This window comes from Schistocerca americana, chromosome 1 (genome assembly GCF_021461395.2).
Source record: "Schistocerca americana isolate TAMUIC-IGC-003095 chromosome 1, iqSchAmer2.1, whole genome shotgun sequence".
NCBI lineage: Eukaryota > Metazoa > Arthropoda > Insecta > Orthoptera > Acrididae > Schistocerca > Schistocerca americana.
In genome coordinates this window covers 610,673,160-610,817,338 of record NC_060119.1, presented here as the reverse complement: position 1 = coordinate 610,817,338, position 144,179 = coordinate 610,673,160, and the positions used below count along the sequence as shown (strand labels likewise).

Here is a 144,179-nt window from a genome sequence, read left to right as displayed (position 1 = left end):
CTTCAACAGTCTCAAATCTAGTTCCTTTCAAAGCTCACTTGACTTTAGGGAAAAGAAAAAAGTCACAGGGGGCCAAATCAGGTGAGTAGGGTGGATGATCTAAGATGGGAATGTTGTGTTTTGCCAAAAACGTCTTCACTGACAACGCACTGTGAGCTGGGGCATTGTCTTGGTGAAGGATCCATGACTTTTTTCTCCACAAATCGTTCCGTTTTCTCCGTACTCGCTCACGTAGGGTAGCCAGGACGCTAATGTAGTAATGCCGATTCACTGTTTGTCCCTCTGGTACCCAATCAATGTGCACAATCCCTTTGATGACAAAAAAAACAATCATCATTGCCTTGAATTTCGATTCTGACATCCGTGCTTTTTTTGTCGTGGAGAACCAGGAGTTTTCTAATGCATCGATTGGCGTTTAGTTTCGGGATCGTAAGTAAAAAACCACGATTCATCGCAAGTAATAACATTTTGTAAGAAGGTGGGATCACTTTCAATGTTTTCCAGGATGTCAGAACAAATCATTCTTCGGCGTTCCTTCTGTTCAATTGTGAGACACTTTGGAACCATTTTTGAACACACTTTGTTCATGTTGAAACTTTCATGAAGAATCTGCCTAACACTTTCCTTGTCAACTCCTGTTAACTCAGACACTGCTCTGATTGTTAAACGGCGATCTTGTCGAACAAGTTTACCGATTTTTTCAATGTTTGCATCAGTTTTTGCTGACAATGGTCTGCCAGTGCGAGTGTCATCACTGGTGTCTTCGCGGCCATCTTTAAATCGTTTAAACCACTCAAACACTTGTGTTCGCGATAAACAATCATCGCCGTACACTTGTTCTAACATTACAAACGTTTCACTTGCAGATTTTCCTAGTTTGAAACAAAATTTGATGTTAACACGCTGTTCTTTCTGTACACTCAACATTTCCCGACGCACAGACAAAACGTCAACTACTTAAAACAGACGCCACGGGCAGACTGAGTGCAGGAGGCAGATGAAACTCGAGCAGTAGGCGTAGCGAGAGTCACGTGACAGGCCACGCGACTTTCAGCCTTATTGCATTCGTTTTATTGTTTCACCAGTACTAGTCCGTTTTTTTCTAGCCACACCTCGTATTTGCACCTGTTACTGTCCTTCAAAGTAGTTACCAGTGTTGTGTAGAACCTGTTGCCAGCGGTATGGAAGGCGTAGTATACCGTTAGCAGAACCTGTTCTGTTGGTGGTGTGAATGGAGCTGTCTACTGCCTGTCTAATCTCTGGAACAGTTCTGAAGCGAATGCCACGACGTGGTTCCTTCATCTTAGGAATCAAATCAAAGTCACAAGGAAGTAAGTCCGGGGAGTATGGTGGATGGTACAGTACTTCCCAGTTCCATCTACCGAACAGAGCAGCCACAGCTTGCGCTGTATGCGCCCGCGCATTGTCGTGCAAAACGATGTGTGGGTTGCGTAGAAAGTGTCTCCGCTTTTTTCGCAAAGCTTGTCGCAGGTGAAGCTCCAAAGACGAACAGTAATATTGTGCATTAACGGTCTGCCATGAAGGAACGTAATGCGTTAGGATAACACCATCACAGTCGTACAAGAGGATCACCACAACTTTAGAACACTCCATTCGCACCATCAACGGAACAGGCTTTGTTAACGGTATACTATGCCTTCCACATCGCTGGCAACGGGTTCTTCACAACGCTGGTGACTACTTTGAAGGACAGTAACAGATGCAAACATGTAACTCTTTTGTATCGGTTGTAAATAAATGCCGGCCGTGGTGGTCGAGCTTTTCTAGGCGCTTCAGTCTGGAACCGCGTGACCGCTACAGTCGCAGGTTCGAATCCTGCCTCGGGCATGGGTGTGTGTGATGTCCTTAGGTTAGTTAGGTTTAAATATTTCTAAGTTCTAGGGAACTGATGACCTCAGACGTTAAGTCCCATAGTACTCAGAGCCATTTGAACCATTTTTTTTTAAATAAATAGTTGTCACTATTTAAGTTCCAACCATCGTATAATGTTAATAATACTTTCTTGTGTTTACTAGTCCTTATCAAGCCCAACCACTCTAGTAAAAAATGAATAACGACAGAAAAATCGACTTCGACAATGGACTGAGAAAGATGGGCACTGAACCTTTGACTCCATCCTATAAGAAGAGTCAAAGAACGGATCCGCAAAATTATAGATCTAATTATTTAACGTCGGTTTTCTGCAGAGTTCTTGAGCGTATTGCAGGATTGGATACAATTCATTTCCTCGCTTATATCCACAACGCTATACGAATAGCTCGTGCGAAACTCAACTCGCCCTTATCTCGTACAATACCCTGCGAACCATGGATGAAGGGAAACAAGCAGAGGATGATGAATTACAGCTTGTTCTAAATGTGGAACAACTTAAGCCAATGAAGATGAGTAGGAAAAACAAACATAAACTGTTTCGAATACAGCATTAGTGCTGTGTTGATAGACAAAGACACGTCTCATCGTAACGCTGCAAAGTGACATGAAACGGAATGGGCACGTAGAGGTCGTTTGTGTCGCTCATCTATAACGGAGACTGAGTACAGAACACTTGTCCGATCCATTCGAGAGTTCTGCTCCGATTAAATGAAGATATGAATCAGTTTAGAGGAGTGCTGCTACGTTTGTTACCGTTAGGTTCCACCAACATCTACATCTATTGGTGTGTGGCGGGGGGTACTTCCGGTGCCACTATCTGATCCCCCCCCAACCGTGCTCCACTCGCGAATAGTGCGTGGGAAGAACGATTGTCGGTAAGCCTCTCTACTGACTAATTTCTCGAATTCTCTCCACGTGGTCAAAACGCGAAATGTATGAGGGAGAGGGTGGGGGGGGGGGGAGGGGGGAGAGTAATATGTCGTCTGACTCCTCCTGAGAAGTGCTGTCCGGAACTTTCAATAGTAAATCTCGCCGTGATCCGCATTGCCTCTCTTGTAACGTCAGAAGAGTTTGCTTAGCATCTCCGTAAGGCTCTCTCGCCAGCTAAACGATCCCGTGACGAAACGCGCCGCTCTTCTTTGGATCTACTCTATCAGTTCTACCTGATAGCGATCCCAGATAGATGAACAATACTCAAGAAACGGGCGAACAAGCACCTTATAAGCCTCTTCTTTCGTGAAAGAGTTACATTTCCTTAAGATTCTTCCGCTGAATCTGAGTCTGGTGCCTGCTTTTCCCACTATCTGTTTTATATGTTCATTCCAGTTAAGGTCACTCTGGACAGTTGCGCATAGATATTTTACGGCAGACGGTGTCTCCAGCTGTTTATAATCAGTAGTGTAGCTGTACAGCAGTGGATTTCGTTTCCTATGTATGCGCAATATGTTACATTTATTTACGTCCTGGGTCAACTGCCAGAGTCTGCCCCACTCATCAATTCTCTGCAGGTTGTTCTGCAAATTCTTATTATCTTCTGCCGTTGCTACTTTGGTATAAACAACTTCATCATCTGCGAACAGCCTTAAAGAGCCTCCGACGCTTTCTACTAGATCACTTATATATATTGTAGACACCAACGGTCCTATCACACTTCCCTGTGGTACTCCGGAAATTACCATTACATCTGTCGATTTAGTTCCGTTAAGAGCGATATGTTGAATTCTATCTGTAAGAAAGTCTTGAATCCAGTAGCAGATCTGCTCCGATACTCGGTAGGCTCGTGCTTTTTCATTAAACGGCAATGCGGAACTGTGTCAAAAGCCTTACTGAAGTCAAGGAACACGGCACCAGCCTGAGCGCCGTTGTCCACTGCGCTGTGGATCTCATGAAGGAACAGAGCGAGCTGAGTTTCGCAGGATCTCTGTTTGCGGAATCAATGTTGATTTTTATAAAGGAGATGTGCATTTTCCAAGAGAATTATAATTCTTGAGCATAAAACATGTTCCATAATTCTAAAACAGATTGACGTCAACGATATAGGTCTATAATTGTGTGGATGTGTCTTACGGCCTTTCTTAAAAACGAGAATGGTTCAAATGGCTCTGAGCACTATGGGACTCAACATCTGAGGTCATTAGTCCCCTAGACTTAGAACTACTTAAATCTAACTAACCTAAGGACATCACACACATCCATGCCCGAGGCAGGATTCGAACCTGCGACCGTAGCGGTCGCGCGGTTCCAGACTGAAGCGCCTAGAACCGCTCGGCCACAAAACGAGAATGACCAGCGCTTTTTTCCAGTCGTTCGTTACTTTTCGTTGCTCAAGCAATTCACGATAAATTGCTGCTAGAGGGGGAGCAAGTTCTTTCGCATAATCTTTATAGAATTTTATAGGTATCTCATCTGGACCTGAAGCCTTTCCACTTCTAAGCGACTATCACGGAAATTCTCTGTGAAATTAAAAGGGAATCCCTGGAGGGAAGAAGACTTTCTTTTGTGGGAAGCAATATTGAGAAAGTTCAGAGTGACAGACTATAGAACGATCCAGCGATCTTACTACCACCAACATTTATCTTGAGGAAGGACCGCGAAGACAAGTTAAGAGAAATTAGGGCTCCTACGGAAGCATATTGATACATAGTTGCTTTTCCCGCGGTTCATTTACGAGTACAACAAGCAGTGATACGAGGTACAATCCGTTAGATATAAATGTAAATTCAGAGAACCCGTGGAAAATTTATATTAGCATAGCTAGAATGGTATTTGAACCGCCAGCTACATGAATGTGAGTAAAGTCTAGCCACCATATCCCAGATTGTTGGGATGTTGTAACTGAATGTTACTATCAGTTTAGCCCAAACATCGACAGTAGCTGAAAAGCTGTTTCCTACTATGGATCTACCAAAGGTACCTAACTATGCACTTGCCTGACAAGGCGGCACTGGAACAGAAATGTGGAAACACAACGAGAAACAACCAATAAAAATAAAAATTGTTAATAATGATGATTCAAAACTTAACTTCGGTAACATTTTAGCGCGTTGCGCACGATGACCCCTAACTAATACAATTAAATGTAAATAATTTTTCCGTCTCTTTATACTCTGTCAAATTCTCTATATGACTGGAAGTACAGTCGTAGCTGACTGTTTTTTCTTTTTTTTTTTCTCATCAGTCCTCTGTCCTCTGACTGTGTGCGTGTATGTGTGTGTGTGTGGGGGGGGGGGGGGGGTGTATGTTAGTGAGTGTGCCCTAAACCTATAAGGAGCAAAACTATTTTCTAGATATGGGGCTTCATTGTAAAGTCTTTGTTTTTGTGAACACAGGTATGAGCAGATGTGAGGCAGCCTCCTGCAATATCGCTTATCGTAGTTTTGAGCGCAAAAAACTAACAACAGCACCCTCGAGGTTGTCAGTTTCGTGTGCGGTTGGTTAAGATTTGTCTACGAAGTGCAAATGATCAAGGCATTGCAGTTAAATAATCGCCCTTTGTGATATACATTCGCGTGTTCCATGTTGACCTCCATAGAAGCTGACAATGACTACCTGAAGAGCACCTGTTTTAAAATGAAGCAAAGTTCCACGTTTCTGAACATGTGAATCGCCGCAGGATTTGGATGTGGGAGTTCGAAAACGCACACTTGAACGCAACAGTGGTAGTTCAAAGCTTAATGTTCAATGGGATCTAATGCACTATAGGATGACGCCCATTTTTCTTCGTAGAGAAAAGTGCAACAGGAAATGATTACCTGGACGTGCTCGAAGAGTTCGAGGAGCTACAGCCGTCAATCGTCTTCCAGCATGATGATGCGCTCCCATATTGGAGTTCTAACGAGCGTGGAGTGCTGAATGACACATTTCCTGAGAGATGAGCATAGCCTCACGCTCTCCCGACTTCTTTTTGTAGGGTTACATAAAAGATCACGCATACGTATCACCAGTCAGTTACATTGCTACCCTTCCTGCTCGAATCAAGAATAAATGAAGCAATCAGAACTAGTGATACTACAATGCTGACCCATCCCACGGCAGGACCTCGAACATCGCCTTGATGTTCTACGAGAGGCGAGTGGGGCACACACAGAAATACTGGAATAAAAAAAAATCCGCCGAAAACTGTAAAACGTCTAATGCAAACCACGATGTTCTGCCTCTGGTACTTTCAAGTTATGATTCTTTGAAATGATAATGGGACACGCTCCATTTGTCCGTAATCTTCTACGAGAGCTAGTCCCACTAGGTATACAGAAGAATCTCCGCAATGTCTGAAAAGCGGACTAGAGAAATGAAGCTAAATCTTACAGTAGGTAAGAGCATTTCCTGTGGAAATTTCAGGGTTCGAGTCTTGTCCACCGCATCTACCAGCAAGTATCAGCACTGTCGACAATGACGCGACACGGAGTCACTGTGGCATTTATCCCCCTCCCAGCCCTCGTTTTATTAGATTTTGTCGTATAGCATAATGAGATTCTCGCTGCTACAAGCCAGCAAGCAGTTACGAGTGGTACCTGTCCCCGTCCCGCAAAACGACAGATGGTCACGTAGCGTGCGAACGAAGGCGTTAGTAGAAGCCACGTCTTACTGGAGAGGGTAGACAACGCCGTGATCCACACTGCAAGGCAACAAGCGCATAACTTTATTTATTAATGTTAACTACGTAGATTTTCATATACGCCTCTAGACTGTCACCATTATCCACACTGATACCTAACAAGCGATGATTTCCGTAACTCCAAACTTCAGGCTATATTCCAATTAGAATTGTAGTATAATGTTGCAAATCACTGGCCGACTAAACCGACCAGTCAGTAATGCGCCCTATACAGGCAGCCGCGAGACACTGAAACTAGCTGAACAGACTGTCTCGAATTAATTTTCATGCCCACAGAGGGTTGTCATATTTCTGTCTGACATTCCGGGTCATTTCTCTTAATCGCGAAAAACTGAGTAATTTGGGAAGCAGAAACAAGGACACTTCTCTTAATCTTAGAAAAGTGACCTAATTAATGGAAATATTTTCTCGGCTTTGTGGTTACTAGCAACTGTATTTACACCAAAATAACGGATCTTTGAAAGAGCATTGCATATTTTTTGACAGTGTGGTGCGCGCTAACACTGATTTCACAGTTTCTGTTGATTTCGTTCAGCCCAATGTCACGTTTTTTATGCTTTGGAATCATTAAAATGTTTGGATCTTAACCTAGAAGTACAGTCCAGTGATTTCAAAGACTAACGGTATGACAGCATATTGCTAACTCCGCTGTTGTTACTAATTTTCCGCGTTTAAATGAATTTGAAAGAAAACAACTGTCCATTTTTAAGTGCTTCGAGAGTATACTCCAGCTAAATGATCCTGGATGGACGTAATTAAAGTGCAGCTACTCACAGAGGTCCAGCGTGGCTTGTAATTGTCGTATGGCAGCGAAACTTGGTAGATATTCAGATGCGTTAATACGGAATCGATTTCCCTGAAAAAAAGTTCCAGTTTTGCTTCCAAATGCAAACATGGCTCTGCGAATGCAAGAAAGCCGTACAGAAATATTTCCGTATGTAATGGATTAGGAACGGGTGGCGGGCAGAACAGGTGAGACAAGTGAGGAAGGCATGATATTGATTTATTATTAACCAGCGCTTACAGTATTTGTTCAATATGAGTACTGCAGGCGTTGACGAGTTGCTGTAAAGTGCCAGATTTGCACCTGGTGGCCAAAACTGTTACCCATTTTTCCGGCGTAAATCGGTTTCTCATTAACGCATTAACAAATTTACCAAGTTCCGCTGTCATACGATAATTACAGCCCACACTGGATCTCTGTGAGTAGCTGCACACTGGACGTCGGTGAGTAGCTGCAGCTCAGTTATAACCATTCGTATATGCCCCTCGTCCATTTGCAATGGAAACATTACACAACTTACACGTGCTGGATGATATTCACTTTTCCTTCGTTTTATAAAGAAAAATTTTTCTGAATATTTTTCTTGGAATGAACACTTCCTTTTTGACATTTTGAGTTCACTTGGAACAATTAGACACTTAAATTAATCGCGATACGTCTCAGGGAAACAGAAAACCGCGATGGTGCGAAGCTTAAACTAAAGTCAGATAAGGGGCAGTAATGGAAACTCAGAACAGTTACGGTGCAGTAATACTCCTTGGGGGACTGAGTCAGCTGCGATAGTAAAAAGCTTTCGGTATTTATCTCAACAGCTGGAGGTGCACGCAAGAATTTGGAGAAAAAATAGTATGAGAATATTTCTCTTATCCGAAAATCGGACAAACTGCCATGCCGAAAGTACCTTTCGGGACACGGAATTCTTTATTCTGAAACAGGGACTGTCGTGCAAAATCGGTATGTCTGGCAACACCATGAACTTAATGCGAGTGGATTTTTATGTTCTTCAACTTAAGTGTAAACGTTAGCCAACGATGAAAAGCCCTCGTGTGCGATCTCGTGTGATTGAAGTAGAATGTCGTCGTTATAAAGTCGTGTGGACATTTTCGTGAGCTTGCAGTTCTCCTCGACGTGTGAAGATTACATTCCATGAACTATAACTCAAATGCTACTGTAAAGCAATGGAAAAAAAACATCTTAACATTGAATGATACGAAACGCCGCATTTGGCATCTGATTAAAGTGTTACTATCATTTGACATAATTCTCATTTGTTATTCAGTATAAGCAGCACATTTTTAACTATATGATATATTTCGAACTCTGTACCATCTTCATATCTATGTAGTTGCATCGGTAAGACAAGACGAGTTTCTGATGCACCTACTTAGATATGAAGACGATCCAGAGTGATCGAAACATATCACATTATTAAAAATCTGCAACTAAGATTAACAATAAATGAGAAGTATTTTAAATAATAATACAGCTGATGTTTCTCACGAGGCGGATATGTTATATGTAGTATTACCGTTATACTGTCTCTAAATGTTGCTTCTATCCTTAGTTTTAACAAAAAAAGGTGACAACAGCTACCATCGGTGACCTTGCAGCCCCTTGTTTTAGAATGAAATTACAATTAAATCACTACGCTTAGCTGCATACAGGCGTTGATATACGTCAACGGGGACAGGTTAAAATGTGTGCCCAGACCGGGACTCGAACCCGGTATCTCCTGGTTACATAGCAGACGCTGTATCCATCTGAGCCACCGAAGAGACAGAAAATAGCGCGAAGACCCACATTCTCAATTTATTGTCCCGCACTATATTCATAGTGCCTCTGTCCATTATACTCATTACTCGCGGCCTTTTGCCGATTCCCGTAAGACTTCGGGCACTGTTTGTGCTTCAGCACAGAAAACGATGGTCAAATGGCCGGTGAGCCTTAACTATATTCTTTCGGACATACCATCAGTGACCCTGCAGCCCCATGTTTTAGAATGAAATTACAACCAAATCACTAAGCTTTGCTGAATGTCTGAAAGAACAGATACCATCTTCATTTATAGATATAGTTAAGGCTCACCGGCCATTTGACCGTCTCCTTCTGTGCTGATGCACAAGCAGTGCCCGAACTCTTACGGGATTCGGCAAAAGGCCGCGAGTAATGTGTACAATTGGCAGAGACACTGTGAATATAGTGCGGGACAATAAGTTGAGAATGTGGGTCTCACGGGAGGTGTGTCAGAGATAAATCCCTGCAGTCGCGCTATCTTCTGTCTCCGCCCAGATGGCATAGCAGCTGAATCGTTGTACCGGGCACAATAATGACTGTTTAGCAGGGAGGAAACGACTACTATGCGCTGCAAGAATTGTTGTAGGGAGCAGGTGTCTCATTCCGCGAGCAAGCCGTGTACCGCCCTCCGACACGGCTGTACGTCGCCCCGCCCTGCTGTGCTGTAGTGTGTCGCGCTGCAGAGCAGAGCAGAGCAGACGCAATGAGGCCGCGGGCCATTGTTTTCGGCGCGTCGGGACGGCCACTCAGCCGCCGAGACAAAGGCGCGGCCCGCTCCAGCTTTCATAACACGGCTCGCCTCACAGTAGTCCCCCTCCCCGCCGCCCGGCCGCCATCACACATTTCCCATAAGGCCGGCTGGCCATCCGCGGCATACACTCTGCAAACATACTCTCTAGAAGGATGCTACCGCCCGCACATTTAATACTGCGTGGAAATGTCAGGGGTTAAGCGCCTCGTGTCCCGTCTTGCGGCGTAACATCGCCTCGAGCACTGGCGTGTCGCAATGGACGACATTTCTAACTACGTGATTTCTGTTCCTCCTCCGTCGTAACAGGCCCCGGAAGGTACAACGGCACCGACCGACCGCCGTGTCGTCCTCGGAGTATGGTGGAGCATGCGGACAGCACACTATCTTCCCGACCGTTGTCTGCTTTCGTGACCGCAGCTGCTACTTCTCGACCGGGTAGCTCATCAATTGGCCTCACAAGGGCTGAGTGCACCCGGCTTGCCAACAGTGCTCTGTAGACCCAGCTGGTCATCATTCTAAGTGCTATCCAAGCCCGATAGCGCTTAGCTTCGGTGATCTGTCAGGAACTGGTGTTATCACTGTCACAAGGCCGTTTGCTGGTATCCAATTGCTGTCTCATAAATTAGCCTTAGTGGTGTAGTGAAGATTTGCCCACCTGGGCTGTGAAGAAGAAGGATAACATGGTTTAACATCCCGTCCACGAAACGGTCGTTCGAGGCGCACCACAAATTCAGATTGGGGAAGACAGGTAGTTCCGTATCGGAAGGAACGTCACTGACACTCGCCTTGATCGATTTTTGGCAACCACAGAAAACCTAAACCCAACTGGCTGGACGGGTATTTGAACTCCGTTCCTCCCGGACGCAACTCCTGTTCCTTGACCACTGCAGGACCTCACCCGGTGCCTCCATTATAAGAATCAGCGAGATAAAAACAAACACGAAGTGTGAGACCTGAGTTTCTCCTGGCGTATACAACATTCAAATAACTTCGAGGAATTCAGCCAGGTAACACTCAGCTACCGCCGATATTTCGACGGGAGAACACCCCGCCATTTTCAGGGCAAACTGCAACGGACAGGTGGCGTACATGCAAATTTAAAACCTCGATTCTCGGACCGAAGCAGGAAAGATAACACACACACTGAACACTAGTGCCACCAAAGATGACCAAAGTCAGAGCTATCGATAGTAAGATTATGAATTCACAGGTGAGGTAACATTGACTCTGTCCCTCTGTTTTTTGACAAGGGAGAGAGCCGGATTCCGAACAGAGTTTAAACAGAAACCTCCATCCCTGTTAACAAGGTTGGTCGCTAATTTAATCTCAACTGCCTCCCTAATAACACTGTCCCAATAGCTGGACGTGCATGCCAGTATCTCGGTGTTATTATATAACATAGGGTGATCAGTATCCAAGCAATGTTCGGCAATAGCAGATCTACTTGGCTGCTGTAATCGTGTGTGCCGTTTATGCTCAGTACATCGGTCCTCCACGGTCCTGATAGTTTGACCAATATATGACATGCCGCAGCTACAAGGAATACGATATACACCCGCCTTAAGCATTCAAGACCATCCTTAACGGAACTCAAAAGTACTCTAATTTTAGATGGAGGTCGGAAAACACATTTCACATCGTATTTCCGTAAAATACGACCGATCTTGTTGAACGTGTTTCCTACGTAAGGTAAAAAGGCAGTAGACTTAGGTGTTGACTCAGAATTATCATCAGTCACCCGATGTACAGTTGGTCGATAGCGTAACGCACGTTCAATCTGTCTTATCACTATAACCATTTTTTCGAAATGTAACTTCAAGATGGGACAGCTCAGCTGGCAAAGTCTCAGCGTCAGAAACGACATGTGCCCTGTGTACCAAGGTACGAAGTACCCCTTCACGCTGAGCCGGATGGTGACAACTATTAGCTTGTAAGTACAAGTCGGTGTGAGTACGTTTCCTGTAGACTGCATGTCCCAATTATCCATCATCCTTCCTCCTAACCAACACGTCAAGAGGGGGAAGGCAACCATCCTCTTCCACCTCCATCGTAAAACGAATGTTCGCGTGGATCGAGTTCAGATGTTCCAGAACGACATTCAAATTCTCCCTACCATGAGGCCAAACAACGAAGGTATCGTCGACGTATCTAAAGAAACAGGCGGGTTTCAAAGGCGCCGACTCCATTGCACGTTCCTCGAAGTCTTCCATAAACAAATTTGCGATCACAGGAGACAACGGACTACCCATCGCAACTCCATCTGTCTGCTCGTAATACTGGTCATTAAATAAAAAGTAAGTGGATGTCAACACATGCCGAAAGAGATTAGTTAATTCAGCACCAAACCTGGCCTCAATTAACCACAACGAATCAGACAGAGTAACACGAGTGAAGAGAGAGACCACATCGAAACTCACTAAAATATGAGTCATTCAACCGCAGTCCCTCCAAACGACGTAAAAAATCAGCTGAGTTCCTGATATGATGTTCACACCGACCTACTTGTGGACTCAACAGAGAAGCAAGATGCTTGGCTACACGATATGTCGGAGCGCCGATGTTACTCACTATAGGACGGAAAGGAACCCCTTCCTTGTGAACCTTTGGAAGGCCATATAACCTAGGGGGAACAGCACTATAAGCGACAAACCACTTTTCTTCAGGAGGCTGTTGGTCTTTCTCTCAACACTTTTTGTGGGGTCAGCATCGATTCTGCGATACGCCGAATCAGATAGATCGTCTTTGAGAGAGACTAAAGCAGCCCTCTCTGCTCCTGTTACATTACACTTGGGTGGACGAACCCTAGTCAACACACGGCATGCCTCCCTCCTAACCTCCTCTGCAGCGTCAGGAGGTAGTTTGCAACCTGCCTGTTCAATTGAACTAATAAAATCAACTACCGGCAAACTCTTCGGAGTGGGTGCAAAATTTAAACTCTTCCCTAGCACGGATAAGGTTGCGTCGTCAAAAGATTTCTCGGAGAGATTTATCTCAGAACGTCGAGATATAACATCCGACTCCGCACGATGAAAACGTTCAAACTTTGCCAAATGCCGGGCCGTGACAGATGCAACCATTAAATTAAAACGATACAATTCTTTGGAAACAGAATCCAAACGTCGACGAGTAAAACGAATTCTTTCGCGAACAAGAGCCAAGCCAGCACGTTGCTTGATGCGATTGGCGGCAGGAGAATTAATATGGTGCACAACCTTGTCAAATGTTGGGACATGATTTTCATCACCACACCTCAATAAAAACAACAAAGCACATTGCAGTCTAACTCGACAGCTACGAAGTTTATCCAACTTACGTAAACACTGATACATTTCCTTCCCGAAGAGGTAAACAATGTGAGACCTGAGTTTCTCCTGGCGTATACAACTTTCAAATAACTTCTGGAAATTCACCCAGGTAACACTTTCAGCGACCGCCGATATTTCGGCGGGAGAACACTCCGCCATTGAAATTGCTTCTGAGCAGCAGTTGCAGCTGATTTCCGGATCCCCACGAATACTTGAAGAACATAAATCTAAAATAAACGGGAACCATGATTTCTTAATCTTGTTTTGAAACACTTTATTTGGGAGCTGTAGGTTACTTTACAAACTGTATTACAATTATCACTGACGGCAATTTGGTTGTAAACATCTTTCCAGTAGTGTTCCAATACAATTCGTTTTACCTTTATTGGTCTTGAATTTCTATTTATTCATTGGTCTTATCATTTAACTGCACTCGGTCTGTCTATAGAGATGTTGTCAATAGCAGCACAACCGCTTACCGTAACTCTTGTCATAAATTGTGTGAAGGAGTGTTAAATTATATTAAATGACAAGGGACTTGAGTATAAATGCGCCCTGAACATTTAAATTAAAACGTCCTCTTCACATTACAGTAGCTACGCAAGTCGTTCGGTTTAAAAGTTAAAAACTTTAGCAATGCGTATATGTATTACATAAATAACTCTAGATCATAAGAGGGAGCCCATTGTGTCATGGCTATTAGAGCAAAGTCCCATAAATTCTACTACCACAAGCACAAGCTTCAAAATGCTAATCACTGCAAAATCTGGGGGCGTATTTTGCATTACTTCTTAATATAAATGGCAACCCCGACTTCCACATCACTTCTCAGAGTAATTCGTGGTCCCTGGATAACTATTAATTCCAAACGAAACAAAACTGCACAACCACGCTCAATAAATAAACAAACGGCAGCCACAATGCCGCACACCGCTGTTAACCAGCCAGGCAGCCATACTGTGTGCACGAAGCGCATGCGATTCATCAGATTGCGTGGGATTTTCATGCGACTAGCATCAGCGACCGATCGCTGCGATTTTCGCACATATGTGCAGTCTACGAAGCGACCGATTGCTCCATGCGATGGGTCCCTTCGATTAATCGCTCGTATATGGGTCCCTTGAGGCACCTGGCTCGCTAAATCACCCGATCGTAAACGCCATAGCAAAATTGAAATAACTGGGACTATTTGGACCAGTGGATAAAACGTAGTAGTGTACATCCCGGCAATGTGTTAGATTTATGGGATGTAATTATCAGTGACTAGCTTCAAGTGGACGTGGCATATCTGGAAAAAACCCCTGGACTCTCTTCCTCTTCGAACTGAGCCCGTTATCAAGATTAGAGGGGCTGTTACTAGATATAAGCGCGATGTTTCCTTGAGTTGACTAATTTTTTGTTCGCTGTGCCTAGTAATGTCTATTTCCTTGTCATTACCATTACATTCAATATTAATACACGAAACCATTTACTCCCTGAATGGTTTCATAGTAGTTCTGCTGTTCCGAGGGTAAACTGGAACACTTTTCACTAACTTTCGAATGTGGAAGAGACCCTGATGTTCTCTACAAGCAGTTACACACTCGTAATTAAGGCACTCATATGACTGACTGTGATAATGTTGTCCCAGCAAATAAAACCGACATAGATCGATAAGAAGAATATACAGAAGAAAGGGAAAGCAAGTTAGGGAGCTGTTAGACGACGACTGGTTTAGCTTTTTGACACGTCGAGACACCAGAGAGGCAGTCGTGACATTGCACATGATAACGGAAGCAAGAGATGAATAAAAATTCACACACATTTATAGGATTTATAGATCTGGGAAAGGTGTTCGACAATGTCAAGTGGCGCAAGGTGTTCGATATTGTGAGAAAAGTAGAAGTATGTCGAAGGAAAAGACGAGTACTATACTGTTGAGTCGTGTACCACAGGGATGAAGGGAGAGGATGTTGTTTGGTGGTCGGTATCCTCTTTCTACAACACAACCAAACACATGTATTAACAGGGTTTCTTATTTACTTAAAAAGGAAGCTACTTGTCTTAAGAGAGACCACGTGATGTGGTAGATGTTCTTCAAATAATCGTCCACGTTAGCCTCACTGCTGGTGAAGTGCACGTCCCTGTATAAACACTACTCCGTTCGCTACACACTCTCGTAGCCGGTGATGTGAACTGACAGACGCCAACCAGAGAAATGACTGAGCTGATGACAGACTGAGAGACCGAGGCTGAGACTGCCTGACTGAGACTGAGCCCTCCAGGTCGCGGCAGCGATCTAAATACTTGGGGTCGAGAGGGCGTTGGCGGTGTGTTACTTGCGAGTCTGTCTTTGGCCTCTCTCCTGCACCTACTATCGATCTTCTTGCTACATCTTTGCCGACACGTGTGCTGGAGACAGCTCACGCCAGCAAATGTACAATATGTAAAAAACTAAGATGGAACACTGAGAGTGAAGAGCAAGAATGAAATGTTCGGATTAAAAGAATGAGTAACAGAGAGATTCAGTCTTTCGCTCCTACTAGTAATTCTATACATCGAAGAAGCAATGACGGAAATTAAGGAAAGGTACCAGAGTGGGATTAAAATTCAGGACTAATAGACATCAATGATGACATTACCATCCTCAGTCAAGGTGAAGAAGAATTACAAGATCTCTTGAATGGAATGAACAGCCTACAGAATAGGCATTGAAGTAGACCTTGGAAACAGAAGTAAAGAAACGAGAGTAGCGAGAAATTTAGCACCACAATTCGTGATCAAATAGTAGACTAAGTTAAGTAATTCTGCTACCATGGAAGCTACATAGCCCATGACGGACGAAACAAGGAGGGCGTAAAAAGGAGATTACTACAGGTGAAGAGGGCGTTCGTGACCAAAATAAGTCTATTGGTATCAAGCAAAGGACTTAATTTGGGGAAAAAATTCAGAGAATGTACGTTTGTAGTACAGCTTTGTATGGTAGTGGATCACGGACTGTAAGAAAAGCGGAAATGTAGAGAATCGAAGAGGATGAGATGTCATGCTGCACAAGAATCTGAAACATCCCCTTAGAAACAATTTACAAATGACCGTGCTGGTAAACCTCTTCGTTATTTGATTTTCAAACAGCTGAGCAAAACTGAACGTACTCAGACATTTCTCTCTTTACTTATTCTGATCAACACTAAACTGACCCACAATATTTTCAGCGCAACGCAATCTGCCTTTCAATAATCCCTACAAAAGAATGGCCCTGACTAACAATAACCTATAACTTTCATGAATTACTTACCTCACAAAAATCTTCGTTACTCAAACTGCTGTAATACAGCGAGCGCCAATACTGCCAGCTAAATAAAAGATTCTAACTACTGAAGGCACTAACTACTGATAGGCATAGCTAGCAAATGAAAGATTTTGATGGAGAACAACAATGTATACACCTTAATAGTGTTCAAAAGTCATTATATATATCAGTTCATGACATCCAGTCTTACAAATTTCCTTTTTCTGACGGACACACGTCCAGATCGTCCGCTCTCAAAACTCTGCCATTTCTCTCCCCACATCCACCACTCCTGGCGGCTCACCTCCCACTGCGCAACGCTACGCGCTGTTAACAGCCAACTGCCCAACACTACAATAGCAAATATTCCAACAATGCAAACCAGCCACAGACTGCACACAGCACAGTGATTTTCATACAGAGCACTTCGTGGCGTTACCAACATAAAAACCTAAATAGCCTACTTACAAATGTTGAAAATTGGGTGGACTGATGAAGTTAAGGAATGGGGAGTCTCTCCTCAGAAACGACGAAGAAAATAATATGTGGAGGACACTGACACGAAGAAGGGACCGCATGATAGGACATGTTTTAAGGCACTTGGGATTAACCTCCACAGTGAGGCTACAAACTAAAGAGGAAGGCAGAGATTGAAATATATCCAAAAATAGTTGAGGCCGTAGGGTGCAGGAGCTACTCTGAGATGACATGATAAAGATTTAACTGCATAATCTGCACCTTGCATAAGAGCCAGTTGCACAACAGCATTCATACGATCCAGGTAATATGAATCCAGAGATCCATAACAGTCAGCTCCACCCGCGCTACACCTATAACGGGTGGCACAAAAACTAAAAGTAAAAATAGAATGAGAAAAGAAAATCATTTAAATATCGTGGTAACTGTTGCTCCATATTCGTTCTTCGGTTCTGTTGATTATAGTCCTTGTAAGACGAGGAGTGGTGTTTTCTGTTAATACCCCACCATGCTGGCGCATAAACTACACCAAACAGAAATTAAGTTTATTTTTGCTAGTTTAGATCCTTTATTGGGCCTGGGCAATAAGCTCTTTCTTAATTATTGCTTCTGATAGATTTAGCCCATTGTGGAACACCTGTAGTGCGTCTGTGAGAAGCTTAAAATTCAGTGTCTCACGTTTGACGTACACAATACACCGCGAGTCTCATCGTGTAAAGCCGGCCGAAGTGGCCGTGCGGTTAAAGGCGCTGCAGTCTGGAACCGCAAGACCGCTACGGTCGCAGGTTCGAATCCTGCCTCGGGCATGATTGTTTGTGATGTCCTTAGGTTAGTTAGGTTTAACTAGTTCTAAGTTCTAGGGGACTAATGACCTCAGCAGTTGAGTCCCATAGTGCCCAGAGCGATTTGAACCATTTCATCGTGTAAGCAAAATTTCTCCTGCTTAGTTTTCCTTCTTTCACTAATGCAGCTACTGTCTTGCACCTGGTTATGTGTGCAAGTGGTTTATAAAGTGCAAAAGACGTTTATTCCTGTTCTGGTCTCTTAAAAACGTCACAACTGACAAACTTCGTGAGGCATCCAATACGAATTCCGATGCTGAAATAGAGTACTCAGAAGTTGAAGGTTACACTTCTGCTGAAGTAGATGAAGCATTGATTATAGCGAGCATGATTCACAAAGTGAGCGGTGACACGATCCTAAACATGATTAAATGTCAGTAAAAAGCAAAGCAAAACAAAAAGACATCGTGAAAACATTCGTGTTTATTGTAAGTGAGTTGTGATTCTTAACAAAAGAAAGCATTTAGTTTAATTAATAAAATAAACATGTTTTGTCTCATAGAGTTAGCATAAATCTATATTGTATGGACCTTTTAACATAATTCTACCAGACGCATGCCATCTGTAGCAAAGAATGCCAATTAAACTACTTGAAATTTTTATAATAAACTAATAAATGAGGTGTTCTTTAAATACGGCTCCGTTCAAGTGGCGGATATGTAAAAATTCTTCGACTCCGTTGTGGCAGGGTGCTACAGTAACCAGTTTCGAATAATTTCAGAATAATTTTATTGACATTAAATAATTTCGCAACCAAAACTGTTTTTATTTTGAAATAATGGATTTGTGATTGATTGGTATGGAATACAAAGTACGCTGCGCAATCGCTAAAGTAAGAACGGAACCTCCGTTTGACGAGACAGTGCGGCAATCTACTACGACAGCCATTTCCATCCGCTCCCACCCCGCTCCCCACCTACTCCTGAGGACATGCTCTGCTGATGATGTAATTCCTCCCGAGGGGATCGCTGTCTAATCAAACTAATTACCCCAGAAATCGCCGTCCGTTAACCCATCTGTGGCTGCATATACAAGAGCACTGCGATACACTAATTGGGTAGGACTGCCACCATACTAAATTAAGATTACGACGTATCTCGTTGGAAAAACAGTTTTTGATCTTTCTATACTGTGAATAATAGTGTTTCAGTGCACAATATAAATCTGCGCATAAAAAATTGATAATGGGGACGCTGTATTCAGTAATAATTCAGCTCGATCTTCAGACATCTCTACATATGAAAGACAATGTGCAAACTGACCGACCGACTGACTGACTGACTGACTCATCACCGCCCAGCTCAAATCCCTAAGGACAGAAACTTCAAATGTGGAGAAGATGTGCATTTTATACTGAAGGTGTCGTTTAAGAAGGTATTTTTCGAAATTCCAAGCCTAATGATGTGAAATAGGGGAAGAAGGGATCTTTCTTAAATGTCGCTATTAAGGAAGTTTTGAAGATAGACCTACAAAAATTGATATTTAGTTTCTCAGTCAGAAATAAAGAAGTACGTGCTTCACCATTTTTGTAAATTCAACCACTAATGGGGTAAAGAAGTGGGTGACGGTTTTTTTTAAATAAATAATTTTAAAGAACTACTAAAGGATTTTTAAGGTTATGTGTGTGACAATTAGTATTAGACTTCTCGGTCAGAAATAAAAAAAATAAAAAAAACGTGTTTCCGGAAATTCAACCCCTAAGGGACGGCCGTAGGCGATAAAAATCTTTAAGAAAATATTTCGGTACATTAAAAAAAATTTTGAAGATAAATTTACGAAAATTGGTATTTCGCTTCTCGGTTAGGTATAAAGAAGTATTCGTCAGGGGATGAAAGTTGCTATAGAAATATCTCCACAAGAACGCAAGAGGCATTATTAACAAAAACTTTGGACTGCAGCTACCAGAATCGCTTTTTAGTTAGAAGTACGGTCGGAAAAGTCCGTGCTTATATGGCTTTAACTAACGTGAAAAGCTTGGAAGGTGTTGCAGTTTGAAAGAAACATAAAAATTCGATTAAACAAGACAAGAAAACGCTGCAGGCCATACAGTCTACGGGAGCGAATTTTGTAAAAAGCAAATAATCCTATTAAACAAAGGTCTGGAAACCAATGGGTTCCCCTAATACGACGTATTACGACTGAGTAGGTGAACATCTTGTTACTGAGTCCCCGACGTTCCAAATTGCATATGTTCACTTGGGGACAAACATATTACGTGTGTTCCAAGTGGCTGCCGTTCACTTGAAGGCCTGCTTCAGCACGGCTCCACATCGATGCACGTACACGCTCAAAAGTCCCAGGCGTGTTCCGAACACACTGTCAACCATCCACAGCCTCTTGCCAGAGTCCATTGGCAGTATCAACACGGCTGAAATACACGAAAGCTTTTAAATATTCCCACACAGGACAAACCAGCAGTTTAAGTAGGTGGACCTGTGAGGGAATAGAATTAGTCAGTCACGGTCGATACAGTTATCGAGACGCTGTTTACCAGTGCTTAGGTATGCAGAATAATGATAAAATCAAACGACAGCACTTTAATGTTTCGTAATTTACACCTCACTTGCGGTATTTCGAAACGTAGCCTTAGACATTAAGAGTGTTGTAACGTTGGCTTTCTGTACTTGGTTGTACATCGTACTGTGGAAACCATTCGCTTCCAGAAAGATGTTTATCAAGACTATTTGCTCGTTGCTTTCTCCTCCATTGCCATTTTCCTTTTTACGTACGACAGTCACCTTGTATGATGTTTGGCGGATGGTACATCCTACCGTTATTAGCTATTTTCTCTTCTGTTCTATTTGGGTACAGAGCTAGGTAAAAATAATGCTATTATATGCGAATGAATGTGTCCCAGTCCCTTTTATTCTCATGATCTCTATGGGAGATACACAATGGAAGAAGTAGAATTGTCGTTCAATCTTCTTCGATTACAGGCTTTTTGAACGCCTGTTTCAGATCGTTTTTTAATTTTACCTCCAAATACTGGATGATACAACCAGTGTTTTGGTTACGCGATGTTATTTTAAATCTGATTAGCGGTTTCGGCTTTTTCAGACATCATCATATTCAAAAGTTTACCAATTGCACTGACTTCGAGCCAAGTGATGCTGGTGCCGCGAGGGATTAGCCGAGCGGTCTTAGGCGCTGCAGTCATGGACTGTGCGGCTGATCCCGGCGGAGGTTCGAGTCCTCCCTCGGGCATGGTTGTGTGTGTTTGTCGTTAGGATAATTTAGGTTAAGTAGTGTGTAAGCTTAGGGACTGATGACCTTAGCAGTTAAGTCCCATAAGATTCCACACACATTTGAACATTTTGATGCTGGTAAATTTATAGATTTGTTTATGTATAAAACACCGAAACCGCTAATCAATTTTAATAAAACGTCGTATCAGCGAGATAGTGCCTTTTATAATCTTAACCAGTACAAAGGCCATCAGCCTTCCCAGGATATACAAAAGGCCTCATTTCGCTAACTTCTACATATTTACTCGTTGTTACACGCTCAAAATGTCCTCATCTTGTACCCGGATTTTATACGAAATGTCTGTAACCTCAGGCTGTACTGAAGTACAGTTTTGTAAAACGTGTAGAATGCAGTTCACTAACAAAAGTAGCTACGTAACTTTTTCTGTTGTAGCGAAAATGATTCAGATATGATCTCTAACAAACTATTTCACATGTAGGTACGCGTCATTACCATTCAGCTCGTGGGAGGTGAAAATCAGTTTTGGGGTTATGGCGACAATCGTTCGTCAGTAAGCATGGTTTCCATCTTCAGATCTCCATAAAAGGTTATTACATGTTCCCCGTACCAGCTGTACAACCTTTTGTCGAGATCTGAAGGTAGTAACCAGGCTTACGGGACCGTGTAATCGACAGTAAAGGTTGTTTACAAGCGATCTTGTCTAAGAAGTTCACCTTCTCTCAAGCAGTTATTACAGATGGCTCCTTACTATTCAAGGTGAGCAAGCTAGTAAGAATGGGAAGTTTCAAAAGGGATTTGCGGTTCCATGTCGTTCAACAAATTACTCTTCTTTTCGCTAAAGCGTTCGTAGGATGAAAAATTGTAAGAAACTTTTTGAATTGCCAACTAGGTAACGGTTACAATATGCTAAAAACAGTAGGAAAACTAGGGCAGTGACGTGTACGGCAGGCGGACATGCTGCACACCTAGATTAAAGCTTGGACATACTACTCATGAAGAGTTGGAGGAAATTGTCTGTCTCGAAAATACAACAGATAAAGAAGGTTGTACCATCTCTGTGATCTGTGATAAGGAAACATACACGAAAAAAAAAGAATTATTAAGGGATAGGTATGTTGGAAGCATAGCTCTGAGTGAATGCGAAACGTTGACTATAGGGAAGACGGGAATGAAGTTACTAGCAGCGCTTCAAATGCTGTGTTGCAGGCGGCTTAAGACCAGACCTGTTGGTGGAACGTTCCTTCCTATCACCTCGGAACTTCCGCGCTTTTCCAGCGAGCCATATTCATGGATGCGGCCAGAATCCTATCACTCTTGGCGATATGCGGTGTGCAGTACGAATTAGGCGGCCGACTGCTCCGCGGACTTAATCGGGACTGTGTATTTGCGGACCGGAATTCGTCCTCCAGCCCTCATGTCAATCGCATGCCTCACATACCTCGCTCTGACCCGCGAGACATGATTTACACTTTTGTGATCAAAAGTATCCGGACACCCCAAAAACATACGTTTTTTTGTATCAGGTGCATCGTGCTGCCACCTGCTGCCAGGTACTCCATATTAGCGACCTCAGAAGTCATTAGACATCGTGAGAAAGCAGAATGGGGCGCTCCGCGGAACTCACGGACTTCGAACGAGTCACCTGTGTCGTACGTTTGTACGCGAGATTTCCACGCTCCTAAACATACCTAGGTCCACTGTTTCCGAAGTGATATTGAAGTGGAAATGTGAAGGGACAAGTGCAGCACAAAAGCGTACAGGCTGACCTCGTCTGTTGACTGACAGAGACCGCCGACAGTTGAAATTTGGAAGCTTGTGGTAAGGTCCTATGGGACCAAACTGCTGAGGTCATCGGTCCCTAACCTTACACACTACTTAATCTAACTTAAACTAACTTACGCTAAGTACAACACACAGCCATGCACGAGGGAGGACTCGAACCTCAGACAGGGGGAGCCGCCCGGGCCCGTGACAAGACGCCATAGACTGCGCGGCGACCCCGCGCGGCCCGTTGGTTGAAGAGGGTCGTAATGTGTAATAGGCAGACATCTATCCAGACCATCACACAGGAATTCCAAACTGAATAAGCATCCAGTGCAAGTACTATGGCAGTTAGGCGGGAGGCGAGAAAACTTGGATTTCATGGTCGAGCGGCTGCTAATAAGTCACACATCACGCCGATAAATTTCAAACGATGATTCTCTTGGTGAAAGGAGCGTAAACATTGAACGACTTAACAGTGGAAAAACGTTGTGTGGAGTGACGAATCACGGTACAGAATGTGGCGATGCGATGGCAGGGTGTGGGTATGGCGAATGCCTGGTGAATGTCATTTGCCAGCGTGTGTGGTGCCAACAGTAAAATTTGGAGGCGGTCATTTTTTTCATGGAGGGGGCTTGCACCCCTTGTTGTTTTTCGTTGCACTATCACAGCACACGCCTTCATTGATGTTTTAAGCACCTTCTTCCTTCCCACTGTCGAAGAGCAATTCGGGGATGGCGACTGCATCTTTCAACACAGTCGAGCACCTGTTCATAGTGCACAGCCCGTGACGGAGTGGTTACGCGACAATAACATCCCTGTAATGGACTGGCCTGCGCAGAGTCCTGACGTGAATCCTATAGAACGTCTTTGGGATGTTTTGGAACGCCGACTTCGCGCCATGCCTCACCGACCGACATCGACACCTCTCTTCAGTGTAGCACTCCGTGAAGAATGGGCTGCCATTCCCCAAGAAACCTTCCAGCACCTGATTGAACGTATGACTACGAGAGTGTTATCTGTCATCAAGGCTAAGGTTGGGCCAACACCATATTGAATTCCAGCATTACCGATGGAGGGCGTCACGAACTTGTAAGTCAATTTCAGGCAGGTGTCCGGATAATTTTCATCACATAGTGTATTTTCACAGCTCCAAAGCCAATAATTAAAAGCGCTTTAGCTATGAGTAAAGATTACGAGATGCTACCACTGGAATAAACTTACCGCCATCTGCTCAAACATCGCCTCCAACTGGTCATTAACACCTGCCGTCAATAATTTCCACACAACAAGTAAGCAGTTCGTTATACAGTCAGTAAGAAATGAGTCACACAAAAACGTCACTCTCAAGTTTGCACAGAAAGAAATGAAATTTATTTGGTATCAGTTAACCCAGTTTCGTCAGTTTTATCCAGTACCACCACCGGGTAGGTAACGGCTCAGCGCTTGATATGGTCCGTCCTGGTATAGTTTTCTTACCATCTTCCACTGTTTACTTAATTTCTTCTCAAGTACAATCTTAATGATTGAAAGCCTCTCTGTCTTCAGTTACTCACTGAGACATAACGGTATATTGAGGATGTGGTAAACGTCTCACTCTTCCTTGAAAGTTGCCGATGATTAATTGAAATTGCTCAAAGAATTTTTCCGACAATATAAACGGCGGGACCATACATCATATGATAATGTCTTGGTAAATAATTTTTGTCTTCCTTGGCCGTAAATACGTTCCACTTTGTGTTAAATATATGTATGGCAGATTAGTTTTACCTATCTTCCTAAGGAAGGACTAACTTTTAGATTTTAATGAATTGTAAGAATAGCCTTTCACTGTGCTAAAACAGTAACACCCTAAATTTGATAAAATTCGCATGACCACGGATATTATTCAACAGTTCTGCTGCGTAGCCTCAAAATATATCAATTCTGATTACTTTCTTCTTAAATACTGATCACTAGCTGATAAGAAACTGTAATATTTATTATTCGTCTAAGTTCCTGTGTTCACTTACCCGTCAAACACTTCTTTAATCTTAATTGTTGATCAGTAAGCGACACAGATTTTAATTCAAGGGTATAATTCAAGTAGCGATATTGACTACGTAAATCACTATCAAGATCAAACGTGAAGTCAAGCAATCAAACAAAACTATTTCGCTCACTGTTCAAAGTTCGTTACTTTAGACAAAGGCCGGCCGCTGGTGGCCGAGCGGTTCTAGGCGCTTCAGTCTGGAACCGCGCGACCGCTACGGTCGCAGGTTCGAATCCTGCATCGGGCATGGATATGTGTGATGTCCTTAGGTTAGTTAGGTTTAAGTAGTTCTGAGTTCTAGGGGACTGATGACCTGAGATGTTAACTCCCATAGTGCTCAGAGCCATTTGAACCATTTAGAGAAAGGTAATGTTTTCCAGTGGTGTAACACTTTATAAAATTAATTTTGGCACTTCGCACATTTACTAAAACATCTTGTCCATCAATAACTTCAGAATTGGTTTCATCGGTCACCACCAGATTAAAATAGAACAGCCATCCCTCCAGTAAACAACAGCCAGAAGCCTTTTAGAATTTGCTTGTACGAAACCCAAGTCCAGTAACTTCAGTAGGCTTTCACGTTATTATTACTAAGCTGATCAGTAGACGTAGTTGACGCACATTTAGTTAGCATTCGTTTTGTTTTACAAATATTGATAACAAACAGCGATTTTACAAGTCTCATACCTTACGTAGGACTGACACTTTTTCATATGTTGATTTCAGCCATCAATTTTCAACAAAGTGCAGGGTTGGAGCTGACAATGGTGCCTTGATGTTCACGGCGCCGCGGCCGGTCGGCGCTCTCGTCACACTACAGTGACCGGCACAGCCGATCCGCTGCGTCGGTGGAACACCGAAGAACCACTTGTTAGGATCTCCTCCGTGCAACGTGAGGCACACAGAAAACACCAACAATTCAGTGCACAAATCGCAAAAACAAATTTACATATTTGAAGCATATACTACGGTGTGATTATAATTAAAGTTAAACTTTCAAACCGCTGCAGAAATTGCACCACTGGTCAGAATTACGTCAAATTGCAATGGAATATTATCGGAGAAGGGGGAAAACGTATAGCAGAAGAAAAATAAATAGTTACAAAATATAGCAATAGATGTCGCAATAAGCATCATAGTTTAATAGTGGTCGACTGCAAAATGAATCACACAACAATACCTAAGGTGTACGTTTGACGTTAAGCACTCTACTACTCATTGTGCATGGGTGTACAGGTGCGATACTGTTAGTTACGTAAGCCCATCCACCGCAGCAAGGTCATGTCACATGGGATGGAAAAAATCGGTTTTTAATTGTCCTGAGGCCAAAAACCACATAAAAAGCGTCAATCACAACGGTTTATAATTGTCCTGATGCCAAAAATCGCATAAAAAGCATCAACCAAAATCAAATGGGATTATTAATTTGCGTGTGACTGGCGCAAAACATGTCCAATACGCTGTCCACAGTTTTCTGCAACAAGTTGAAATCTAGGAACAGCATATTCCACAACTATTCGAAGTGCTTCCGGGGTCACGTTCAGAATGTGTTGCGCAATACGTGCCTTCAATGCAGCTAAGTTTGCAATCGGAACACTGAACACAGCATCTTTCAGATAGCCCCCAGCTAGAAGTTATATGGATTAAGATCAGGTGATCGGGACGGCCAGGCCATAGAGAAATAGCGGCTGATAATTCCAGTATTTCCGAAATGGCGCTTCAGCAGCTGCTTAACTGGATTTGTAATGTGCGGAGGAGCGACATCTTGCAAAAAAAAAAAAAAAAATGATGCCATCCACACATTCATGCTGTTGGGCGCAAACGACACTCATGACACTTACTAGTGACGGTACAAGACGGGAAGCACTCTAACCTTCGAAAAAAATATGGCCTTATGATAAATAATGGCGCAAACCCGCACCACACAGTGACCTATTGAGGATGAATTGGTACTGGTTGGTTTGCGTGTGGATTCCCCGTTGCCATATTCGACAATTCTGTGAGATATCTGTCGGATGGAAGTGGGCTTCGTCTGTCCACAAAATCTTCCAAGGTCAATCATTGTCCACTTCCACGGGAGCAAGAAATTCTAAAGCAAAGGACTCTCTTGCTGGCAGGTCAACATCAAGCACCTCGTGCACATGGGTAATTTTGAATGAATAGCACAGAAGGATGTTCCGTAGGATTTTACGCACCGTGCTCACGGGTATGTCCAATGTTCGGGCAAATCTCCGTGCGCTACACGTCTGCACACCACCACGGGTCTCCTCCTGCGTCGCTGTGGCCATTGCTTCCACTGACATCGAATCAGTTAGTTTCCTCTGTCTATCAGGTTGCACACCAAAAGAACCCGTCTTGATTTCGGAATCATTTTCTCCAGACCCACGGCAGTCATCGGACCAACGCCTTTTTTCAAACCCTTCAGTGTCCGAAACTTCTGCAGAGCGACGCGTGCACAGTCATCATTCTTGTTATACAGTTTTACAAGCAGAGCGCGATACTGCAATGAGACAGTCATGGCGAACGCCGCAGACTCGAAAGGAGGAAAAGCCGTGTACCCGGCTTGCTTATACCAATTTCAATGGGTCGTGCGCATGACAGGTGTTTTCATTTACGTATTCTGACACATACCGTGCCATCTAGTGATCAATTTTCACACTATCTTTTTTTCGTCTGCCATACGTTTCCCCCTTCTCCGATATAATTCTTTTGCAATTTGACGTCATTCTGACCAGTGGTGTTATTTCTACAGCGTTTTGAAAGTTTAACTTTCATTATGGTTACCCTATATACTGGCTTACCTGATGTCGGTCAAGCGGAAAATGAGGACAGTGCTGCTCACCAATTTGGAACAGTGTGCGCCATGCTCTGAGTTCTCTCTTTCTTTGCGGAACCACCCCTCGCTCACTTACCCGCAACACCCGACCCGAGGAAAACAGGGAGGTACTGACTAGAATTTCTGAGCCACTCTCGGGAACGCACTTCTGACTCTCTCAGTCTTCTGCACTGCATTAAGTAACATTGTTGATCGCAAAGGATCACCTACACCCGGCCTCTGATATGCAAACAACGAAAACATCACCTCTCCCCCAAACAAGCACATTGTCTCTCCAGTCCACGAACGTTGAAAGTCGACTCCTCGATTTTTCGAGCACCAAACAACTACACGAAATTATATGTGTTGGATAAAAGGTAGTACTTGCAGTGTTATAATTCGTACCATCTTCAGATGAGACTGCAGGTGCACAATCATGCCGTGATTGTTTACTTGCAGTCTCACCTTAACAGGCGGCCAGTTGGACCGTCGAAACATCGTGTCGTCAGGACGATGAAATCCGACTGCAGAGCCGTGAAGAGCATCAAAACGTTATTTTATTGACAGACGTTCAGCGCATTACATGCCCTCAGTATAATGGCCCCTCATCTCGACCAACTTCCCCCACCCAGATGGATGGCACCGGTACATCGTCAGTGCGTTCATCTCTGCCGATGTTCCGCAAAGAACCCCCAATGGCCGGATGATGTCTTCTCTTGTGTTGTAGCACGTGCCACGAAGAGGTGCCTTCGGTTTGGTGACCAAGTCACAATTTCACAGACTCACATCGTGTGAATACGGCGCGTGTTCCAGTATCTCCCACACTCATCTACGGAGGATCTCCCGCATAGCAGTCGCCACCGTACGATACGGCAATGCTGTATCACCACACGCCTCACCCAGTCCCTGACAACACTCATGTGTTCTCCGACCATGTGCACCTTCAATCTTGATGAACCCACGTTATTCGCGTTTCTTAAACAGATTGTTAGGGCGCCTGAAATGGCCTCCCGCACTTTGACATTACACACTCCATCTGACGCCAACACAGCCGTCAGCGCTCTCTGTATCACTTCAGCTGACATGCTATCAGCTACAGCCAATGCGCGTGCCATTTCAAACAAATCCTCCATGTTACGGAAGTGCTGCCACTACGTTTTATCCAAGCGTCGTACGTAACATTTAGGCTATACAGCCTTACAGGACCTCTGTCGGGTGCTGCCTCCTGGCAGGACATTAAGAAACTTTTCTGCAACGAATGCTGGAAACAGCGCCCGCCATGGAGAAACTGCTCTCCCTGTAAGCCAGCCATGTATGCTCCGACTACGACCCATTTAGGAGGACTGGGGAAGGCCAGCCCATCAGCTTCAGGCTGGAAAGAAAACCTGCTTCCCCTTATAGCCGGGTGCCGACCAAGGAGACTACGGTACCGAACAGGGCTAGTGAAATGCTCTTAGATCTGGGGGTGGTAAGGTGATCAGCGCAAACAAATTTATATTTACCTCAGACGCCAAATTTAGTATCAACATTAAATATTTCAGAGAATTTTTTTTCTTCACCTTTCAACAAAGCAAAATCTTCGAACTTACGGTGGCACTCACTGCATTTGATAATTATTTTGCGTACTTTAAAATCTCTGTTACAATGACTGTAATATGCATAATCCTTCAAACATTTAAGACAAACTCTAAAGATAGCGAATACGGAAGGGAACAGCTACTCCTATACAGTCTTTTCAAATCCTCAAGAAAGAGCATTATTCACAACAAATCGAACGCAAAGTAAGTGGCGGAAACGTATGCGGCAACCAAGTCCCGGAAACGAGCTCGGGTTCGGCCCAGACCCCGACCAGTAGCTCGATGTAGCACAGATTCTGGAACTGAAGAAAATAGATTTTAAATTTACACAACACATAATTAGCAAATAGCCACGTATCTCCAATCATTAACAGGATAAAATTTACTTGACAAAAATTGCAAGACGCTCATGGGCTCTTAAACGCTGACATCAGAACCCAAAGCAAACAACCGTGTATTTTCTCCACAAGAAAGATTGAAGACACCAAAAAGTGGAAAATACCTGCAGAAATAGTGCATATAAGGCAAATCTTTACCACCCAAAGTTAATTGACAATGAAAGTATTTTTAAGATGCCCACCAGTTACGCACATACCGTGAATGTTTAACTCGGACACCTTCTTATCACGGGGATGGAAATCCACGTAAGGGTCGTCGGCCAAATAACAGTCAAGAATGTGAACCGGGAGCCGGCCGAAGTGGCCGCGCGGTTCTGGCGCTGCAGTCTGGAACCGCGAGACCGCTACGGTCGCAGGTTCGAATCCTGCCTCGGGCATGGTTGTGTGTGATGTCCTTAGGTTAGTTAGGTTTAACTAGTTCTAAGTTCTAGGGGACTAATGGCCTCAGCAGTTGAGTCCCATAGTGCTCAGAGCCATTTGAACCATTTGTGAACCGGGACACGCTACGGCAAGAATACCAAGCGAAAGCCAGTAGCAAAAGCACAGGGATTTTGAGGAACACCAACGAACACTTTACCGTCCAGGCACTTAATAATAAATGGAGCCCACCGTAGTTCCTGCGTTGCGGGGAGGAGAATTATGGACGATCTATGTCGAAACTTCCACCAACCCAGGCAGCTGCCAGGACAGAGGTGATTCTCCAGTATGCGTTGACATACTCATCGAAGTAAACATCCGCCATCCAAAAGAGGCGGGCGGCTCTCCACGCCCAACAAGCTCAGGCAGGGATCAAAAACTCCTCCTTCACGGACAGTCAATCCCCAGTAGTCAGACTTCAAGTCTCAGCTGTGTTCGTACTTAAATCCCGATCAATGCGCCGTGAGGAAAAGAAAAACATCAGAAGATCAGAAGTCACTTAAGAACGTAAGACTTCAGGTATCCAATGAAACGAACGTAGTTTATTGGCTTCAGTTAATCCTCCCCAAGACCACGTTTCTCAAGAACCATCTCCAGCCTGGTAATGTCTCCAAGATCTGCCTGCCGACCATGGCATACCAATTGCGTCGCAAGACTCACAAAAAACGGAGAGTAATTTGCACAAGGTGCGATGTCGGATGGATGAGCCTCGAAAGGGAGGTGGTGAAATAAGTGTCAAATTCATTGAATTTGCGAAACCCCGTCGGGTGGAGGCAAATATTGACAGGTAGCCTAGGAATTTGGTCAGAACAATAAAGGAACTGGGAACAGGGGAGGTGGCGGTTCACGGTCGTGTGACTGGTGACCGGTCTTGGTGAGCAGGCCCAGAAGCAGACGGCGAGATTCTGCCACTCTGGGTGAAAGTTAGACCACCAGAGCGCCTGCACTGTCTCAAACCTGGAAACCGACAGAGCGGCATAACTGCACCCTCCCACATGTGTGGCCGCTGGAGGATCTTGGCTATCACCACGGCCTAGTGTGCCTTTTTATTCAGCAGAGGGCTGAACCTCTCCAGCCTCTTTGTCAGTAGCTTTTCCTGGAATGAACTACTTCTGTCCTGAGGATTCAAAATGGCTCTGAGCACTATGGGACCTAACATCTGAGGTCATCAGTCCCCTAGAACTCAGAACTACTTAAACCTAACTAACCTAAGGACAGCACACACATCCATGCCCGAGGCAGGATTCGAAACTGCGGCCGTAGCGGTCGCGCGGTTCCAGACTGAAGCGCCTAGAACCGCTCGGCCACACCGGCCGGCCTGTCCTGAGGGACGGACAGTTTTGCCACGTAGGCAAAGGTAACGTTATACTGCGTTTGTACTTGAAAGAGTCAACAGTAAACCAAGTTGAAATTAAATTTTGCCAAAAACTCCGAAACATTTCCATACTGGCTAAACTGCCTGACTGAAACCATTCTAAACCCGGGTGTACGTGCTGGAATTGTTCTTTCGTGCGGTTGTTTTGCGTAAGCAGCTTCAGTATGCCTCGTAGAAGACAGCGAGCGTCTTTCGAACACGTTTCAGAGCTCGACAGAGGATGAACAGTTGCCGCTAGGGATTGCGGATTATCCTTCAAGAGTGCGGATTATCCTTCAGAGAAATATATGATCGTGTCGGACGGGACCAAGAACTCTGATGCGGATCTGTCATCGCTGCATGCAGAAGGGAACGACGGACCGACGTGACCGACTGCAAAAAATGGTTCAAATGGCTCTGAGCACTATGGGACTTAAAATCTACGGTCATCAGTCGCCTAGAACTTAGAACAACTTAAACCTAACTAACCTAAGGACATCACAAACACCCAGTCATCATGAGGCAGAGAAAATCCCTAACCCCTCCGGGAATCGAACCCGGGAACCCGTTCGCGGGAAGCGAGAACGCTACGCACGACCACGAGCTGCGGACGAACCGACTGCACCCAGCTCGTTGCGCCACTACATGAGATGACAGCCCTTTTTTTCGCATGACGTGATGGAGTGCTCCGTCAAATCACGAACCATGTCACAACAAATTCGGTCTGTTCCGCAACAAGCAATATTCGGGTGTGCCATTCGACGACGTTCGCAGCAGAGTGGATTGTTCGCAAGGCGTCTGTTGCTGCGTTTACCACTGAGTCAATGCCACAGGCGTTTGCGCCAGCAATGGCGCGGTGAACGACAGATATTGACAATCGAATGGAACGACATTGTTTTTACCGACGAATCTCAATTCTGTCAGCACCACTACGATGGTCGGATTAGAGAGTGGAGACATCGTGCTGAGAGACTGTTGAACTGTTGCCTTATGCGTCGCCATACTGGTCCTGCACCCGGTGTTGTGGTTTGGGGTGGTATGGGATTCCATTCCCGCAACCCCCCTCCCTCCCCCTCCCCCTAATACGCGTTACGTCTCTGAAGCGTTGGAGCCTGTTGTCCTCCCACAACTTCGGAGCTTGCCGACGGCGACGTTGCAGTAGGGTAATGCGCGACCAGATATTGACACGCAGTGTTCAACACTTCTTCGTCGCCCATCATATTTCCTTGCTGCCTTGGCCTCCCTGTTCTCCCGATCTCTCGCCTATAGAAAACTTTGCTGCGCGGGGTAGCCGCGCGGTCTTGGCGTCTTGCCATGGTTCGCGCGGTTTCCTCCGTCGGAGGTTCGAGTCCTCCCTCGGGCATGGGTGTGTGTGTTGTCCTTAGCATGAATTAGTTTAAGTAGTATGTAAGTCTATGGACCGATGACCTCAGTAGTTTGGTCACATAGTCCGTACCACAAATTTCCATAGAAAACGTCGATGAATGCGGAGCGACTGGCCTGGGATACATCACCTGCTTCTACAATAGATATGTGGAAGCAACAGCCGTGCGGAGCGGCCGCGCTGTGTGAAGCGCCATGCACGGACTGCGCGGCCTCTCCCGCCGGAGGTTCGAGTCCTCCCTCGGGCATGGATGTGTGTGCTGTCCTTAGTATAAGTTAGTTTAAGTATAGTGTAAGTCTGGGGACCGATGACTTCAGCAGTTTGGTCCCTTAGGAATTCACACACAATTGAACACAACAAAACATCCAGAGCCTCTTTCCAATGCCGAGGCGCGTAGCGGCGATTGTAGTCAGCAGGGGCGGCAACACTCAATACTGATTTCATCATCTTTCTCAGTTCACTCGGAGCTGTATTTTCAATCATGCGATCTTTGTACAACAGTTTGGGTGTGATATCTCCGGTCCTTCTTGGTGTTACATTCTGGATGATAAATAATGTATTTTATGTCCTCCTTACCGCCGGATTATTTCAGTCGAAATGGTGGCACAGTGGTTAGTGTCGCGGCCAATAAATTTTTCGCCTCTCCTTCGAAACCCGATTATTGTTTTTATTTATTTTGTTTTATTGTTTTCATTTATCTCCCCACGCCTGTAGAAGGCTACTACACGACCGTTTCTTATTAAAGTAGAAGATACAAGGGCGTTATACTGAGTGTAAAATTACAACTGGTTTTCGTAATAAGTGTTATATATTTATTATATACTATATATGTACGGTATGTTGAGACGATCAACGTTTTTAAATTCTCCTGTTCTGATATTTCATTACAATATCATTCTTACAGTAATTCTCATATTTTATTCATATTGTCACGTAGAAGAAAGTGTAATTAGACGAATGACGAACACTAACTTCACTTAACGAAGGTTTATTCAACACTTGCACATACAAGAGCGCGGAGCGAACTGCCTCCGGCCAGAACACGTACAGTGTATATACGGCTACAGAACATTCCAGTACAATGATTCTTGACATTTGTGGATACTTCTAGAATGTACTCGAACCGAATATAGAAATTAAAATTGTATAGCGCAGGTGAGTTTTGATTTCATGACCCTCCATGCAATAGTTTAGTATCATAACCACTTCACCACGGTGCTATTCAGCTTCTTTTGTGACAATAAGTTTATTCTTCAGGAAAATTTGGTGGAATCCTTTGGATGATACAGATCGCAGAAACATTCGAAACACGAATATTCCGACCATCACGAGTGTTGCTAGAAGGCGGGTTTACCACAGGGACAGTCCTTCGTACGAATCTCACTTGAGAAAGAAACGTTGTTGACACTGGTGAAGCCGGCCTGTGTGGCCGAGTGGTTCTAGGCGCTTCAGTCTGGAACCGCGCGACCGTTACGGTCGCAGGTTCGAATCCTGCCTCGGGCATGGATGTGTGTGATGTCCTTAGGTCAGTTAGGTTTAATAGTTCTAAGTCTAGGGGACTGATGACCTCAGAAATTAAGTCCCATAGTGCTCAGAGCCATTTGAACCATTTTTGAACACTGGTGAAAATTTCGCGCGTTGGCAATAATATTGCAGCACGCCATGCATAACAAGTCACTTTTCCGAAAACTGGCGCTTGCAGTTAAGTATGAACCATGTCAGACTACAATGATTTGAGCGAAAAGGTGCAAAAAGTACTTGTAAAATACCTCCATAACTTTGACCGTCGTTTCTTCAGAGCGGTCTGGTATCTACAGATGGGCCGAGACACGTGTTCTTTTGACCCTGCTTCCATTGAGCGAAGGTCCTGGGAAATCGGCTTGTGGAACTTGCCGTGTAGTCGTGAGTGTACAAGTGCACGGTATGTGACTTAAAGACACTGGCTGTTATACACGGATGACAGGAAGTGAAGCAAGGTTCGATACAGTGGTGCACTAAGAGCTGTCGGCTGCACGTTCTCCATCGGCTCGGCCACGGTGATATATGTATACTTCCGCGGGCGACGTGCGAAAGTACAAAGAGAGGCGGCGTGGTGCGGCGTAATGGAAACTGAGAGCTGCGCGTCAGGAAGGAGGGGAGAGGTGAGGAAGGAGGGGGGGGGGAGGAAAGGAGGGAAGTCGCGGAACGCGCAGAGCGGCCTCGCTGTCCGCCGCAAATTATTCGGCGCGCTAGTTTAGTGCCGCTGTGACGTCAGATAAGGTCCGGGCGGCTCATCTGCATCGCAAATGAGCGCCGCCTTCTGATTGCGACGGCGGCGCCGCCGACAAAGAGCGACCAGGGCCCAAAGGCTGCGAACGGGGCCTCCTCCACACAGGTTCAGCGCCTGTTCACTTGCCTGCTCTCCCCTCTGCCAGCTGTGCTCGCATCTGGTCGCGGATTAATCGACACGCAGCTTACAAGTGAAAGCGATCCAATAATGGGAGGATAGTGTGCTCCGCTGCCCTACTTACAGTCTTGGGCTAATCTACAGCGTGCACGGTATAACATGGTGTGCAGCTGAGCAGACGGCGTGGTAGCGGAGGAGACAGTGGTAGGGTGAACGACCACCGCGTGATAAGGGAGATACAGTTCCACCAGCTGCGACATAGTCGCGTATATGAACAGTGATCCAATACTGTCACATGTTTTTTATTCCAGTCATTGATCATAATATCAATTCTTTTGACGATGACAGATTTCAGTCAGTAATGACCATCCTGAGATCTTTTCTACACCATGTCTTAAAGTGATAAGGCCGTAATGGCATCGTCAAAACAAATAAATATACTCAACACAGCATCGTCACAAAAATCTAGGCCACGTCGTCCACTCCGATGTGGCCTATACTACACCTTATTGTAGATCTAAAAAAAAAGGCTCTGAGCACTATGGGACTTAACATCTGATGTCATCAGTCCCCTAGAACTTAGAACTAAATTAACCTAACTAACCTAAGGACATCACACACATCCATGCCCGAGGCAGGATTCGAACCTGCGACCGTAGCGTATTTTAGATCTATGTGACGATGCTGTGCTGAGTATATTTATATGTTTTGACGATTCCATTACGGCCTTATCACTTTACGACATGGTGTGGAAAAGATCTCAGGATGGTCATTACTGACTGAAATCTGTCATCGTCAATAGAATTGATATTGTAATCAAAGACTGGAATAAAAACATTTGAGATACAGTTCAACAGCTGAAGCCTACGCACAGGCAGAATCAGCAAATGATCAGTTATTACTGTGGTCTTCAGTCCGAAGACCGGTTTGATCCGCAAATATATGGGAAACTGAGTAAAGATGCTACTGAAAAAGTTCTTAGAACTGTTACGCGTTTGATACAGAACACCTCTATCGAATAGAGCGTTCAGAAAAGTATGTTCAGTTCAGTTGCGCTACCGCTAAGACATTATGGATTGCCGAAAGAGCACAAAGAACATGTTCCTCTAAGGCCTATAATGAGTGCTATTGGTTTACCCACCTGTTCGACTGCCAAGTTCTTGACAACGTTAATACGACCGTATGTGGGCCGATTGGATTCGAATAGCCGGCCGGAGTGACCGAACAGTTGTAGGCGCAACAGTCTTGAACCGCGGGACCGCTACGGTCGCAGGTTCGAATCCTGCCTCGGGCATGGGTGTGTGTGTGTTGTCCTTAGGTTAGTTAGGTTTAAGTAGTTCTAAGTTCTAGGCGACTGATGACCTCAGAAGTTAAGTCCCATAGTGCTCAGAGCCATTTGAACCTTTTGGATTCGAATAACAAAACTTCGGCACATTATATCCGTAAATAAAATGGCATAGTGGCCCAGCGGGAGGAAATGTTAGTTAGTTTCGATGTGATATCGCTATACACTGTGGTTCCGCTCAATGAAGTGTTGCAACAGCTGAATCGGATTTTTCTCCAAGTATTGCAGAACTATTTAAATATTGTCTCACAACCACATTTTTCAAATGGAACGATGAGTTCTACGAACAGACGGATAGTGTTGCTATGGGGAGCCCCTTAAACTCTGTTATAGTGAACTTCTTTATGGAAAAATTCGAGGAGCAGGCATTGGAAATTACGAACAAGAAACAGAATATTAGGTACCGGTACGTGTATGATACATTTGTTTTGCAGCGGCATGGCAGAGAGGAACTAGACCGATTCCACAAACATCTCAACGAGACCGACCCAAAGATTCAGTTTACCACGGACGAGGTGGCAGGCGGAAGACTAAATTTTCTTGATGTGCTAGTTTCGAGAAAGAAGATGGTAGCTTCGGGCACACGCACGTACACAGACCGTTGCCTATACTGGGATTCGAATCACCATCAACAATAAAAGCGAGGCATCATGAAAACTGTTTTCGGATTGAGCAAGGAAAATCTACGAACCAAAACTGCTTGACGCAGAACTAAAACATCTCACCAATATATTGCTCAAGATCAGTTACTCGTTCAATCAGGTGAAAACAGCTTTACCACCACTGCGTAGAGATCATAGTGATGCTCAACCGCCAGTGAAATCGAAAATTTTTCTGCCTTTCGTTAAGGAGTTTACTGACAGTATAGGAAAAATCCTGAAAAAGCGGAATATAGCGGTAATTCATCAATCCACCTGGAAGATACGAGATCACTCACAATCGATCAAGGATGGTCGCCAGTCATTGGAAAAGGCAAAAATTTATAGGATTCCGTGTAGGTGTCGGGAGATGAACGTTGGTACTACGGACAAAAATCGACTGGCAGAGCACAAGGGCAATTGAAGAAGAGGGAAGACTGACAGGTCAGATGTTGCGCAACATACTTTGCAACCAGGAGACCACCATATTCATTTTGAATGGACTCAAGTACTGGCAGCCACTTGTGGATACCGTGAAAGGCTATACAGAAAGGCTATAGAGATCCTAAGACGCAACAGGAATTTAATAGGAAGGAGAAGGGCGTGCAGTCGAATAATATCTGGATTCCGGTGCTGAAGAAGATGCATACGAGGCTTCCACCATGGGTGATAGCAACAGCGGACGACGGCAGTCCACAACTACCTACTGCGCTCGGGTATCCAAAACGTGACGTCACCTCATTGCGCGGAAGCACGCGGAATCGGAATTTTGCTGCAATCAATGGCGAACCACGGTGTGGATCAGACATTCAAACGAACTACGATGGCCCTTGAAAACGTCGTCCGCAGATGGGGACGAAAGAGTGGGTTCTAAGGTGAAATCCATTCGACCACGTCGTAACAACCCGGAACATTTTATTAACTGATCCATGTGTGGTGCCTATAGTGAACTATGGAGGAGGAGATGTTACGGCATCGACTTTTTTGGTTGTTTGGGTGTGGTATGATATTCGTGTCATCAGTACGTGTTAACAAGGACTGTATACTCCCACAGAGTGAGGTAGCGTAGTGGTTAGCATACTGGACACGAATCGCCAAGATGACAGCTCAAATTCGCGTCCGGCCATCCAGATTTAGGTTTTCCGTGATTTCCCAGAAACGACCCAGACAAATGCCGGGCTAGTTCCTTTCCAAGGGCACTGCTCCGTCTCTAACGACCTCGATATCGGCGAAACGTTAAACCCAATCTTCCTTCCTTCTTTCTTCCTTTAGCTGACTGCAACCACCTGTAACGTCTATTAGCAAAAGACATATTATGTGATAAAGAGAAAACATTGTGTATCATGTTGTGTTATTGTATAAAATTATGTACTTTTTTTATTATTTATTTTAGATAATATCTGTGTCGGCGAGTACTGAAACCGCCACAGACGATAAATATCAAACAAAGATGAGAATGTGTGACCAGTATAAATAATACAGAACGAACATTAATTTCTCTGTCTTCTTCTTGGAGTTACGAGAGTAGGATAGCCTGTGACGTTGTGTTGTACGCTATCGTAGCATTCTTTTGTCAAGGTTGAGAGATGAACGCCATTACGTACTCATTTTAAAGGTGTGTAATAATTAACATATTTAAATGTTTTGAATATAGTTATTTAGTGAAACCTTGCATTATTATTTGTAATAGCTTGCTTGGCATATTATCCCATCCCTTTAAGACATTTTCAGTTATTTAAATATTATCCGTGGTGCAGAGCTGCGCTACGAACGAACGAGCCGCTGCAGCGGCGCATTCAAACTGCATTAAATGAAATCTATCATACCGCAAAGAAGCGGGAAGGTAATCGTGAAATAAAATTATTTCTTTCAGCTTTCGGACTTGCAGAGCTGAGCAGCAGATTTTATGATGTGTTTTGCAGGTTGACGCGGGCTGCTGATAATAGATTACTAACAGTACAAAAAAGATAATTTACCTTCGTAATATAATAGGAATCTTGCTATGCTTAGTTCTGGTCTGGCAAACATTATAGTAAAAACGTCTTTTTCTCCGATGATAGTCTCATGTTCTTGTGCTAGTCGTGGTACTTATTAGTGTTTTACTGTTAACAAAAAATCCACTGCAAAATTTTGACGTTGGACAATCATTGCGAACTGTAACATCAGTGTTCATAACAAAGTAATATTCATTTTCAATAACTATAAGTAGGGAAGATATGTTGAATTTTATAGTGAGTTACAGTAAGTGAAAAATGTTCCTTTAATAGAAAGCAAGATACAGAACAATAACAATACGATACATTCTGTTTTGTTGAAAATTAATGATTATATAGAAATTCACGTCACAGCATTACTAAAAGGTATTTCGCGGCTCTTTTCGTATATGCGTTGTTACGCGAGTAATAATAATAATAACAAAACAAAATAATGGAAAAGAGAGACAAGAAGTGAAACACCATACGGTAGCGCCAAATACAGGGGTTTGTGTTAACTTGAGAGAACCAAATATCTCGAGAAAAATGCATCCTACGGGAAAATATGTTCTAGGACACCTGTCTGTGCTACAAATAGCCATCTAACTACCTCTTCTGCGTGGGCAGGGTCAGTTCCCCCCCCCCCCCCCCCCCCCCATATTTATTTCATATTCGTATTCTGCGCCCAAAAACTACGTACGGTTTACTGAAACCATTGTTTCCCATTCGTGGTAGATTGCGCAGTAATCGACAAATATCAATTTTGCCTGTTTTTCCATTCAAAAAATGACGTATTTGATTCTGCATGTTATTAACGATGTAACTGTAATACTTTGTGTTCTAAAGGTTTATTTTGGTGTGATAACGTTACTTGATTGTAGCAAATGTGATTTTACAGTACAAATAATATGGCTAGACACTTATATCTTTCTGCAAATAAGGTACTCCAGAGGTAACGTAGCTTTCTGTCCCCAATGGGGTTGATTGTGATGAGTCCCAAAACCATCGAAATGACTGATTTCGGTGGCCGAGGTGTTTCCATCCAACCGCCATAAGTCTCGTACTCGCGAAATACAAATCACAACCACTGTAATAAGGTACAATGTCCATGAGGCGATAGTGACAGGCGTACCTGTTACTGGATACTCACTGGAATCAAGCAGCCCAATTGATGAGAGGCAAAGAAACCGACCGAATCAATCACCCCAATGGTGAGAGGCAAGGAGATCCACCGATATCTATCAAGCATCCAGGTGAGAACAGAAATCTATTCCATACACATCGTTGTTCCTCGATCACGCTAAACGTAGTTTCTAAGCAGACGTTGAAACGGCTGACCGTATTGTACTGTACAATCAAATTTGCAACACTACAACTAATTTCGAACATACATTACTGGCCATTAAAATTGCTACACCAGGACGAAATGCAGATGATAAACGGGTATTCATTGGACAAATATATTATACTAGAACTGACATGGGATTACATTTTCACGCAATTTTGGTGCATAGTCCTGAGAAACCAGTACCCAGAACAACCACCTCTGGCCGTAATAACGGCCGTGATACGCCTGGGCATTGAGTCAAACAAAGCTTAGCTTGGATGGCGTGTACAGGTACAGCTGCCCATGCAGCTTCAACACGATACCACAGTTCATCAAGAGTAGTGACGCGTATTGTGACGTGCCAGTTGCTCGGCCACCATTGACCAGACGTTTTCAATTGGTGAGAGATCTGGAGAATGTGCTGGCCAGGGCAGCAGTCGAACATTTTCTGTATCCAGAAAGCTCCGTACAGGACCTGCAACATGCGGTCGTGCATTATCCTGCTGAAATGTAGGGTTTCGCAGGGATCGAATGAAGGGTAGAGCCACGGGTCGTAACACATCTGAAATGTAACGTCCACTGTTCAAAGTGCCGTCAATGTGTACAAGAGGTGACCGAGACGAGTAACCAATGGCACCCCATACCATCACGGCTGGTGATACGCCAGTATGGCGATGACGAATACACGCTTCCAATGTGCGTTCACCGCGATGTCGCCAAACAACGATGCGACCATCATGATGCTGTAAACAGAACGTGGGTTGATCCGAAAAAGATGACGTTTTGCCATTCGTGCACCCAGTTTCGTCGTAGAGTACACCATCTCAGGCGCTCCTGTCTGTGATGCAGCGTCAAGGGTAACCGCAGCCATGGTCTCCGAGCTGATAGTCCATGCTGCTGCAAAAGTCGTCGAACTGTTCGTGCAGATGGTTGTTGTCTGTTGACTCAGGGTTCGAGACGTGGCTGTACGATCCGTTACAGCCATGCAGATAAGATGCTTATCATCTCGACTGCTAGTGATACGAGGCCGTTGGGATCCAGCACTTCGTTCCGTATTACCCTCATGAACCCACCGATTCTATATTCTGCTAACAATCATTGGATCTCGATCAACGCGAGCAGCAGTGTCGCGATACGATAAACCGCAGTCGCGATAGGCTACAGTCCGACCTTTACACGAGGCATCACAACAACGTTTCACCAGGCAACGTCGGTCAACTGCTTTTGCGTATGAGAGATCAGTTGGAAACTTTTCTCATGTCAGCACGTTGTAGGTTTCGCCACCGGTGCCAACCTTGTGTGAATGCTCTGAAACGCTAATCATCTGCGTATCACAGCATCTTCTTCCTGTCGGTTAAATTTCGCGTCTGTAGCACGTCATCTTCGTGGTGTAGCAATTTTAATGGCCAGTAGTGTAAATATCAGCCGTTAGAACACAAATGAAATGTAGAATCAGATGTATCGATTCTTAATTGCAAAAGCAGGCTCACTTGATATTTGTCGAAGAGAATAGCTTGAGTAAATGGCTCATATTTTTGACGTACAATCCGAACATGCAGTAAAAAAAGGATGAGGGTGTACCCAGATGAAAATGGCGTCTAGGAGGGGACCAGTTGTAGCACGGATGTCCCCTTTATTAATATCAAATTTTCACCTAAGACATTTTTTCGTGTAATGCGTCGTTTTCGAGATATTTAGTTGTCTCAGCACCCTGTATTAACGTTTTGTTCTTTTTGTATGGTATACGTTCGAACTGTCTGTCCCCGGAACACTTAGCGAATGTTGCATTTGAAACCGTGGCAGGAAGTATATATATATATATATATATATATATATATATATATATATATATATATATATATAGTTGCCGATTCTTTACGCCAGGGGCGATGTTGGAATTGCACAAATTGTTTTAGTCTTAAGGGTTACCGAATCAGACCATTCTTTGAAATCTGATGCGGCAATGTTCCACGCATAAAACGGTTTTTACGAATACCACTAAGAGCAAACTTAATGATAAATCTCACGTTGTTTTAAATCTGTAGAACCGTGGTTAAACGTAATCAATTTAACGGTAAACGAGAAGATAATAAAAGACTTTTCCTCGAAAGAAAGTTTATCTGGAAAATTTTGTAATACTCTGCCTGGTTTCGATATCATAAAAATAATATTCTCCTAATCGGCATGATGAACATCGCTTTAAAATATTACAGGGAAATGTGTACTTGTAGAAACGTCTCTTTGTTGTTTTAGTGAGCAAAAAAGTTTTTCTTGCTATTTTGCATTCCGAGTTTAACGCAATTTTTACCATTCAGCGTTGAGTGCAAAATTCGTCCTCAGTGTATGTCACGTCAAACTTTATAATCCATGTCACAGTTTATAAGCGTCTTCCTGTCGCCGTTTCACAATGACGTGGGCCCGAAATCACGGCCTGATTCGCGCCGATATACCATTTTAATCCGCCGCTGCTATTCAATTCAGTGCGGGCTTCTCCCCTGAGTGAAAGCCGATCCATTCAAAGAGAACAATTGTTCCTATCGCTGCCATTCGTTCCGCTTCTGCAGTGCAAATTATCCGGAACGCAATCGGAAGAATCGCGTGGCGCTCTCGTACTTTACGGTCTACACATGTCGCCCATTAGCTGATTTTTACTGCGACGTCATAGGCGTAAAAAAACACGGCACTTTCGCAATCCGTTAATGAAACGCCCTATCTACACGCAATCAGAGTAATAGGCCATTATGACACCAATCGAACTGATTTCACTACCGTGTCATCCACGTCGCTTAAGAAATAACTTATCGTTACTAGACTACGAAACACGTACATACGTAATACATTATTTCCCATTATGTTGCATCATTACTATTCCTTTTTCGTGTATCAAAAGTGTTTGAAGGAAAATCATGGCCTCAGGACTGTATGCAAATTATTCTTTGCTGTTGTTCCGATCCGTGCGGGGTTAGCCGAGCGGTCTTGGGAGCTGCAGCCATGGATTGTGCGGCTGGTCCCGGCGGAGGTTCGAATCCTCCATCGGGCATGGGTGTGTGTGTTTGTCCTTAGGATAACTTAGGTTACGTAGTGTGTAAGCTTAGGGACTGATAACCTTAGCAGTTAAGTCCCATAAGATTTTACACACATATGAACATTTTTTGTTGTTCCGAAGGATTGGTTTCTAACTGCAAGTTACGCAATCTCTCATATCCCCTCCTTTCATCATTAATTTCGATTAAGACTGTGATAAATTTGAGAGTTCCTGACGGATGAAAAACATGTGCCGTACCGAGACTCGAATTCCGAACCTATGCCTTTCTCCTAACTGAACTATCCTGACACAAGTTATAATCCGCCGTCACAGCGCTCCTTTGACAGTTCCTCACTCCAGGTTCCCAGAGTTCACAGAAGATAACTTCGATAACTTGCAGAACTAGGACACTTATAAGAAAGAATATCAAGGGAAAATGTTTTAACCGCTTCCCAGCAGGCTGTTTTCAGGATGAATCTTCACTCCGTTGCGTAGTGGGCGCTAATCTGAAACTAAGTGCCAGATTAAAGAGAACCGAGGCTCGAAACCGGAAACTTTGCCGCTCACCCTGAGCTAGGCAGACACTACTCTCTCGGCCCATTCTCACAGATCTACTTCGACCAGAACCTCTGTCATTTTACGCAGTTTTCTCCAAGAAACATTCCACAAAGTTCTAAAGTTTTCTTCTTCTCTCTCCGAGTCCGTAAGGCAGCACCACATAAAGCCACGCTTAGTACGAAGCACTTTACCATATTTCTCCTTAAGTACTTATTCAAGAGTTCACTGAAAGGTTTCTAATGCAAAATAAAACTTTTTTAATTATTGCTATGTTTCTTTTTTACTTTTTGTCCTATCGTCTCACTGTGCAAGCATTCAGCGACAAGAGTGACGCACCGTCAGAATTTCCTCCAGAGACAGGTCTTCTGACGGATAACAGGTGCATCATACTGCGGGAGAGAAACTGTGCGTCGGCGGGAAACGTATTCCAGTGTTGAAGTGTTTCGAGCAAAAGGTCCATATTAGGCACAGATTTACCGTGGGATTCTGATGACATAGAGAACAAATCTTGCACCATGCGATTTCCATCTTTCCGACACGTTGAAAAAATATGTCGGTGAGAGATATTTTTCAATGATGAGGATGTTGAGGCAGCGGCTCTCGAATGGCCCCGTAGCCTATGAGCGGATTTCGGTGATAGAGGAAATGAGCGAGGCCGGCCGTTGTGGCCGAGCGGTTCAGTCTGCAACCGCGCTGCTTCTACGGTCGCATGTTCGAATCCTGCCTCGGGCATGGATGTGTGTGATGTCCTTAGGTTAGTTAGGTTTAAGTAGTTATAGGTCTAGGGGACTGATGACCTCAGATGTTAAGTCCCGTAGTGCTCAGAGCCGTTTTTGAACTGAGCGACTGGCAGAACGTCCCGACCATTGTTTACAGAGTTGGTCAGTAGTCGAAAAATAGTGTCATGTATCTGTGTCACTTTGAAGTGTAATGTAGACATCCCTAATAATTAAAGCTGTTTTTATGCTTTTCAAGTTCGTTTTTTTTTCCTCTTACGTTTTAATTTTAACAGTTATTCTCGTGCCAAGTCGGTTACGGCCGTTCTCAAGATACTTAAACACAATTAATTCCTCCACAGTGAGTGAGGTCCACGACAGTAGGAACTTGTGGCGATAACAGTTCCATGTATAACTTCTGCTATGACGCCATATTCAAGTAACGTTAGCTATTTGCTCAATGATGTGAACAACGTCAAGTAATGAAAGAAGGCGAAGTACGCCCACTATGCCCTTGAGAATAAATAGATCGTTACAAGCAGATTCATATCTCTTGTCCTATTCGCAGTATTTCTGAGATCGTTATAATGATCGTCCATTGCACTCAGTAACATGAGGCCGAGGAGACCCGAAAGGCGATAACTAAAAATAACAAAGGAAGGAGTGACGATGATGGCAGCCGACTTGCTGTTAGTTCACATTCGCTGTGGTATGAACTACACAGTTTAGATCAGACCCGTAGTTACATATTACAACATGTGACTGCCCTTTCGGGGACGGAAAAGGGCACCCTGGTCCGGTTGAAGGCAGTTAGCGATAATCACTCTCGAGTCCAATGTATGCAACGAATCCAAGCAGGATACAACATTCCGACTGCTGTTCTTGGTCTCGCTCGTAATCCATCTCAGTTCTTTGTTATGGTTACGAACTGCACGCAGTAAATCGAGCCTGAAAGTATCGCGGAAACAACAACCAAAATTTAACGAAAAAATTGCAAGCCTACGTACAAGTGGAATTGGTGTGCGGCGGACCACTCTTAGTGATGTACGAGTTCTGCGACGGCTCTGTACGGCCGATAGTCAAGCGGGATAGCGTGTAACAACCAACTACCCTGGCTGCGAGAGCCAGCCACGGACGCGCAGTCATCGCCGTGCATTTCAGATATCCAAACTCATCATTTTGAATAGGCTGACAATCATCAGTCTTTCCACTCAACGCCAATGTTCTACAGAATCCATTTGCCTTGCCCGCTTCTTACTGTGAAGTATAATTTGCGCAAAACACAGGTTTAGCTTAAATGATTCATACATTTTCATATTATTGTTTATTGATAACTGTACAACATACAAAGACGAGTGATGCACGATAAGAGAGATAACTCATCGAGCTAAAATGCCCGCCCCATAGCTCGCGTGCACGCTAAATGGCAGGCCTTTGACGACACGCTACAAGATGGCACTCGTGCACAAATGCGGAAAAGCTGAACCTAGTGACTAGAATATTTTGCGTTACTTTTGCCAATTTCGTCATACTGGCTGTCTGTGTAAAGGGAAAGCGAATCTCAGAAGAAATTGAGGAGCACGTAAGATGGAGATTGGCGTGCAGCTCACAAAAGTCAACCGTTCGTGCAAGCCGTGAACTGGGCATCCTGTAAGAAACTGTGTGCAATGTTTTGTGGCGACGTCTGCATTTAAAAATATGCTGTTTGGAACTGTTGCAATATCTGACTCCAAATGGTTATGTCCATCGATTAGACTTTAGTAGACGAATGCAGCAAGCTATGGCAGATAACGATGACTTTGCAGGGACATTAGTGTTCAGCGACGAGGCGACTTTCCGTCTGTCAGAAAACATGAACCGCCGCAGTGGGAGAATGTGGGGTGATGAATAGCCGCATGTCCGCGTGGAGCAGGAAAGCGATTCGCCGAAAGAGAACGTCTTCCGTACTGTATCCAAGAAAAAGTTGTATGGGCCCTTCATCGAACAGACGGTGGCAGGTTTCGTGTACCTGGAAATGTTGCACTTGAGGTTGTTTCCGCATCCGACTAGTGACTCGTCGACTTCGATCTCTTTGTAGTACGGGGCTCCACCTCACGGGAGTACAGTTGTCTGTGCCTTTCTCAACGAAAAACGGCCCCGCTGGACAGGGGGTGCAGTTCTGGGTAATGCTCCTCCATTGCCGTGGGCCGCAGGTCACCAGACCTCACGCCATGTGATTTCTTCCTATGAGGTTTTGTTAATAACAAAGTTTATGAACCCTAACGCCAACGGTGCTCCAAGAACTGCTGTAACACATCATTGCTGCTATGACGGACGGAAGCGGAAAAATACTAGTGAACGTATGGACGGAACTGGATTACCGTTTGGATGTGTGCCAGATGACACTCATTGAACATTTATAGAATGTACCAGAAGCTTGATGAGCTTATCTGTCTTTTCATGTAACCACCCTTGTTCGTCGTGTACTTGTCCAACACGATGAATCATTTAGCCTAACCCTGTAGGTAAAGAGACACGTAACTGAGCATATAACGATGTTCAGTTGAAATGAAGCATTTAATAACGAGGAATGCTCACGTAAATGTTATGGTGTAGTAGCGCCCAGAGCGTATTGCACTTGAACCTCCAGTGAACGGTGTGGTGACCGATAGCAAACCTTGATTTCGGGAGGACGGCAGTTCAAATACCGTCTGGCCATCCGTCGTTTCTCTAAGTCGATCAAAGTTGAATACTGGGTTGGTTTCTTTGGAACGAATCTTACGCTCCGTTTCGGATGACCTCTTCAGGGACGAGATGTTCTATCCTTATCTTCCTTTCTTAACTTAACCTCAAATTTTCTATATCAAAAATGAAACGTGTTTCTATTTTTTCGAACAACTTGCTTGGCAGTAAAAAGGGAAGATAGTAAAAATGTCTCCTAGGTAGAGATAGTTTACTCGCCACGACTTCCACAATTTAAATGACACAATTTATTTTTTTCGTGGGATCTAAATCAGTCTTCTTCAGAAGGACTAACAGATTCCACATTAGAAATTCACTTAGTAAAAGCTGTCTCCGCATTACATTTATCGGCAACGGTCTGTATGTCCATGTATAAAAATTAATGCCCTAGAATCAGGGGCTTGTCACATCAGTAAAAGCGATCACTTACAATAACAAACCATGTTAATAGCTACTGTCCTTCTGAAGACGACGGGTTTAGATCCGTCCAAACCGTAGTCAAAGTTATTTGAAAACCACCATTTTTTGCAACTGGTTGTCTGTCATTTATTCCTGTATCATAATTTAAGTATATCTACAAATCCAAATAATTCGATCATCCATTATTAGGATTTAAATTCATATCAGAAAACTTTTGATTAAGTTACCGTTCAGATTCACCGGGTGTGCGTATCATACATCGGCGATGTTGCTACTAGAACAACTGAGAGGGTCTATATGATATGTTGCACGCTCAAAAGAATGCTCATGGGAAAATTACGAAATTTTATAAAGTTACTCGTATGACAGTTCCCCGTGGGCTACTGGAAGTGAAAACTGGACTATGGATGGACCCAAGAATTTATAAAAGCAGACAAGATGAGATTTTTGAGTGTAGACCAGGTAATAACAAGAAGAGACATATTAAAAACTGAAACTATCCGGAACAATGTAGGAGTTTACAACTTAAATGACAAGACTAAGGAAAACAGAAAAAAATGGAACGAATATATGAAAAGAATAGGCGATGAACCTAATCCAAAACAACTGCTACAGATCATCCCTAAGCGAAAGCGAAAATTGGTAGACCCAAGAGAAGATGGGTGGATCAAGAAGTTGCAAGAACCGTCTGGTTTAATGCTTGAGTAAAAACAAAATAAGAAAAAATTAAGGAAATGATTTAGGCTGCATCAGTCACTAATGAGTTTCGGAATCACTTTTGGTGGATACTCAGTACTCAGTGACAAAGTGTTATGGAATGCTTACAAGTGTTGTAATATCTAGATCTGTTACTTCCACATCATCCTCCAGAGACTTCAAAAACGGTGGTATTTTGGAACTGCCTCAAACATTTCATTAACGTTATTGTCGCCACCAATATTTCCTTATTTCCAAAAAATAGAGGAAATCGCGAATAAGATTCTAAAGGAAAAATATACCTCTACACAAATTTTAAACGCTGAACGTCGGTACAGGAAAGAATGCCGGACACGGGTGCGCGTGTATTTAACAACCTGCCACAGCACATTAAATTTCTTATGGATGTCGTGATGTGTGGGCACTGAATTTACGAAATTCCTGACGGGTAACCTTTATGTTCCACTGACGAATATCTCCACAGACTCTCATAAAATTAATGTTTCGGGTTATTTTAATATTTCATAATGTTAGGTCATTTCATTGTAGTGCACGTAAATAAAATCTACACCACTGATTTCTTTCCACGTTACAGAATTGTTTCTTTGTGGAGCCAGGAATGTGGCTGACGAAATTTATCTTAATTTATCTCTGACTAGTCAGTTCAGATCTACAAGTTTTCACTCCAGGTTCGAGGATCACGTACCCTCTTTGTAAATACAGATCTATCACAAGCGACTTTTAATAACCATCGATCCTCCTGCACTTGAGACACAACTGTCTTTTCAATTTCAGCTTACGTGTTTAAACAAATTTCATTTGCTTTAGTGCTACTTTCCAAAAAGAATAAGATGGGTTATAAAGCCGATTTACGGTCCATTCGTCAAGGCAAGAGCGTAACTACTATTTGACCTGGCAAATCGACGTAAGGTTTATAGGAGTCGTAAAGGATAACAGCTTCTAAAACTTTATGGGTACTTAGTTTTATTGTTTTCTCGGTTCTATCACCGTGTGTCTAAGGCACTCATATCATTATCCAATGTCATATGTTTTGTGGTAACTTCCAAGACAGGAGCTAATTCTCACGGACATTTTTTTTTGTTTTTCGTTCGACGTCTTTCTCTTTTGCCTCTACGTAGCTGCAGTTTTCTACCAGTCGGGACAAGAAATTAAAGTAATTGCAGCTTCGTCTAGCAAAGCTAAGAGGAAGTTATGTTATTGATTATAGACACTTTACAAGCAACGTACTTCTTTTTCTTTTTTTTTTTTTTGGGTCATCAGTCTACTGACTGGTTTGATGCGGCCCGCCACGAATTCCTTTCCTGTGCTAACCTCTTCATCTCAGAGTAGCACTTGCAACCTACGTCCTCAATTATTTGCTTGACGTATTCCAATCTCTGTCTTCCTATACAGTTTTTGCCCTCTACAGCTCCCTCTAGTACCATGGAAGTCATTCCCTGTCCCTTCTCCTTATCAGTGTTTTCCACATATTCCTTTCCTCTCCGATTCTGCGTAGAACCTCCTCATTCCTTACCTTATCAGTCCACCTAATTTTCAACATTCGTCTATAGCACCACATCTCTAATGCTTCGACTCTCTTCTGTTCCGGTTTTCCCACAGTCCATGTTTCATTACCATACAATGCTGTACTCCAGACGTACATCCTCAGAAATTTCTTCCTCAAATTAGGCCAGTATTTGATATTAGTAGACTTCTCTTGGCCAGAAATGCCTTTTTTGCCATAGCGAGTCTGCTTTTGATGTCCTCCTTGCTCCGTTCGTCATTGGTTATTTTACTGCCTAAGTAGCAGAATTCCTTAACTTCATTGACTTCGTGACCATCAATCCTGATATTAAGTTTCTCGCTGTTCTCATTTCTACTACTTCTCATTACCTTCGTCTTTCTCCGATTTACTCTCAAACCATACTGTGTACTCATTAGACTGTTCATTCCGTTCAGCAGATCATTTAATTCTTCTTCACTTTCACTCAGGATAGCAATGTCATCAGCGAATCGTATCATTGATATCCTTTCACCCTGTATTTTAATTCCACTCCTGAACCTTTCTTTTATTTCCATCATTGCTTCCTCGATGTACAGATTGAAGAGTAGGGGCGAGAGGCTACAGCCTTGTCTTACACCCTTCTTAATACGAGCACTTCGTTCTTCATCGTCCACTCTTATTATTCCCTCTTGGTTGTTGTACATATTGTATATGACCCGTCTCTCCCTATAGCTTACCCCTACTTTTCTCAGAATCTCGAACAGCTTGCGCCGGCCGCGGTGGTCTAGCAGTTCTAGGCGCTCAGTCCGGAGCCGCGCGGCTGCTACGGTCGCAGGTTCGAATCCTGCCTCGGGCATGGATGTGTGTGATGTCCTTAGGTTAGTTAGGTTTAAGTAGTTCTAGGGGACTGATGACCACAGATGTTAAGTCCCATAGTGCTCAGAGCCATTTGAACCATTTCGAACAGCTTGCACCATTTTATATTGTCGAACGCTTTTTCCAGGTCGACAAACCCTATGAAAGTGTCTTTATTTTTCTTTAGCCTTGCTTCCATTATTAGCCGTAACGTCAGAATTGCCTCTCTCGTCCCTTTACTTTTCCTAAAGCCAAACTGATCGTCACCTAGCGCATTCTCAATTTTCTTTTCCATTCTTCTGTATATTATTCTTGTAAGCAGCTTCGATGCATGAGCTGTTAAGCTGATTGTGCGATAATTCTCGGACTTGTCAGCTCTTGCCGTCTTCGGAATTGTGTGGATGATGATTTTCCGAAAGTCAGATGGTATATCGCCAGACTCATATATTCTACACACCAACGTGAATAGTCGTTTTGTTGCCACTTCCTCCAATGATTTTAGAAATTCTGATGGAATGTTATCTATCCCTTCTGCCTTATTTGACCGTAAGTCCTCCAAAGCTCTTTTAAATTCCGATTCTAACATTGGATCCCCTATGTCTTCTAAATCGACTTCTGTTCCTTCTTCTATCACATCAGACAAATCTTCACCCTCACAGAGGCTTTCAATGTATTCTTTCCACCTATCTGCTCTCTCGGGTCCGCAGCTCGTGGTCGTCCGGTAGCGTTCTCGCTTCCCGCGCCCGGGTTCCCGGGTTCGATTCCCGGCGGGGTCTGGGATTTTCTCTGCCTCGTGATGACTGGGTGTTGTGTGATGTCCTTAGGTTAGTTAGGTTTAATTAGTTCTAAGTTCTAGGGGTCTGATGACCATAGATGTTAAGTCCCGTAGTGCTCAGAGCCGTTTTGCTCTCTCCTCTGCATTTAACAGTGGAATTCCCGTTGCACTCTTAATGTTACCACCGTTGCTTTTAATGTCACCAAAGGTTGTTTTGACTTTCTTGGATGCTGAGTCTGTCCTTCCGACAATCATATCTTTTTCGATGTCTTCACGTTTTTCCTGCAGCCATTTCGTCTTAGCTTCCCTCCACTTCCTATTTATTTCATTCCTCAGCGACTTGCATTTCTGTATTCCGGATTTTCCCGGAACATGTTTGTACTTCCTCCTTTCATCAATCAACTGAAGTATTTCTTCTGTTACCCATGGTTTCTTCGCAGCTACCTTCTTTGTACCTATGTTTTCCTTCCCAACTTCTGTGATGGCCCTTTTTAGAGATGACCATTCCTCTTCAACTGTACTGCTTACTGCGCTATTCCTTATTGCTGTATCTATAGCGTTAGAGAACTTCATACGTATCTCGTCATTCCTTAGTACTTCCGTATCTAACTTCTTTGCGTATTGATTCTTCCTGACTGATGTCTTGAACTTCAGCCTACTCTTCATCACTACTATATTGTGATCTGAGTCCATATCTGCTCCTGGGTACGCCTTAAAATCCAGTATCTGATTTCGGAATCTCTGTCTGACCATGATGTAATCTAATTGAAATCTTCCCGTATCTCCCGGCCTTTTCCAAGTATACCTCCTCCTCTTGTGATTCTTGAACAGGGTATTCGCTATTACTAGCTGAAACTTGTTACACAACTCAATTAGTCTTTCTCCTCTTTCATTCCTCGTCCCAAGCCCATATTCTCCTGTAACCTTTTCTTCCACTCCTTCCCCTACAACTCCATTCCAGTCGCCCATGACTATTGGATTTTCGTCCCCCTTTACATACTGCATTACCCTTTCAATATCCTCATACACTTTCTCTATCTGTTCATCTTCAGCTTGCGACGTCGGCATGTATACCTGAACTATCGTTGCCGGTGTTGGTCTGCTGTCGATTCTTACAACCCGGTCGCTGAACTGTTCACAGTAACACACCCTCTGCCCTACCTTCCTACTCATAACGAATCCTACACCTGTCATACCATTTTCTGCTGCTGTTGATATTACCCGATACTCATCTGACCAGAAATCCTTGTCTTCCTTCCACTTCACTTCACTGACCCCTACTATATCTAGATTGAGCCTTTGCATTTCCCTTTTCAGATTTTCTAGTTTCCTCACCACGTTCAAGCTTCTGACATTCCACGCCCCGACTCGTAGAACGTTATCCTTTCGTTGATTATTCAATCTCTTTCTCATGGTAACCACCACCTTGGCAGTCCCCTCCCGGAGATCCGAATGGGGGACTATTCCGGAATCTTTTGCCAATGGAGAGATCATCATGACACTTCTTCAATTATAGGCCACATGTCTTGTGGATTCACGTTACGTGTCTTTAATGCAGTGGTTTCCATTGCCTTCTGCATCCTCATGTCGTTGATCATTGCTGATTCTTCCGCCTTTAGGGGCAATTTCCCACCCCTAGGACAAGAGAGTGCCCTGATCCTCTATCCGCTCCTCCGCCCTCTTTGACAAGGCCGTTGGCAGAATGAGGGCGACTTCTTTTGCCGGAAGTCTTCGGCCGCCAATGCTGATTATTTATCAAAATTTAGGCAGTGGCGGGGATCGACCCGGGATCGAAGACGTTTCATTATGAATCAAAGACGTTACCCCTAGACCACGGGTACACTTCTATCGAATTTGAAACCCTGGTCATTTCTAGACTGTCAGCAAACTAGGAATCCACTTATTATCAGAGTATATACTTGTTTTACTACAACGGCTATTTAAGAGGCCAGTTTCATTGTATCCATTGTAACTTCTTTGTAGAGACTATGTGATAAGTGTGTTACTATCACAGTCTGTAATTTTATATTCAACAAATGTGCGCACTAGACGCAATGGAATTATTACGACTACTGCCGTTGGTCTGCATTAATGTGTCGGAATATTACACATCTGACGAATACGGCGACAGAAAAATTGAAGCGGGTACTAAAAATTGCAAATTCGATAAAACTGGTTCCTAATTAGTAAATATGTACTTTTATGTTTTTGTTCGACTTCTTTCGTTTTCTGTCGTTTGCTGTGATTTTTACACAACCACAGATGGTGGATAGGAGTAGGTATATGAGCTAGAGAATTTCAAAACAAATTAATGTGTAGGTCGTTAATATACACGAATTATTTGCTTAAAATTGGAATTGTTGAAGCTACATTTGGCCCTATTCTTTTAAAGTGAAGTCGTTAAAGTTTAGATAAGTTCAAAATGGTTCAAATGGCTCTGAGCACTATGGGACTTAACTTCTGAGGTCATCAGTCCCCTAGAACTTAGAACAAACCTAACTAATCTAAGGACATCACACACACCCATGCCCGAGGCAGGATTCGAACCTGCGACCGTAGCGGTCTCGCGGTTCCAGACTGTAGCGCCTAGAAACGCTCGGCCACCCCGGCCGGCTTTAGATAAGTGTCTAGCGCTCAACGAAAGATAATTCTCTAAATATGAAAGAATGAACATAACTTATTTCAACGGAAAATCCATAATCACATATTGCTTGCTAATGCCATAATCAACTTTGTTTAGCATGAAGTGCAACAGTGAATTAGTTGGTGGCTGATTTGCGGGAGGGGACCAAACAGTGAGGTCATCGGTCCCGTCGGTTTAGGCAAGGAAGTTGGCTATGACTTTTCAGAAGAACCATCACGGCATTTGCCTCAAGCGATTTAGGGAAATCAGGAAAGCCTAAATCAGGATGGCAGGACGCAGGTTTCAACTATCGTCCTCCCGAATGACGGTGAAGTAAAGGAAAGAAAGCTAAATATCATGTTGATCCTCGGATAATTTCCCTACTCTAATACTTTTTATGGAGGAATGATGCGTGTAACGTCACTAGAGATCCCTTTTTCCATGTTCTTTTCTGAGGGAGTACAAATCTGGAGTCATGCAGGACTCTACGTTTAGAATATTGCTTGGAGTTGTCAAGTATCGTTTTCAGGTAAATGAGGGATTTTCCTGTAACTCCTGTAACTTTTGGGAAAGAAACGCGACAGAGAACACGTAAAAGAATAAAATAAATACCAACACAACAAGCAGCAGGAGAAGAATAAAACTTAAATTGTAACGTATCAACGATAATGAGGTCATTGAAGAAAGGTAACAAGCCCGGCCTTAAAAAGGGTAGTGACCGTTGCATTTTGAAAGGTACGATTCCAGTATTCTCTCGAAGTTGTGTAGGAAGATTTAAATCTGCCTAGACCGGCGAGGTCTGAATCCTGGATTTCCAAAATGATAGTGCAATATCTTACATTGCATCTACCTTAGTGCAGACATAGTGTCTCCAGTATTTATTTATTTATTCATTTATTTATTTGCTCGTCAAGTTCCGTAGGACCAAACTGAGGAGCAAATCTCCAAGGTCATGGGACGAGTCAGTACATGAAGTTACAACATAAAAGTAATAACAGGTAAAAATAAAACGTTTATGAACCCGAAAAAAGTTAATCCATACGTTTACGTAAACGCTGCAATGTATATGGTCAGGGAAGGGGGGAGATGGGTTTTATACAGGGTGATTCACCTAACGTTACCGCGGGATATATTTCGTAAACCACATCAAATACTGACGAATCGATTCCACAGACCGAACGTGAGGAGAGGGGCTAGTGTAAATGGTTAATACAAACCATAAAAAAATGCACGGAAGTATGTATTTTAACACAAACCTACGTTTTTTTAAATGGAACCCCGTTAGTTTGGTTAGCACATCTGAACATATAAACAAATACGTAATCAGTGCCGTTTGTTGCATTGTAAAATCTTAATTGCATCCGGAGATATTGTAACCTAAAGTTGACGCTAGAGTACCACTCCTCCGCTGTTCGATCGTGTGTATCGGAGAGCACCGAATTACGTAGGGATGCAAAGGGAACGATGATGGACCTTAGGTACAGAAGAGACTGGAACAGCACATTACGTCCACATGCGAACACCTTTTTATTGGTCTTTTTCACTGACGCACATGTACATTACCATGAGGGGTGAGGTACACGTTCGACGGACGTTTCATAGGACGTGGAGGACGCATAAATTGGCCAGCCCGTTCTCGTGATCTTGCACCTCTGGACTTCTTTCTGTGGGGTACGTTAAAGGAGAATGTGTACCGTGATGTGCCTACAACTCCAGAGGATATGAAACGAAGTATTGTGGCAGCCTGCGGCGACATTACACCAAATGTACTGCGGCGTGTATGACATTCATTACGCCAGAGATTGCAATTGTGTGCAGCGAATAATGGCCACCACATTGAACATCTATTGGCCTAACATGTCGGGACACACTATATTTCACTCCGTAATTGAAAACGGAAACCACGTGTGTACGTGTACCTCACCCCTCATGGTAATGTACATGTGCGTCAGTGAAAAAGATCAATAAAATAGTGTTAGCATGTGGACGTAATGTGTTGTTCCAGTCTCTTCTGTACCTAAGGTCCATCACCGTTCCCTTTGGATCCCTACGTAATTCGGTGCTCTCCGATACACACGATCGAACAGCGGAGGAGTGGTACTCAAACGTCAACTTTAGGTTAGGATGTAATTAAGATTTTACAATGCAACACACGGCACTGATTACGTATTTGTTTATATGTTCAGATGTGCTAACAAAACTAACGGGGTTCCATTTAAAAAAACGTAGGTTTGTGTTAAAAAACATACTTCCGTGCATTTTTTTATGGTTTGTATTAACCATTTACACCAGCCCCTCTCCTCACGTTCGGTCTGTGGAATCGATTCGTTAGTATTTGATGTGGTTTACGAAATATATCCAGCGGTAACGTTAGGGACTCACCCTGTATATGCCTCGTGTCGACAGTGTGCACGAGGTCGAGCGGTCAGGACTTTGGAATTGGCATCCAGGGCTGCCGTTAAATGACAGAACAAGAAATTAGGTACAATAAAGAGAATATACTTCAGTGTATGGGATACAAAGGGCGCGCCTAGTGTCGGAAGTTATCATGTTTAGGCCAGTCTAGGAGTTCGAACAATTGATTGAAATGGGCAACCAAAGGGGAAGCGGTTCATGTTAACTTATGTTGGCGGTCGGTCGTGCAAAGCAGAGCCAGAGGCTCTGCCTTCCGAAAAGACGTCTGCTCTGCTCGAGGTCTGGATTACGAGAGAGAGAGGCAACTGTGCCCCGCACCGCAGAACACTCCAGCGTCCACACACGTGACCTGTATCCCACGCATGATATTGGCTAAAACAAATGGCCTGAACGCGCTAGCAGTTTCAACGGAAGTCTCAGGGCGTCTCTTGTCAGCATGTTTAACTGGGCAGAACTGCCTCGGTTTTGAAAGACAGGCAACTTGTGTCACCTAGGCACAGCGTAAGTTGCTCTAGGAGTAAACTGGGCCTTTGAAATAAATTTTTTAAACCAATTCCCTAAAATATTCCTTGACTGGCTGCCACCATGTACAACGCAATCAACAATACAACAAGAATCAGCTTAATTTTTTAAGGAACTCCTCGACAGAATAGAAGCAGCGACCCATGAGGTTTCGATTTGAAAGCGCGTGAATTACTGCTAAGATGAAACTTTCCTGGCAGATTAAAACTGTGTGCCGGACGGAGACTCGAACTCTAGTCTCGGTCCGGCACACAGTTTTAATCTGCCAGGAAAGTTTCATATCAGCGCACACTCCGCTGCAGAGTGAAAATCTCATTCTACTGCTAAGATTTTGACTTCGAATGGTATCTTACTCAAAATGGATGCAGCAGTATACTGCACACCTTCCTGCACAAGGGTTAAGGAAGTCCGATCCAAACACAGCTTCGATTTCTGCGAGTATTAGTTGAGTGAAAGCTGCTTATTCTTGGGAATAAGCTAATATTGTTAAGTAATATATATATATATATATATATATATATATATATATATATACACTCCTGGAAATGGAAAAAAGAACACATTGACACCGGTGTGTCAGACCCACCATACTTGCTCCGGACACTGCGAGAGGGCTGTACAAGCAATGATCACACGCACGGCACAGCGGACACACCAGGAACCGCGGTGTTGGCCGTCGAATGGCGCTAGCTGCGCAGCATTTGTGCACCGCCGCCGTCAGTGTCAGCCAGTTTACCGTGGCATACGGAGCTCCATCGCAGTCTTTAACACTGGTAGCACGCCGCGACAGCGTGGACGTGAACCGTATGTGCAGTTGACGGACTTTGAGCGAGGGCGTATAGTGGGCATGCGGGAGGCCGGGTGGACGTACCGCCGAATTGCTCAACACGTGGGGAGTGAGGTCTCCACAGTACATCGATGTTGTCGCCAGTGGTCGGCGGAAGGTGCACGTGCCCGTCGACCTGGGACCGGACCGCAGCGACGCACGGATGCACGCCAAGACCGTAGGATCCTACGCAGTGCCGTAGGGGACCGCACCGCCACTTCCCAGCAAATTAGGGACACTGTTGCTCCTGGGGTATCGGCGAGGACCATTCGCAACCGTCTCCATGAAGCTGGGCTACGGTCCCGCACACCGTTAGGCCGTCTTCCGCTCACGCCCCAACATCGTGCAGCCCGCCTCCAGTGGTGTCGCGACAGGCGTGAATGGAGGGACGAATGGAGACGTGTCGTCTTCAGCGATGAGAGTCGCTTCTGCCTTGGTGCCAATGATGGTCGTATGTGTGTTTGGCGCCGTGAAGGTGAGCGCCACAATCAGGACTGCATACGACCGAGGCACACAGGGCCAACACCCGGCATCATGGTGTGGGGAGCGATCTCCTACACTGGCCGTACACCACTGGTGATCGTCGAGGGGACACTGAATAGTGCACGGTACATCCAAACCGTCATCGAACCCATCGTTCTACCATTCCTAGACCGGCAAGGGAACTTGCTGTTCCAACAGGACAATGCACGTCCGCATGTATCCCGTGCCACCCAACGTGCTCTAGAAGGTGTAAGTCAACTACCCTGGCCAGCAAGATCTCCGGATCTGTCCCCCACTGAGCATGTTTGGGACTGGATGAAGCGTCGTCTCACGCGGTCTGCACGTCCAGCACGAACGCTGGTCCAACTGAGGCGCCAGGTGGAAATGGCATGGCAAGCCATTCCACAGGACTACATCCAGCATCTCTACGATCGTCTCCATGGGAGAATAGCAGCCTGCATTGCTGCGAAAGGTGGATATACACTGTACTAGTGCCGACATTGTGCATGCTCTGTTGCCTGTGTCTATGTGCCTGTGGTTCTGTCAGTGTGATCATGTGATGTATCTGACCCCAGGAATGTGTCAATAAAGTTTCCCCTTCCTGGGACAATGAATTCACGGTGTTCTTATTTCAATTTCCAGGAGTGTATATATATTGAGTGGCCAATGTCATGATACCCAGACTCGTGAACAGCGGTCGACAAGAGGTTCGCGGACTTACACCACTTATTGCCCGAACCACCAGTTTCGAGCCAAAAGTATCCCTTTAAAATGAGAAGAGTTACCCCAAAATATAACACCATACGACATAAGCGAATGAAAATAAGCAAAGTAGATTAATTTTCGTGTTGAATGATCACTCACTTTAGATACCGTTCGAATAGGAAAAAAGTAAGCATTAAGTCTTTGAACAAGATCCTGAACGTGGGCTTTCCACGACAGTTTACTATTTACCTGAACACCTAGAAGTTTGAAATCTTCAGTTTCACTAATCATATGCCCATTCTGTGAAATCAAAACGTCAGGTTTTGTTGAACTGTGTGTCAGAAACTGTAAAAACTGAGTCTTACTGTGATTTAGCTTAAGTTTATTTTCTACAAGCCATGAACTTAGGTCATGAACTGCACTATTTGAAACCGAGACAGTGTTTCACACAACATTCTTTACTACCAAGCTAGTATCATCAGCCAACAGAAATATTTTAGAGTTACTCGTAATACTAGGGGTATATCATTTACATTAATAAGGAACAGGAGCTGCCCCAACGCTGATCCCTGGGGCACCCCCCACTTGACTGTACCCCACTCAGACCCCACATCACAGCCATTCTCAACGTTATGATGAATGACCTTCTGCTGTCTGTCGCTGAAGTAAAGGGGGAACCAATTGTGAGCTACTCCCCGTATTCCATAATGGTCCAACTTATGGAGCAATATTTCGTGATCAACACAATCAGATGCATTAGTTAAATCAAAAAATATGCCTACCATTCGAAACCTTTTGTTTAACCCATCCAGTACCTCACAGAGAAAAGGGAATATAGCATTTTCAGTTGTTCAACGACTTCTAAAACCGAACTCTACGTTTGATAGCAAATCGTATGATATAAGATAATTAATTATCCTTACATACACAACCTTTTAAATAACGTTAGCAAACACTGATGGCATACAAATAGGTCTAAAATTATCTACGTTACCCCTTTCTGCCTTTTTATAAAGCGACTTTATTACTGAGTACTTTAATCGTTCAGGAAACTGACCATTACTAAAGGAAAAATTACAAATATGGCTAAATACAGGGATAACATGTGCAGCCCAGTACTTTAATATTCTGATAGACACTCCATCATATCCATGATCTCCTCAGTCTTCAGTGATTTAAGTATTGACTCAATCTCTCCCGTGTCTGTATCACAGAGGAGCATTTCAGACTTCAATCTCGGAAAGGCATTTGCCAAAAAAGTTATATGATACCCTGTACAAACTAAATTTTTATTTAATTTACCAGCAATGCTCAGAAAATGATTGTTAAATACTGTACATATATCTCATTTATCATTAACAGAAATATTTTTACTACGAACTGACATTATATCGTCGACCTTGTGCTGCTGACCAGACACTTCCTTCACAACTGACCATATGGTTTTAATTTTATCCTGCGAATTAGCTATTCTATTTGCATACCACATACTCTTTGCCTTCCTAATAACATTTTAAGCACCTCGCAATACTGTCTGTAATGGGCTACTATAGCTTGATCGTGACTGCTTCTAACATTTGGATATAATTCCCGCTTTGTTCTACATGATATCCTTATCCCACTAGTCAGCCGCCTGGGCTGCCTATTGCTGCTAGTGTCCCGTTTAGAACGTTCTAATGGAAAGCAATTCTCAAAGAGCATGAGAAATGTGTTAAGGAAAGCATTATATTTATCATCTAAGTTGTAGGCACTATAAACATCCTGCCACTCTTGTTCCTTCACAAGGTTTAAAAAACTCTCTATTGCTGTTGGGTTAACTTTCCTACATAGTTTGTCATTACATGTGACATTTTTTTGAGTGCAAAAGCCTTTTTAGTGTTAAAATTTGTGCATGATGGTCTGAAAGGCCATTCACCGTTTCACTAACAGAATACCCATCTAGTAATGAAGAATGAATAAAAATATAGTCTATGGCTGTGCTACTGTTCCCCTGCACCCTAGTTGGAAGAAACCCATTCTGCATCACATCATATGAATGTACCAACATCCTTTTTCTTGCATCATCATATACAAAATTTATGTTGAAGTCACCACACATAACTAATTTCTGGTACTCCTACAAAGTGAATCAAGAACCTTCTCTAGCTTGAGCAGAAATGCTCTGAAGTCAGAGTTAGGGGACCTATAAACAACAACAATTAGAAGTTAAGTTTCACTAAATTCAACTACCCCCCTGCACAAGATTCAAATATCTGTTCAGTGCGGTGCCGTGATACGTCTATGGACTCAAATGAAATGCTGTTTTTTATGGACATAGCCACTCCCCCATCCCGCAAGGAACTCCTTGAAAAACAGCCAGCTAATCTGTATCCTGGTACGACAGAATCGTACCATGATAGTTAAATTATACATGGCGTGATGCTGCCAGGTTTCTGAGGAAGCTCGCAGTTCAGGATGCAGGCTTAACGCCTATGTCAGTCCACTATAAGATGCCGTCGAAGCTGGTGAACGAAGCACTGTCAGTCAAGTCTCTTCCTTAATTACCTCTGTGATGACGCTGATAAAGTCTTGTTCTGGTCTACAGACGTTGTTGCAAGCTCTTCTCTTCTGGACAGACCATTTCACGATACTAAAGAGGTTTTATTAATGGGCTGTACTTCACAGCAAACCAGCCTGGCTTCAGTAGCAGCAAGGCATTCCCAGGCATAGACGATTAAGAAAAACAGATGGCGATATGAGACGCGACACCAGTAGTTCTGGCCTGAAGGGAATCACACATCATCAGCGGAAAAGGAAGGCAGGAGACGAGGTGCTGGCAGACTTGAAGCTGTGGGGAGAGGCCGTGAGTCGTGCTTGGGTAGCTCAGACGACGGTACGGCTCTTCTGCGAACCTTGCCCACGAAAGGCAAAGGTCCCGAGTTCGAGTCTCGGTCCGGCATACAGTTCTAATCTGCCAGGCAGTTTCACTGAGAGTAGTTTCGTAACAAGAATCATTCCAACTGGAAAATGGTTATCGTCTTGGATGAAAACTACAAAAACTATTTCGTGAAAGCTACAGAGCGCTGGCGGAAATTCTCGCCACAGACGTGTTCACATAATATGAATTTTCGTAGACAGTTTTGATCATGGGCGAATAGGTTGACAGCGAAGAGCTTAAGTTATTGCTGTGATGTGAAAGTTGCCTGTGTCATATGTTTTTATCCGACAGCTACTTCATTAACTGGAAAAATCAGTTTAGAGTCCTCTACTGCGTTTATAATTAAGTCCATAAAGATTTGGACTCTCTGCAAGAACAAAACTTATTTAGGCTACAGTAATAGCACAGAATCAATAGTGTTATTAATGTTTGCTTGGTTTCTAGACACCTAGTATATTCACCTTCATAAGAATTGGTGTGTTGAAAATAACTCCGCTTGGCATGACTATTGATACTCTAATATTATTAAAAGTGAAGAATAATAATGATGAAAAGTTATAAAAGTCATAGACCTATACCATATGGGTTGCTCTGAGAGAATATCATCGGGCATTCAAGTGTGTATTTTCCATTATGTAGCAAAGAGTACCCACAAGTAGGGGAGAATGTTCTGCCTGGAGAATAGTACACATAAGAACTCATGACGTTTCCTGCTCCGTGTTTCAATCCAGTGACCGAGTTTAGAATCAGATCATGGAACCCACAATACAGACAGCCGTTAGCATTTCCTACTATTCTTGTTGTTGTGAGACATGAGACCGAATTCTGTACAGCCTGTTATAGGGATGGATAGAGGCAAAAAGCTGAAAAGGTATTGATTCCAAGGTACTGATTCCATCGTGTAACACCGTTCCCTATATAGAAAACTCTTCAGATCGATTATAGAGATCTTTGTGATATTGCTAGAATTGACAGGATCTTATAGTACCAAAACAAATGTAATGACTTGTGGAGTTATGATAAGGAAAAATTATTCACGCTTTTCGTACAAGGGAAAAAATTCCCATTTCTGTAATTACTATCCACCTACTCTGTTTGATAATTAAACAGTTGGACACTGTAGACCGGCAGTACACCCGTGGATATTTTGATTATCAAATTCGCCGGGAGAAACTCAAGAATCACAAATAGCAAGAAGTTAGCATTGTTGCTACCCAGTAACACGGACAAGAGCTAAAGAAGGTACTTAATTTCCTTGAATTTAATATGCATTAGAACAGTCAACTTACGAAATAACCTCGAGGCGAAGCTGCATCATCTACTCATCTTCCAAACGGCACTTCAAAATATTTAATGTAATATGTTTGTTGTTGTGCTGCAATATTTGAAAGAGCCGAATACTTTAGTCCTTGAGTTCGTATTCAGTGCAGACAAGTCAGTACCTCTACTGTGTATTTAAGTGAATAAAATTAAAGCTACATTTTGATGTCATAGACGAGGAAAAATTAAATACCATAAGTCTGAAGTAGATGGCAAGTTAAAGCATTTTCTACACATAACGGGATTTTCGCACCGTTCTCAACACAGACTCGTTTTAGTCAACCGGTTGCGCTTTTCCACCATGTTAGTATCGCCATGCAATTGCCACAGTACCAGGTCAAAGCCGTGGGATGAATTCGTGAGAGACATTTATGCCCTGCAAGTCGCATTACAGTGTGTGGGAGAGAGAACTCATTGAACCACTTTACCTTTCCTACTGCGAATTGTACTGAGGAACAACAACCATCATTAAGTATCGATGTAACGTCAATAAGCTCCGAAATTAATATCTGGGGCAAACATGTTATTAAAACAATCAACGGTATCCGTGCATTATTGTTTCGATCTAAGACGTACTTATGTACTTGTGCTGTTTTAGTTATTATTATTAAATCAAATGTGGTAACAGCTATGAGCTGCAGAAAGTCTCTACCTCACTTAAAATATGAACATTATTTAAGAGTTTCTTCATGTTTGGTGCCATAGCCCTGCTAAACCGGTTCAGCAAAGTTCTTCCCCGTTTTGTGAGTACTCACAAATATAATGTCACAGACGACCTGTCTATCACGTGCGTTAAAGCGCAATAGACTGATGTAGCCTCAGCTCAGTATGTCTTGCTAGTAGATGCTCCTGTCTCAGATTTTACCTATAATTCACATGGCTGACTAGCAGCGTTGCTCCACATATTTCCTAGATGTTTGCAGTTGGAAATGGAACCATTTTAACACCGGTTGTAGCTTAAATTTAAAAGAAAAAACATTTAATAGCCGAAGCGGATCCACACTGGTGGATTTCACCGAATCACCATTCTCAGTACGACGGAACACGTCAGTCGCTAACGCAATCACTGCAGACTAAAAATGTATCGAGCTGCGAGGTCAATCCATCCAATCTCTCTCCTGTTAATAACACGTCCACACGCCAGTCAACTGAGCAGATCCCAGACTAATGAAGCAGTGACAGTGGAAAAGACAGCAGCAGCGCACGTCAAAATCTCTGTCTGCGCACACTCGTACATGTCGTTTCAAGAGAGATATATGATTCGGCATTTGATTGTATAAACTGAGCAGTCGCTGTGTCCCCGCCGTTGTGTGTCCGAGCGGCTTCTGCGAGTCTGACAGTCCTGAATTATGAATGAGCCCGAGTTCTCTCGCTATCTCCACATTGCCTGCTATACTCGCGGAACCCTACCATCAGCCGCAATCGACTGTTACGCCGGCTTTTGCTCGGAACGAACCAGAGGCATTTTCTATACCACCGCCCACGTTTTATTCAGTATATCAATACAATTTAACATAAGCACACAGCGTTCTCGCCTTATACAGTCATCTCTTTCCGACATTATGCGGATAACTTGCCTACTACTCGCCTGCATTTACAGGGTAAATATGCTCAGCTGTGCTCACATCGTTCTTTCCATTACTTTTAGCAAAAAACAGTCAATACCGTTACTGCGCGATAGCGATGGAAATGTTACTGATGATGGTGCCACTAAAGCAGAGTTACTAAATACAGTTTTCCGTAATTCCTTCACGAATGAAGACGAAGTAAATATTCCAGAATTCGAAAGCAGAACAGCTGTTAGCATGAGTGACATAAAAGTAGATATCTTAGGAGTTGCGAAACAACTCAAATCACTTAAGAAAAGCAAGTCTTCTGGTCCATATGGTATATCAATCACTTTCCTTTCAGAGTATACAGACACAGTAGTGCCTTTCTTAGCAATCATATACAGCCGCTCACTTGACGAAAGGTCTGTTCCTAAAGACTGGAAAGTAGCACAGGTCACACAATATTTAATAAAGGAAATAGGAGTAATCCATTGAATTACAGACCCATATCACTTACCTCAATTTGCAGTAGGATCTTGGAGCACATACTGTACTCGAACATTATGAATAACCTTGAAGAAAATGACTTATTGATACATAACCAACAAGGATTCAGAAAATATCGTTGTTGTGCAACGCAGCTAGCTTTTTATTCCCATGAAGTAATGAATGCTGTCGACAAGGGATCTCAGATCGATTCCATATTCCTAGATTTCCAGAAGGCTTTTCATACCGTTCCTCACAAGCGACTATTGATCAAATTGCGTGCGTATGGAGTATCGTGTCAGTTGTGTGACTGGATTCGTGATTTCCTCTCAGAGAGGTCACAGTTCGTAGTGATAGACGGTAAATCATCGAGTAGAACAAAAGTGATATCTGGCGTTCCTCAAGGTAGTGTCATAGACCCTCTGCTGTTACTGATTTACATAAATGATCTAGATGCTAATCTCAGCAGCCCCCTTAGATTGTTTGCAGATGACGCTGCAATTTACCGTCTAGTAAAAACATCAGACGATGAATTCCAATCACAAAATGATCTAGAGAGAATTTCTGTATGGTGCGAAAAGTGGCAATTGGCACTAAACAAAGAAAAGTGCGAGGTCTTCCACGTGGGTACTAAAAGAAATCCGATAAATTTTGGATATACGATAAATCGCACAAATCTAAGGGCTGTCAATTCCACTAATGACCTAGGAATTACAATTACGAGCAACTTAAATTGGAAAGACCACATAGATAATATTGTGGGGAAGGTGAAACAAAGACTGCGCTTTGCTGGTAGAACACTTAGAAGATGCGACAAACCCACTAAAGAGACACCCTACATTACACTTGTCCGTCCTCTGCTGGAATATTGCTTCGCGGTGTGGGATCCTTGCCGGGTAGGATTGACGGAGGACATCGAAAAAGTGCAAGGCGGTCTTCTTCGCGGCAAGATCTATTTACGAAATTTCAATCACCAACTTTCTCTTCCGAATGCGAAATTATTTTGTTGACACCCACCTACGTAGCGAGAAATGATCATCGCAATAAAATAACAGTGATCAGAGCGCGAACGGAAAAATTTAGGTGTTCCTTTTTCCTACGCGCCACCCTCTGTCAGGCACTTAAGTGTGAATTGCAGAGTAACCACGTAGATGCTGATGTAGAAATAATGAAACCGCACGAAGATCGACAGATCACATTTCAACGTCTACTCAAACATACATTTTAGATCAATATATATTTCAGGAATGGCTCAGCTTCAAGTGATAAACACTAGACTCACTTTGTTGTCAATCAGACATAACCGCCTTAACGAAGCATCGTCCGTACAGGCAGGGAAGGTCATTCCCTCCCCTTTCCCTACCCGCCAGAGCCAAGGTGTAAACTAAGTAACTCAGAGTCTCTTGCTATCCTTACCTATTCCTTTACTATCATCTTCATCAGAGGGTTGCTTTGAGGCCTAGTGAAGCCAATATCCCTAGGGGAAGAAAACCTTGACGACAAATCCTGACCCTCCAGGTTGAGGGTTATGCGATGGGACAGCTCCCCATCCATATAAAGAGATAGCCAGCTAAAGTACCTAGTAATATGCCTCGCTTTTCGAATATTTTTAATGGAATTCCACAACGGAAACGTAAATGGACTTTAAATTTTGCTATGTGGAATGTACTGGGCATGCGTAACAAACAAGAATAACGTCTAACGGATATATGACAGCACAACATTGATGTAGCTGTACTTTCCGAAAAAATAAAGATACTGGTTACGAGTATCTTCTTGAGTTCCCGCATTGTTTTAGAGGAGTAGACAAAAGCAGTAGGGCGAGTATCAAAATGTCCGAGGAATGTGTTTATGAAAGGTTGATGAAGCTCAGTCTGAAAGCTAGAGCCATTAATGTTCTGATATTGCGAACGCATGCCCCTACCAAAGACTCGACATTGAAAGCAAAAGAAGATTTTGGACAGATGCTGATAAATTCTATAGAAGTCGTTCTAAGTGCCCATGAATTTATGCTGGGAGGAGATTTTCATAACAGAGTACGGAAAGAGAGGAATAGTAGGCTACTGGTGTGTATGCGGAGGATGTTAGGAATTAGAATGGGAAAAGGCTGGGGGATTTATTGGACCAGAAAGAATTACGAGTAGAAAATACACGCTTTGCTCACAAGGATATACATCAATTTACATGGTTTAACCATACAAGGGGGTTGAAGTCAATTATTGATCATCTAACCTTGAGGCAAAAGGCCAATTTAAAAATTCAAGATGTGAGAGTTAAAAGAGGGGCAGATTGTGGAAGTGACCATCGTTTGGCGGAATGTAAAATTTATGATCCCTATACCTTCCGGATTAGTGGCGACGAGAAGAGGACGCAACATGCTGACCAGCATGAGATCATCAGGTATAAATTGGACTGTTTAAGGGAAGGTAGCGCTCATACCAACAGCGGTTGGCAAACAAGCTGGAGAGTGCACAGAGAAGAGTAGAAGAGGAATATGAGCTCGTAAAGAAGGCCATAAATGAAGCAGCGAAAGAAGCTCTTGGAGAATGTGAGCAAAAGACGGAACCAGTTTGGTGGGATGCAGAAATAGTGGAGAAGACTGAAAGGGAAAAAGAAGCTTATTTGACGTTCCCGAAGATGAATGACAGTCAAAGTAGAGGGAAGTAAATAGAGAAGTGTTAACAAGTAAAAACAAGGTGTGGGAAGAAAGATGTGAATATGCAGAGATAATGATCGGTGGGGCTCGTAATGCTGAGGCATGGAGAACAATCAAGCCAATACGAGGTCATGGTCAATGGACAACGTATTTTAAGGATTTATTCGAGGAAAATCGGCCTGAAATTGCACATATTTGTGAGGTGTGAATGCAACAAGAGGAGTTATGGCGTTTAGATATAAAAGTTCATCTACAGGCGTGAGGAGCTGTAAAATGAAGAAGGCATCAGGAAATGGATCAATATATCCAGAGCTGATGAAGTCTGGTCCTCCGAAAACGTTTGGGATGCCATGGAGGCTGTCTGAAAGATTATTAAATGGAGATGATGTTCCATCGGAATGTAAAACATGCTATATAACACCGGTGCATAAGGAAAGGTAATGTAATGACACAAATAATTATTGAGGATTGACGGAGATCCCTTTTAAGACTATACTCGGAGGTACTAGAAGATCTGGTAGAGAAAGAAACAACTCACAAGCAGCAAGAAGAGGAAATAGGATTCCGAGCAGGAAGATCCGTAATGGACAACATCTTCACCATGAAACAAATATTTGAAAAATGTACAACGATTGGACTGGAGATGCATGTTGCATTGATCGATCTACAGCAAGCATATGACAATGTACCACCGAGAAACTATGAAAAAGTTGAAAGAGATAGAGTTAGACAAAGACTGCTAAAGGCTGTTATGAAATTGTATGAAAATAATACAGCTGCAGTAAGGACTGGTAATAGTTGAACAGAAGAATTCGAGACGCACAAGGGTCTGCGGCACGGATCTGGGCTGTCACCGATCCTTTTTAAGCTGTATATAGGAGCAATCCTGCAGGCGTGGCGTAGAAAATGCCAAGTTATGGAAGTGACCGTAGAGGACAGGAAGTTATTTAACCTGTCTTTTGCAGATGACCAGATTGTACTAGCAGGTGATGAAGACGATCTGAGCTGTATGATAAGAAAGTTTAAAGACGAATACAATAAGGATAGCCTGAAGATGAACATGAAGAAGCACGAACACTTGACTGTTGAGATGGAAAAAATAAATAATTTGGAGATAGCTGGAGAAGTAATTGTTGGTGTGGAAAAGGCAAAATATCTTGTGGTATTATTTAATAAACAGGCCAAAAGCAATGGTCAAATCACTAGTAGGATTAATAAAGAACGAGTTGTAACAAGGACAACGAACTCCTTTCTGTGGAACAAAAAGATAAAAAGAATAACGAAGAAGAGAATATGTAGGACTGTTATTCAGTGTTTAGTTTTGTACAGAACAGGGGCCTGGGACGCTCGCACAAGAAATAAGAATAAACTGCTTTCCACTTAAATGAATTGTTCCAAGATGAAACTCAGGCTGTACTAGGATGGATAGGATAAGAAATGACGTAATTCAATAAGACTGAAAATGGGTAGGGGTATCTTTGACGACATCCAACAAAAACAGCTGAGGTGGCTTGGCCATGTGAGTAGGATGAATGAAGATAGGGTATCAAATAAGACAATACGATGGATACCATCCCAGCTGAAGAAAAAGAGCCGACCACGACGCAGCTGGCAAAATGATGAGGAGGAGGCAATGGAAGCAAGGAATATGAACGTTGAGGAAAGCCACGACAGAAAAAGATGGCGATTAGGGATGGAGAAGCGGGGCCAGCCGTAGCTAATCCACAAGAAAATGAAGAAGAAGAGAGAGACTGTGCAATGATTGGTCACTAAAACACTCATGAATTAATTTTATTTTTCCTTAATACGTTAAACCCAACAAGTCGCCTTCTTTACGATACTTTGTAACAGGATTAGCCATACCCTGTACGAACAGTATAATGGGAAAATGACTTTACTAACTACCTACACACGCTCCAATTTTTTTGCCTTATTCACATGATCCATGCTTGAAATATACAACAGAATCAGTAAAACTGTTGCACAGTCTATCCAGAACTTCTTTGTTTTACAGATTACGGTTAAAATCCCTTGAACGACCCTTTCGCACTTCCGTATGGGCTGCACTGACCAGTTACGTTAGTAACTGAATTCCTTCAATACCTGCCGTCAAGTCTACCTGATAAGGGCTTCGAAAATTGCAACAAATATGTTTGAGATTTTACGACAGTTCTTCTGTTTTGTAATACCTTAATTAAGTGTTCTGATTTTACCTTTTAGGCAGAATATTACTGAGAGTCAATCAGTTCTACGAAACACAAACAGTCCCCTTGCATTTCTGATGGTACTGTCGGAAATACCGTGATCTGGTTTTGGAAATGTGTTCAGTATTACTGCGCAAGACTGTTTCCTTGTCGTCTAGTTTCAAGCTTTCAATCTGTTATCGGTGGTAAAAAAAAATTGGCTACAACTATTAAGTAAAGTTACTTAATAAACACTCACAATTCATGGTGTTGTCATATGACGCCCATAAGGCACAATTCATGAATTATGCCTCGTGATGTGCATTAGCGACCTATGGACACACTGTATGCATTTCGCCTGATGTTAACACGGTGAAGAGACTCTTGTATCAGTTTTGCAAAATGGAATTATCGTCACCTTTTGCGTTAATGGAATAAGGAATTATGGCTAAGAAGTCAAAGTGTATGAAATGTAATGGCGCCTCTGTGCTTGTTGTAAAAACCCTATCAGTGTGCGTTACGAACTTGGTAATTGTGAAGCCCCAAGAGTTCCTCGTTTCTGCTTATAAAGTCAACTACAAGGTACGTGAAGGTCAACCAGTTTGGTACAATTAGCGTCTCCATACCTGTTTTCACCTTTCCCGTTAATTTAGGCTCCGCTCTAGATGCTCAATTATCTAAGCCCTAATGATTTCTGTTCCCACAACTTTGCATCTCCACTGTTCCTTCCAGCCTCAAAGAAGCACTCAGATCCCGAGCGCACACCAGCCGCTTCTTGCGTTTAGGGGTTCACGTACAGGCTACTCAAACTCCCTTGTTTCTTCTTAGTATCTCTTCACTTCTAATTTCTCCTTCTTCTCCACGACCCAGATTTCACTTGTATGCAAGACTTGGTACTGATTATGCATTACAGAAACATCCTTTTCATGACATTTGACAGTAGTAGAACTTTCTTCGCTAATATACTAAAATTATCTCTGCTTAGTTTATGTACATAATTTAGCTCCAAAAACGGTTGAATTCTCTCTGAGTGTGCTTTACCCCACTTCCATAATTATCGAAGGTTTGTTCTGTCACAGCGAAGATCTGTTTATGATTATCAGCCACCTGCTCACACATTTATTTTAAATGGTTCAAATGGCTCTGAGCGACTATGGGACTCAACATCTATGGTCATCAGTCCCCTAGAACTTAGAACTACTTAAACCTAACTAACCTAAGGACATCACACAGCACCCAGTCATCACGAGGCAGAGAAAATCCCTGACCCCGCCGGGAATCGAACCCGGGAACCCGGGCGCGGGAAGCGAGAACGCTACCGCACGACCACGTGCTGCAGACATTTATTCTAAGAATATCTTACTTTCTGCTAGAACGGCGCTGCAGTCATGGAATTTTACTCACAACGTTGGTGTCTGTTCCCACGGACTTTCAGTCTTACACTGAAATTTTCATGCATCTCATTCACCACTTATTTCAAATACAACTGGGGAAACGACGGTGGTAAGATGCAAGCCCGTGTCTAGCTCGAATACGAGAACTTTGTGAGTAAAAATTTACAGTGACGTGGGGACGGTGTTCCGAAGTAAAGCCAGCCACGCCTGAAAAGGCCATGTGTGTAACTGACTAAGAAAGGCAACACGGTGAGAACGTGGCGCTCGAGAAAGTACTGCTACGGGGAGGTGGCTGGTCCCTACGGTTCGACGCGCTGAAACGTCAGTGACAGAGTTACTTTAATCGAAGTGTACTACCCGCAGTTGATTTTCGATTTTCATTTCTTTATAATTTATATTCATGTCTTCAATCTTTATTATCCAGTAGAGAACTTCCACGGTTCATCTACCATCCACTCGCTGGACTGAATGCCCAGCCCACGTACGTTTAATTTCATTACGGTTGGTACTTAAGCATTCCAATCCAGGCAGTTCCCTCGGCCATTTGTAATTTTCCCTGCCTCTCCCAGAATGTCCTAAAATACTTCTGTCCAGTGGTGATTGAGCGTCTCACAGTTTCTTTAATGGTTTTCGCATGTGCCGTGATTCCGCGACAAGTTAAAGGCCCGTTCCGCTCAGCAGGTGTCACCAGGGGTGGTGCAGTTTATCACTCTGCCGAGAGAGCGCCGGGATCGACGGAGGAGCCAAGTCCCCACCGCGCAGCAGCGGACAAACGAGGCAACGGTCACAAACTGAAGGCTGCCATTTTCAGGGACGAGTATGAATACTGACCTATGATTTAAATGGTATGAGTGACAAAGAAAGGAAATCAAAGAACAAAATAAAAGTGCGTTTATTTCACGTTTCCTGTTGAGTAGCAAAGTCTGTCTTATGTGAATCCAGTTTCTTTCTTTTCTAGAGTTGTAAAACTACCGTAGGCTACCGTAGACTATCCTACGTAAGCGCAGACTACGGTATTTTTCCCAGTAGCTTTTGTCAGTTAAGATCGTGCCTGCGTTACCTGTACGTTAGGTGTGTTGCGTAACAATTGGGCTTTATCTCATATCGATCGCTTTGTTTAAATATGTGATCAGTGTCCTGCTAGAGACCCTAGAAACGGGAAACGGTGAACAGTATAGAAACTTTACGAGGATGCTGCGTGACCTACGGGACATTTATGTTCTGCATAGTTCAAATTGGTTCAAATGGCTCTGAGCACCATGAGACTCAACATCTTAGGTCATAAGTCCCCTAGAACTCAGAACTACTTAAACCTAACTAACCTAAGGACATCACACACACCCATGCCCGAGGCAGAATTCGAACCTGCAACCGTAGCAGTCCCCCGGTTCCGGACTGCAGCGACAGAACCGCACGGCCACCGCAGCCGGCTCTGCATAGTTATTCTCCTGTTTGTTACTTAAAAATAAACACTGTTTTATCAAAATTGAAACTTTCAATGTTTAATTTAGGTTTTATCTAAAAATTATTGATTTGTTACGTGAAACAGAGGGATTCTGCAGTAAAAAGAAAAGGAATACAGATCTGTCATATAGCGCTCGAAAGCGCAGAGTCCTTAAAAAAACAATGAAAATGGAAAACAAATATATAAAACATCTCTTGAATACGTCGCCGAGCTTATATAAAACGTGTTCCTGTTTTTCAGAAATAACTTTGGAATTTATCAGTAATAACAGGAGAGTCTTGTTTCTGATCTTGATGAAGAACGTTCTATTGAGCATTAAAAAATAATAACTATATCGATTTCGTACATTCGTGCATGTAATCTGTATTTGTATCAAGAGTAATTGCTTTGGTTACATAAAAGCGCAGAAGTTACTTGATCTATTGATTTTTATTGCTTATAAAATGCAGTTTATGCTTTGTAACGATATAAAATACACAATAGAATAACAATGTATGATGTGCAGTTCTAATTATGTGCCAAACATGTGGTATCAACGTTCGATACCACACTTGTTAGGGGTTGCTGTTTTCGATCGTGGTCCGTATTAGTATCGTTGGACCCGCGAGTCGTGACCGGCTTGTATCAAGTTTCTAGCGAGCTCTCGTCCACTCTTGCTCGGGACGTCAAGTAGTAAAGTATCATAGAAGAAATTAAGAAAAATCAGCCTTCAGTTGCAATGTAAAATTTTATTAGTTTCGATCCCAATAATGGTATCTTCTTTTTATTCTGTGACATGGCCAACGTTTGACCCTCAAAATAATTTAATTTTTGATCTGAAGAAGGTACCATTATTGGCATCGAACCCTAGGTAAACTAATAACATTTTATCTTGCAACTGAAGGCTGATTTTCTTAATTTCTGAACAATTCGCGGTTGCTGAAGAGCTGCACTATGTTAAAGATTTGTAAAGTAACTTAGCCTTCAGCTGACAGGAAGCAACCTCTAACAAGGCGCTTAGTAACGTATCGCCAAAGTGAGGCCTCAATAGTTATCTGTTTATAACTACATGTATGCAGCCAAAAAGAATCCTGTACAACCAGTTAAGTACAATATTATATTATTTTTTTACCAACGACTTCTAATTATTTTAGTCCTTGCAGATCCAGACCATGCAGCCAGCACCTTATCGACGTTACTGACAAACCTGCTGTGATTTATATGTTTCTATTTAGCATTGGCCACCAGTCAACATTGGTGACGACTCGTTCGTCGTCACCATAACAAAACAAACAACAAAACAAAAGAAATGCTACCGATACTGCCGGTAATCTTACCATTTAATACGTCATTTATTAATGTGCAAAAACTACTGCACCATAGTTTAGGCAGAGCGCAAGTCCATACTATCATCTATCCGCCCTGCATCAAGAAACGGGCGGTAATGAACATTTATTCAAGAATAGAGGGTTAGTTTCTTACAAGCTGGACCGAAAAGGCTTCATTTTATCGTTTCAAAATACTTGAGTGAAACTTAGGAATTGGCATATAGTGACGTCATATTATTATCCCCTAAGTTTTTCACTTTCTATTCCTATTTACTGACTTTGGCACATATACTACGTCTGTTCCTTACGCTTATTTTTCTCCCTTTAATTTGTTTCGTATGACTTAATTTAATGTGCCTTCCTTTCCACAGTTTTATCATATTTTCCTTTCAACTAGCTTGGACTCTGATATTGTAATCTGCAATACAACTTGAATTAGCCTCTCCATTTTCACAATTATTTCTAAAAACAGGCATACAGAGTCGGTATAAACGTTTATTAAGTAATTGTGTATGCAACTTTTTATCAGATATTTGACATCATTTACTAACTACAAACTAACTGCAAGCGTTTCCCTGGAACTGACGGCTTCAGTATGGGAACGCTGCGCCGGTGAGAGGTCTAGTTATTTTCAGTACTTTTGTGGGAGGAGACAACGGCGGCGTGACCCGTGTCGACAAGCGAGTCACTGCGGCGACCGGAGTGTGAATAGCAGCGGAGCGGGCTGGACTGGGCAGTGCCACGCCTTCGAAAACGAATGGCGGCTGGCGGCGGAAGTCACACAGACAGCGGCCCCAAATGCAAGGAGGGTGGGCCGGCCTGTGTTGCCCTTGTGCCCGAGAAATCTGCTCCTCCAGTGCACAGGCAGTTACTCGTACAGTGTTTGAGCTGTGTCCCCCGTGTATAGTCCCGAGGACCATGCGCTTTATTGCCAATGGTTTAGTCAGAGGAAGTAAATCAGGAACTAGTGCTAAAGCCGAGTTTTGTATGTTTACTTAGGCTATGCACTTGCTCCCGGAATTTAAAATATTTTTTGTAATATAAATTTTAATTTTGAACGGTATTTTATGGATTTTAAATTTTAATTTAACCGCTTCCAGTTTGTTTTATGTTTTTCGTCTGAATAATTTGGGAAATTCAGGATGGGACTCTATGATCCCATGGATTTTGCAAAGTTACTTTGAAGTGTAATTTAATTCTGTTGTTCGTAAGCAAAAAACTGTTCTACTACCGTTGTATCATTACCTGCCTGTGGCTCTCTCGATCGTTTCGTTATCTAATGCTCCTGTGAATTCCTTTTTTTATTCAATTATCCAAACAGCGTCAGCTGGATTTATTTACATGTTCTTGTTTGATTCAAGCAATCTTTGCCAACTTTTCAGTGCTATGAATTGGTGTTCTGTCGATCGATGAGCTCTAATTCTACTAATCGACCGCAATATTATTGCACCTGGTAGACAGAAAGCTTCGGTCGGCTAATCGTGAATCGGCATGTAATTGAGGCTTTAGTATATGCACAAATGGCCTGAAAGCATTGATAATGCAATGCGTTTTCCTTACTCACAATTCTACTCGTAATGTCATAGCGTTTTTCCGGTAATGGCAATGTACAATAACTCGCGGCTGAATAATATGTACTTTTTAGGATCGTAATGTCTCTGTTTTATTCGAGTCTACATACGACATTCATGTGACTAGTGCTTGTGAAAATTCACTACTAACCTGTCAAATGATACTGTGCGGAAAGACTGGACTTAATTTCGCCCTGCTAGTAAGAAAAAAAATCTGGTACTTTGCTATCATGGACTGGTCATGAGGAATCTAGGCGGTTTCTAATATCAGCAAAACACAGACAAGGGTAAGACATACTCTAGACGTAATCCCGCCAGGGCAAAGGATCACTCTTACAAAACGATTAGTGGAGGCAAAGTACTACACACAGAGTGTTACGGAAGTGGTGGTCAATATTCAGGGATACGACAGGGATGATCATTCGAAACAAGAAATTCAAGTAAACATAGGCTCTAAAACGCTTACCTTAAGAGCTGGGAGCAATTCTTAATCTTCGATACTGTGAAACAAATGTCTTCTACTGCAAGTTCTTTACTTTCCATGTTTTGGGAAGTGGTAGTATGGACCAAAACGAGGAAAAAATGTCCAGTAAACATGTGCCGTAAAATGCATACCTTAAGAGCTATGAGCACTTGTTCATCTTCGCTAATTTGAAACACAACTGTTATAATGAACAAGTGCTCATAATGTTTTAGGTATGCAGTTTAAAGCATATATTTACGGGACTTTTTTTCTTGTTTGGGTCCATACTACCACTTCCTACAATATGGAAAGCAAAGAGCTTGCAGTAAAAGAGATTTGATTCACAGTATCAAAGATCAACAATTGCCCATAGCTCTTGAGGCATGCGTTTTAGGGCCAACTTTACTTGACTTTTTGTTTCGAATGACCATTCCTGTCATATCCCTGCATATTCACCATCACTTCTGAAACACTCTGTACAGTGATTATAAATTGTTCACAGAATGTCTGTGGAGGATGAGTAATCCTAAAAAAACTGAAGGACCTGCAAGGTTCGCAGAAGAGCTTCTGTAAAGTTTGGAAGGTAGGAGACGAGGTACTGGCAGAAGTAAAGCTGTGAGTACCGGGCGTGAGTCGTGCTCCGGTAGCTCAGTTGGTAGAGCACTTGCCCGCGAAAGGCAAAGGTCCCGAGTTCGAGTCTCGGTCGGGCACACAGTTTTAATCTGCCAGGAAGTTTCATATCAGCGCACACTCCGCTGCAGAGTGAAAATCTCATTCTGGAAACATCCCCCAGGCTGTGGCTAAGCCATGTCTCCGCAATATCCTTTCTTTCAGGAGTGCTAGTTCTGCAAGGTTCGTAGAAGAGCTTCTGTAAAGTTTGGAAGGTAGGAGACGAGGTACTGGCAGAAGTAAAGCTGTGAGTACCGGGCGTGAGTCGTGCTTCGGTAGCTCAGTTGGTAGAGCACTTGCCCGCGAAAGGCAAAGGTCCCGAGTTCGAGTCTCGGTCGGGCACACAGTTTTAATCTGCCAGGAAGTTTCATATCAGCGCACACTCCGCTGCAGAGTGAAAATCTCATTCTGGAAACATCCCCCAGGCTGCGGCTAAGCCATGTCTCCGCAATATCCTTTCTTTCAGGAGTGCTAGTTCTGCAAGGTTCGCAGAAGAGCTTCTGTAAAGTTTGGAAGGTAGGAGACGAGGTACTGGCAGAAGTAAAGCTGTGAGTACCGGGCGTGAGTCATGCTTCGGTAGGTCAGTTGGTAGAGCACTTGCCCGCGAAAGGCAAAGTTCCCGAGTTCGAGTCTCGGTCGGGCACACAGTTTTAATCTGCCAGGAAGTTTCATATCAGCGCACACTCCGCTGCAGAGTGAAAATCTCATTCTGGAAACATCCCCCAGGCTGTGGCTAAGCCATGTCTCCGCAATATCCTTTCTTTCAGGAGTGCTAGTTCTGCAAGGTTCGCAGAAGAGCTTCTGTAAAGTTTGGAAGGTAGGAGACGAGGTACTGGCAGAAGTAAAGCTGTGAGTACCGGGCGTGAGTCGTGCTTCGGTAGCTCAGTTGGTAGAGCACTTGCCCGCGAAAGGCAAAGGTCCCGAGTTCGAGTCTCGGTCGGGCACACAGTTTTAATCTGCCAGGAAGTTTCATATCAGCGCACACTCCGCTGCAGAGTGAAAATCTCATTCTGGAAACATCCCCCAGGCTGTGGCTAAGCCATGTCTCCGCAATATCCTTTCTTTCAGGAGTGCTAGTTCTGCAAGGTTCGCAGAAGAGCTTCTGTAAAGTTTGGAAGGTAGGAGACGAGGTACTGGCAGAAGTAAAGCTGTGAGTACCGGGCGTGAGTCGTGCTTCGGTAGCTCAGTTGGTAGAGCACTTGCCCGCGAAAGGCAAAGGTCCCGAGTTCGAGTCTCGGTCGGGCACACAGTTTTAATCTGCCAGGAAGTTTCATATCAGCGCACACTCCGCTGCAGAGTGAAAATCTCATTCTGGAAACATCCCCCAGGCTGTGGCTAAGCCATGTCTCCGCAATATCCTTTCTTTCAGGAGTGCTAGTTCTGCAAGGTTCGCAGAAGAGCTTCTGTAAAGTTTGGAAGGTAGGAGACGAGGTACTGGCAGAAGTAAAGCTGTGAGTACCGGGCGTGAGTCGTGCTTCGGTAGCTCAGTTGGTAGAGCACTTGCCCGCGAAAGGCAAAGGTCCCGAGTTCGAGTCTCGGTCGGGCACACAGTTTTAATCTGCCAGGAAGTCTCATATCAGCGCACACTCCGCTGCAGAGTGAAAATCTCCTCTGGACCATGCTGTTGTTCTACTTCAAAAGAAAGGCGATAGGCCAATAATTTTAAAAAGGCTATAGACATATCAGACTCATCTATATAATCTACAAGATACTGTAGTTATCAAGAACCACATAGAATCAAGATCAAAAGCAAAAAGCAGGCTTTAAGAATTGAACTAGGACCATTTGATATTGATAGAAATTCTAGAACACAGAAATGAATGTGAACTTACACGTTTTCTGGGACTCAAAGTGTTTGGGGAAACTTTTGATTAAGTTTTAACCGAATCTGTAGCCACAGTCTTTGTAAAACATTGTAGTGATTCAACCTGTGTTAGAATATTGAAGATTATACACGTTAAAGTTACAGAATTCATTAGGCTTTATCAGAGTAGCGGGAAATTCAGAACTAATAGAACAGTCGATTAAAACTACAGAGGAAGTTTTCGGATTGCTAAATTGGGTGAAAGTTAATCAATTCGTCTTAATAGAACCTATCGATAGCACATTCGATTTGCTGCAGTGCAAAAGTATGTCAATAGGGATTGGAAGAATTTAGCAAACCAAGAATGAAAAGTGCCACGAAAATACAAGAAGAAGACTAAAATCGATGTACGATCGACACACGTAAAGGAAAACGGTACGAATTGACTACGGTCTGATCGAATTAGTTGCTGAGTATTTATATCTAGGAAATATGAAAACATCGACAAGCTCGATAGGAATAAGAAAAAAATAAATGGAGTAAAAATGACGTTGACTGAGTTTGGCGGACGGAGCGCGCTCTAATTTATGATAAATAATATCGAGTATGGCAGATCATAGTGCTATGAAATTAGTAAGAAAATTCTAGAACCTTTTAGAAGACATAATTTTCAGCATTCTTCTGTGGCTTGTATTCTCTTCTGTTCCGGTTTTCCCAAAGTCAGTGTTTCACTACCATACAGTGCTTGTGCTTCAAACGTACAGAAATTTTACACCGATCATGGAAGCACGCGTTGTCTCCTCAAAATCCGGCTTAAAGTGAGAGGGGCTGGTCTCTCTGCGACGTACATAAAGTGAGAGGGGCTGGTCTCTCTGCGACGTACATAAAGTGAGAGGGGCTGGTCTCTCTGCGACGTACATAAAGTGAGAGGGGCTGGTCTCTCTGCGACGTACATAAAGTGAGAGGGGCTGGTCTCTCTGCGACGTACATAAAGTGAGAGGGGCTGGTCTCTCTGCGACGTACATAAAGTGAGAGGGGCTGGTCTCTCTGCGACGTACATAAAGTGAGAGGGGCTGGTCTCTCTGTGACGTACATAAAGTGAGAGGGGCTGGTCTCTCTGCGACGTACATAAAGTGAGAGGGGCTGGTCTCTCTGCGACGTACATAAAGTGAGAGGGGCTGGTCTCTCTGCGACGTACATAAAGTGAGAGGGGCTGGTCTCTCTGCGACGTACATAAAGTGAGAGGGGCTGGTCTCTCTGCGACGTACATAAAGTGAGAGGGGCTGGTCTCTCTGCGACGTACATAAAGTGAGAGGGGCTGGTCTCTCTGCGACGTACATAAAGTGAGAGGGGCTGGTCTCTCTGCGACGTACATAAAGTGAGAGGGGCTGGTCTCTCTGCGACGTACATAAAGTGAGAGGGGCTGGTCTCTCTGCGACGTACATAAAGTGAGAGGGGCTGGTCTCTCTGCGACGGACATAAAGTGAGAGGGGCTGGTCTCTCTGCGACGTACATAAAGTGAGAGGGGCTGGTCTCTCTGCGACGTACATAAAGTGAGAGGGGCTGGTCTCTCTGCGACGTACATAAAGTGAGAGGGGCTGGTCTCTCTGCGACGTACATAAAGTGAGAGGGGCTGGTCTCTCTGCGACGTACATAAAGTGAGAGGGGCTGGTCTCTCTGCGACGTACATAAAGTGAGAGGGGCTGGTCTCTCTGCGACGTACATAAAGTGAGAGGGGCTGGTCTCTCTGCGACGTACATAAAGTGAGAGGGGCTGGTCTCTCTGCGACGTACATAAAGTGAGAGGGGCTGGTCTCTCTGCGACGTACATAAAGTGAGAGGGGCTGGTCTCTCTGCGACGTACATAAAGTGAGAGGGGCTGGTCTCTCTGCGACGGACATAAAGTGAGAGGGGCTGGTCTCTCTGCGACGGACATAAAGTGAGAGGGGCTGGTCTCTCTGCGACGTACATAAAGTGAGAGGGGCTGGTCTCTCTGCGACGTACATAAAGTGAGAGGGGCTGGTCTCTCTGCGACGTACATAAAGTGAGAGGGGCTGGTCTCTCTGCGACGTACATAAAGTGAGAGGGGCTGGTCTCTCTGCGACGGACATAAAGTGAGAGGGGCTGGTCTCTCTGCGACGTACATAAAGTGAGAGGGGCTGGTCTCTCTGCGACGGACATACAATCTCGTAACCAAATAAAGCCGTCTGACCAGGGTGGACCTACTTCTTGTAATCAATCTGAACGGAAACTTCTCAGCAAGATCTCAAGAAATGACTCTGATGTTCGCTTGCCAGGCTCCGGCGACATTTTGCCACAGTTTCACATTGTGTGAACGACATCCGGATCTTTCTCCAAAACTTTCCGTTCAGATGACGGTAAGTTGTAATTACTAGTGCAAGTACTTCCTGAGCTAAAATAAAAACACAAGGGGAAAATATCTTCGTACCTTAAGAAATTCATTACCCTGTCATCATCTCTCGTTCACGGTCACTTGGTGAACGCATAAAATTAATATTGAAATTTCTGTACTTAATAATTCGGTAATTTTCACAGATGTGAAAATTACCGAACTATCAGCTTAATAAGTCACAGCTGCAAAATACTAACACGAATTCTTTACAGACGAATGGAAAAACTAGTAGAAGCCAACCTCGGGGAAGATCAGTTTGGATTCCGTAGAAACACTGGAACACGTGAGGCAATACTGACCTTACGACTTATCTTAGAAGAAAGATTAAGGAAAGGCAAACCTACGTTTCTAGCATTTGTAGACTTAGAGAAAGCTTTTGACAATGTTGACTGGAATACTCTCTTTCAAATTCTAAAGGTGGCACGGGTAAAATACAGGGAGCGAAAGGCTATTTACAATTTGTACAGAAACCAGATGGCAGTTATAAGAGTCGAGGGACATGAAAGGGAAGCAGTGGTTGGGAAGGGAGTAAGACAGGGTTGTAGCCTCTCCCCGATGTTGTTCAATCTTTATATTGAGCAAGCAGTAAAGGAAACAAAAGAAAAATTCGGGGTAGGTATTAAAATTCATGCAGAAGAAATAAAAACTTTGAGGTTCGCCGATGACATTGTAATTCTGTCAGAGACAGCAAAGGACTTGGAAGAGCAGTTGAATGGAATGGACAGTGTCTTGAAAGGAGGATATAAGATGAACATCAACAAAAGCAAAACAAGGATAATGGAATGTAGTCTAATTAAGTCGGGTGATGCTGAGGGAATTAGATTAGGAAATGAGGCACTTAAAGTAGTAAAGGAGTTTTGCTATTTGGGGAGTAAAATAACTGATGATGGTCGAAGTAGAGAGGATATAAAATGTAGGCTGGCAATGGCAAGGAAGGCGTTTCTGAAGAAGAGAAATTTGTTAACATCCAGTTTTGATTTAAGTGTCAGGAAGTCATTTCTGAAAGTATTCGTATGGAGTGTAGCCATGTATGGAAGTGAAACATGGACGATAAATAGTTTGGACAAGAAGAGAATAGAAGCTTTCGAAATGTGGTGCTACAGAAGAATGCTGAAGATTAGATGGGTAGATCACATAACTAATGAGGAAGTATTGAATAGGATTGGGGAGAGGAGAAGTTTGTGGCACAACTTGGCCAGAAGAAGGGATCGGTTGGTAGGACATGTTCTGAGGCATCAAGGGATCACCAATTTAGTATTGGAGGGCAGCGTGGAGGGTAAAAATCGTAGAGGGAGACCAAGAGATGAATACACTAAGCAGATTCAGAAGGATGTAGGTTGCAGTAGGTACTGGGAGATGAAAAAGCTTGCACAGGATAGAGTAGCATGGAGAGCTGCATCAAACCAGTCTCAGGACTGAAGACCACAACAACAACAACAATAACTAATGAAATTTTTAAATTAATTTTTAGGTTTTATCATATCTTCTTCTTAATTCTAAGTGTTTAATGGATATTATAAGATATCACCGTTCTCTGGCATCTCAGTTACTGTCGGAAAGTCACATTCAGTATTTACTGTCTGTGTTTCTGACTCACCTCCTAAACTACTCAAATATTAAAAAAGTCTTCAAATACTTGTACCTTTTCTCCCTACATTAGTCAGACGAGAGCTGTATTTGGCTCGAATAACAGACATAGAGTGTCCCTGGAGGAATGGTCATTATTCACGGACGTGACACCAACGACCATTCGGAGCAAAAATGTTGATAAACATGAGCTATAAGAGCTATAAGATGAAGAAGCTTGCACAGGATAGAGTAGCATGGAGAGCTGCATCAAACCAGTCTCAGGACTGGAGACCACAACAACAACAAGAGCTATAAGCAGTTCTTCATCGTCAGTATTGTGAAACAAATATCTTGCACTGCCATTTCGCTGCTTTCCATGTTTTGAGGGGTGATAGTGCGCACCAAAACAATAAAAAAAATCTCGAGTGAACATTGACTTTGAAATGCATACCGTAACATCTATGAGAACCTGTCCATCTTCGCAACTGTGAAATACATTTCTTCTGCTGAACATGTGCCCATAGCTTTTAAGGTACGCATTTTAGATGCCATGTTTACTAGACCTTTTTGATTAGAATTATCGTTCCTGTCGTAATCCTGAATACTGATCATTCCTCTTGAGACCACCCGTTATGGTTTCTGGGTGGTGCTCGATGAAATGGTCTTGTAAGTGCGACAGGAAGATTTTACAATCTTCTCTGGTGTTAGCCTTCATGTTAGGTCGGAACCCAATGGTTATTCACACAGCGGCAGAAATGGCGCAAGTGTAGTTGATAAAGTTGGTAATACGATACTTTTCAGATTTTGCGAAAGCTCCATGGTCTTAGTTACCACATGTTTCTCAAAAAACGAACCTCAGATCTTTAGACATAGTGTAGTTGCAGCAAGGCAGAAATGGCGCAAGTGTAGTTGATAAAGTTGGTAATACGATACTTTTCAGATTTTGCGAAAGCTCCATGGTCTTAGTTACCACATGTTTCTCAAAAAACGAACCTCGGATCTTTAGACATAGTGTAGTTGCAGCAAAGGCCTAACACAGCAGCTTGGGAGCGTGATACCCCTCGCCTAGCAAAGGAGCGGCGTGGGCGTACAGCAGACAGAGGAATTCTGTGACATCCATGACGAAGAAGCTAAACTTACCTATGACCGAAGAAGTACTTTTGAGCAGTTTCCGCGTCGCCACTGTTCAAGGTCCCACCATGCAGATCATCATGCCTGCAGTTTCAGATGCTCTAGGGAAGATTAAACCTTATAAGGAGTCTGGTCCATATGACCTGCCAGCAGAACTGCAAAGCTCAAGAAAACTGAATGGCTGATGTATTCCCCTAACTACATCATTAAAGATGAAAAGATAACAACAGAGCGGATATTGAGCATTATAGTCCCAATTAGGAAACAGAAGGAAATCTCGGCTGAATGTTCCAACTACCGTTCTGTACGCCTCCCACCTCAGACAAGCAAGGTTTTGAAGCGTATCACAGCAGAATACGCACTGCTGTCAAAATTGGATTTGTGAAAGGTTGTGGGGACTACCGATGCTAACCACGCAAATCATTTGCTTATTGAGAAACACTGTGAGAATTACAAACATTTCCGTGTCCCTTTGCTGAACTTGTAAATGCTTTTGACGGAGTGCCACGTGATTTCATATAGTTTAAACTCCGAAACCATGCACTAACTGGAGAGCTAATTGTTGCTGGCATTTCAAGTGACTTTCATGTTTCTGTGGGCGCCCATCACACATCTGCTGTTTCTCTTCTTCTTTGCCGGCCGGTGTGGCCGAGCGCTTCTAGGCGCTTCAGTCTTCGAATCCTGCCTCGGTCAGTTAGTTAGGTTTAAGTAGTTCTAAGTTCCAGGGGACTGATGACCTCAGATGTTAAGTCCGATAGTGCTCAGAGCCATTTGAACCATTTTCTCTTGTTCTCTTCATAATGATAATGAAAATGATGACTAGAGATCTACAGACATTACCACCTTGGACTCCGCTCTATGTTAACGATTTTCTTCTAGCATCTGAAAACGATATTGACCTTCAACGACAAGCTCAAGATGGAAGAGCCACCTTTAACACTTCGGACTGCGACTCTCTACAGAGCAGAGGGAATAAATGTCAACAAAAGTAAAATACTCTGACTCTACAAAAATCAACGCTAGATCAGCCAAGGCAAATATCTTGAAGCATCGGGATTCTGGACAGAGACAAGCGGAAAACATATCGCTCTGCAATGCGCCCAGTTGTCTTTCACGGTGCAAACTACAAGGATCAGTGACATTAATGTGACCACCACCTATGTTCCAATTTAATACCTTCAGCTGCTGATATGTATAAACGGGGACAGGTAAAATTGTGTGCGGCAACTGGGACTCGAACGCGGGATCTCCTGCTTACATGGCAGACGGTCTATCTATCTGAGCCACCGAGGGCTTCAAATGGCTCTGAGCACTATGGGACTTTACATCGGAGGACATCAATCACCTAGAACTTAGAACTACTTAAACCTAACTAACCTAAGGACATCATACACATCCATGCCCGAGGCATGATTCGAACCTGCGACCGTAGAGGTCGCACGGTTCCGTACTGAAGCGCCTAGAACCGCTCGGCCACAACGGCCGGCGCCACCGAGGACACAGAGGATAGTGTGACTGCAGGGAGTATCTCTCTCACGCCTCCCGCGAGACCCACATTCGCACCATATACGCCCCCACACTACATTCGTAGTGTCCCTACCAACACACTCATTACTCGTGGAAGACATTCTTACCAAGTCCCGTAAGAGTTCGGGTAATATGTGTGCATCCGCACAGAATAGGAAGGCTATGGCCGGTATTACCAGAACTATATACTTATATGGATATGGTGTCTGTTCTTTCGGACATGTCCGAAACAGATATACTTACGTTCCACGTCAACCCACAGATGGCACGTGGTAGCTTCGGCAGTGAAGGATATATAAAGCGTGGCGGGAGGCCGCGGAAAACAGTGGAGTCGATGTCGCAATGCGGAAACGGAGCGATTTATCTGACGCGCGAAGGGTCGTGATCGTGGGCTTTCGAAACAGCAAAGTTTTTAAACTGTTCCCATGCCGCTGGGGTTAAAGGATACAGTGCACAGCAAAACGGCACTGTTCGAAACTGGCACTGCGGCAACTGTGATGCACCACGAGCCGTAGATTACAGGGGGAAAGACACTGCGGCTATCTGTATAGGTGAATAGACGTGCAACTGTTGAGAAACTGACCACCCCGATGGATCAAGCGGCTACCTTTCGGCGTACGTTGTTGCCTATGAGCCTGCGCAGCAGACTCCTGGTTAATATATCCGTGCTGAGTGCTGTTCATCAGCGGCGAAAGCTGGACTTCGCACGCCAGTACCACAACTTGGCGTCCACTGAGCAGCGACAGGTGGCGTTTCCAGATGAATCACGTTTCCTGCCCCATCGGACTGATAGCCGTTGGCGTGTACATTGCATGGGGGCTTAATTAAGAAGAAAGGACTAATATTTATGAATAAATGCAATAATTTTAGTAGCTGTGTGAGACCGGTTACGAAGTCTCGCAACCTGTTGGCCCAGACTAGTATTAGCACGCAATCTGACTGCATAAAAGAGAAATAAAGAATGACAAGGAATTTCCATTAACACAATTGATTAATTAAGTCACCAGCAACTATAAAGGCTACGAAACAAAAAAGCCACAAGTGTAACTGTTCTGTGTGTGGTAGTGTAACTCAACGTACATGTATCTGGTTCGGTTCTTTCTCAATGCGACAAAATATTTTAAACACCATTTACAATCAACTAATTGAAAAACCAGAAATACTACAACTGCACATAGAAACTAGAATTACAAGTCTAATAAATGAACACGAGCCAGATGCTTTGTTGACTGTACCTGTGAGAAAGAGGGATTGTCATTAAAGAAAACTGTAATAACTTTTTACCTCATTATACAGGGTGTTACAGAAAGGTACGCCCAAACTTTCAGGAAACATTCCTCACACACAGAGAAAGAAAATATGTTATGTGGACATGTGTCCGGGAACGCTTACTTTCCATGTTAGAGCTCATTTTATTACTTCTATTCAGATCACATTAATCATGAAATGGAAACACGCAGCAATAGAACGTACCAGCGTGACTTCAACACTTTGTTACAGGAAATGTTCAAAATGTCCTCCGTTAGCGAGGATACATGCATCCACCCTCCGTCGCATGGAATCCCTGATGCGCTGATGCAGCCCTGGAGAATGGCGTATTGTATCACAGCCGTCCACAATACGAGCACGAAGAGTCTCTACATTTGGTACCGGGGTTGCGTAGACAAGAGCTTTCAAATGCCCCCATAAATGAAAGTCAAGAGGGTTGAGGTCAGGAGAGCGTGGAGGCCATGGAATTGGTCCGCCTCTACCAATCCATCGGTCACCGAATCTGTTGTTGAGAAGCGTATGAACACTGCGACTGATATATGCTGGAGCTCCATCGTGCATGAACCACATGTTGTGTCGTAGTTGTAAAGGCACATGTTCTAGCAGCACAGGTAGAGTATCCCGTATGAAATCACGATAACGTGCTCCATTGAGCGCAGGTGGACGAAACTAAAATGAGCTCTAACATTGAAATTAAGCGTTTCCGGACACATGTCAACATAACATCTTTTCTTTATATGTGGGTGAGGAATGTTTCCTGAAAGTCTGGCCGTACCTTTTTGTAACATCCTGTATATTGACGAAAATTTTCCATTACACCAGTATCATAAATCAAAAGCCCATATCCTTTCTCAAATATATTCTGACAATTGCAACTTCTTCCATCTATACATTACACCAACCGAACAGCGTCTACTCTCTCGCCCAACAGAACAACAACTGTCGTCGACATCCTCTGAACTACTCCTGCCCAGTGGTGGCGCAATCTCTGGCGCTGTGACTCAGTGTAGCCACCTTTCAGCATCTGAAAGCAAAGATCCTGCGTCCCACCCCTACATGCAGTTTTGTTTTCGCAGTGTACGTGCGTGGTTTGAAGACCACCAGGATGAGGTTACTGTACTCCCCTGGCCGCCAAACTTCTCGGATTTGAACCCAATCGAGAACCTGTTGGACCATCTCCATCGGGCTGTTCGTGCCATGGAACCTCAATCGAGGAACTTAGCGCAGCTGGTCACGGCAGTGGCGGCGGCATCACTTCGCATCCTTGTCGGAACCTTCCAGACCATTAATCATTGTTTTCCTGCACATCTCTCGCAGTCTGCGCTGCAAAAGGCGGTTAGCGAAGCTTTTGACAGGCGGTGACATTAATGTGACTCGAAGGTGTATTGACCAGCAACAAAAGAAGCAGAGAAGTGATTCGTTTTTATGGAAAGCGAAATGCGTCGATGGACGTCTGACCAGACTTTTTATGACCATGTGACCAATGATGAAATTAGCAGATGGTACATCGTGGCACCCGTCGTTGAGTAAATGAAGGAAAGCCGTCTACACTGGTACGGACACGTACTTCCATTAGATTGAGCAAAACGCGGGTTTTCGGTATAAGTCGGTGGTAAACGATTGAGGAAACGTTAGCTAAATACCCTCAATGTAGACCTCACTGGGTCTCCACCCTGAAATCGCAATATCACGGCAAGACGAGAGCCAAAAGGGCTGTGACGCGCGACAATGCACGACAACCGTTGAGGAAGACGAAGGACAATAGAACAGAAAAATTGTTTTCGTAATAGATGAATTGCCATGTCACACCAACATTACTCTTTTTCTTTCTACTTATTCTCACCGTTTCCAGATGTTTGCGTGCGTCCCCTGAAAGCCTCTTGTAGGTACGTGCGAATAGTTTAGTTTAATACACTACTGGTCAGTAAAATTGTTACACCAAGAAGAAATGCTGATGATAAAAAGATATTCATTGAACAAATATATTTTACTAGAACTGACATGTGATTACATTTTCACGCAATTTGGGTGCATAGACCCTTTGAAATCAGCACCCAGAATAACCACCTCTGGCCGTAATAACGGCCTTCATACGCCTGGGCACTGAGTCAAACAGAGCTTGACGTATTGTGACGAGCCAGTTGCTCGGCCACCATTGACCAGACGTTTTCAATTGGTGAGAGATCTGGAGAATGTGCTGGCCAGGGCAGCAGTCGAACATTTTCTGTATCCAGAAAGGACCGTACAGGACCTGCAACATGCGGTCGTGCATTATCCTGCTGAAATGTAAGTTTTCACAGGGATCGAATGAAGGGTAGAGCCACGGGTCGTAACACATCTGAAATGTAACGCCCACTGCTGAAAGTGCCGTCAATGCGAGCAAGAGGTGACCGAGACGTGTAACCAATGGCACCCCGTACCGTCACGCCCGGTGATACGCCAGTATGGCGATGACGAATACACGCTTCCAATGTGCGTTCACCGCGATGTCGCCAAACACGGATGCGACCATCACGATGCTGTAAACAAAACCTGGATTCATCCGAAAAAATGACGTTTTTCCATTGGTGCACCTAGGTTCGTCGTTGAGTACAACATAGCAGGCGCTCCTGTCTGTGATGCAGCGTCAAGGGTAACCGCAGCATGGTCTCCGAGCTGATAGTCCATACTGCTGCAAACGCCGTCGAATTGTTCGTGTAGATGGTTGTTGTCTCGCAAACGTCCCCATCTGCTGACTCAGGGATCGAGACGTGGCTGCACGATTCGTTACAGCCATGCGGATAAGATGTCTGTCATCTCGACTGCTAGTGATACGAGGCCGTTGGGATTCAGCACGACGTTCCGTATGACACTCCTGAACCCAACGATTCCATATTCTGCTAACAGTCATTGGATCTCGACCAACAAGAGCAGCAACGTCGCGATACGATAAACCGCAATCGCGGTAGGCTACAATCCGACCTATATCAAAGTCGGAAACGTGATGGTACGCATTTCTCCTCCTTACACGAGGCATCACAACAACGTTTCACCGGCAACGCCGGTCCACTGCTGTTTGTGTATGAGAAATCACTTGGAAACTTTCCTCATGTCAGCACGTTATAGGTGTCGCCACCGGAGCCAACCGTATGTGAATGCTCTGAAAAGCGAATCATTTGCTTATCACAGCATCTTATTCCTGTCGGTTAAATTTCGCGTCTGTAGCACGTCATCTTCGTGGTGTAGCAATTTTAATGGCCAGTAGTGTATATGTTAAATACAGCATTGAGCGGTAACGTGACGATAGTTGGGTGCACAGTGATGCACGCAAGCTGAGAACGGCCGGCATTACTGTGCTGTGTGCGTAGCGCTGGCTACAGCTTGGAGTGCGGTGTTGGGTAGGCGGCTATCGCAGGGCGATTGCAGGGCCCCCTTACTGCCACACGATCGCCATGTGATCCGGCGCCGCCAATTAGCAGCCGCTCAGCCCTCGGCCTGCCACAGGCGCCCCTCAGGCATCCCAGCGGCACGTCTGTTCTAATGCCACTGCAGAGGCGCGAGTGCTCGCTACACGATCCGAAGCTCAAACCGTACGTTCTGCATTTCGGTTCAGTGTTTCACAACTTCTGAATTGTGTTTATATCTGATTTAATAATACTTACTCGGATGATGCTTTTAGCTATTTGCCATTTCACTGAGAGCCTCAGTTTTGTTGTTGATTTGTATGTGGCGTGATATCAAGATTGCATCGAACAAATGTTCGGCTGACAATGTTCTCTCCAACATTCACCCCTTCATGAGTGTTATTCCATAGTTCAACTTACTCCAAACACTTAATCTAGATACACTTTGGTGTGCGCTTCTTAGAAACTGTTCTTAATTTCACTTTTGGGGAAGATTACTGTCTAAATACAAGTTCATTCAGTAGAACATTATTGCCTCTAGCATGTTTATTGTTGGAGTAGCTATCGTTTCTTTATTATTTCTGGGTACAACTTCGCCCTTGCCTTGTATAGAATGGTAGAGCACTTGCTCGTGAAAGGCAAAAGTCCCGAGTTCGAGTCTCGGTCGGGCACACAGTTTTAATCTGCCAGGAAGTTTCATATCAGCGCACACTCCGCTGCAGAGTGAAAATCTCATTCTGGAAACATCCCCCAGGCTGTGGCTAAGCCTTGTCTCCGCAGTATCCTTTCTTTCAGGAGTGATAGTTCTGCTAGGTTCGCAGGAGAGCTTCTGTAAAGTTTGGAAGGTAGGAGACGAGGTACTGGCAGAAGTAAAGCTGTGAGACCGGGCGTGAGTCGTGCTTCGGTAGCTCAGATGGTAGAGCACTTGCTCGTGAAAGGCAAGGGTCCGAGTTCGAGTCTCGGTCGGGCACACAGTTTTAATCTGCCAGGAAGTTTCATATCAGCGCACACTCCGCTACAGAGCGAAAATCTCATTCTGTATTACTCAAATTATTTTTAGGATTCCATACTTCAGTCGGTAAAAACGGAACCCTTATAGGATAACCCTGATTCTCAGTCTGTTTTGTCTGCCTGTCTGTCCGACTGTTATAAAACATTTTTCTCAGGAGCGGGTCGACATATCAAGTTGAAACTTGTGTCACACACTAGATCAATAGTTGCTTGGAAGTGTAATAAATGTAAGCTTCTAAGTCCATGCAATCAAAAGTTACAGCCATTTTTGTCAAGTATTTTAAAACTCGCAAAATCACTCATCGAAACCTGTAGGGTACTTCTCGCAGAGCGAGAATTGCGAAATTTGGCAAGAGGCTAGGTTTAACGAGGAAGAAAAATCTGAAAATTGTTAATTTGTAATTATATCATAGGGAAAAAATACCTTTTTGTCATTTGTTGTCCGACTGCCTGTCCGTCCCTCCGTCTGTTAACGCGCCTTTTTCTCAGGAACGGGGCCACGAATCAAGTTCAAATTTTTGTCACCTACTATATGGTTCCCTGGTGTTGTAAGAACGTTAAGCTTCCAGGTCAATGCAATCAAGAGATACGGCTCTTTGTGTCACATATTTTGAGGCAAACTCATTCACCAAAATGTACAGGGTAAGTTACTTCCTGTTGAGCTAAAATAACTAAATTTGTCAAGAAGCAATACATAACAGTACAAGTAAAGCAAAAGAGAGAAAATTATTAGTTTGTGATTATATCACATGAAAAAAACATTTTTTTGTCATTTGATCTCCGACTTTTCCTTTAGTGATTAATTACCCCAAAATATGATGCCGTATGAAACCAACGAATGAAAACACACGGGGCAGGCTAATTTGTTGAAATGTTTATCACCAAAATTTGCAATGTCCGTAAGTGCATACGTAGCTGAACCTAACCGTTACAGCAGATCATCAATGTGCTCCATCTGATTTAATCTCTCATTAGGGCTCTCCCAGAAATTTCGAATATTCTGCATTGGCAACAGACTTCTGTTCAAAGACTATATTTATCAATGATGTTATGTCATTAAATATATATATTGTGGTTCTCAAAATTTTGTGGGAGTCCATTTGCAGGGAACCATTTAATAATTTTTAATTGCAATAACCCTAACTGCATAAGTAGCTGAACCTAATAATTTCAGCAGATCATCGATGTGTTCCTTCCAACCCAATCTCTCAACAGTGCACACCCTGAATTTTGAATATTCTGCAGTAGCAAGAGACTTATATTCAAAGTCTATATTTATCAATGTGTTACGTCTTTTACTGTACATTACTGTATATACTGTGTTTTCTCAAAATTTAGTGAGAGTCCATTTGTAGAGAACCACTTAATAATTTTCTGAAAGATATTATTTACAATTTCCTCAGCTAATTCTTGTTCATTGGGTGTGATTACTATCTTTGATCTTCATGAATATAGAGTGGTAAGTCATTAACATATATTAAGAACAATAAAGGACCATAGACTGAACCTTGTGGGACACCATTCTTCATAGCACCCAGTCAGAGGACTCTGCTGATTTTTCTAGTTTATCTGTACTGTTGAAATTCAACCTACTGCATTCTTCCAGTTAAATACGAGTTAAACCATTTGTGCTCTATCCCACTCATATCACAATACTTAAGCTTATCTAGAAGAATTTCATGATTGACACAGTCAAAAACTTTTAATAGGTCACAAAATATCCCAGTGGGTGATGTTCAGTTATTCAGAGGATATAATATCTCATCAGTGAAAGCATTTATCGCGTCTTCTGTTGAGAAACCTTTTTGAAAACCAAATTGACATTTTGTTAGTATTTCACTTTTGCAAATATCTGAAGCTACTCTTGAATACATTACTTTCTCAAGGATGTTGGATAAAGCTGTCAGAAGTGAGACTGAGTGGTAACTGTGAATATCAGACCTATCCCCTTTTTTACACAGTGGTTTAACAGTAGCACATTTCCGTCACCTATAAAAATGCCCTTTTTCAGTGAGCTACTACGTGTCTGGCTAAGAGTCCTACTTATCTATTGGGAACAAGCTTTTGGTACTCTACTGGAAATGCCACAATTCCAAGTAAGCTTTTACTTTTGAGCGAATTTATTATTTTTCTACTTGCATTAAGAGAGATGGGTTGAATTTCCTTTCATTCAGTTTTATTGAAATACAGTCTTCCTGTGCTCTCTTTTGCCATGTTTCCCTTTTAACGATATTCCAATGTATTTTAATTTTATTATCAGAGGTACTAATCTCAGATACAATGCATATACTTCTGGACTTCTTAATAACTTTTCTTAATACAGTGCAGTAGTTTTTATAATGTTTGACTGTTTCAGGGTCGTTATTCCTCCTAGCTGCAAGATATATTTCTCTTTTCTGCTTACAACGCATTTTTATCCCTTCAGCAAGCCATGGCTTTTTAGATGGTTTCAAACAATTATGTTTCACTATTTCCTTAGGGAAACTTGCTTTCGAAACATCCTCACAAAGGTATCATGAAATAGTTAATTTTAAATTAGCGTCTGGCTCCCTGCCCACCTCATCCCAGTATAACTGTTGCAAGCTTTCTCTAAAATTTGCAGTTGTTAAATCGTTAACTGAACACATTATTTTGGAGGACTGTTATGCATTACTGTGTAGAGGTATTTCATATACTGCAACTAGCTGTGCATAATGATCAAGCAGATCACTTTTAACGGGAAAAGTTTTTATTTCATGAAATTTATCTTGTTCTATAATAACATTATCTATCAGGTGCTGCTTTCCTGTATTACCTGAGCATAAAAATCAGAAACTGAGGTCAAGTTGAAAGAACAAAGAGTATTTCGAGGTCAAGCTTTCTTTCAGACTCTTTGAGAAATTCTCCATTGACTTCCCCGCAAACATTAATTTGCTTTCTTCTGTCTGACAGATGGCACAACAAAGAACCCAAGTTTTTCAAAAATAGCTGGAAATTTCACACGTGGGACCTATACACAGCTACATTTATGAAAGTACCATTATTTGCTTTAGGCGGAGATGCACGTGGTTCTGTATGTTGCTCTACTCAAATTTTTTTAGTTTCTAAATTTTTCGTACTATGATAAATTTTAACATATATGGCAACTCCTCCTCTCTCCATACTGTCTCTGCTTACATGTGCTGAAAGCTGATATCCACCTGCTTTTACCTTTTCCATATCTGTGGCTATATGACCTTCAGACAGGCATTATTCCACCGTCAGTTTCTAAATCTCGTGAGCAAACAAGAAGCTCATCTACTTTCTTTTTTAATCCGCTGATATTCTGAAGCGAAATACTAACATTATTTTTCATTGTGCTTTTATGGGAATCTTGTGACATACTAAAACTATTATGTATCTTTTGTGTGATATTCCTTCATTTGTCCTGTTAAACCTTGCTTTTTTGCCAAATTTCATGATTCTAGATCTACAGAAAGTACCCAATAAGATTTAATGAGTGAGTTTGCATCAAAACATGTGACAATAATGGCCAGATGAATGATTTAGCGAATATCAAAATATGAGACATAAACGGCCGTGTCTCTTGATTGCTTCACTTTTTAGATACACTACGTGAGCAAAAGTATCCGCACACCTGGCTGAAACTGACTTACAAGTTCGTGGCGCCTTCCATCGGTAATGCTGGAATTCGATATGGTGTTGGCCCACACTTAGCCTCGATACAGCTTCCACTCTCGCAGGCATACGTTCAGTCAGGTGCTAGAACGTTTTTTGGGAATGGCAGCTCATTCTACACAGAGTGCTGCACTGAGGAGAGGTATCGATGTCGGTCGGTGAGGCCTGGCACGAAGTAGGAGTTCCAAAACATCCCATAGTTGTTCTGTAGGAGTCATGTCAGGACTCTGTGCAGTCCAATCCATTACAGGGATGTTATTGTCGTGCAACCACTCCGCCACAGGCCGCGCATTATGAACAGGTGCTCGATCGTCTTGAAAGATGCAATCGTCATCCCCGAACTGCTCTTCAACAGCTGGAAGTAAGAAGGTGTTTAAAATATCAAAGTAGGCCTGTGTTGTGATAGGCCAGCCGAAGTGGCCGTGCGGTTCTAGGCGCTGCAGTGTGGAACCGCGAGACCACTACGGTCGCAGGTTCGAATCCTGCCTCGGGCATGGATGTGTGTGATCTCCTTAGGTTAGTTCGGTTTAACTAGTTCTAGGGGACTAATGACCTCAGAAGTTGAGTCCCATAGTGCTCAGAGCCACTTTTTTTTGTGCTGTGATAGTGTCACGTGAAACAACAAGGGATGCAAGCCCCCTCCATGAAAAACACCACCGCACCATAACAGCACCGCCTCCGAAGTTTACTGTTGGCACTACACACGCTGGCAGATGACGCTCACCGAACATTCGCCATACTCACACCCTTCCCTCGGATCACCACATTGTGTACCGTGACGTACTTACGCCAAGCGAGGCGTCGTTAGACATTTAGCAGCGTAATGTATGGCTTATGAGCAGCCGCTCAACCATGGAATCCGAGTTTTCTCACCTCCCGCCTAACTATCATAGTACTTGCAGCGGATCCTGAAGCAGTTTGGAGTTGCTGTGTGATGGTCTGCATATATGTCTGCCTATTACACATTACGACCCTCTTCTACTGTCGACGGTCTTTGTCAGTCAACAGATGAGGTCGGCCTGTTCACTTTTGTGCTGTACGTGTCCCTTCACGTTTCCACTTCACTATCACATCGCAAACAATGGACCGAGGGATGTTTAGGAGTGTGGAAATCTAGCATACAGACGTATGACACAGGTGACACCCAATTACCTGATCACGTTTGAAGTCCGTGAGATTGAAGGAGCGCCATATTCTGCTCTCTCACGATGTCTAATGACTTTCGAGGTCGCTAATACGGAGTACCTGGCAGTAGGTGACAGCACAATGCACTTAATATGAAAACCGTATGTTTTTCGGGGTGTCCGGATACTTTTGACACACGGTGTATCTTTTGTTGCTTCACTTTTTAATCCGCCTAGGGGCCATAGACCTTAGTTTGTGACTTAAATTTCAACTTGATACGTCTACCCGTACCTGAGAAACAGGGTTTTTAACGGTCGGACAGACAGAGAGTCGGAGAACAAAGTGATCCTGTAAGAGTTCCGTTCTTACCGATTCAGGTACAGAGCTCTAATGATACAGGTAAATAATGTAGCCTTCTACGCATAATCTACACTAATATAAAGCGGCGTTTTATAGGAAAATTACGATTTCAATGGAGTAATTAGGATTTGCAATTTAAATTACTGATTACTCCAAGAGTCAGTTTATAGCCTCGTTATGTTGGAGCCTCTGAACGCCGTAAGCTTGTGCAAAGGCTAGCCGGTGTCGAAATAATCTAGAACTGCACCCTACGTAAAGCATGGGATAACTCATTAATACCGTGCAGTAGTATAAACCATCAGAATTGTGTGCTCACTGCACCAGCGTGCACTCGTGCAAGTCTAATTTCAGAGTCATTGGTAGAGAACTGTAGCACTCCTATCCAGTTCAATTCTTTTTGCCCAATGATCACAGTACTTACATCGTGTTATAAAATTTGAATTTTTTTAGAATGTACTTCATCCAAAATCCACAAGAAATGAAATTATCACAAAGTTACTGTAAACTGGAGAAAACAAAAAAAGTGCTTAACTGTCACTGTGTTGGGACTTTACAACGCTAGAATACATTATCCGGGTCACAGAGCTATAATGGCTTCAGATGGATCCTTAGTTGCTTCGAAGTACGTAGGGCGTTCAGTAAGTAATGCAACACACTGTTTTCTGAAAGCACGTTGGTTTTATTCAGCATTGCAATACACCATGTTATTCCCCATTCTTTTGGCTACAAAACCGTGTTTTCAACATAATCTCCTTTCAGTGGGACTGCCTTAGGCCACTTTACTGGGAATGCTTGTACGCGAGATTCGGGCTGTAGTGTGAATGAGGAACAACAGTCCAATAAAGTTTTTGAGCTCCTCTCGGATGCGCAAACGTGTAGGCAATTCCGCAAGGATGGTCGGTGCCTATGTTTTGCTGCATGAATAACCTCTCCATTTTCGGCATACTGTTTTCCGCGGAATGCATCCTCCATTAGACCAAACAGGTGGAAGTTGAAAGGTGCGAGATTTGGGCTGTAGTGTGGAGGAGGAAGAACAGTCCAATGAAGTTTTTGACCTCCTGTCGGACGCGCAAACGTGCAGGCAGTTCCGCAAGGATCGTCCTTCGTTTCTCTTCTGTGAGGCGGCGAGGAACTCAGTGGGCTCACACCTTTCAGTACCCTAACTGGTAGATGAGTGTTTCAGCACTACAAAAGAGATGGCCAGTTATGCAGCGAGGTGTTTGTGATACGTCAATCGCCTCGAATGAGAGTGTCCGCACGTTCCAACACTGCAGGAGTCACAGCTGCCTGCGGCCGGTCGGCACGCGAGAGATTGGACATGTCTGCGCGACCTTGTTGCGATGAAGACAATAGAACACTACTGGCCATTAAAATTGCTACACCAAGAAGAAATGCAGATGATAAACGGGTATTCATTGGACAAATATATTATACTAGAACTGACATGTGATTACATTTTCACGCAATTTGGGTGCATAGATCCTGAGAAATCAGTACCCAGAACAACCACCTCTGGCCGTAATAACGGCATTGAGTCAAACAGAGCTTGGATGCCGTGTACAGGTACAGCTGCCCATGCAGCCTCAACACGATACCACAGTTCATCAAGAGTAGTGACTGGCGTATTGTGACGAGCCAGTTGCTCGCCCACCATTGACCGGACGTTTTCAGTTGGTGAGAGATCTGGAGAACGTGCTGGCCAGGGCAGCAGTCGAACATTTTCTGTATCCAGAAAGTCCCGTACAGGACCTGCAACATGCGGTCGTGCATTATCCTGCTGAAATGTAGGGTTTCCCAGAGGTCGAAAGACGGGTAGAGCCACGGGTCCTAGCACATCTGAAATGTAACGTCCACTGTTCAAAGTGCCGTCAATGCGAACAAGAGTCACAGAGACATGTAACCAATGGCACTCCATACCATCACGGCGGGTGATACGCCAGTATGGCGATGACGAATACACGCTTCCAATGTGCGTTCACTGCGATGTCGCCAAACACGGATGCGATCATCATTATGCTGTAAAAAGAACCTGGATTCATCCGAAAAAACGTCGTTTTGCCATTCGTGCGCCCAGGTTCGTCGTTGAGCACACCATCGCAGGCGCTCCTGTCTGTGATGCAGCGTCAAGGGTAACCGCAGCCATGGTCTCCGAGCTGATAGTCCATGCTGCTGCAAACGTCGTCGAACTGTTCGTGGAGATGGTTGTTGTCTTGCAAACGTCCCCATCTGTTGACTCAGGGTTCGAGTCGTGGCTGCACGATCCGTTACAGCCATGCGGATAAGATGCGTGTCATCACGACTGCTAGTGATACGAGGCCGTTGGGATCCAGCACGGCGTTCCGTATTACCCACCTGAACCCACCGATTCCATATTCTGCTAACAGTCATTGGATCTCGACCAACGTGAGCAGCAATGTCGCGATACGATAAACCGCAATCGCGATAGGCTACAATCCCACCTTTATCAAAGCGTCCTTACACGAGGCATCACAACAACGTTTCACCAGGCAACGCCGGTCAACTGCTGTTTGTGTATGAGAAATCGCTTAGAAACTTTCCTCATGTCAGCACGTTGTAGGTGACGCCATTGGCGCCAACCTTATGTGAACGCTCTGAAAAGCTAATCATTTGCATGTCGTAGCATCTTCTTCCTGTCGGTTAAATTTCGCGTCTGTAGCACGTAATCTTCGTGGTGTAGCAATTTTAATGGCCAGTAGTGTACATGATCTATACTCTCCTTAGACTTCCCCTAAAGTTCCAGAGTCGCCTTCCTTACAACTGACCTTATCTGCTCGTTCCATTTCAACAGATCGTGCTCTTAGCATGTCATGAAACTGGAGAATGTAAATGATAATGAATGTATCCTTTACATTCTTTATATTTTCGGTTAGCTTGCGGTATCTCTTCATGAAACAAAATGGTTCAAATGGCTCTGAGCACTATGGGACTCAACTGCTGAGGTCATTAGTCCCCTAGATCTTAGAACTAGTTAAACCTAACTAACCTAAGGACATCACAAACATCCATGCCCGAGGCAGGATTCGAACCTGCGACCGTAGCGGTCTTGCGGTTCCAGACTGCAGCGCCTTTAACCGCACGGCCACTTCGGCCGGCTTCATGAGACACTAAAATGTATCGCAGTTCATATTACGTAACAGAGGAAATGTCGTGACAGTAAACTGAATCAGTCATTGTGTTACCTGACCAACGTTGTCTACGCTTCGAGTTGCGCACGTTACAGGCCATAACGGCTCGCCGGACTCGCGAGGTAATGCATTCATACGGCGGACCAGAATTAATGTGCGCCGCGGCGCGGCGCGTCACGTCAGAGCGGCGGCGAGCGGCCGCATTACCGCACATTGAGTCTGAGCGCAGGGCGGTGACCGACGCGGCGGCTAACTCAACGCCAGCGGCCGGGGCTTCCCGCTGTCAGCTGGGGGACGCGCGCGCACCTCACACACGCGGCCCGCGTCGCGTGTGTGCGCACCCCGGCGTTTCGAATGAAATGAGCGAAAATAAACAAGAGATTTCATCTGTAATAATTAACAAGCTGCATTTACACATTTGCGAGTGTCCATTAATTCAGCGTCACTTTTGTGCTCGCCGTACGCGCGACCCATCTGTCCGGCGAGTCAGACGAATTTATCGGGTTCCTCTCCTCTCACAACACTCCACGTCCACTGACACATTTCGACGATAGCCGGCGTTATTGCCCGGCGAGCGCGGGTGCAGCGGAATGCTGAAACGGGAGGGAAATCGGCGGGATACAACCGTTACTGCGCGCGGCGTTTGCCTCGTTAATGTCCGATAAGTCTGTCAGAAACATTAGTTACTGGGCACACAGTCGACTCTTGAATCGTTCTGCCGTTTATTCGTACCTTCCTTCGCCACCGCGCTGCATTCACAGCACTTGTCTGTGCAGAATCCATTACGATATGGTGCTTTTGGAGTTCTTCCTATTAGACTAAATGAGTTTAATTGCAAAAATTCTAACCAGAGTCCCCGAAAGTGTCGTAAAAGTTTATTAGTTTCTTTTCATTGGTAGGGACTCCTTACTATAGGGCCTAACAGAAAAATCGCCTAATGTAAATGTTCCAACGCAAAAGCCGCACTGTAGCCCTAAAATCGCAATCTGACAGCGTGTTGCCGGCCGCTGTGACCGAGCGGTTCTAAGCGCTTCAGTGCGGAACTGCTGCCATGGTCGCAGGTTCGAATCCTGCCTCGCACATGAATATGTATGATGTCGTTAAGTTAGTTAGGTTTAAGTAGTTCTAAGTCTAGGGACTGAAGACCTCAGATGTTAAGTCCCATAGTACTTAGAGCCATTTCAATTTTGACAGCATGTCATCAATTCAACTTCATTCAACAGTTAAATTCCGGCGGCTAATAAAGCAATGAATGTCTCGCCAGAAATCTAAGAACAAATAATTCTCCCAACTTCAGGTAGCAGTAACTAACAAAAGAACAACTGCACTGCATTCAAATGAAAGTAAATATCACCAGTCACTCGTATACTCTCGGTATGTTAAACAAACACGATGAACTGCTCAACACAAACATACCCAATTTTTCCTCAACAGAAAACTGGGGTAGTTGCGCATCGTCATATGTGTTAACTGACTATCTTTATAAGGAATTCATCCTATATTAATAAAAAATAATTCAGTCACTGAATACACTCCCGCTTATATGTGCTATACTCGGTTACAGCAATGCTCCGGGCAGACAGAAGGCTGTATTCCTGAATACAGTATCGGTTGACTTCGAATAGTAACGTTTATACTGGTTCGTAACATAAGTTCTTACAATAGGGAGCGTAAGTAGTGCCAATAAACATCTCCAGAAATTTTATCTCCTCAGAAAAACTTTTTTTAGCTATTACATGTCTTCTCGATCTTGGACACAGGATGCGTCTAAATTGCGAGATTCAGGCGTGCCGACACCTTGCAACTAAGAGTGCTCACTGCGCTGGCGAAGTCGGGTTAACCCGTAAAAAAAAAGAGCGAATATGACGTCAAGATGTTTTGATCTAAATGCCTCTGAACTGCCAAATAAGAAGAAAAGCTATTGCCTTCTTTTGCATCCCTAACTCTGCCCAGGACCTTATTTGCTTTTTTTGTGCTGCGATAGGAGCGTTTCTCATTCTGGTACCAACTTTTACTCTACCATAATTTTGACATTAGACCACCATAGCTTGACAATCGACGTAGATTTTGTTAACGAAGGTGACAACTGATAGTGTGAAGGTTTCTTTTACTGACTTTCCAAACATGTTGGTAACATAGTGGCAACGGATAACACCTCCACAAAACAACAGGAAGGCAATTAATTAAATGTATTTGCATAACTTCTTACAAAATTTGTAACGATTACCGCAAGTATGAAACATGTAACTGGCACCCTTAAGAAACGTTCCACAAAACAGGTTTTTTGGACGTAATTTGAAATATAGAATCGGCACCCTTCAAAAACCTCCCAGAAAAACGTGTTTTTGCACGCAAAATCCGAACGGTGCACATGCAAATGGTGCCATTAGCTGAGCATTAATTTCTGCCTAATTAATACCTTTTGCAAAAGAATTACACAAATTGCCTGGGCGCCAGCTTCGTTTCGTCGTTCAAACCTTTTCGAATGGCTGTACGCATGGCCACTGGTAGGGGTGTAACTTTTTACTCCATGTTCCTAGCTCAAATAGTATTCGAGTACCATGACCACCTCTCCCCAAATTGCGATTCTGCAGTGTAACGACAAAAAACCTTTAAAGAACGAGGAAGAAGTGCAATAGCAGAGGGGGAAATGAAAGATGCAAACTTTCGATGCACATATAACGGCAATGATGGCGGTGCGGCGATAGGACAACACGTCTGCGGACTTGTGACTTCACTTAAGCACTTAAACACATTGACCAACGCAGCTGAAGGCGTCAAGCATTAAAACAGTTAATCGTTGGATTAATCGCACCGTGGGATTCAGAGGCCTCTGCTATTGTACTTCTTCCTCGTTCTTTAAATTTTTTTTGTTATTTCATATTTATTGTGCAGCTACACTCCCCGTTTAGCGCAATCTTAACGTTTGCTATTTTACAGCACGACGCTAAACGTTAATGGTCGTAGACGCTCCTTTGATACCTTTATTTGGATCTGTGCATTATGGGATCATATTTCTGGCTATTTATTTTTTCCTTTCTTCTCTGTTCGTAAAGAATCTGATGATGTCTGAACCGCTGCTCGACCTCATGCCCCAGGTCTCGCTGCGAAGATAAGAATCATTCGTCTTGGACAAAATATAATGTCTTGTGACAGCCAGAGCGAGAGCACCAGCAGCAGCGAGTACTGTTTGTATAAAGCGTTTATTTTGCATTTTGTTTACGACCTTCCACTAAGGAAGGGATTCTATTTGTGTTTATCTGCTCTGCATAGTAACTAACAGTTCTTGATAAAACTTTACGTAGTTTTCGTGTTAGATTTCTTAGTGTTTTCTTGATCGTTTAGAACAGAAAGCGCCCTAAAACCGTCTTTTGTTTGTTTCGCGGCCGTTAGCCACTAGTCACTTGAATCAGCAGTTGTCTTGTGACAGCCAGAGCGAGAGCACCAGCAGCAGCGAGTACTGTTTGTATAAAGCGTTTATTTTGCATTTTGTTTACGACCTTCCACTAAGGAAGGTTCAAATGGCTCTGAGCACTATGGGACGTAACATCTATGGTCATCAGTCCCCTAGAACTTAGAACTAATTAAACCTAACTAACCTAAGGACAGCACACAACACCCAGCCATCACGAGGCAGAGAAAATCTCTGACCCCGCCGGGAATCGAACCCGGGAACCCGGGCGTGGGAAGCGAGAACGCTACCGCACGACCACGAGATGCGGGCCACTAAGGAAGGGATTCTATTTGTGTTTATCTGCTCTGCATAGTAACTAACAGTTCTTGATAAAACTTTACGTAGTTTTCGTGTTAGATTTCTTAGTGTTTTCTTGATCGTTTAGAACAGAAAGCGCCCTAAAACCGTCTTTTGTTTGTTTCGCGGCCGTTAGCCACTAGTCACCTGAATCAGCAGTTGTCTTGTGACAGCCAGAGCGAGAGCACCAGCAGCAGCGAGTACTGTTTGTATAAAGCGTTTTTGTACTTATTTGCTGCGCTTAGCTTTTAAATAGTTTTTCTGGGAAAACCTAGCGTAGTTTTCGCGTCTCGTATTTCAGTGAGTGTTTCTTGATTATCAGAGTAGCTCATCAGAAGATTATCTTGGGAATTTGTCACCGTATAGAGTAGGGTAAACATAGTCATGTGTAGGGACTGTGGTTGTTGTGAGCGGACGCAAGGAGAATTGGCCACTCTTCGGGGGCAGGTGGAGGCTTTGTCTGTTAGGCTCATCGAGCTCGAGGCGCAGGCGTCGGCTCGTAGTGGCGTTGGGGCAACTGTGGTGAGACCTATGCCTACTTCGGTGGCCTTGGAATCACATGGAACCCCTGATGTCGCTGCGTCTTCCGGCAGTGAGCATCTTACCGGTCAGCCATCACTCCAGGGTGAATGGCGGACAGTGGTGGGCTCGCGCGTGCCTGGCCGAAAGGCAAAGGTGGGATCTGGCCGCGTGGCAGCTGCCTTACCCCTTTCCAACAGGTACGGGGTGCTTCCTAGTGGTGATGACATCGTTTCCGAGCCACCACAGGATGCCTCGCCTGTTGGGCCAGTGGCCGATTCTCCGGCAAGGTCCCGACAGTCACAGAGGGCGGGCCTATTAGTTATAGGGAGCTCCAACGTTAGACGGGTTATGGAGCCCCTTAGGAAAATAGCGGGTAGGTCGGGGAAGAATGCCAGTGTGCACTCGGTGTGCTTGCCGGGGGGTCTCGTCCGTAATGTGGAGGAGGCCCTTCCGGCAGCTATTGAACGCACTGGGTGTGACCGGCTGCAGATAGTAGCACATGTCGGAACGAATGACGCCTGCCGCTTGGGTTCTGAGGCCATCCTTGGTTCCTTCCGGCGGCTGGCTGATTTGGTGAAGACAACCAGCATCGCACGCGGAGTGCAAGCTGAGCTTAATATCTGCAGCATAGTGCCCAGAGTCGATCGCGGTCCTCTGGTTTGGAGCCGTGTGGAGGGTCTAAACCAGAGGCTCAGACGACTCTGCGACTATAATGGTTGCAAATTCATCGACCTCCGTTATTGGGTGGAGAACTGTAGGGCCACCCTAGACAGGTCAGGCGTGCACTACACACCGGAAGCAGCTACTAGGGTAGCAGAGTACGTGTGGCGTGCACACGGGGGTTTTTTAGGTTAGAGGGACCCCCCCTTGGGCGAAACGATAAAATACCTGACGGCTTACCAGAGAGGACATTATCATCGTTGATAAAGAACGTCCGTCCTCAGAGACCAAAAACAGGAAAAGTTAACGTAATATTGGTAAACTGCAGGAGTATCCAGGGCAAGGTTCCTAGACACAGAATGGAATATATACCGCAAGGATAGGATAAACGCCAATGGTGGAGGAGTATTTATAGCAGTAAAGAATTCAATAATATCCAGTGAAGTTATTAGCGAATGCGAATGTGAAATAATCTGGGTTAAGTTAAGTATCAAAGGTGGGTCAGATATGATAGTCGGATGCTTCTATAGACCACCTGCATCAGCAACCGTAGTAGTTGAGCGCCTCAGAGAGAACCTGCAGAACGTCGTGAAGAAGTTTCGTGATCATACTATTGTAATAGGGGGAGACTTCAATCTACCAGGTATAGAATGGGATAGTCACACAATCAGAAATGGAGCCAGGGACAGAGACTCTTGTGACATTATCCTGACTGCCTTGTCCGAGAATTACTTCGAGCAGATAGTTAGAGAACCAACTCGTGAAGCTAACGTTTTAGACCTCATAGCAACAAATAGACCGGAACTTTTCGACTCCGTGAATGTAGAAGAGGGTATCAGTGATCATAAGTCAGTGGTTGCATCAATGACTACAAGTGTAATAAGAAATGCCAAGAAAGAAAGGAAAATATATTTGCTTAACAAGAGTGATAGGGCACAAATCGCAGAATATCTGAGTGACCACCATCAAACGTTCATTTCTGAGGAAGAGGATGTGGAACAAAAATGGAAAAAATTCAGAAACATCGTCCAGTACGCCTTAGATAAGTTCGTACCGACTAAGGTCCAAAGCGAGGGGAAAGATCCACCGTGGTATAACAATCATGTACGAAAGGTACTACGGAAACAAAGAAAGCTTCATCATAGGTTTAAGAGTAGTCGAATCATAGCTGATAAGGAAAAGCTGAACGAAGCGAAAAAGAGCGTAAAGAGAGCAATGAGAGAAGCATTCAACGAATTCGAACATAAAACATTGCCAAACAATCTAAACAAGAACCCTAAAAAGTTTTGGTCATATGTAAAATCGGTAAGCGGATCTAAATCCCCTATTCAGTCACTCGTTGACCACGATGGCACCGAAACAGAGGACGACCGAAGAAAGGCAGAAATACTGAATTCAGTGTTCCGAAACTGTTTCACTGCGGAAAATCGTAACACGGTCCCTGACTTCAGCCGTCGCACGGACGCCAAAATGGAAAATATTGAAATAAACGATATCGGAATTGAAAAACAACTGCTATCACTTAGTAGCGGAAAAGCATCCGGACCAGACGAGATACCCTTAAGATTCTACAGTGATTATGCTAAAGAACTTGCCCCCTTTCTATCAGCAATTTATCGTAGATCGCTGGAAGAACGTAAAGTACCTAGCGACTGGAAGAAAGCGCAGGTCGTTCCCATTTTCAAGAAGGGTCATAAATCAGATGCGAATAATTATAGGCCTATTTCGCTTACGTCAATCTGTTGTAGAATAATGGAACATGTTTTGTGTTCTCGTATTATGACGTTCTTAGATAATACAAATCTCCTTCATCATAACCAACATGGATTCCGCAAACAGAGATCATGTGAAACTCAGCTCGCCCTATTTGCCCAAGAAATTCACAGTGCCGTAGACACTGGCGAGCAGATTGATGCCGTATTCCTGGACTTCAGGAAGGCATTTGATACGGTTCCGCACTTACGTTTAGTGAAAAAAATACGACCTTACGGAATATCGGACCAGGTTTGTGATTGGATTCAGGATTTCCTAGAAGAAAGAACACAACATGTCATTCTTAACGGTTCAAAATCTGCAGATGTAGAGGTAATTTCGGGAGTACCGCAGGGAAGCGTGATAGGACCTTTATTGTTTACAATATACATAAATGACTTAGTTGACAACATCGGTAGCTCCGTGAGGCTATTTGCAGATGACAAGAAAGTAGCAACATCAGAAGACTCGTACGTACTCCAGGAGGACCTGCAGAGGATTAATGCATGGTGCGACAGCTGGCAGCTTTCCCTAAACGTAGATAAATGTAATACAATGCGCATACATAGGGGCAGAAATCCATTCCAGTACGATTATGCCATAGGTGGTAAATCATTGGAAGCGGTAACGACCGTAAAATACTTAGGAGCTACTATCCGGAGCGATCTGAAGTGGAATGATCACATAAAACAAATAGTGGGAAAAGCAGGCGCCAGGTTGAGATTCATAGGAAGAATTCTAAGAAAATGTGACTCATCGACGAAAGAAGTAGCTTACAAAACGCTTGTTCGTCCGATTCTTGAGTATTGCTCATCAGTATGGGACCCTTACCAGGTTGGATTAATAGAAGAGATAGACATGATCCAGCGAAAAGCAGCGCGATTCGTCATGGGGACATTTAGTCAGCGCGAGAGCGTTACGGAGATGCTGAACAAGCTCCAGTGGCGGACACTTCAAGAAAGGCGTTACGCAATACGGAGAGGTTTATTATCGAAATTACGAGAGAGCACATTCCGGGAAGAGATGGGCAACATATTACTACCGCCCACATATATCTCGCGTAATGATCACAACGAAAAGATCCGAGAAATTAGAGCAAATACGGAGACTTACAAGCAGTCGTTCTTCCCACGCACAATTCGTGAATGGAACAGGGAAGGGGGGATCAGATAGTGGTACAATAAGTACCCTCCGCCACACACCGTAAGGTGGCTCGCGGAGTATAGATGTAGATGTAGATGTAGATCATGTAAGAACACATGGACGAACATATTTCGATTTCATATGGACAACCAGTAAATGCTTTGTACACTTAAACACCGATAACATACAGACACAACATGAATATGTTACATCATAAACACTACAACAGTTGAAACTTCCTGGAGGATTAAAACTGTGTGCCAGACTGAGACTCGAATCGGGACCTTTGCCTTCCACAGTGTGGTGTGCGTACTGTAAGACCTTCGGTACACACGCCATCAGAATATTTGACTTGTCGCTCTAACGAAGTAGGCGAGCGTCAGCAATATGTCTCGTGGTCTTATCGTGGCATGTTTATCTTCTGCCATTAGGTCAGACGATAGAAATACACTTGCACGCTTAGAGTAGCAGAATGACGGTGACCAACTTTAAACAGAACTTGATTAATTTTCACACACATATATTAAAATGATAACAAGCATAAACATTACGTAACTTGATTCTGGATGCTATTTACAATTGATAATCTGAAGTTCCTTTGGTCTTAGTAGGTTAATCTTATTCTCACACCTCTGATACTTGACAAAGTGTCTATACATTTGTCTTCATGGCTATGTACAGGAATATGATACTCTTATTAGGCGCTGACTGAAACTTGACTATATAGTGGTACAGACTAATGAAGACTGGTACCAATAGGTGCAGATAAATGCAGACTCGTACAGACTAATGCAGACTGACTAATCGGAGGTCTGTACACCCGTTATAATACCTCGCGCGTTCAGGTATCACTGCGCGAGTATGATCCGCGAGGAGAAAAGGTTCTACGTTAGCAGCAATCTCATTGGCTGCGTTACATATTAATACGTGGATCGGCGGAAGCAGAATTTGGTCCGTCTCTAAGGCAGCGCCATCTCGTAGTGCGGAGATGGACGAGCGCTGCGCCTGCGCTGTTGTGCTTAGCGGGGCACGCTCAAGTGGGAAAGTAGTGTACGCTCTGACTACGCGGAACTATGTACACAACAAGCAGGCAAGTGCTCTACCATCTAGGCTACCCAAGCACGCCTCATGCCCCGTCCTCACAGCTTTACATCTGCCAGTATCTCGTGTCCTACCTTCCAAACTTCACAGAAGCTCTCCTGCGAACCTTGCAGAACTAGCACTCCTGGAAGAAAGGATACTGCGGAGACATGGCTAAGCCATTTTCACGTTCCACCAAGCGGAAGTTTTGTCCAGGGTTTCTGCAGTTCCTTACGATTACTCGACGACGATAGTTTACTAACTACAGTGGTCAAGCTTATACTGCCGCTGATCCTGTCTGGCAAAATCGTTTACGTATGCTGAAAACAATAGAGGTGGTGTACATAGTCCCTTGTGGGACACCCGATGTTATTTTCGTTTCTGTTGAGCAATCACCGTTCGGTATAATATATAGGGTTCCATTAGACAAATATTCCTCGAGCCAGTCACGTATTTGCGAAGACACTCCGTATGGTCTTCTCTTGGTAAGTACTCGACGACGCGGCACAGTGTGGAACGACTTCCGTAAATCTAGGAAGACGGAATCTACCTGTTCGCCTGCACGTATTGTTTGAGAGATGTCGCATTTGAAAAGGCAAGCTCTCAGGCAAGTGGTTCTTTACTCCAAGTCAGTGCTGATTCTCATAGCAATTGTGAGACTAATCTACGAGTACTATTTTTTTTTCTTTTTTCCAACATCCGATCGATCGGGAAAATAAAACCGCAGTGAAAATCCGGTGACTCTTTACGCAGATGTTTTGCGCAGTGTGTAGTATGCCGTTTTATCTCGTCGAGTCGCACGTCTCAGTTCTAAGCTCACAGAGAGCACGTAAAGATGCCTAGGATGTGATGTCTCCCGCCAAGTGTGAAGTCCAGCTGAGGGGTTTCGCTTGATTTCAAGGAGCCGACATAAAGTAACAATCAAGTGTTTCCTTCTTCAAGACGATTCCCAGCAGTATAGTGCAGGTGCAACAAAGACAGTCCTGGAGCGTTTACGATGGGAAGTGTTTGATCACCCACCATACGCCCCTGACTCGATGTCCTCTGATTTTCATCTTTTCGCTCACATTTACTGTTGACTATGAGGACAGTATTTTGGCGCAGTCAACGAGCTGCAGACCAGCATAGGGAATTGGCGGAAGCCGGCCGGTGTGGCTGAGCGGTTATAGGCGCTTCGGTCTGGATCCGCGCGACCAGTACGGTCGCAGGTTCGAATCCTGCCTCGGGCATGGATGTGTGTGATGTCCTTAGGTTAGTTAGGTTTAAGTAGTTCTAAGTTCTAGAGGACTGATGACCTCAGATGTTAAGTCCCATAGTGCTCAGAGCCATTTGAACCAATTGGAGTCTGCCTTCTGCGATGAGGGTACTGGAAAGTTAGTACCACGCTACGACAATGTCGAAGTCGGAGCGGCCAGTATGTAGAGAAGAAAGTGGAAGGTGTAGGTAAAAGGCGGAAAAAAAATTATTTTCGCTTTGTTTTGTATTTTGCGACCGATCGGAGGTTGGAAAAGTATAGCGCTAGAATTAATAGCTGTGCGAACGGTAACAGGGCTTTTTCTACGTTAATCGGCGTCGCACGTGTCTCAACAGGTGTGAAAAGTCTGGCTGTGCGTCTTTATTGTATTCCTGCATATTATTCAAATACAAAAGCGTTGTGTGTCATTTCACACGTATCAGCTCTCTGCTACTCTTACACATAGAGACAAAATGTTTCAGAGTTTTAACAGGCACCCTCCAACAAACATATTTTCCACTTGCGGCCATTCTCTTGCCCGCGCCGCTTTTTTACTGAATCGCAGTGTGCCGTTTCCGCGTCAAGTCAAATTTGGCACTACGCTGCTGCTCGTGCCGTGAATCACTCATGTCGTATTCAAGCGTTACTGCTGCCGTGATTTCCGGGAGAAATTCAATGGTAATAGCTTTGTTGAGATAAGGGGCCAGCGCGCGCGAGCGTGTGCTTCTGCGTGTGTGTGTGTGTGTGTGTGTGTGTGTGAGAGAGAGAGAGAGAGAGAAAAAGAACAAGCCGCTGGCCGGCGTCCAATCCATTAACAGGGAGGGGAGTCGCCGGCCGTCGCGATAAGCGCCGCCATTTGTCTGACGCCTGCAAGCGCCGCAGCACATCCCGGTACGCTGTTGCCGTAGCAACGGTCCATCGTTTACGGAGTACCCATATCTTTGACAAAGCTCCAGAAACAGTCTATTCTAAAAAATTAATCTGAATAGACACGAAGTTCCGATTATAGTAACTCTTTAAGTTATTACGTCGCATTCCAATATCTATACTTTAAAAAAAAGAAAATTGGCTTCCATTATTGTATGACGCGCCCGCCAGGGGTAAAGACGGCTAAATGAACTAATTTCATAGCTTACATATCCGTACGTTTCGTTTCATTATATAAGCTTGTCGAAAAATACATCGGCAGTCACCCCCTTCTAAGTGCTCACTGTTCGCTTTGGAATCCTGTGGAGTCATACTCCACCACTAATGTCAGTTACAGCAGTGAATGGTTTTCGTGACAGTTGTACGGGATCAGCACAGTGAGATAGGTCTACGTGTGAAGTGTCCCAATTTATTACTGTGTGAACTTTATTATACATACCTCAAATATACATCTTTGGTTACTTATTCCAGAGAGATGTGTCCGTTGCACGGAACGTCCAATTCTCGCAGGCAGTTTATGCTACTCTCGTCAGTAGAATTTTTCACCATTTACAATCCATAGTACAACTCGGACTCTTCAATGTTACTGCAAAGAGTGTGCATCAGTCGCAGGTGCATAACAAACACTAAGAGCACTTGAAATTAACCGAACGTCCTGCCTTGTCAGTAGAGTTGGGCAACACGATACTTTTTCCATATTCGACTCCTACGATTCAATCTCACATTGTGAATCGATTCCTACGATTCGTTCACGATTCTTTCACGATTCATTCTAGTCTGCGATGGCACGATTCTTACGAAGTGCCAAAAGTTCTACATATTACTCACAGATGGCAGGACATGTCTGAAATTGTCAATGGGGTTAGACTCGAACTATGTCATGATGAGATATGCCAGAAATTATTTATGAGTAAACATGCATATGACGTTACAAGTGTGATTCTCGATTTATACGTGTAATGTCTTAACTGATGAAAGGTCACGTTTCATTTGATTGCATCTATTGTTTTATTTCAGTATGCCAGGAAAGAGGAGTTGATTTGTGCGAAAGGTGGTGCAAAATTACGTGGTATGCCAGTTTGGTTGTGTGGCTTGAACGTATCTAACTACAGACGTCTGTTTTATAGCAACAAAATCTAGCAGTGAGGCAGACGTGGTTTGGCTCATATCATCCTATGTTTTTCTGTGCTAAGATGTCTTTCCAAGTCCACATCACCCTTGTAATTCATAACGCAGCTGACAGCCCTCCCACACGCATCCTCCACTTGACTGCCATCTCGGTCTCGGTCCGGCACACAGTTTTAATCTGCCAAGAAGTTTCGTATCAGCGCACACTCCGCTGCAAAGTGAAAATCTGGAAACATCCCCCAGGCTGTGGCTAAGCCATGTCTCCGCAATATCCTTTCTTTCAGGAGTGCTAGTTCTTCAAGTTTCGCAGGAGAGCTTCTGTAAAGTTTGGAAAGTAGGAGACGAGGTACTGGCAGAAGTGAAGCTTTGAGGACCGGGCGTGAGTCGTGCTTGGGTAGCTTAGTTGGTAGAGCACTTTCCCGCGAAAGGCAAAGGTCCCGAGTTCGAGTCTCGGTCCGGCACACAGTTTTAATATGCCAGGAAGTTTCTAGCTACCTAGATGTCTAGTTCCGCCGTTAAAACTGTTATGATACTGTAGACGTCATAGTTGGTTGTGGTCAGCGGCAGTGTTCCAGAAGTGCACGAAAATGTACTGGCAAATAACAAACGTAAATAGTATAAGTTCACATAATAACTTCCATAGCAAGCTTTCGTTCAAATGGCTCTGAGCGCTATGGGACTCAACATCTGAGGTCATCAGTCCCCTAGAATTTAGAACTACTTAAACCTAACTAACCTAAGGACATCACACACAGCCATGCCCGAGGCAGGATTCGAACCTGCGACCGTAGCAGTCGCGCGGTTCCGGACAGAAGCACCTATAACCGCTCGGCCACCGTGGCCGGCAAGCTTTCGTAAAATTTGTATTTTCACGGCCGGAAATGTCACAATTAATAAAAGCCTCTGGGCTATTATGCCGTATTCGAATGGATTTCATTCTTATACCCACCGTTTCCTTCAATTTCGCGGAGGACATTTTCGAGGGAGACTACAGCTTCTTTTATTGTCAGATTCGCACCCAGGCTCGCTACTGACTGCAGGAAAATTCTGTTTATGCGTGACGTCACATATCTTGAATACCGGTGCGCAACTGGCCGTTCTCGACTGCCGTCTTCTGCTATTGCTATTACCCTATGGTTAAAGACTGGTGCATACCATCTTCAGCATTGGAATCCAGACTTCATTCTATTTCACGTCCTCCTCCCTCCTATTGAAATTCCTGGGGTGTTTTACAATCTCTGTGACCTCTCTGCATAGCCTTTCATGGTATCCTCTTGTGGCTGCCAGTACTTGCGTCCTATCAAGTTAATGTGGAGGTCTCCTGGCTGCAAAGCATGTTCCGCAACAGCTGATCTCTCAGTATCACTTCCTCTGCAGTTGCCTTTGTGCTCTCCTACTCGTGTTTTGACCGCTCCTTTTTTAGTACCCTCGTGCACGTTCCCGCGACTGCAAGGGATCCCATAAATAAAATAATCAAATTAAATGCAAGAGCAAACGCTGTGGTATCAAGACCTTGGCTTTCGCTGAGGCAGCTAGCTACGGTGGTGGGTGTTCACCGGAATGCGTAGCCGAGGCGCAGCGCAGTGTTATGCGAACGCACTGGGTCAGGAACCGCTTCCACTTAAGCCTAATTTACGGCAGCGCACGCGCACATGCTGCGTGGCCGCTTCTCGAGAAACTAATTACGCTTAGGATGAGCCGCCTAATTTGCGCAGCGTTTGACGTAGGACCTCTTGGCAGGCACAGAGGTGGTGTGCCTCAGGGAAGCTCAGTCGATGCACGGTCATCACGAAGTCACAGTTGCAGGATTCTAGTCATTTGTTATGAGTTGCTGTTCTGTGGACCATCTGTAAAATGGAGATATAGTGCGATCGAAAAAATGTGTACATGAAAATAAATGTGACTGGAAGTAGGAGTTGCAACCGAAACAACCACAGGTACTACCGACAACGAACGAAGACGCCAGTGCAACGAATACAGGTCACAGGGTCTGTATTTTTGCCTTGTTCATCCATAACAAGTGTTCATTGTTGGACATTATTTTTCCAGTCTTTGGCACAAAGTTCGTCACACAGGAATGGTGGCTGACGTGAAATAAAATACAAGACGTTGTTTATCTTTACTTTACATGACTTTTTACGCAAAGTAGGCTCCTAGTGAGTCAGTACGCAACTGGAAGCTTTGGAAAAAGTGTTCGAAACAATTTTGATACTTAACCTTTGAAATTTCCTGTAGCACTGTTCTAACTGACAATTTGAAAGTTTTTACAACACAGCTTTTATTTACGCGAGTCTACTTGGAAATGACTGAATAACAACGAAAAGTCACAATCACAAAGCCAGTAAGAATTGCCTACTATAGGCAACAAAAGATAACTTCTAAATTTCCCACAGGAGTCCGTGGTAACACACATACACTTAATTCCAAGTCCTATTCCGATGGCGAAGACGTAGTCTTCCGTGGAGACGTCCCTGAGGTCGGTATTCGGCGTGAACTGACGTCCGGTGTTGGTTCTAGCCTTTAAATAGTATTGGCCAGTCAATCAGATGTTGGTGTAGTAACACTTTCTGCGGGCCATCTCGAACTCCCTCTGCAGGAAGTAGTACGCGGAACGTCTGTTTCCAAAACAGCCGATGTTTACCATTGCTTACGCCTTGGGCATAGACAACCTCGGTCCTGTGTGGTGTTAGATGTGTTGCCAGCCCGCAGAGGCTACCTTGACGACGGCGTAACACCTCCCCTCCCCCCCCCCCCCCCCCCCTCTTGGAAGAGCTGGAGCGGCACGGGCGACCGCAGGGGAGAGAGAACCAATGCAGCACGGTGTCGTAGGCCGATCGGTAGCTGAGTCGTCCTGAAGGAGGCAGTGGAAACCGGCCGCCGGTGAGTAGGGCGCCGCATTCCGCGCGATGCGGACGGAACGTCGAGGAGGTGGTGGCTGCGAGGAGACGGTGGGCTGGGCAAGCGGCATGGGAACGTCCGCGTCGTCCAACCAGGGCGGCGCCGAAGAGGAGCCGGTAAGTGAATCCTGGGGAAGGTCTCGGGGTTGCCCCAGGTCTGGATGAGGCGGCGGCGGCGCAGGGATAGCAGCCGGCGGCTGCTGGCCATTTCCTGGAAGATCCCCCACTAACTGAGGAGAGGGCAGCAACATTGGCCTCACGGAAGGGGCCGGCAACAGGAGAGAGAGAAGCCTGCGTTTGGGGCTGCAGCTGGTCGAGGAAACGAGGATGGAGTTGGTTGCAGTGGCGCGAAACCACCCGGTTGGCCAGGCGGACGTCGAACAGTTGTCGACCATGGGGCCAGAGAACGACCCCCGGCAGCCAGCAGGGCCGGCAACCGCGCGCCCACACCGTGGAGCCGGATGAATCTCTGGAAGCGCCGGGCCGGGTGCGAGGTGCCACCCACGGCAGGAGGAGATGGAGTAGGCTCTGAGGCTGGCGACCATGGAGCAGTTCGGCTGGACTCTTGTCACCCACCGGCGTGGTCCTGTAGCAACTGATAAATAACATAACAGCATCTTCTGGAGAATGGTCCTCCGTGTACTTCTGCATCTGAGTTTTAATGTGTGAACAAGGCACTCTGCCCCGCCATTGGATTGTGGATGAAAAGGTGGGGTAAAGATATCGTGGATACCACTATCATGACAGAATTTGGCGAACTCTTGACTGCGAAATTGCGGGCCACTATCAGTGACCAAGGTGACAAGAAGGCCTTCAATGGAAAATATTTTGGACAGGGCCATGATAGTAGTCTCCGTGGTGATAGAGGAGCATCCGACAATGAAAGGGAAGTGGGAGTAGGCATCCGTGACGAGCAACCAGTAAGCGCCGAGGAAGGGTCCCGCAAAATCCATATGGATGCGTTCCCATGGGAGGGAAGTGGTCGTCCATGACTGGAAGGACCGGCGCGGAGCGGGAAGGGCCTGGGTACACTGCTGACAACCTCGGACCATACACTCCATGTCCGCGGTCATGCCGACCCAGACGACATGGTGACATGCGAGGGTTTTCATCCAGGCAATACCCCAGTGACCTAGACGTAAGACGTTGAGAATCTGGGACCACAGAGACATTGGTACGATGACTCGTGGATTGGCGTCATGTTCTGCACAGAGGAGCACCACGTCGATGACCACCAGTTGATGGCGGATGCAGAAAAAGAATCGGAGGTCAGCCTGGGCACGAGGCGGAGGAAGCGTCGGCCAGCTGCGGAGAACATAGCGGTGCCCCAGTTGCAGGAGTGGATCTGCGGCCGCCTTGGCGGCCACCCGCACAGCTGTGATGGGGAACGCCGCCAATGCCGCCTGTATGTCTTCGTCAACCTGAAAAATTTGGATGTCCGACGATTGGTGAATCCTGGCCGGAGGGGAGCTGAGACGAGGCTTTGGAGTTAGCATGCTGAGCGGTGGGCCAGAAATGGATGGCGTACCTAAAACGTGAAAGGAAAAGGGCCCATCGCTGCAGACGGTGGGAAGTCTTCGTGGGTAACTGGGCTGCTGGTGAAAATAAGGCCACGATGGGCTTATGGTCAGTGATTAAACGAAAAGACGTACCATAAAGGTACGGGAGGAATTTGGTACAGGCAAACATGATGGCGAGGGCCTCCTTCTCAATTTGGGAATATTTACATTGGGCCTCTGTATGGGATTTAGATACATATGCCACTAGGAGTTCCGATCCATCCGGTAGACGGTGCACAAGGACAGCCCCAATACCACAGTCTGAGGTGTCCGTACCCAAGAGAAGAGGAGGAGAGGGGGTGTATGGCATGAGACACTCCGCCAATGGCAACCCCTGCTTTAAGGTTCGGAAAGCCAATTCACAAGCCGGGGGCCAATGAAAAGGCACGGTCTTTTAGCATAGGCGATGGAGGGGCGCCGCAATTTGAATGGCGGAGGGAATGAACTTTCGATAGTAAGCAATTTTACCCAAGAAAGAACGCAATTGGTGGACGTCGCTCGGACGAGGAAGGGCCTCTATAGCGGCGACGTGGGAGAAGGTAGGAGATATGTCATTTCGAGAAATGATGTGTAGGAGACAGCAAGTTGAAAAAAGGAGTATTAAACAAGGTTGTGTATTAGGCTCGCAGGCGCAGGAACAATTGTCGCAGATGACAGATGTTCATCCGTGGTACGTCGAGGTAGTTGATTCATACAGGCACATCCTGCAAGAGCTGCTCCAAGTAACGCTGAAAGATGGACGGTGCTCTAGCGATGCCATACATGAGGCGGTTCAACCGCAACAGCCCAAACGGTGTGTTGACGATGGCCAAGTGAGTAGAAGGCTCATCAAAAGGTATTCGGAGGTAGGCCTCGGCAAGCCGATCCTCGAAAAAAATTGTCCCACAGCGAGCTTTGAGAACAGGTCCTTGGGACGCGGAAGGGGATCAACCTGTAGCTGAGGGTTTAGCGTAGCCTTTAAGTCGCCACAAATCCGAAGACACCCATCTGGTCTCTCGAGGACGACCAAGGGTGTCGCCCACGAACTGTAAATGACTGGAGAACGACTCCCTCCTTGGTGAGACCGTCCAGTTCCTGTTTAAGACGTTGCTGGAGGGCGAGGGGAACCTGCCGAGCCCGAAAGTATTTCGGGTAAGCAGACGGTTTCAGCTGGAGCGACGCCTGAAAACCTGGAGCACAGCGCACACCCGGCGAGAATAGGGTGTGCACGAGCACATGTTGCTCCACATACACGTGCCTTCTTGGTGTCACCGGATGTTAGCCATTGGCCTGGCCCGCCAGAACACCAGTCTTGTCGCCAATCGAAAGCGTGTGGGACACGGTGAAATGACAGGTGCAGCGCTGTGATCCGATGCCAATCACCACAGAAAACTTTGGAACTAGGTGAATGCAGCTATACCTCAGGACGGTATTGGCGCCTTATACGCATCGATGGCACCACGCATGCAACAGTTATCAGCGCCCAGGGAACAGGACATATGCTGACCAGGTGACAGAAATGCTTGTCATTTTTGCAGAACATACTAATGTACACGATGTGTGAATATGATCGTTCTGTCTCTAATTGTTCAAGTGGTTCTGTTTTTTTTTCTGAACATGAGTGTATTTGCGTTACAATCTAAAAGCTGCGGCTCTGAGACCAACAAAAATTGGACCCATTTTATATGGATTGTTGTATTGGAACGTTCCACATCTCTTCCTATAGAGGATTTCAACCAAACTCGGTACGCATTACAGGTATTTTCCGCAAAGAAGTGCTACATGGGTAAGAACCACCTAGCTCCCATTGAGGTGAGCGTGACATTGTAGGCGGACAGGCTGAAAGCGCAGGAGGAGAAGGACAGAGAGTGGGGGGGGGGGGGGGGGGGATGTGTGCAGTATGTGATGTGTGACACATGCGCACGCGGCCGAAACCGCGGATAAAATAGTATAACTTCGCGAACACGGACGCGAGAGCGCGACCTTGCATGCTAACGGTACAGAAATACATTTAATAAAATTTGGTCCCCTGCATATTCCCGGTAGAAAATCATCGCGAAACACTCAATTTGACAACACTGCAATCACAAGTAAGACACGTATTTTCATTCAATAGTAGGCAGCTGTGCTGTCTAGTTAGTGTATCGGGTACAGTCTTGCATTATAACTCTCGAGTCCAAGAGTTTGACTCATGGTCTTGTTGCACTCTTTTCTAACTTTGATCTGCCCAATAACGCTGTAATATATACTGTTTCTTAAACGATACGTGTTCTGCAACTAACGTTTTATAACTTCCTACGTTACTGAAGTATCTGTCAGTGGCAGTCACAAGTAAATAGCCGAGTTATAGGCAACAAACTAAAGTTTATTCAACACATTTTCCACAAAAATCTTCAACACATTGAAACGAAAGAAAGGATGGTTCTTCCATAAGTGAAATAAAAAGTATGTTAGCCTCTCAGTTGTAACCTCCCAACAGTAAAAATATGTATATTGCATTTACATTTAGTGTAACCTCCCAACAAAAAAATATAATTATATCTCATTCACATTCAGTGTAACTGCCCAACAGATAAATTTCATAACCCACCAACAGTAAAAAATATAATTATTTATATCATTCACATTCAGCGTAACACAGTTACAAATACCTCCCAACAGTTTATTATCCCGTAACCTACCAATAATAAAAAGTGACTAACCTCCTAATTAAAAAATCTGACTCATATACAACCTTTCAATAATTGACTGACTATGAATCTAAACTAGGAAATTTGGACGTCAGCAGTGCTGCGTCATGGCCCTGAAAATTCATTCTGAATAAATTGAAAATTCTTACCTCAATAAGGTCGCCGGATAACGCGTATATATCTGCTCCTACAATAAATTTTTCTGGCACAGCCCAGTGCAATGCTGGCCGATAGATTTTTCATGTATAAAAGAAAACAACTGATTTTTCTTTACAATAATCGGGATGACCATGGATTGGAGAAATTAGTAAATTCTTTAAATTGAGATGAATGGTTGTCAAAAGTTAATTTTTATAAGAAAGATTATTATTAAGAGATTTTTTTAAACATTTACATGGGACTTGATATAACAGTACTACATATGCGCGAGGCTGTTTTTACCTTATATATCGCTCAGGCACCTTATATATCGCTCAGGCACTGCCATCGGTCCCCACGACTGCTCGCTAGCAACTACTTACTCCTACTGCTACACAGTTCCTACTGCATACAACACTGCTCTCTGGTCTGAGATTCTCTTGTAGCTTATATATCGCAGGCAGCGCATGAGCAATCCATAGAAATTACATCAGTTCGAGTGCGCTAGCAACAAATTCCTTAGTCATGGACATCTTGCACAGTAAGTGTAACAAAATAAATGATGGTTCGTAAATAACAGAACCACTTAGACTAACAGACTCGCGAATTAATAAATAAGTTCCGTGATACTTGAAACTTTTACAGCTCCAGTAAACACAATTTTAAAGTCATAAGAGTTTCACGTTGAAAAAAGTAAATTAAGTTTCTGTTGTCACACACAGTCTTTAATGAGCAGTCTTGAACTCATTAGTAACTTAAGGTTAGATGGAAAAATAAGCTTCGCACTTTTAAAATCCAAATCCAAGCTTCAGTCAAGAAGAATATCAACTCTTATGGAGTACTTCGCTGAAGACGTATTGAGGGCCAACAGTAGTGAAATATCTGAGTTCGACAAAGATAGGTACTTCCAGTCAGTCGGCTAGAAGAACAACAGTACAGTACAGCACAGTTATACCAAGTCTCAACGAGCGTGTCGTTGATCACGCTGAAGAGGCGGCATGCTGTCCAGAAGTCGATGGTCCAGTCCTTGGCGCAGTGTAGCTGTGATCTTCAGGTCGCTGGCTGCAACAGAAATGCTCGTGCGCCGTTCTAAATGGCTGCCTGGCGGTCATATATGTGCGGGCCTATTTTTGGCATATGACATGGTGGATACATGAAGAGGTGTGGTTAGCCATCGACGCCTACCGCCACCACGTACGCCACCCGGTGCCCTGACCAGAGCACTGTTGATGCCCTGTGCTGGTCTGGCCACAGAGTTCCGGGGTTGCAAAGTTCCATGTCGTCTGCACTGTAGGGGCTGAGCTCACTGCAACACGCACAGTGAATAAGTTGTGCGCGGTGCCACCAGTGCCTCATGTCCAGGGCGCCACGGCAATGAGAATCATTGGTCAGACCTGTGAACAATACTCATTAAGAGTAATAATAAATTAAAAATAAATTACCTATCATACGACAAAAATAAGTAGATAACTTATCAGTGATGAGGTGTTAAACGCCAATTTTATTATTTTCAATACACTGTCAGTACCAGCTTGAGTTTTACAAAACGTACTTAGTCTACACAGAAGATACTCAAAGTGAACTCAATACACCTACAACCATTTGGCAACTCCCTGAATCACGCTTCTCAGAACTCTGCATGGCCGTGCGGGGTTAGTCGAGCGGTCTGAGACGCTGCAGTCATGGACTGTGCGGCAGGTCCCGGCGGAGGTTCGAGTCCTCCCTCGGGCATGGGTGTGTGTGTGTTTGTCTTTAGGATAATTTAGGTTAAGTAGTGTGTACACTTAGGGACTGATGACCTTAGCAGTTAAGTCCCATAAGATTTCACACACATTTGAACTTTTTTTTTAACTCTGCATGCACAGTTACAAAAGCAGCATGTAAGCACACTACCAGTTTCCCCATATTTACTGTCAGTGAAAGCACGTGTAAACGCTTCATTCATTGAAATGAACTGTTGCTCCTGAGGCGCTTCAACCGTATTAAAAAGAACACTGGCAATGGACGAGGAAGCATGGAGGAATGTAACATGTGGAAGTGAAAGCAGTAAATATTCGAAACCAAAATATGTCTTTAAAAATGAGATGGTGTAAACCGTTACACTCTCATTTCCGTAGTACTACTAAATAATTACATTTCTTTGTATAAGAACTGCTGTAAACGCTGTATAGCGATTGAGAAGGGGCAGACTATATCACGAAGTCCTAAAAATATAAATTTAAAAAAATAACACCTACACAGGGAACCGAGTATTATGACGCACGATTCTGCTCTCTGTGCTAACTGGTTAGCACAGCCATTCCTTCCTGGATTAAGATACTTGGCCCACGTGAGAAAATAGTGTTGCCAAACTCCCTCTCTTTCACGTCTATTTCCTATTGAAAATATGCACTGGAAGAAATTTTGTTGCAGGCAGTTTTGTACTGTTGATACTTAAGATACCGCGCTATGATGCCCGAGTGCGCAAATACTGGTCACCAAGCTAGTCTCGTACAGAACTTGAGTACCAGGATAACGTACCATTGTGAAGTTAGCTCCCTGAAAGCAAGGGAGAACTATGAGTTATCATCAGGCAGCGACAAGCAAGTATTTGTACAGCGTGCATTCCCTCGGCCGCAGCCGTGCTGCCTTGCCCGTTGTCCAGAGAGACGCGGCGTTCCGCTGTGGTGTGCCACAGGTCGATTTGTCGATATATCGGAGCATGCAGGCCAGATGGTAGTCGCCCACGTGCGCAGATAAACTCCGCCGAAATCTGCAACAGGCTACGGGCGGCAGTACAGTGTGTTACAGCGGCTGCGCGCAGTTCCAGATCTGGCAGTGGGGTGGAAACAGCCTGTTGCCACTGATGCCCGCAGCTCGCATTTTCATTTACCTAGATCTCACTTACTGCGCCTGTTGCTGCCGATGTCCTCAGCTCGCATTTTCGCTCATCAGCGATTGCCATAGGTCTCACTTAATGCTTCAGTAATTCAGTTACTTCTTCTACAAATTGACCTGAAGAAATTTACACCCACGCAGACATACTACCATCAGAACAAACTTCATTTGTTAAGCACGGTGTACGAGAGTTTGACACACCACCGATGGAGAGGCAATTAGTGATGGAATAAAGGTAGGAACCGTTAGCTGTGACATATTCGCAACAAGTTTTCAGAGCTGTGCAGGAAACATTCGTTTTGCTATAAATCCAGCGATGGATCACAAAAGTTTTACTAACCGGTTAATTAATTGTGATCAACTATAAACATTTTCGGACCTGAGAGAACCCGCCGGCCGGGGCTGCCGAGCGGTTCTAGGCGCTTCAGTCTGGAACCGCGTGACCGCTACGGTCGCAGGTTCGAATCCTGCCTCGGACATGGATGTGTGTGATGTCCTTAGGTTCCTTAGGTTTAAGTGGTTCTAAGTTCTAGGGGACCACAGATGATAAGTCCCATAGTGCACAGAGCCATTTTATTTTTTAGTGAACCCAGTGCGTTGCTTAATTAGAGTAATGCCTAAATACACTAAGGTGACAAGGGTCAAGGGTTCGCGATATGAACATACGTATATGGCGGTAGCACCGCGTGCACAAGGTATAAAACGGAAGCGCACTGACGGAGCTGTCATTTTTACTCGGGTGATTCACGTGAAAAGGTTTCCGACGTGGCAGACTTTGAATGTGGAACAGCAGTTGGAGCAAGAGACATGGGACATTCAGTTTCGGAAATAGTGAGGGAATTCAATATTCCGAGATCCACAGTGCCAAGAATACCAAATACCTCTCGCCACGGTCAACGCAGTGGCCAACGGCCTTCACTTAACGGCTGAGAGCAGTGGCGTTTACGTAGAGCTAGCTGTCAGTGCTAACAGACAAGTAGTAGTGAGTGAAATAATGGCAGAAATCAATGTGGACGTACGACGAACGTATCCGTTAGGACAGTGCTGCGAAATTTGGAAGTAATAGACCATGGCAGCAGACGACTGGCGCGAGTACCTTTGCCAACGGCTCGATATCGCCTGTAGCGTTTCTCCTAGGCTTGTGACTATATATACCGTGGCCTCGTCAGATGAGTCCCGATTTGGTAAAAGTTGACGGTAGGGTTCGAGTGTGGCGCAGTCCCGCAGTCCCCATGGATTAAAGTTGTCAACAAGGTACTGTGCAAACTATTGATGGCTCCATAATTGCGTGGACTGAGTTAACATGGAAAGGACTGGGTCGTCTAGTCCAACTGAACCGATTATTGACTGGAAATTGTTATGTTCGGTTACTTGGAGGCCATTTGCAGGCTTCCATGGCCTCGTGTTCTCAAACAAGGTACCATGTCAGTGGGCCACAACTGTTCGCTATTGGTTTGAAGAACTTTCTAGAAAATTCGAGCGAATGATTCAACCACACAGCTCGTCCGGCATGGGACATAATCGAGAGATTAGTTCGTGCAAAGAATCCTGCACCAGCAACACCTCCGCTGTTTTGGACAGCCATAGAGGCAGGGTGGCTCAGTATTCCTGCAGAGTACTTCAAACGACTTGTTGTGCCCCTGCCACGACCAGTTGCTGCACCACATCGGGAGAAGGTAGGTCCGACACGACGTTACGAAGTATCCCAAAACATTTGTCACTTGAGTGTAGATGGCTCAGTCACATTAATCACTCATACACTCTTCGTCATAAAATGTACGGCACAGAAATTTTTTTTTAGATTTTATGACGAAACTTGTATGGCTAGTTAATGGACTGTACCATCTGTATACGCAATGACACGATTTATGTAGTGTACTCGATTTACTCAGGTCTGAAGATTGTCGCAGCTGACCAAAATTAATTAAATGGTTAACAAAATTTTTATGATCCATCTCTGGATTTATAACAAAACAAAGGGTAGGGAACTTCAACAAATGTGTCCTTCTCATATGAACTGTCTCATAATTAACATGATCGTGCAGCAACTCTTACTGCGTGTTACGCCTCGTTTGTAAACGACGTACAACGACAGCACAGGTTGCTGGCAATGTGCTACTTTTGCGTATGTTACTATTCGCAGACAACAGGACAATATTTTCTGGTAATTACATTTCATTTACAATTTCATAAAAATATTCACAGTGAAAAAATTAAACTGTTTGTGGGTCAAGTTGACGACACCTCGAAAACCTCCTACTGCCAGTTACTTGTTTTTGTGTCTGGTGCTAACTTTGATTCTCCCGTTGTGGGCTGTACTGGCTGAAGAGATACATTTGAAGTGATCGCTATCACATTGTCGTGGTAAGCAGGACATATTCTGTCTCTTTCCCATCAATGTATTTTTCAAGGTAAAAAATTTACGGCGGCTCTGAAATCTTCTCAATCTTTCACGGATGTTAACGAATGTTTTCGAACTTGGAAGCGCCACTGACCCGCATTGATCCGCACTCCGGCAAAATCGTCTTCAGCTCGAGTTATGCAACAATGTGAAGATGGAGGAACAATTGATTGGAAAATTGTATCTGCGCGTTTAGCGAGGAACCACATAAAAAAAGGAATGGTTGTCTGACAAAATGACGCTGCCGGCACGGTAGCTCAGCCTGTTCGGTCAGAGAGCTGGTTAGCCTCTGTAATAAAAAAACTGAGTGGAAGGATGAACAAACGAACTTCAACGGATGTCATGGACGTCCGCAACAACCAAACACAACGATCAACAACGAACAAAAATGCAAAAAAAAGGCAAAGAAAAGAAAAGAAAAGTAGTCAGCGCGACAGAATGTCAATCCTAAGGGTCCGGGTTCGATTCCCGGCTGGGTCGGAGATTCTTCTCCGCTCAGGGACTGGGTGTTGTGTTGACCTAATCATCATCATTTCATCTCCATCGACGCGCAAGTCGCCGAAATGGCTTCAAACCGAAAGACTTGCACCCGGCGAACGGTCTACCCGACCGGAGGCCCTAGTCCCATGACATTTTTTATGATGAACCAAGATCGAAACGTAGACTTGCGAACAGAATTTCTAAATTCGTTCGATGTTCCCGGATTTCCCTCGTAAAAAGGCTTCGAAACAACAGTATAGATAGGAAAATATTAACCGGAAAAGAAATAGGCAAGCTAGTTTTCACACCACTAATTCCCTGATTTCAACTAACTTACCACTCAGATTCAAAAGGCTCCGTACAGTATGAGTATCTACAAAAACGGAGGAGTGAACATTCCATTCTTACGCAATGAATATAAAAGAATCGTGTTCTTTTTGTCGGACAGCTTGTAACCTCACTCTTCCTAATCTGCCTACTAGAGTGCGATGTTATTGACCTTGATCGCATATGCCTAATGAAGTTTTACAGTAAGTAAGGCTAGGCTATAGTCACCGAAGAAAAATAATACCGCTTAGTAAGAGGAAAGTGTACAACATACATAATACAAATGATGAAAGGATCTACTCCAAACCTCATCTAAAAACTAATTATAATTTTGAAATGGGTGGAATATAATCCAGTCGCTGACAGAACAACACGGGGGGAAAAGGGGCACCACGTAATACTTAATATAAAAAATACTGATAATACAAAAAGTACTGATTAGCTAAAAAGGGGTAATTAAACGATCGCCAACCCACTAGGGCAATGAATCTCCAGAATCCTAATAAAGGTAATGGTAAAGAAAATTAAGCAAATAACCCTGGCGTGCACTTTTCCACAACAGTTCACGAGAAAATAAATGAATCAGAAAGTACTGAGTTTGCAGTTACGTATTCTGAAATACTACACTTAGTAAAGTTAAATGAAGTTACTGGTTAAATAAATGTAACATGAAAAAATCTCTGTGTAAAGTAATGAAAAATTTAGAAAAATTTACTTTCGATTATTGAAAGATTGAATTGAATTCACTTTAAGCAAATGAACAACTGATTTTACTTTTAATACAACAACAATAAAATACATACCAAGTCAGCAGAAGTCACTCATTGAAGTAAACACAGAATAAATGAAATTGTGCACTCTTAATTTATGCTGCATCTTTAGCTGAAGTTAATACTCAAAATTGCAAAATAGTTAAGGCACTGTTATGCAATACAAGGATGAACAGCTACCGAGGCAGAATATTTTATACTGAAACTGGTCATTAGTAAACAAACAAAACTGGCAATAAATAGTTAATCAATTTTCATACCTTTACGACACTCGATGACTGAATGGAACGGAAAGGGGCCCTGCTTGGTAATAATGTCTGAGGACAATGAAAACACAGGTGCCCTACAAGTTTTGACTATTGTAGGTTGTTCTAATCAGAATCGACAGCAGACCAACACCGACAACGATAGTTCAGGTATACATGCCGACGTCGCAAGCTGAAGATGAACAGATAGAGAAAGTGTATGAGGATATTGAAAGGGTAATGCAGTATGTAAAGGGGGACGAAAATCTAATAGTCATGGGCGACTGGAATGCAGTTGTAGGGAAAGGAGTAGAAGAAAAGGTTAAAGGAGAATATGGGCTTGGGACAAGGAATGAAAGAGGAGAAAGACTAATTGAGTTCTGTAACAAGTTTCAGCTAGTAATAGCGAATACCCTGTTCAAGAATCACAAGAGGAGGAGGTATACTTGGAAAAGGCCGGGAGATACGGGAAGATTTCAATTAGATTACATCATGGTCAGACAGAGATTCCGAAATCAGATACTGGATTGTAAGGCTTACCCAGGAGCAGATATAGACTCAGATCACAATATAGTAGTGATGAAGAGTAGGCTGAAGTTCAAGACATTAGTCAGGAAGAATCAATACGCAAAGAAGTGGGATACGGAAGTACTAAGGAATGACGAGATACGTTTGAAGTTCTCTAACGCTATAGATACAGCAATAAGGAATTGCGCAGTAGGCAGTACAGTTGAAGAGGAATGGACATCTCTAAAAAGGGCCATCACAGAATTTGGGAAGGAAAACATAGGTACAAAGAACGTAGCTGCGAAGAAACCATGGGTAACAGAAGAAATACTTCAGTTGATTGATGAAAGGAGGAAGTACAAACATGTTCCAGGAAAATCAGGAATACAGAAATACAAGTCGCTGAGGAATGAAATAAACAGGAAGTGCAGGGAAGCTAAGACGAAATGGCTGCAGGAAAAATGTGAAGACATCGAAAAAGATATGATTGTCGGAAGGACAGACTCAGCATACAGGAAAGTCAAAACAACCTTTGGTGACATTAAAAGCAACGGTGGTAACATTAAGAGTGCAACGGGAATTCCACTGTTAAATGCAGAGGAGAGAGCAGATAGGTGGAAAGAATACATTGAAAGCCTTTATGAGGGTGAAGATTTGTCTGATGTGATAGAAGAAGAAACAGGAGTCGATTTAGAAGAGATAGGGGATCCAGTATTAGAATCGGAATTTAAAAGAGCTTTGGAGGACTTACGGTCAAATAAGGCAGAAGGGATTGATAACATTCCATCAGAATTTCAAAAATCATTGGGGGAAGTGGCAACAAAACGACTATTCACGTTGGTGTGTAGAATATATGAGTCTGGCGATATACCATCTGACTTTCGGAAAAGCATCATCCACACAATTCCGAAGACGTCAAGAGACGACAAGTGCGAGAATTATCGCACAATCAGCTTAACAGCTCATGCATCAAACCTGCTTACAAGAATAATACACAGAAGAATGGAAAAGAAAATTGAGAATGCGCTAGATGACGATCAGTTTGGCTTTAGGAAAAGTAAAGGGACGAGAGAGGCAATTCTGACGTTACGGCTAATAATGGAAGCAAGGCTAAAGAAAAATCAAGACACGTTCATAGGATTTGTCGACCTGGAAAAAGCGTTCGACAATATAAAATGGTGCAAGCTGTTCGAGATTCTGAAAAAAGTAGGGGTAAGCTATAGGGAGAGACGGGTCATATACAATATGTACAACAACCAAGAGGGAATAATAAGAGTGGAAGATCAAGAACGAATTGCTCGTATTAAGAAGGGTGTAAGACAAGGCTGTAGCCTTTCGCCCCTACTCTTCAATCTGTATATCGAGGAAGCAATGATGGAAATAAAAGAAAGGTTCAGGTGTGTAATTAAAATACAAGGTGAAAGGATATCAATGATACGATTCGCTGATGACATTGCTATCCTGAGTGAAAGTGAAGAAGAATTAAATGATCTGCTGAACGGAATGAACAGTCTAATGAGTACACCGTATGGTTTGAGAGTAAATCGGAGAAAGACGAAGGATATGAGAAGTAGTAGAAATGAGAACAGCGAGAAACTTAACATCAGGATTGATGGTCACGAAGTCAATGAAGTTAAGGAATTCTGCTACCTAGGCAGTAAAATAACCAATGACGGACGGAGCACGGAGGACATCAAAAGCAGACTCGCTATGGCAACAAAGGCATTTCTGGCCAAGAGAAGTCTACTAATATCAAGTACCGGCCTTAATTTGAGGAAGAAATTTCTGAGGATGTACGTCTGGAGTACAGCATTGTATGCTAGTACATGGACTGTGAGAAAACAGGAACAGAAGAGAATCGAAGCATTTGAGACGTGGTGCTATAGACGAATGTTGAAAATTAGGTGGACTGACAAGGTAAGGAATGAGGAGGTTCTACGCAGAATCGGAGAGGAAAGGAATATGTGGAAATCACTGATAAGGAGAAGGGACAGGATGATAGGACATCTGCTAAGACATGAGGGAATGACTTCCATGGTACTAGAGGGAGCTGTAGAGGGCAAAAACTGTAGAGGAAGACAGAGATTGGAATACGTCAAGCAAATAATTGAGGACGTAGGTTGCAAGTGCTACTCTGAGATGAAGAGGTTAGCACAGGAAAGGAATTTGTGGCGGGCCGCATCAAACCAGTCAGTAGACTGATGACCAAAAAAAAAAAAGGTTATTATCGAAGTTCGTCATATTTTGTGAAGGAATGTGCGATTGGGTAATGTCTCTATAATGTTAGTTGTATTTTGTGACTTAACAGTTTTACGATGTGGTAGCTGTGCGGGCGACGAAGAAATAGTCGACGACAATGCCGAGCTGCCGCTGTTGCTGCTGCTGGTTGAAGAGCCATGGATAATTATGGGACAAGCAGTAATTGGAATTGGTGCTTCCTCCGCCTGTCCACTCCTATCGTGCTCTGAATATTCGCGGGTTAACGAATTAGGTGCACCTATACTGTCGCGAGCTCGGCTGCACACCGCGTCTGTGAGGGCGCCCAACAAATGCTTCTGCACTGTTTCATCACTCAAGCTGTTCTGCTTCCTCTCTGCTTGCAACGCAACACAGACTCTCCATACGCAAAGATGAACAACGGCACAGCTACTGCCATTTTATCGCTGCTATCGATACACTGAATTAAAGTTCCCTTGCATATTCTCCAGCAATTTACAATATTGACAATATAATTGCAATCAGCTATATACATTCACAAATAAATACGCTATTACATGTATTACATATTAAATATGGTTTCTGTAATTAAGCTTACAAATTCAGAATTAAAAGTACAGTGCAAGTTATCAACGGATATTAAACGCAGAAAAATTTTGGATGGTCCAGAAAGTATTTTATCTGCATTTTCGGTGTTACAAGCTATACTAGCGCTTTAACTTGTTGCACAATCATATAACTTATTCATCTTTGTACCCGAAAGTAAGAGACAAAATTTAGTTCATAAGAGTATACTTTCAATAATTTAGATTATTCAGTAAACATGTGGGAAAAAGAATAAACTAAGTGGGTCCCTTTCAGCTTTCTGTAAAAGGAATTCAGTTTTCTTGTTGTCATTTGATTTACATACAGAATTGAGCTTAAGAAAGCTGTGCTAATCAATGAAACATAATATGAAAGGGTAGAGTGAGAAGTAGAACACCATTAATGGGAATAATTTTGTCTATATCGCAAGACGCATTTATTGAAAGGCGACGGTTTCGATCATCACGTCATGTCTTCAGACCTACGGCCATTTTGATGGCCAATGGCTATGTATGGAGCAGGAACCGCTGTGTGACAGTAGCCATGGAGCTGTCATGATGTGATGATCGAAACCGGTCATCTTTGAATAATCGTGCCTTGCGATCTAGACTGTTACAATTACTTTCCAAGATTTTATTTGGAACGTGGAAGAAAAGACAGGTCAAGAAGACTTACAGTAACTTACAGCAAACACCCTCTTCCAAAACCGCAAAATGAAACTTTTCTAGAGAGTGGAAGCCATATAAAGATAATAAGAATATAGGACGTTAGAGTAATATTTAGGAACCAAACATAGTTTGTAACCTCCACACAAAAATTTAAAAGATAATATTTAATAGAAATGGAGCCAAGCGTAACCTCCCTAGCAATTAAATTTAATGACAATAAAAATGAGAATCGCAATCTGACTCAAGGTGTAAGCTGTCACGAAAATAATGAAAAACAGTTCAATGCTAATGAGACTTCAGTGACAATATAAACTCAATTAAACCAAAATATCGGTCTTTGGCCCTGTGCAAAAAATCATAATTAATTTCTTACCTCATTCGAAACTGCATGTCAAAGTTCTGGTCTTATTGTTGGCCACGGCTTGGAGGAAATGCATTGCAAGTATTATTTTTTTTAATATTTTTTTTTAAATTTAATTGAAACTTTTCTTTAAAGGAAATGGAAGGAAATCGTTCGTTCAATTGAATAGTTCTTTTGTTAAAAATATTGCTTTGAAAACCAAAATTATTATTGGGGCGATTATTGCAAAAATTAGTTACAGTTAATTTACATTATTAGCTGAGCGCATTTAAAAATAATATACCTCATCCTGAATCTTGACCAGAGTGCCATGTCGACGCCCGCCGACTCCTCACACACAACTGTACTCGACTGCTACTACCGACAGACTGCTTGCCCTACTGCCCACTGACTACTGCTCGCAACTGTACTGCACGACTACTACTGACAGAGTCCCGCTCGCAACTCTCGCGCGGTCAAGCGCAGACTAGCCACGATAAATGGCTCTCTGGTCAGAGACTCTGCAATGCCTCGCCATCGCCGCCACACAACATACGTGTTTCATAACCCTCCACTCGGGGGGCAAAAATTTGGCAGCGATGGTGAGTCATTTGGACTTGCCAAGCGCGGCAAAATTTTTTCTTTCATTAATCAACTTTTACAATTTACAGAATATTTAGATACATGAATTAAATGTTGTGCACATGCACCAAGTACAAAACATTTCAGACAAAGACAAGATATGAGTACAAAACATAGTAGCAAATCAGAAAACTGTATATACAAATCATTTGACAGATAACAAAGTGCACACGCACTGAAAAAATTCTGTAGCATTTTCAGAACATATAAACAGAATGGCAGAAAATTATATTGACAAGTGACATGAGTGCACATGCACTGCAGTTCAGAACATATCAGCAAATGACGAAATGTATATACAGTGAGTAACAAATGACATAAGTGCATACGCACTGAAGTATTGAACATACAGAATGAGTACAAATCATATTGAAAAATGAGAAAAGTGCACAGGCACTGAAGTTCAGTAGAAAACATATTAACACATAACATAAGTGCGCATGCACTGTAGTTCAGAACATATCATCAAAATAAAAATGTATATACAATATAAAAGACAAGATTGTACATATACTGTACTTCAGAACAAATCGAAAAATGTCTTTAGCATTTTCACAACAAATAAACATAATGGCAAAAAAATCATGTCGACAAGTGACATAGGTGTACTCGCACTGGAGTTCAGCAAATCCAAAAAAATGTATATCCCATGAACATAAATGATGTGAGCAAAAAATAATTTTCACTATTAGGATAGGAAAGGGAAGGATTGCATCATGGTTGTAGCACTTTAGATTGCACACAGCTGTTCTGAAAGTCCATATCTTTCCACAGAAGTACACCACCAAGTGACACAATTTGAAGTTCTTTTCCCATCAGAATTTATCAGCGTAGCCAAGACACTGAACTGTCGTAGTAATGTTCCATGTTTTCATTTTGGCAGTACATTAGGTACACCAAACAGTGGGACCATAATAACGTCTTCATCGCTCACGGTGGTGGACAGCATGTCGTGTCAACACCACGCTCTTACAAGGCACACCAACGTAGAATTAGTGCAAAAACCAAATATAGTGCTCCATGATCATGAGGATGGACAGGAAAAATGGATATTGCAGTAATGCAGGGTAGTTAGCTCATAAGGTGAAGGACATTAAGTCACATAATAGGCTTCATTGAGAATTACAGTAGTAGTTTGCGGCATTCATAGCCCAGTTATTGAACATTTCTGTACCAAGTATGTAGTATTACAGAATAATGTTCATAAAATTAAATTATTGGCATCATGGGTAATCGTATTACAATAAACAGTGGCAGTTCTTGGCCAGTTACAAAGCGTATTTAGTATGACAGAATAATGTTCATCAGAAGTCTTCATTGAAAAAAAAAGAGTCAATTATTGGCCTAGCATTTACATAATACATTGAGTGATACAAATTACTGGCACTCATTGGCCATTTACCAAAACATGAAAAGTCAACATTGAAAACAAGAGCTAATTAATGGCATAATTAATAACATAATTCATTTAGTGACATTAATTATTGGCACTCAGTGGCCAGTTATAGAACATGAAAAGTTATAATTGAAAACAGGAGCTAATTAATGGCATAATTATTAACGTAATTCATTTAGTGACATTAATCATTGGCACTCATTGGCCAGTTACCAAAACATGAAAGGTCATAATTCATTTAATTAGATTAATTATTGGCACTCAGTGCCCAGTAAGTATTGAATAGTATAAAACATTGTTATCATTCAGTATTATTCAGAACTCTCTTAAATGAGTAGCATTATTTGAAACTGGTGATACACACCATTAAGAAGTCATGATTAAAAATCAGTTAATTACAATCATAGCATTAATAATCATGGGCATTATAAGTAGTCTCATTACAATAAACAGTGGCAGTTATTTGCCCATTACAAAGCATTATTTTATATACTTTTTTTTGTATCATTAAGAAGTCATTACTGAAGTGACATACTATTCAGAGCTGATCAGTATTATTCAGAATTCTCTTAAACTAGTAACATTATCTGGGACTGGTAATACATTTTTTGTTAGCAATGCATTGCTTTGGGTAATTATAAGGGAAAGCAAGAGAGAAGAATTTGCTTCTGGGTTATTGGTACAAATGAAAATGTGTAACGTCATTCGTCATAAGTCAGCTGTGGCAAGATTATGAAACAAGTAGAGTATATGTAATCACATTCATAGATTTAATGAACAACTGCTTATAGCACATTAATCTCATAAATAATTTCTCCTGCAGAAAATATATTAAAAAATGGATTATTAAGCTGAAAAGAGAAATGCATTTTATGCTGAAAAGTAGTGAACTTCGAATTAACAGGTAGTGAAATGTGTATAAAAAATGTGTTCCATAGCTGTCCTTTCCAAAACCTTCAGTCATTATACTGTGCAATATAACACCTGCTGTCAAAACGAACTGCAACAAATACTTAAATAACTACATAGCATAAATATAACTTCAATATTATCCTCATCTGCAAAGAAAACTTCATTATCCATACCATCAAAAACTCCATTATCATCATTATTCATAGCAGCATATTCTTCATCATTATTCATCAGCATTCATTATCATCTGCAAAAAATCACTTCATTACTGATTACATAGCTATTCCTTATCACTAGCATATTTCATCACTAAAACTAAGATGTGTAGTTCTGTCTGACAGCCTGCGTCAATCACATTGTATTCTGAAAGAAAAAATTAGTTAAGACTGCTATTCTACGATGAGTATAGTATATTCTTGTTAATGCTTGTTAATCCTGATCCATTTACTCTTCCTCATAAAGTTATTGCATCTTCTTTCGTTTATTCCGTAGGTGAAATTCCCATTTCTGTTGAATTTATTTCTTACACGCGTCATTTCTTTCTGAAATTGATGAACAAAGATTAATGTCTTGCATTTAAATCATATACCCACTAAATAATGACTGGTTTATGGTGACATAATTAACCATACAGCATAACATGACAGAAAACGTAATATGTCAAAGACATTGACAGTGTTCAGATGCAAAAATGTACACAGAATAATACAATGCAGCAGCAAAAAAACGTAAAACAGTCACGATCTTGAGATGTCATAGGGCAAAAAGAATGTCAAAACCAACTGGTGTGTTATACCTTAACTATTTCACAGTGCATATAAACAAAACATGAAAACAATCGTACATAAAAAGACAAAATGTGACGTTCGTTGTGTTCAGCTTGTATGTAGTGTAGTTAATAGAGGCGAGAATTAAAGACTTTAATGGAGAGAGAATTTGATAAAATTAATACGTCATTACATAGAATTGCATAATTATTCATAAAATACGTAAGTTCATCTGGAAAAATATGCACGGTCTGATGTGTAACGACAAGAAAAGCTACCTGCTAACCTTACCTTGCCGGGCACTTGCCAAGAAAAAATACGATAATCATCAGTAATTAGTCATGTGAATATAATTGCATTAGTAAATGGCATCATAGTGTGTTGAATCATACAGTGTCTTCATTCAATAAAGGGTTTAATATTTGACCAATGGTGGTTGCCTTTCGATTTTCTGGTTCTCAAAGTTTCGACATGTACCACATTGGGATGAGGAATGCTGCGAATCCGATATGGTCCTGCGTATAGAAGTTCAAATTTACTGCACTTACCTTTTATTCTGCTGGATAAATAGTGTGTACGCACTGATATCTTCTGTCCAACGTGAAAGTCGCGGCGTGTACAAACCTGTTTTTGCTGTCTTCTCCGGCGCTCTGCGGCACGTTTGATGTTGTTCAGCGCAATGTTAATTATTTCGTGGTGTCTTAGTCGACGACAAGAAGGGAAGTTTACTAACTCTTTAATTTTGTTTGGTGGTTGAACGGTTTTCAGTATAACAGACGGAAATAGCATAGTGGATTCATTTGGAATGGAATTAATTACATCTTGGAATGAGAGTATGTGTGTATCCCAATCAATCACATGCCCTACATGAAATAGAAAATGTTTTACAAATGCTTTCGAAACGGCTTTAGCAGTAGCTTTGCGTAACGGAATGAAAGTAACAAATTTTGAAGTGAGTTCAACAGCGACAAATATGTAGCAAAAACCACTGTTAGTTCTCGGAATAGGACCAAAAATGTCTACAGCGGCCATATGTCTTAATTTAACAGGTACAATGGGATATAAAGGAGGAATATGTGAAGTGGTGTCTGACTTAGCTTTCTGGCAAATTTTACAAGACGCTAAAACTCGTCGTATACGTTTCTCCATGTTGGTAAAATAACAGTTCTGCCTCAGTATAAGAAAACATTTTCGTGCTCCGTAATGTGCGTAACTTAAATGAGTGTACCAGATTAATTTGTTAACCAGTTCGTTAGGAATGCATAATAACCAGTTGTTGCTGTCAGGATGAGAGCGGCGAAACAGAATGTCATTGCGTACAGTGTAATGGTTTCTAATCGTAACATTATTCCTATCTTGCCAAAGGTGTTTAATTTCTTTCCACACGTTGTCTTTATTTTGTTCTTGTGCTATGTCCTGTAATGACGACGAAATAAAATTTTCAAATGCAACTTGTTGAATGTACATGACACTGAAATTTGCTTTGCAGAAGTTGGTTGCTACGTCTTGCTGATTGTTGCTGAGAGAACGCGATAGTGCGTCTGCTATAACATTTTGTGTGCCGGGAATGTGAACTATTGTAAAATTAAATTCCTGTAAATAAAGTTTCCATCTGCTTAATCTGTCGTAAGTGAATTTAGCCGAAAGTAAAAATTGTATCGCTCTGTGGTCTGTGTAGACGGTGGTGTGTCTGCCATAAAGAAAGTGCCTAAATCTCGTAAAAGCCCATACAACACATAGTGTTTCCAATTCTGTAACGGAATAATTTCGTTCAGCAGGTGACAAATGCGGCTTGCAAATGCGATTTTTTTAATTACTGTTGAACCATCTTCTTCAATTTCCTGGAAAATATGTACGCCTAAAGCGGTGTTAGAACTGTCGGTGGCAATGGAAAAATTTCTGGTAAGATCTGGGTGCGATAAAAGTGGAGCATTCAACAAAGCATGTTTCAGGTTCACGAATTCAGAATGTGCTTGCTTATCCCAAGACCAAATACTGTTTTTACCTGTTAATTGGCATAATCTAGGCGTATCTAAAGCAGAGTGATGAATAAATTTACGAAAAAAGTTAATTAAGCCCAAAAAACTGCGTAATTGCTTCTTCGTTGTAGGAATAGTAATGTCACGTAGAGCTTGAAGTTTTTCCGGATCAGGCGCAATGCCTTCTGCTGAAATTACGTGTCCAAGAAATTTTATAGAAGTTTTGCCAAAGTGCGATTTACTGAGGTTAACTGTGAGTCCTTGTGCTTGAAAGGTTTGTAACACTCGTTCTAGAATCAGATTGTGTTCAGACCAGTTAGCTTCTGCGATAAGAATGTCGTCTACATACGTCGTAATTCTGTCCTTAAGTTCTGTCGGAAGTATTGTGTTCAAACCGCGAATAAAAGCTGCAGAAGAAATAGTTAAGCCGAACGGTAATTTGCAAAATTGATAACAGTCGCCAAAACAAAGAAATGCTGTGTATTTTCTGCAATTCGGATGAAGTTGAATTTGCCAAAATCCCGATTTCAAATCTAGTGTAGAATAAATAGCAGTACCATGAAATTTCTGTAAAAGTTCCTCTAAAGTCTGTGGTCGATCTGTTTCATTAATAATAATGTCATTAATGTGACGTGAATCAAGTACAAGGCGAAGTGAGCCATCTTTTTTCTTAACAATATGTAGCGGGTTTATGTACGGAGTAACTGCCGGTTCTATAATTCCTTGGTCAAGCATATCCTGCAATTCTTTTTTAACCTGTTCTCTGTGGATATCTGGAATGGGATAATGCTTTGCTTTAAATGTGTCGTGCTGTTTGACTTGAAATTCATACATAAAGCCGGACATAGTACCAGGAACATTGTCAAAAACTGGAGCTTGCTGTAAAAGAATTTTGTGTGCGTTCGTCGTCTGTATTTGCACTTCTCTCTTTAACCTTATCAGAAATCATCTGTATTACGTCGTAGTCAGCTTCGTCTGGAGTGTTATAGTTGTGTACATACGTATCCGTGAACAATGTAGGATTACAGTCTATGTTACGTGACACGGAAATGACCTCTGTGCTATTGATTGTTTGCTCTTCCGCAGATAGTGAGTGCTGAAATTCTAAAGCAAATTGTATATTTTCATCCTTCAACATTAAATAAGAATTCTGAAAATCAATAACTGCGTCGTGTTGTACCAGAAAATTCATACCAAAAATAACGTCTGTTGTCAATAAAGGAACAATCCAAAAATTTGAGTGAAAGTATGATCTCCAATACAAAATGATAAATGCGTCTGTAATTTAACGTCTACTCCTTTACTCGATACTGCTCCTTTCACTTTTGTTTTGCCTAAAGGTAATCTCGGATAGGTATTCTCTTTGTTACACTCGTTAAAAGTTTCTTCATTTATTACTGATATTGGTGATCCGGAATCGATTACTGCTGAAAATTTCGTTGAACCAATTTTAATTTCGATAACAGGATGTGAAATAGTTTTCTGAACAAATGGTCTTTCCTGCAAGAGAGTGTCTCTGATATCGTCAAAAGTAATTACATTTTCGTGAACAACATTTTGCGTGTTTAAAGTAGTGCTTGTGTTACTGAAAGATGCCATCTGTACAGTATCTAGTCAGATCCTATCTGACGTGTTACTATTATCAGGAGGATGTTGTGGCATTTCTACTATTTGAACTGTTCTATTACTTCTTCCAGACGTATTACGTTCTGGATGGTACCTACTATCGGGTTCATTCATGAGAATATGCTCTTGCGTATGATTTTGCTGTTGGTGAGACCGACTGTTATTATATGTACGCTGATAATTGTGCTCATCGATTTTACGTCTGTCGTGATAGTCATTCCTATACGGTGCATTGCGATAGGAATTGAAATACTGAGTTTTCTGTACGTAGTTACTTCCTTGCTGCCGTGCGTTACTATTTGTTGGATCTGGGACTATACGTGCATGCGGCGAAACATTAAAGTTTGGTTGACCTTGTAGACTGCATTGTTGGTTAGGTATGCTAAGCGGTTGACTTTCATGCTGTTGTGGTGAAAAACATCTATTGTTACAAAAATGTGGTTCCGACTGCTCAAAATTTTATACATACTGATGATTACGATTTTATCTGTTATTAAAGTTCTCGTAGTTGTCATTTCTCGAGTGCCTAATGAAAATTGTCACATTCCGTAAAAATTTGTCTTATCGGGTTTTCATTACAACGTTTCTTAATTCTACATAGAGCAATAGTTAAAGAGCTGTTTTGATAGATATAAAGGATAGTAGAAGAGAAGGCAGCAGTGCAGAAAACTAAAGATGAAATAGCACTATTACAGCTCGGGGCCCTATGCACGCTACATATTCATTAAAGCGTAATGAATCCCCTGAGGTCAATTACGCACTGCAAATCAATTTTAGCTTTTGCGTTGCAGGCAATGGCGGTAAAATTCCAAAACCAAATTATTGTAACCATGTTAATTCAAGTTTCCTCATTACAGGCAATGCTGATGAAAATGCAATAGCAAATTGTCGCATCAGGTTCAAAGCTAACTTCCGCATTACAGGCAATAGCGGTGAAGGTACAAAAATAAATTGTCGTATACAGCTCAAAGCGTGTACCTGTGTTCTGTCATTATTAAATTCCTTACATTTTCTTACAAATGCAAATTGCTTATAATCAACGTTCTCGTCACTGAATTTGATAACACGTTCAGGTTTGTGTGTGAATCTGTTCGTCTGTGTCATTTCGGATTTCAAGTTGCGTAGCTTTTCAGATTTTAAGTCGCGTGGCTTTTCGGATTTTAAGTCGCGTAGTTGCTGTAAATTGCTCAAATTATACGCACTGCGTAAGTCTGACAAATGTTCGTAAAGTGGCGTCTGCTGTGATGTGTTATTAACTGAAATATTTTTTATCTCTGTTACCTCTTGCTGTAAATCTGACACATTTCTCCGTAATGAGTTATTAGCTGAACCGATCTCATTGACTGTCTGTTGTAGATTTTGAAATTCCGGTGTTTGACTGAATGAAACCGGTGAAGTATCGTCTGATTTATTATTTTCGATAACCTCAATACGACTGGCCAATTCATCATATTTTTCAGTCAGTATTTTTACCTGCTCATCGGTTTTAGAATCAGACGCATTAATCTGTTTTTGCAACTTACGTGTAGTTTCGTTCAGTTTTTTAACGTCAGCTTTGACGACATCGGAATCCTGTGTTAGTTCTAATTGTTCGAGTCTGTCAGTCACTGTTTGAAAATCGGTTGTGTATGTGTCTGTTTTCGATTTAAGGTCACAAATCTCGTCGCGTAATTCTGTGTTCGACTGTTTGATGGAATTAATTTCGTCGCACACTGTAGCAATATTGTTGTCTACATATGTTTTTGCTTTCGCAAACATTTTACGTTTATCTTCCTGTCTTTGTGCAGTGATTGTTTCCATTACCTGACGTTTTACTTTATTTTGATCCTGAATAAATTTACGGAAACGCGTATCACTGTTTAGTATGTGAACACTAAGACGTTCGTTAATTTGAGAATTCTGTTGCTCGAATTTCGCGTCTATCTTTTCATCCATTGTGCGCGAAAGTTCTGCTGTCATTGTTTTAAACTCGTCGCGTAATTGTGTAGCTTTTTCAGAACATTGTTTAGCGACTGTACTAATTTCTGCTCTAAGTGTTTCTGTTGCGGCTGTTTGCATTTCCCTTAATTCTTGCGGAACAGACCTAATTTCTTCGCTACTTTTCTTTGAACAAGCCTCAATTTCCTCGCGTAACTGTTCCTTAGTGCATGACACTGCGCGGCAACGGCTCTAATTTGTTCACTAAGCTGTCTGGAACTGTTGTCTAATTTATCATTTAGCTGTTTGGAACTGTTGTCTAATTTATCATTTAGCTGTTTGGAACTGTTGTCTAATTTTTCATTAAGCTGTCTGGAATTGTTGTCTAATTTTTCATTAAACTGTTTGTTAACTTCGGTATTTTCATTAAGTTGTTTACTCATTTGTAGCAACAATGCCATAATTGGATTCGACTCAAAGTCAGCATTTCTATTCTCTGTGCTGTTTAATGGTGGATCTGGAATTGTCTCGCTTTCTGTAACCATTTGTTTATTCTGAGATTTACAAAACGGTTTGCCAGTCGAATGTACACTGTCCGTCATTATTTCGGAATTAAATAAATCCGTCGTACTTTGTGTATCCTGTTCATTTTCATTAGACAAATTTGTGTGTTCATCGCTTAAATTTAGTAAACCGGTTGTGTTAGGCTGGGCAGCGCTCATTACAATAGAGCGTCCCGCGTCATCAATTGTCGTCAAATCAACAGAAGACACAATCGAGTTCGTTTGTTCATCATTAAGGTCTACATCATTATTAATGGTTGGAACGCACTGATTGTCAGTGAACGCAGGATTGTCACAATTACTATCGGTCACGTTGTTTAAGTCGGTAATTTCGTTCATAATACCTCGCGATACACTATTCACAGTCTTTCGCGGCATTTTTGCAATAGTCACAATTATTCACAAAACAAATAAGCACAATGCAAAAGCAACACACAAATACAACAGAGCAACGAATTGCCGTTGACATGTAGAAGGAAAGTCACAAGATTAGTAAAAGCGTTGCGCCAAGTCCTAATTATATTTAAGCAAGTGAGAGCAGATATCTGACTATTTTTCAAAAGACTCTCAACGAAATTCGATCCTGGACTGGGTGTCGCCAAGTGTAACCTCCCCACAAAAATTTAAAGATATTATTTTAAATGCTAATGGACATTGTGCTAAGTGTAAGCTCCCCAGAGAAATTTTGAAACACAATAATTGAATGTTAACTAGAATACAACCTAATGTAAGCTCCCACCAAATAAATTTAATGACAATAAAAATGAGAATCGCAATCTGACTCAAGGTGTAAGCTGTCACGAAAATAAAGAAAAACAATTCAATGCTAATGAGACCACAGTGACAATGTAAACTCAATTAAACCGAAATATCGGTCTTTGGCCCTGTGCAAAAAACCATAATTAATTTCTTACCTCATTGAAACTGCATGTCAAATTTCTGCTCTTATTGTTGGCCACGGCTTGGAGGAAAGCATTGCAAGTATTATTTTTTTAATTTTTTTTTTTTTTAATTTAATTGAAACTTTTCTTTAAAAGAAATGGAAGGAAATCGTTCGTTCAATTGAATAGTTCTTTTGTTAAAAATATTGCTTTGAAAACCAAAATTATTATTGGGGCGATTATTGCACAAATTAGTTACAGTTAATTTACATTATTAGCTGAGCGCATTTAAAAATAATATACCTCATCCTGAATCTTGACCAGAGTGCCATGTCGACGCCCGCCGACTCCTCACATACAACTGTACTCGACTGCTACTACCGACAGACTGCTTGCCCTACTGCCCACTGACTACTGCTCGCAACTGTACTGCACGACTACTACTGACAGAGTCCCGCTCGCAACTCTCGCGCGGTCAAGCGCAGACTAGCCACGATAAATGGCTCTCTGGTCAGAGACTCTGCAATGCCTCGCCATCGCCGCCACACAACATACGTGTTTCAAGTTTTCAAGTACGATATTCAGATTATTATTATTATTATGTGCGATTTGACCCATACGGATCACGCAAAGCTTTTCCGATTCAATTTTTTAATTCTCCAAACTTCTCTCATTCTTTCCCCATGAATTCTCTTTCTTTCCTCTGTCCATTTTGTCCCCTGTCTCTTGCAAACTTCATTCTCGGGTTGTACTTTCCAACTATTGATTTTTTGCCTGTATACATTTCTGTTTATAACTTCTGAAGAATTTATTTGTGCATTTGCTAGATCTGTTTTGGTTTCTTGTATCCAGGGTATGGTTTTCAATTTTTCAATGTATATTAAAATTTTGTGGGAGAGTCTGGGTGTTGGGAGTCTGTGGATATGACCGTAAAATTTTAGTCTTCTTTTCCGGATGTCTGCGGCGAGGTTAGATAATTTTTCTGTAGTTTTCCGAGACTGTAACCTGTATCCATCTTCCGTTCGTTTTGGGCCAAGAATCTTTCTGATAATTTTGCGTTCCTCTTTCAGGATGCCTTCCAGGTCGCATTTTCTATGGAGTGTGAGTGTTTCGCTGGCATATAGTGCTTCGGGCTTGATTACTGTATTGTAGTGTCGTATTTTTGAGTGAATGGAGAGACACTTTTTATTGTAGATGTTGTGGGTTTTCCAGTATGCTCTTTTCAGTTTTTGCAGTCGAACTTTTTGTGCAGTTTTCTCTCCCCCTGTGGGTTCTAGGACCTCGCCTAAGTATTTAAAGAATGGAACTCTCTCAATTTGTCCATATTTTGTAGTCAGTTCGTGAGTTTCAAATTTTGAGCAGATGAATTTGGTTTTTTGGAAGGAAATTTGTAGCCCAACTTTTTCGGCGCATTCTTTGAGAATGTCTATCTGTTTAATTACTGTGGTCTCGTTTTCTGCTAGAATGGCCACGTCATCTGCAAATGCCAAGCATGAAATTTTAATACCATCTTTAGATCTTCCTAGTTGTATAGGCTTCCAGTAATTTTGATTCTTCAGTTCTTTTTCCCATTCCCGGATGACTTTGTCTAAGACAAGGTTGAAGAGGAGTGGAGACAAGCCGTCACCTTGTCTGACGCCGGTTTTGATCAGGAAGGGCTCTGATATTTCACCCAGGAATTTTATCTTAGAAGTTGTGTTTGTGAGCGTTTCTTTGATAAGGTTTAGGGTTTTCGGATCGAGTCCTAGCTCCTCAAGGATAATAAAAAGAGATTGCCTATCGATTGAATTATAAGCCTTTGCGAAATCAACAAAGCAACAAATGATCGGACTGTTTCTGACTGCTTTGTATTTTAGTGTTGTCTTCAAATTGAAAATTTGTTCTGCACAGGATCGGTGAGGGCGAAAGCCAGCTTGGTATTCACCAATACTGTGTTCGAGTTGTTCTTGTGTTCGTTGAAGAAGACAAGCTGAGAGGATTTTATAAGTGACTTGGAGAAGGGAGATTCCTCGATAGTTGTTTATATCTGCCATGTCTCCCTTTTTATGCAGTGGATGAATTAGGGCGCATTTCCAATCCTCTGGTAGTTTTTCTGTCTGCCAAATGTCTGTGATGATTTGAGTGAGTTCTTTGAGGGAATTTGGTCCAAGATTTTTAAGTAGTTCTGCAGTGATATTATCTTCTCCGGATACCTTGTTGTTTTTCAGTTTATGAGTATGTATTTGGATCTCCTCTAGTGTAGGTGGTGGGGATTGTGGATTTGTGTAGATAGCAGTTTCTTGAGGGAATCTTGAAGAAGGTTCAGGGCAATTGAGGAGTCCGGAAAAGTATCTTGCCAGCTCCTCACAATTTTCCCGATTTGTGAGCGCTAGTTTTCCATCTGGTTTTCTGAAACATAGATTTCGTGAGCCGTATCCATTGATGCTCCCAGCAAAGGTCTTATAGAAGTCTCGTACATTATAGTTACGGAAATTTTCTTCAATAGACTCACACTGTTCCTTGAGGTACTTCCTCTTGACTTGTCTGATTGTTTTTGCCACTTGTCTTCTGGTGTTGTGGAAGTGATCTAGATTTTCTGGGGATTTTTTACTGTTATACTTCAGAAAGGCTTTCTTTCTTTCTTCCAGCGCTTTTTCACATCCAGAGTCCCACCAGAGGTGTTTTGTGTTCTTTTTCAATGGGATCAGTTCTTTTGCCTTCTTTGTAATTTTTGTTCGAAATTTTTCCCAAGAGTCAGCTGGTTCCTTTTCCCACTCCTCCTTCAGATTGGTTTCTTTGATTGTTCGTGTGTCAAATTTCATCATGTGTGTTTTCTTCGGATAGAATTTTTTTGGGGTGAATTTCACTTTAATGCGTGTTAAGTAGTGGTCTGAGTCAATGTTCGCCCCTCTGCGGACTTAGACATCATGGATCTCTTTCTGTACGAAATATGAGATGGCAATGTGGTCAATCTGATATTCGCCGATCTCTTGTATGGGGGACCTCCAGGTCTTTTGTTTTCTAGGTTTTTTTCTCAAAGATGTAGACATTATTTTTAGATTATTTTGTTGGCATAGT

General features: G+C 43.2%; 1 non-coding gene across 1 annotated transcript; it reads left to right on the top strand.

Annotated features, from left to right (window-relative positions):
• The first annotated feature begins 77,135 nt into the window (after window positions 1–77,135).
• Trnas-cga lies at window positions 77,136–77,210 on the top strand. Its single transcript has one exon. It is a non-coding gene; the product is annotated as a tRNA-Ser (tRNA).
• Window positions 77,211–144,179: the final 66,969 nt, after the last annotated feature.